The 131,198-nt window shown below is 43.6% G+C and overlaps 6 protein-coding genes across 11 annotated transcripts in view; 4 read left to right on the forward strand and 2 right to left on the reverse strand.

Annotated features, from left to right (window-relative positions):
- LOC139409541 (alpha-2-HS-glycoprotein 1) overlaps positions 1 to 8,129 on the forward strand; it is a 12,533-nt gene extending 4,404 nt beyond the window's left edge. Inside the window, exons 2-7 of the mRNA XM_071154844.1 lie at positions 2,653 to 2,763; positions 3,046 to 3,130; positions 3,286 to 3,452; positions 3,926 to 4,042; positions 7,246 to 7,320; positions 7,438 to 8,129. Of these exons, the coding sequence (XP_071010945.1) occupies positions 2,653 to 2,763; positions 3,046 to 3,130; positions 3,286 to 3,452; positions 3,926 to 4,042; positions 7,246 to 7,320; positions 7,438 to 7,875 (993 nt within the window). The 3' untranslated portion in view covers positions 7,876 to 8,129. The remainder of the gene's footprint in view (positions 1 to 2,652; positions 2,764 to 3,045; positions 3,131 to 3,285; positions 3,453 to 3,925; positions 4,043 to 7,245; positions 7,321 to 7,437) is intronic.
- An 18,617-nt stretch (positions 8,130 to 26,746) lies between these two features.
- Positions 26,747 to 31,376, forward strand: LOC139409542 (fetuin B). Of its 2 annotated transcripts, none has more exons than XM_071154845.1 (7): positions 26,747 to 27,063; positions 27,579 to 27,692; positions 28,019 to 28,106; positions 28,537 to 28,703; positions 28,887 to 29,000; positions 29,210 to 29,296; positions 30,117 to 31,376. In XM_071154845.1, the coding sequence occupies exons 1-7, from the start codon at positions 26,860 to 26,862 to the stop codon at positions 30,852 to 30,854; spliced, it is 1,512 nt and encodes a 503-aa protein (XP_071010946.1). In that variant the 5' UTR covers positions 26,747 to 26,859; the 3' UTR covers positions 30,855 to 31,376. The 2 variants fall into 2 exon arrangements, with proteins under 2 accessions (XP_071010946.1, XP_071010947.1); XM_071154846.1 differs by lacking the exon at positions 30,117 to 31,376 and adding an exon at positions 29,566 to 30,110 and having other exon boundaries at positions 26,778 to 27,063; positions 29,210 to 29,417.
- Positions 31,377 to 38,757: 7,381 nt separating this feature from the next.
- Positions 38,758 to 45,110, forward strand: LOC139409543 (fetuin-B). Its single transcript, XM_071154847.1, is given in 10 exon segments — positions 38,758 to 38,787; positions 38,790 to 38,856; positions 38,859 to 38,950; positions 39,366 to 39,479; positions 40,021 to 40,099; positions 40,294 to 40,460; positions 43,599 to 43,712; positions 43,927 to 44,025; positions 44,453 to 44,521; positions 44,523 to 45,110. Coding segments are annotated over 10 exon segments (1,035 nt in total). The 3' UTR covers positions 44,727 to 45,110.
- Positions 45,111 to 51,413: 6,303 nt separating this feature from the next.
- On the forward strand, positions 51,414 to 88,950 carry LOC139409544 (HPS3 biogenesis of lysosomal organelles complex 2 subunit 1). 5 transcript variants are annotated; one of them, XM_071154848.1, is made up of 19 exons: positions 51,574 to 51,964; positions 60,123 to 60,490; positions 64,173 to 64,347; positions 64,471 to 64,648; positions 64,866 to 64,948; positions 67,867 to 68,056; positions 68,670 to 68,751; positions 69,603 to 69,757; positions 71,616 to 71,717; positions 73,079 to 73,187; positions 74,153 to 74,406; positions 82,476 to 82,653; positions 82,767 to 83,000; positions 83,083 to 83,268; positions 83,390 to 83,584; positions 83,937 to 84,035; positions 85,144 to 85,350; positions 85,655 to 85,745; positions 88,006 to 88,950. In XM_071154848.1, exons 1-19 carry the CDS (start codon positions 51,748 to 51,750, stop codon positions 88,131 to 88,133), a joined length of 3,231 nt encoding a protein of 1,076 aa, XP_071010949.1. In that variant the 5' UTR covers positions 51,574 to 51,747; the 3' UTR covers positions 88,134 to 88,950. The 5 variants fall into 5 exon arrangements, with proteins under 5 accessions (XP_071010953.1, XP_071010952.1, XP_071010949.1 ...); XM_071154850.1 differs by having other exon boundaries at positions 60,123 to 60,478; XM_071154852.1 differs by lacking the exon at positions 71,616 to 71,717 and having other exon boundaries at positions 51,414 to 51,964; positions 60,123 to 60,478.
- A 747-nt stretch (positions 88,951 to 89,697) lies between these two features.
- LOC139409545 (ceruloplasmin) lies at positions 89,698 to 121,280 on the reverse strand. Its single transcript, XM_071154854.1, has 20 exons — positions 120,884 to 121,280; positions 120,109 to 120,353; positions 115,945 to 116,157; positions 115,166 to 115,462; positions 114,783 to 115,037; positions 114,046 to 114,211; positions 113,702 to 113,841; positions 108,616 to 108,756; positions 108,326 to 108,370; positions 104,731 to 104,945; positions 104,422 to 104,572; positions 103,807 to 104,019; positions 103,295 to 103,502; positions 102,585 to 102,724; positions 101,444 to 101,572; positions 100,654 to 100,760; positions 91,472 to 91,691; positions 90,845 to 90,984; positions 90,124 to 90,286; positions 89,698 to 89,975 (listed from the first exon to the last, which is right to left on the reverse strand). The coding sequence occupies exons 1-20, from the start codon at positions 121,039 to 121,041 to the stop codon at positions 89,953 to 89,955; spliced, it is 3,369 nt and encodes a 1,122-aa protein (XP_071010955.1). The 5' UTR covers positions 121,042 to 121,280; the 3' UTR covers positions 89,698 to 89,952.
- Positions 121,281 to 124,027: 2,747 nt separating this feature from the next.
- LOC139409546 (transmembrane 4 L six family member 18) overlaps positions 124,028 to 131,198 on the reverse strand; it is an 18,540-nt gene continuing 11,369 nt past the window's right edge. Inside the window, exon 4 of the mRNA XM_071154855.1 lies at positions 124,028 to 125,654. Coding sequence (XP_071010956.1) covers positions 125,456 to 125,654 — 199 coding nt within the window. The 3' untranslated portion in view covers positions 124,028 to 125,455. The remainder of the gene's footprint in view (positions 125,655 to 131,198) is intronic.

Genomic DNA, 131,198 nt, shown 5'->3' on the forward strand with positions numbered 1-131,198 from the left:
CTCCCCACCTCTCCTCTACCCTCGCTCCATCTCTCCTCTCCATCTCTCCTCTATCCTCTCTCCATCTCACCTATCTCCATCTCTCCTCTACCCTCGCTCCATCTCTCCTCTACCCTCGCTCCATCTCTCCTCTCCATTTCTCCTCTATCCTCTCTCCATCTCACCTATCTCCATCTCTCCTCTACCCTCGCTCCATCTCTCCTCTACCCTCGCTCCATCTCTCCTCTCCATCTCTCCTCTATCCTCTCTCCATCTCACCTATCGCCATCTCTCCTCTACCCTCGCTCCATCTCTCCTCTCCATCTCTCCTCTACCCTCGCTCCATCTCTCCTCTCCATCTCTCCTCTATCCTCTCTCCATCTCACCTATCTCCATCTCTCCTCTACCCTCGCTCCATCTCTCCTCTACCTTCGCTCCATCTCTCCTCTCCATCTCTCCTCTATCCTCTCTCCATCTCACCTATCTCCATCTCTCCTCTACCCTTGCTCCATCTCTCCTCTCCACCTCTCCTCTATCCTCTCTCCATCTCACCTATCTCCATCTCTCCTCTATCCTCTCTCCATCTCACCTATCGCCATCTCTCCTCTACCCTCGCTCCATCTCTCCTCTCCATCTCTCCTCTACCCTCGCTCCATCTCTCCTCTCCATCTCTCCTCTATCCTCTCTCCATCTCACCTTTCTCCATCTCTCCTCTACCCTCGCTCCATCTCTCCTCTACCCTCGCTCCATCTCTCCTCTCCATCTTTCCTCTATCCTCTCCCCATCTCTCCTCTACCCTCGCTCCATCTCTCCTCTCCATCTCTCCTCTATCCTCTCTCCATCTCACCTATCTCCATCTCTCCTCTACCCTCGCTCCATCTCTCCTCTACCCTCGCTCCATCTCTCCTCTCCATTTCTCCTCTATCCTCTCTCCATCTCACCTATCTCCATCTCTCCTCTACCCTCGCTCCATCTCTCCTCTACCCTCGCTCCATCTCTCCTCTCCATCTCTCCTCTATCCTCTCTCCATCTCACCTATCGCCATCTCTCCTCTACCCTCGCTCCATCTCTCCTCTCCATCTCTCCTCTACCCTCGCTCCATCTCTCCTCTCCATCTCTCCTCTCTCCTCTCTCCATCTCACCTATCTCCATCTCTCCTCTACCCTCGCTCCATCTCTCCTCTACCTTCGCTCCATCTCTCCTCTCCATCTCTCCTCTATCCTCTCTCCATCTCACCTATCTCCATCTCTCCTCTACCCTCGCTCCATCTCTCCTCTACCCTCGCTCCATCTCTCCTCTCCATCTTTCCTCTATCCTCTCTCCATCTCTCCTCTACCCTCTCTCCATCTCTCCTCTCCATCTCTCCTCTACCCTTGCTCCTCTTCATCTCTCCTCTACCCTCTCTCCTCTACCCTCTCTCCTCTCCATCTCTCCTCTCCATCTCTCCTCTCCATCTCTCCTCTACCCTCTCTCCTCTCCATCTCTCCTCTCCATCTCTCCTCTACCCTCGCTTCTCTCCATCTCTCCTCTCCATCTCTCCTCTACCCTCTCTCCTCTCCATCTCCCCTCTCTATCTCTCCATTACCCTCACTTCTCTCCATCTCACCTATCTCCATCTCTCCTCTCCATCTCTCCTCTACCCTCTCTCCTCTCTATCTCTCCATTACCCTCACTTCTCTCCATCTCACCTATCTCCATCTCTCCTCTCCATCTCTCCTCTACTCTCTCTCCTCTCCATCTCTCCTCTACCATTTCTCCTCTCCATCTCTCCTCTACCCTCTCTCCTCTCCGTCTCTCCTCTACCCTCTCTCCTCTCCATCTCTCCTCTACCCTCTCTCCTCTCCATCTCTCCTCTCCATCTCTCCTCTACCCTCTCTCCTCTCCATCTCTCCTCTCCATCTCTCCTCTCCATCTCTCCTCTACCCTCTCTCCTCTCCATCTCTCCTCTACCCTCTCTCCTCTACCCTCTCTCCTCTCCATCTCTCCTCTACCCTCTCTCCTCTCCATCTCTCCTCTACCCTCTCTCCTCTCCATCTCTCATCTACCCTCGCTCCTCTCCATCTCTCCTCTACCCTCTCTCCTCTCCATCTCCCCTCTCTATCTCTCCATTACCCTCACTTCTCTCCATCTCACCTATCTCCATCTCTCCTCTCCATCTCTCCTCTACCCTCTCTCCTCTCTATCTCTCCATTACCCTCACTTTTCTCCATCTCACCTATCTCCATCTCTCCTCTCCATCTCTCCTCTACTCTCTCTCCTCTCCATCTCTCCTCTACCATTTCTCCTCTCCATCTCTCCTCTACCCTCTCTCCTCTCCGTCTCTCCTCTACCCTCTCTCCTCTCCATCTCTCCTCTACCCTCTCTCCTCTCCATCTCTCCTCTCCATCTCTCCTCTACCCTCTCTCCTCTCCATCTCTCCTCTCCATCTCTCCTCTCCATCTCTCCTCTACCCTCTCTCCTCTCCATCTCTCCTCTACCCTCTCTCCTCTACCCTCTCTCCTCTCCATCTCTCCTCTACCCTCTCTCCTCTCCATCTCTCCTCTACCCTCTCTCCTCTCCATCTCTCATCTACCCTCGCTCCTCTCCATCTCTCCTCTCCATCTCTCCTCTACCCTCTCTATCTCTCCTCTCCATCTCTCCATCTCTCCTCTCCATCTCTCCTCTCCATCTCAGGGGCAATCTGACTGTAAATTGCACCTGGAACTAGACCTCCAGGAAACAACCTGTCACATCATCAACCCAAAATCTTTTGAAGAGTGTGACATCCGTCAAGATTATGAAACGGTAAGCCACTACACAACAATGGCCAACCAGACATTTAATAATATTAGTGATACATGCCAGTCCTGTAGAGAGAGACACCTGTAGTGATACACGCCAGTCCTGTAGAGAAAGACACCTGTAGTGATACATGCCAGTCCTGTAGAGAGAGACACCTGTAGTGATTCATGCCAGTCCTGTAGAGAGAGAGACACCTGTAGTGATACATGCCAGTCCTGTAGAGAGAGAGACACCTGTACAAATTGATGAATAAGCAGAAATATATGTTGTGTTTCCCTCATGCAGCAAGTGAATGCCCACTGCAATGTGACCCTGAGCATCACAGAAGGCATGGCAGAGGTCTCTAAACACTCCTGCAACACTGAACCAGGTATCTAACGTTACCCTCGTCTACTGCAGCACACGCCACCAAAACACACAGTACATGTGTCCTTTTTTTAAAAACGCAGTACAGTGAGTAAGTCTACCTCCCCAAAAAAATGGTTGTGTGCATTTTTTAAATTTGATTGATTTGATTTGATAAAGTTTCTGCTGAGAAGATGGTCAGAATGTGTCCGGACTGCCCCATCCTGCTGCCCCTTCATAGCCCCGAGGGCCTAGAGAGTGTGAAGGCAGGCCTCAGGCAGTTCAACATGGACCACAACTACACCTCCTACTTCAAACTGATGGAAGTGGGGAGGATAACATCTGGGGTGTGGTGATGTATTAGGATTCTCTCTCTGTACTTCTCTGGGTACACAATCTAAAAACACGTTTGTTGTCCTATATCTAGTCAAAACTGGTCACTGTTTCAGGGATAAGGCTGAAAGGGTGTAACACACTGCTTAGAGTGTTCGAGGAATTCTACCACTGCCAACAGTGTCATGTGCTGTTTGGAGTGTTTGTTTGGGAAATTAAGTAGGTCTCCCCTGTCTGTCTAAACCTGTACAGGTGTAGGATCCTAATTTGAGCCAGTTTGCTACAGCAGGAAAGTAATCCGGCTGCAACAGAAAATGTTAATTATTATGTAGATTATAATGAATGGACATTGTTGTAGGAAAATTAAGTCTGAAATTTCAAAGTGGAAATGACACATTTCAAATTCTCCTGCAATACAGTTCTCCCGCAATAAAGTGATCAAATGAAGATCCTACATCTGTGAGTCATGTCTCTCTCCCTTTCCTAGTACATGATGATGACTGGAATGAACTACTACGCTGAGTTGGCCATCGTGGAGACTGAGTGTAATGCCAAGAGCAGGATAGATACACAGGCCTGCAAGCCCCTGTGCCCCGATGAAGCTGTAAGGCAACTAGCTACCTCCTCCTCATCATACTCACTCCTCATGTATTACCATCATCATACTCACTCCTCACTATTACCATCATCATACTCACTCCTCACGTATTACCATCATCATACTCACTCCTCACTATTACCATCATCATACTCACTCCTCACTATTACCATCATCATACTCACTCCTCACTATTACCATCATCATACTCACTCCTCACTATTACCATCATCATACTCACTCCTCACTATTACCATCATCATACTCACTCCTCACTATTACCATCATCATACTCACTCCTCATGTATTACCATCACCATACTCACTCCTCACTATTACCATCATCATACTCACTCCTCACTATTACCATCATCATACTCACTCCTCACTATTACCATCATCATACTCACTCCTCACTATTACCATCATCATACTCACTCCTCATGTATTACCATCATCATACTCACTCCTCACTATTACCATCATCATACTCACTCCTCACTATTACCATCATCATACTCACTCCTCACGTATTACCATCATCATACTCACTCCTCACTATTACCATCATCATACTCACTCCTCACTATTACCATCATCATACTCACTCCTCACTATTACCATCATCATACTCACTCCTCACTATTACCATCATCATACTCACTCCTCACTATTACCATCACCATACTCACTCCTCATGTATTACCATCACCATACTCACTCCTCACTATTACCATCACCATACTCACTCCTCACTATTACCATCATCATACTCACTCCTCATGTATTACCATCACCATACTCACTCCTCACTATTACCATCATCATACTCACTCCTCATGTATTACCATCACCATACTCACTCCTCACTATTACCATCATCATACTCACTCCTCACGTATTACCATCACCATACTCCACTCCTCACTATTACCATCATCATACTCACTCCTCACTATTACCATCATCATACTCACTCCTCATGTATTACCATCATCATACTCACTCCTCACTATTACCATCATCATACTCACTCCTCATGTATTACCATCATCATACTCACTCCTCATGTATTACCATCATCATACTCACTCCTCACTATTACCATCATCATACTCACTCCTCACTATTACCATCATCATACTCACTCCTCATGTATTACCATCATCATACTCACTCCTCACTATTACCATCATCATACTCACTCCTCACTATTACCATCATCATACTCACTCCTCACTATTACCATCACCATACTCACTCCTCATGTATTACCATCATCATACTCACTCCTCACTATTACCATCATCATACTCACTCCTCACTATTACCATCATCATACTCACTCCTCACTATTACCATCACCATACTCACTCCTCATGTATTACCATCACCATACTCACTCCTCACTATTACCATCACCATACTCACTCCTCACTATTACCATCATCATACTCACTCCTCACTATTACCATCACCATACTCACTCCTCACTATTACCATCATCATACTCACTCCTCATGTATTACCATCACCATACTCACTCCTCACTATTACCATCATCATACTCACTCCTCATGTATTACCATCACCATACTCACTCCTCACTATTACCATCATCATACTCACTCCTCACGTATTACCATCACCATACTCACTCCTCACTATTACCATCATCATACTCACTCCTCACTATTACCATCATCATACTCACTCCTCATGTATTACCATCATCATACTCACTCCTCACTATTACCATCATCATACTCACTCCTCATGTATTACCATCACCATACTCACTCCTCACTATTACCATCATCATACTCACTCCTCATGTATTACCATCATCATACTCACTCCTCACTATTACCATCATCATACTCACTCCTCACTATTACCATCATCATACTCACTCCTCACTATTACCATCATCATACTCACTCCTCACTATTACCATCATCATACTCACTCCTCACTATTACCATCATCATACTCACTCCTCACTATTACCATCATCATACTCACTCCTCATGTATTACCATCATCATTCTCACTCCTCACTATTACCATCATCATACTCACTCCTCACTATTACCATCACCATACTCACTCCTCATGTATTACCATCACCATACTCACTCCTCATGTATTACCATCATCATACTCACTCCTCATGTATTACCATCATCATTCTCACTCCTCACTATTACCATCACCATACTCACTCCTCACTATTACCATCATCATACTCACTCCTCACGTATTACCATCACCATACTCACTCCTCATGTATTACCATCATCATACTCACTCCTCACTATTACCATCACCATACTCACTCCTCACTATTACCATCATCATACTCACTCCTCATGTATTACCATCATCATACTCACTCCTCACTATTACCATCATCATACTCACTCCTCACTATTACCATCATCATACTCACTCCTCACTATTACCATCATCATACTCACTCCTCACTATTACCATCATCATACTCACTCCTCACTAATACCATCATCATACTCACTCCTCATGTATTACCATCATCATACTCACTCCTCACTATTACCATCATCATACTCACTCCTCACTATTACCATCATCATACTCACTCCTCATGTATTACCATCATCATACTCACTCCTCACTATTACCATCATCATACTCTGGTCTCCTGTCTCCTGTCTCCGGTCTCTGTCTCTGTCTGTCTCGGTCTCCGGTCTCTGACTCTGACTTTGGTCTCTGTCTCCGGTCTCTGTCTCCAGTCTCTGTCTCCGGTCTCTGTCTCTGACTTTGGTCTCTGTCTCTGTCTCCGGTCTCTGTCTCTGTCTCCGGTCTCTGTCTCTGACTTTGGTCTCTGTCTCCGGTCTCTGTCTCGGTCTCCGGTCTCTGTCTCTGACTTTGGTCTCTGTCTCCGGTCTCTGTCTCGGTCTCCGGACTCTGTCTCTGACTTTGGTCTCTGTCTCTGACTTTGGTCTCTGTCTCCGGACTCTGTCTCTGACTTTGGTCTCTGTCTCCGGACTCTGTCTCTGACTTTGGTCTCTGTCTCCGGACTCTGTCTCTGACTTTGGTCTCTGTCTCTGACTTTGGTCTCTGTCTCCTGTCTCCGGTCTCCGGTCTCGGTCTCTGTCTCCGGACTCTGTCTCTGACCTTGGCCTCTGTCTCTGACCTTGGTCTGTGTCTGCTGTCTCTCTCTCTAGCGCCATGGGCTCTGTAAATCCACACTGCTGGGGAATGGCCAGGTGGATGTCAACTGTGAGATCTATGAAGCTCTTGTAAGCCACTTTTAACACACATAAATACATCCCGAAAATACATTACAAAATATGGTGCCAGCCCTCCTCGAAAGTCTGTCAATTCAAACATGGTTCCTTTTGTTGTTTCCATGGCAGAACGCCAGTTCTCCCCGTACCCCTGGAAGGGAGTGTGGACACCCACCACACCGCTCCGGACACCACATTCATCCTGGCATCAAACATCACCTCCCTCCCTGGGTACACAAGCCAGGCAAACCAGGCCCACTACCAGGCTTGCCAGGACGCCCTGGTGGCCCACCTCCAGGCGACCAAGGTCCACCCCCTGGTCCCCATAACCCACCCCCTGGTCCCCATAACCCACCCCCTGGTCCCCATGGAGAGTTCCCCTTCCCCCACTGTCACGGCTTTGTAAAAATCCCCCCCTCTATCCACCCTCTTTGCCCCTTCCCACCCCCTCGTCACCCCCACCCACACCCTCGTCCCCATGGCCACGGGCCACCCCCAGGGCACTCTCTACCAGCCCACCCGACACACGTTCTGGGCAAGGCTCCTCCCCCACATGCCAAGGCATAATCTCAGCATTCCGATTACACTTCTAAATGGTGGATGGCTGAAATCATGTTGCCGTACACATATTCAGAAGTAGTTTTGCCATCATGGTTGAAATAATGGCAATAATAAGAACAGTAACTGTGAACTGTACTGCAAATTAAATGACCTGTTGTCTTTTCTGGCTTCTACTTCATCTACGGATTCTCTCTGTTAAAATCAGCTGTGACATTCTTGGATTACATTATTATTTTTTAAATGAATAAACTACTTAATGATACTAATGTACTGTACTTAATGATACTAATGTACTGTACTTAATGATACTAATGTACTGTACTTAATGATACTAATGTACTGAGATACTCATGACAAACTAGAGGACAGGCAAACACACACACACACACACAAGCACACACAGGCACACACACACACACACACACACACACACACACAGGCACACACACACACACACACAGGCACACACACACACACACACACACACACACAGGCACACACACACACAGGCACACACACACACACACACACACACACACACACACACACACAGGCACACACACACACACACACACACACACTAAGAAGCTGTTATACTAAGTCCATTAAGGTCATAGTTAGCTTAACCACTGTGGGTCAATGTAACGGCTCAGTACAATGACACACGGCACACGGCCTTGTTCGTGGGGGTAAGCACTATGCTAACATGACATGGAGAAGTTAAGCCACTCCCGTGTCTCTATAATCAATCGAGTTGATGCCTGCAAAGCATGTTAATCCTCTTGTTTTCGATGGATGGATCCACTTTCATCATAGCAAGATAAAGAACCTCTGAAAAAAACGTCTTTATTTAACAACTGAAAGACATATCAGTGTTGGGGAGTAGTGAACTACATGTTGTACATGTAGTTGTACATGGCTTTGCAGTAGCTTGGTGGTAGTTGAACTAAATTTAAACCTTGGTCATTTTTTGTCAGTAGTTATTTACTTTTTGTTGCCATGCAGCTGTGGAACTACACACTACCTTTTTTGCAAAAATAAAATATGGGTGAATTAGGCAATCATTTATTTTATTTTTGGTTTTCAGACCTGCCAAATTCTCACCTGAAACATAGTTTTGGTGTTTAAACCAATGACGCTTACAGTGCCTGATAATATGCTTGCATTCCTTATTTTATTAATTTCTCACCATTTTGTCAGACAACAACAAACTAGGCAGTTCTAGAACAGAGGCTTCTCTGTTAAACGTGTCTCTGGCTCCACCAAGTGGTCGGTTGCATCATTACAATCCATTTTGTCACTTATTTTCCTGCTGGTAGGGGAAACACTCTTCACGGCGATACCAAAGTGGATATTTCCTAGCAGGTTAGGAGAATTAACGTAGCAGTTTATTACTGAGGTTAAGGTTATGAAAAGGGTTAGGGTTAGCTTTTCTAATCTACTACGAAAATCACTTTGTATCAAAGTGCCGTGAATAAAAACTGGCCATGTTGGCGAGCATCAAAACGACTGAGTGATCTACGAATCACCTTGCATCATAAGTAACAACTCATTATTTGTAGATCAGTCAATCAGTCACAATTTACCCATGATACATTGCGGTTTTGACCCTCTCGTATATGCAAATGGTGGGAAAAGTACCCGATTGTCATACTGTAGTAAAAGTAAAGAAACCTTAAATGAAAATGACTCGAGTAAAAGTGAAATTCACCCAGTAAAATACTACTTGAGTAAAAGTCTAAAAGTTTTTTTTTTTAAATATATGTAAGTATCGAGAGTAAATGTAATTGCTAAAATATACTTAAGTATCAAAAGTAAAAGTATAAATCATTTCAAATTCCTTTATATTAAACAAACCAGATGGCAACATTTATTTTTTTTTACGGATAGCCAGGGACACACTCCAACACTCAGACATAATTGACAAACTAAACATGTGTGTTTAGTGAGTCCACCAGATCATAGGCAGTAGGGATAACCAGGGATGTTCTCTGTTTAGTGAGTCCACCAGATCAGAGGCAGTAGGGATGACCAGGGATGTTCTCTGTTTAGTCAGTCCACCAGATCAGAGACAGTAGAGATGACCAGGGATGTTCTCTGTTTAGTGAGTCCACCAGATCAGAGGCAGTAGGGATGACCAGGGATGTTCTCTGTTTAGTGAGTCCACCAGATCAGAGGCAGTAGGGATGACCAGGGATGTTCTCTGTTTAGTCAGACCACCAGATCAGAAGCAGTGGGGATAACCAGGGATGTTCTCTGTTTAGTGAGCCCACCAGATCAGAGGCAGTAGGGATGACCAAGGATGTTCTCTGTTTAGTGAGTCCATCAGATCAGAGGCAGTAGGGATGACCAGGGATGTTCTCTGTTTAGTGAGTCCTCCAGATCAGAGGCAGTAGAGATGACCAGGGTGGTTCTCTGTTTAGTGAGTCCTTCAGATCAGAGGCAGTAGAGATGACCAGGGATGTTCTCTGTTTAGTGAGTCCTCCAGATCAGAGGCAGTAGGGATGACCAGGGATGTTCTCTGTTTAGTGAGTCCATCAGATCAGAGGCAGTAGGGATGACCAGGGATGTTCTCTGTTTAGTGAGTCCTCCAGATCAGAGGCAGTAGAGATGACCAGGGTGGTTCTCTGTTTAGTCAGTCCACCAGATCAGAGACAGTAGAGATGACCAGGGATGTTCTCTGTTTAGTGAGTCCACCAGATCAGAGGCAGTAGGGATGACCAGGGATGTTCTCTGTTTAGTGAGTCCACCAGATCAGAGGCAGTAGGGATGACCAGGGTGGTTCTCTGTTTAGTGAGTCCTTCAGATCAGAGGCAGTAGGGATGACCAGGGATGTTCTCTGTTTAGTGAGTCCGCCAGATCAGAGGCAGTAGGGATGACCAGGGATGTTCTCTGTTTAGTGAGTCCTCCAGATCAGTGTCAATAGAGATGACCAGGGATGTTCTCTGTTTAGTGAGTCCTCCAGATCAGAGGCAGTAGGGATGACCTGTTGAGAGTTAGAACAGTAGAACAGTTAGAACAGACTACACACTCTCACTCAGATATCATTAACATGGCATAAGTCATGGCAAAATGTGTAGAATTACAGAAAATTAGCTTTAAAACTGAAAATTGCATGACATTTTTCATAACATAAAAAAAAAAATGTCTCTCCGCCCTATGGCAAAACGTGTGGAATTGTAGGAAATTCACTTTAAAATGTAAATGTTTCTCTCCGTTGTCATGAGGGGGGGGCACTAAAATGTTCTTCCCATGAGGTGGTGGGGTGCCCCCAACCAAATCTTGTTTAGGGCCCCCAAAAGGCCCTGTACAGGTTCCTCATGACTGCACGGCCAGGCACGACTCAACACCATCATTAAGTTCGCTGATGACATAACAGTGGTAGGCCTGATCACCGACAACGATGAGACAGCCTATAGGGAAGAGGTCAGAGACCTCACAGTGTGGTGCAAGAGCAACAACCTCTCCCTCAACATGATCAAGAGAAAGAAGATGATTGTAGACTACAGGAAAAGGAGGACCGAGGACGCCCCAAATTCTCATCGACGGGGCTGTAGTGGAGCAGATTGAGAGCTTCAAGTTCCTTGGTGTCCACATCACCAACAAACTAACATGGTCCAAGCACACCAAGACAGTCGTGAAGAGGGCACAACAACACCTATTCCCCCTCAGGAAACTGAAAAGATTTATCATGGGTCCTCAGATACTTTTTTACAGCTGCAACGTCGAGAGCATCCTGACGGGTTGCATCACTGCCTGGAAGGGGCGTTGCCAGAATTTTGGGGCCTTATGAAAAAAAAACTACCGGTCCCCTAACATAGAAATTAGAATGTTTCAGATTAAAATAACGTACTGATCAATATGTGTTATTAAATGTGCTAACTATTAGCTTCTGCTGCTCTATACTACAATTGTGCAGATTCTAGTTTCCACCTTCATCCTTTGCCTACACTAACAGGTATTGCAAAAACTTGTGGTTCCTAATGTTAACAGAAGCTGTCTGTGTCATAAGATTTTTATGATGCTTTATTGTAAATAACTACACAACTACATATTGTGTAGTTAGTTTTAATGAATAAATTACTAATGATCCATGTTTCAGATTAAATAATTATTACCAATTCTTATAAACAAGGCTAACCCTGTTCTGCCCTATGCATAATTCCTAAATATATGCCTAAATCACATACCCAAAATAAATAAAAAAATCCTGAACTATGCAGGCATAAATGTGGTACCTACACAGAACACGCATCTGTGAAACTGCAACTGTAGTGTCAAGACATTAGGTGGGCATTCCTGAGTAAGTTCAACAGGAGATAAACCATAGCAGAAGATACTCTGACAGTATTTTGCCCATCCCCAGGCAGGCTTGGGCAGAACAGGTTAAGGCATTTGTCCTTTGTTTGTTTGTTCCCTATAAACAAATCTCAGAGGTTACACTGCACCAAGAACCCAGCGTCGAACCTTCTTGTGAACAAACTCATTTATAATGTCTTTATCAGTTTCATTTTCTAGCTAACTGGTTTTCCATTGAAAGGATGGCAAGGCTGTTCAACCTGTCTTGGCACATCGTAGATCTTAGATAGTTCTTTATAAGTTTCAGCTTACTGAAGGCACGTTCACCTCCATCAACTGTTACAGGCATTGTACAGAAGAGTCGCAGTGCAACGCACACTTCTCCCAAAAAAGCTCTGTAGCTGCATCTTGTGGATGGCATTTAGGATCTCTGCAGGAGAAAGACCATCTGAATAAGTGGCTCCATATATCGTCTTTATATGTCACATTTCATTTTCAAATCCATCTGTGAGATCTTTGCAGTACTTGTCTCTCAATTTCTGGCAAGATAAACTAATTTGGTTTTGTCATTTTCCTAAATGTAAGTATTGGTGAAAACTCCTTGCATATATCTGCAATCGTGTGGAACCGCATGTCCGACTGACTGACTATACTTTCTAGAGCCACATAAAACACTGTGTTGTGAAATCCAGTGTCTGACTTCTTGTTCATCTGCTATGTCATCTTCAGTCTCGTCAGGGAAACGTTTTCTTTTCTGTCTGGCGGTTCCTCTGTTCACTGAGACACTGAGTAGTTACACCCATTTCATTTGCCACCGTGGAGGCTTCTGCCAGAACAGCGTCCCATTGATTACGCAGAGCCTGTATTTCTTCCTGTTGTGTCTTAATGTGAGCTGCTTCCATGTCCAGAGAAATGTTTCCTGACTGAAGAGTTAGGCTTCTATTCTCAATACGCTGCCAAACTTTTACCCAGAAAGTGAGCGGGAAGACTGTCCTGAAAGACATGAAGTAGCTTTTCAGACCTTTTGTCTCTGATGTGGCTGCGTTTGTCAGGCTACAGGGTAGCAAGAAGCATGTCTAGGGCCTCGATGATAGACGGTAAAGGAGTTGCCACCGGTCTGACCTCAGCAATACGACACACTCCATCGCGTGTCTGAAAGGCGGTTAAGACAGCAGCCAGTCTTCTCCTTGAGAATGGCCCATCACTCTGGGCTGGCACTGAACAGATTGTAAAGACGATTCACACAGCCATAAAAGGTTGACACTTCTGGGGACGACTGAGCTGCATGTACACCCACAAGATTAAGAGTTATGGAGGCACAAGGTGAGTATGTGAGGCACAAGGTGAGTATGGGAGGCACAAGGTGAGTATGGGAGGCACAAGGTGAGTATGGGAGGCACAAGGTGAGTATGAGAGGCACAAGGTGAGTATGGGAGGCACAGGGTGAGTATGTGAGGCACAAGGTGAGTATGGGAGAAACAAGGTGAGTATGGGAGGCACAAGGTGCGTATGGGAGGCACAATGTGAGTATGGGAGGCACAAGGTGAGTATGGGAGGCACAGGGTGAGTATGTGAGGCACAAGGTGAGTATGGGAGAAACAAGGTGAGTATGGGAGGCACAAGGTGAGTATGGGAGGCACAAGGTGAGTATGGGAGGCACAAGGTGAATATGGGAGGCACAAGGTGAGTATGAGAGGCACAAGGTGAGTATGGGAGGCACAAGGTGAGTATGGGAGGCACAAGGTGAGTATGGGAGGCACAAGGTGAGTATGAGAGGCACAAGGTGAGTATGGGAGGCACAAGGTGAGTATGGGAGGCACAAGGTGAGTATGGGAGGCACAAGGTGAGTATGGGAGGCACAATGTGAGTATGGGAGGCACAAGGTGAGTATGGGAGGCACAAGGTGAGTATGGGAGGCACAAGGTGAGTATGGGAGGCACAAGGTGAGTATGGGAGGCACAAGGTGAGTATGGGAGGCACAATGTGAGTATGGGAGGCACAAGGTGAGTATGGGAGGCACAAGGTGAGTATGGGAGGCACAAGGTGAGTATGTGGCCAGTGGATTCTTTTACAGTATGTGTGTTTGAACTCCCTTCGCTTTCCCTGACATATTTGCACCATTAACTTAGCCTTGACCAGGGCAACCTGCTATGTCAATACCCTTCCAATGCACTCAAAATCAGTGCAGAAATTTCACTGCCTGTCTTTTTAAATTCAAGAAAACGTTCAATTATTTCCCATTCACCTGTTCCCTGAACTTTATCTTTGTGTACACATCTCACCAATAATACATTTGGCTCAGTACGGGAAATGTCTGGAGTTGAATCACATATAACCACATATGAATCACATATGTCTGGAGTTGAATCACATATAACCACATATGAATCACATATGTCTGGAGTTGAATCACATATAATCTCATATGAATCACATATGTCTGGAGTTGAATCACATATAACCACATATGAATCACATATGTCTGGAGTTGAATCACATATAATCTCATATGAATCACATATGTCTGGAGTTGAATCACATATAATCACATATGAATCACATATGTCTGGAGTTGAATCACATATAACCACATATGAATCACATATGTCTGGAGTTGAATCACATATAATCACATATGAATCACATATGTCTGGAGTTGAATCACATATAACCACATATGAATCACATATGTCTGGAGTTGAATCACATATAATCACATATGAATCACATATGTCTGGAGTTGAATCACATTCTTTCATTAAGTATTGTTTTCCCTTTGACCACATATTCCTATGAAGTCGTTTTGGCTCTCAGGGCTGAGGTAATGAGTCAGTCGTGCTCCTTTCTTTTTGTCCCTGACTTGTCTGTAAGTGCTCACGTAACAGCAGATCATAATTTGACAACAGTTCCAGTAAGCCTAGGTAATGTCCATTATGTACATCATCAAGATTGAGTGATCCCCCCCCTCCCCCCAGTACAGTATCACATCCAAAATCCTTTCTAGAAGTGCTCTGTTTTTATACATTTCTGACTGGATTTGTTTCTGCAGCTGACTGTCTATACCTGATGGATATCTTATATCCATCATTAATATTCAGAGAACTGGGTGATGCTTTAATTTAATCATGAGACAAAAGAAGACATGGAATGTAATATAATGCCTTTACACTCTTACTATAAAGAAGCCAGTCTCTCTGCACCTTTTCTCTTCCAGTTTGCTGACTTACTGTACTGTAAGTAGTTGGGGAATGGCTTGCCTCCTGAGTCTGGGTGTCACACAGCCAGGAGTGGTGGGGGCGGAGTCAAGCGCAGAGAGCAGAGGATAATGGGGGGAAACCGAACTTTATTGCGGTATCCACAATTAACGCCAAAAACAACAGGCGAAAAACAAGTGTCCAACCCAAAACTGGGCACAAACAGACAAGGAACACAACACGCAACCAACCTAGACTGACAGAAAACAAGCCCGCACAAAAGCAGGCAGGCCTAACAGGCTTAAATAGTCCTGAACCAAAACCAAAACTCAAACAAGAAACAGATGCAACCAATAAGACATAACAAACAGAAAAGGAAAAGGGGATCGGTGGCAGCTAGTAGACCGGCGACGACGACCGCCGAGCGCCGCCCGAACAGGCAGGTCTCCTTCGAGCGCTGCACCCACTCCTCCACCGCAGGAGCTTCGGTCTGGCTCTGATGCCATGGGGCCAGGACCAGCTGGTAACCCAACACGCAATGGAAAGGTGACATGTTAGTGGAGGAGTGGCGGTGTGAATTCTGAGCCATCTCCGCCCATGGGACGTACCTCGCCCATTCTCCTGGCCGGTCCTGGCAATACCACCACAGACACCTACCCACATCCTGGTTAACTCTCTCCACCTGCCCATTACTCTCGGGGTGAAACCCGAGGTCAGGCTGATCGAGACCCCCAGATGCTCCATAAACACCCTCCAAACTCTGGAAGTGAACTGGGGACCCCGATCAGAAACGATGTCCTCAGGCACCCCGTAGTGCCGGAAGACGTGGGTTAACAGGGCCGCAGCAGTCTGTAGGGCTGTAGGGAGACCGGGCAACGGGATGAGACAGTCTTAGCAAACCGATCCACAACCACCAGGATCGTGGTGTTCCCCTGAGACGGGGGAAGGTCGGTGAGAAAATCCACCGACAAATGAGACCACGGCCGTTGTGGAACGGGGAGGGGCTGTAACTTCCCTCTAGGCAGAGCCTTGCTCTGAGCACACACCGAGCAGGAGGAGACATAAAACCTCACGTCCTTGGCCAAAGTGGGCCACCATTACCTCCCCCTAAGACCCTGCACTGTCCTCTCAATACCAGGATGACCCGAAGAGGGTAGCGTATGGGCCCATCGAATCAAAGGATCACGAACACCAAGCGGCACGTACTGAACACCCGCTGGACACTGAGGAGGTGCAGGTTCCAACCGTAACGCCGGCTCGATTTCCGCGTCCACCTACCATACCACCGGTGCTACCATACATGAAGTTGGAAGGATGGGAGTAGGATCGAAGGACGCTCCTTGGTGTCATAGAGACGGGAAAACGAGTCGGCCTTAGTATTAAGGGAGCCTGGCCTATAGGAGATCGTGAACCGAAATCTGGTAAAAAAAACATGGCCCACCTTGTCTGACGCGGATTCAATCTCCTCGCTGCCCGGATATACTCCAGATTACGATGGTCAGTCCAGATGAGGAAAGGGTGCTTGGCCCCCTCAAGCCAATGTCTCCACACCTTCAGAGCTTTTACCACAGCTAACAACTCCCGGTCCCCCAGGTCATAGTTCCGCTCCGCCGGACTGAGCTTCCTCGAAAAGAAAGCGCAGGGGCGGAGCTTCGGGGGAGTCCCCGAGTGCTGTGACAGCACGGCTCCAACCCCCAGCCTCGGACGCATCCACCTCCATTATGAACGAGGGATCCGGATGAGCCAGCACGGGAGCGTCGGTGAACAGCTCCTTCAGATGACTGAAGGATCTGTCCGTCTCCGCTGACCACTGCAAACGCGCCAGCCTCCCCCCCCCCCCTCCCCCCTTCAGCAGTGAGGTAACGGGAGCAGCCACCTGACCAAAACCCCCGGAGCAATTTAGGGCAAACCCTAAAAACCGCTGCACCTCCTTAACCGTGGTCGGAGGCGGCCAATTACGCACGACCGTAACGCGGTCACACTCCATCGCCACCCCAGAGGTGGAAATGCGATAACCCAGGAAGGAAAGGGCTTGTTTGGAGAACACACATTTCTCAGCCTTGACATACAGGTCATGCTCCAGCAGTCACCCAGGTACTTTACTCACCAGAGACACATGTGTGTGGCAGAATAGATCAGTATATCATCGATATACACCACCACACCCTGCCCGTGCACCACACCCTGCCCGTGCACCATACCCTGCCCGTGCAGGTCTCTGAGAATCTCGTCTAAGAAAGATTTAAAGACGGCTGGAGCATTTTTCAACCCATACGGCATGAGGAGGTACTCATAATGGCCAGATGTGGTACTAAACGCCGTCTTCCACACATCTCCCTCCCGGATACACACCAGATTATACGCACTCCTAAGGTCCAGTTTTGTGAAAAAACACACTCTGTGAAATGATTCTACCTCCGTGACGATGAGAGCAAGCGGGTAACTAAACGCTACTGTGATGGAATTGAGACCTCGATAATCAATGCACGGACGCAGACCTCCCTCATTTTTCTTCACAAAAATGAAACTTGAGGAGACGGCTGACGTGGAGATCGGTGGCAGCTAGTAGACCGGCGATGACGACCGTCGAGCGCCGCCCGAACAGGCAGGGGAGCCACCTTCGGTGGCAGTCGTGACACTGGGGGCATGATTTTTATACAGTTCTGACTCCTCACCACACCTGTTGGCTAGTCTGCGAACAATAGCTTATCTTTCATGGTCTTGTACTTTCTCTGGCCACAGTGCTGGATCATCTAAAACCTCATCTTCCTCATTTCGAATCTGTCCATACTCTTCCTTTCCCTTATTACTTGCTTGTTCAATCTCTTCTGTCAGTCCTTCACTGGTCCTGTTGCTACTCTTTAACCCCTCTTCCTCCTCCCTGCTCTCCTCTGCATCAGAGTCTGTCTGATAGCTTTCTGAGGAGATTCTGCCTACCTGGGGCTCTCTAGGCACTAGGAAGTGAGTAAACAAAGGGAATTTTAGGTTTAATGGTCACTCCTACAAAAAGGTTACCATACTAAAAATCTACTACTGAAAGATAAAAACCTTTTAATAGTACACCGGGAGTTGTTAGCTGTGGTAACAGCTCTGAAGGTGTGGAGACATTGGCTTGAGGGGGCCCTTTCCTCATCTGGACTGACCATCGTAATCTGGAGTATATCCGGGCAGCGAGGAGATTGAATCCGTGTCAGACAAGGTGGGCCATGTTTTTTTTAACCAGATTTCGGTTCACGATCTCCTATAGCTTCTACCCCCAAGCCATAAGACTCCTGAACAAATGGCTACCCGGCCTATTTACATTACCTTTTTTAAAAAAAATGTATTTTCTTAAAACTGCATTTCACCTGTTGTATTCGGCGCATGTAACTAATACAATTTGATTTGATACAGTCAGCTCTCGAACACACCCACACTCTTTTCATGCCATTTCGCCCAGTGGGCGGTGCTAAAAACCACAGAGTGTGTAGATTTCAGCGCGCATTCGGTTGCACACTGTGTCGAGAACGAGCAGAGCACTCGCTTCAATCCAGATGGTGAATTCTATTCAATACACTTTATAGGTTGGCTAATGCCACATGTGCACTACACATAGAGAATGATAGAGCCCTCTAGTGGCCAATGAGGCAGTCTTAGCATGGGCTGCACCATTGAAGGCTTCCACAACTTGAATGTACTCAACTGGGTGGGACTTCCAACTTCATTTTCTGATCCCTCCCGGTGACCCTGTTGGAGTCATGTCCAAACAGGTCATCAGTAGGGATCAGCCAATTGTGAAGAAGAGAATGGACTACTTCAAAATGGAGATAGCCTCAATGGCGCTGCCCATGCTGTCACAGACAATATAATAGCACAGATACAAAGATGAGTCCTCTATCTATCTCTATGGTCTGTTGTTCACAGTATCTACAGTATTTCTATGACACACATCTCGGAGCTTCTCACATTAAATGACCGTCTTTCTTGTAGTTTTTTGTTGTTGTCTTGTAATGGATTACTGTTTCATCAGGGAGCAACAAAGATGAGGCCATCAGACTGTTAAACAGCCATCACTAACATTGAGTGGCTGCTGCCAACATTCGGACTCATCTCTAGCCACTTTAATAATTAAAAATTGGATGTAATAAATGTATTACTAGCCACTATAAACAATGCCACTTTATATAATGTTTACATACATTACTCATCTCATATGTATATACTGTACTCTATACCATCTACTGCATCTTTATGTAATACATACCCCACATTACTCATCTCATATGTATATACTGTACTCTATACCATCTACTGCATCTTTATGTAATACATACGCCACATTACTCATCTCATATGTATATACTGTACTCTATACCATCTACTGCATCTTGCTTTGCCTATGCCGTTCGGCCATCGCTCATATATTTTTATGTACATATTCTTATTCATTCCATTACACTTGTGTGTACAAGGTAGTTGTTGTGAAATTGTTAGATTACTCTTTACATATTACTGAACGGTCGGAACTAGAAGCACAAGCATTTCGCTACACTCGCATTAACATCTGCTAACCATGTGTATGTGACAAATAAAATGTGATTTGATTTGAAGTAAACAAATGTCATCACTGAATTCACGTTGTTTACTATTTCATGCAGACACAGAATAGAAAGAAGCTAAACAAATTTGAATTTCGCATTGTTTAAAGTTGAGCAACATGGTCTCTGAGCATTCCATATGTTCCTGTACGAGAATCTCAATTTAGTTATAAGTTATATTTGGTATGGGTTACGTAAGAATGAGGGTTACTTAAGGCAAAAACGAAAGGAGGACGGATGGGTGGGCTGATAACGCGAACGTCTAGCAAGGTCGAATATCATCAACGACAACGTTAACATTTTTAGCTACTTAACAACTTTTCAACTACTTATCATGTTAGCTAACCCTTCCCCTAACATTAACCCTTTAGCTAACCCTTCCCCTAACCTTAACCATTTAACCTAACTGTTAAACTTAACCCTAACTATAACCCTAACCCCTAGCCTAGCCAACATTAGAGATCTAGCTATTGTTAGCCACCTAGCTAGAATTCGTACATATCAAACATTTTGCAAATTAGTAACATATTGTACGTTTTGGACATTTGTAACATATAATACGAATTGTAATTCGTGACATATCATATGAAATGGGTGATGGAGAGCCACAAAATAATACATACCATTCTAAATGGAGTGTCTCTGATTTACATACAGAGTGATACAACACGCTCTGAGACCAGGTTGAGTTAAGAGATATCATTCTGCAAAGTAAGGGACTGTACAATGAGACTGGGTGTGTAAATGGACCTCCAGGATAACATGGTAAAGTTGGCCTCATGGATAGGCCCAAGGTCCAACAAATAAATAAGACCAAGGACCTACAAAATCCACCAGATTAACAGTTTTTTTTTTTTATGAAGCCAGCAGCGCTGATACCAAATAAATGTTCTAGAAGAGTTTCATCAACTTTTAGATGGTTTAGAACAACAGTAAAAATGAAATATCCTAGCCGACTGTGAAACATTTATAATACAATCAGCAGTTCACATGATCAGTCACTGAAAAAGGAGGGGGAAAGGCTCAGTTAATCTGATTTTGTTAATCTAAAAAGCAAATAACAGATTTCAGTGATTGACAGTATACAGCTATTGTTGCACGTAGACTAAACCAATCTCAGTGAAATTAGATTAAATCTAGTCGTGATCTATTTAATATACTTCATTCTGTAGCCTAAATGTAGTAGATTGGCTTGATGGCAGCATTCATTAACGTTGTTGGTTGGCTCGCAAGCAAATCTTGACGTTACGTATCGTTGATTTTTGGGAAAACTGGTCCAGCCACCTGATAGCCAGTTATCGTTAAAAAAATCAAGCAAAATGATGTACTAATATTAAAGTATAAACCCACCATAGTGATGACGGTTAAAGAGATATGATTGAGGTCCCAGGCAGAGAGTTATCAGATAAAAGTGGACGCGCATCGGACAGTCCACTTGCACGTTGAAACCCACACCCCGGTGACGTAAAACACAGCCTTCTCTTGACACAGAAATTACAATGGGCCCGTTTGAGTGCTAAACCGAAAGTAGCCGACTGTAGGCAGAAATCGATGAGTAAAGTTGAGGAAGGTACATGTGCACCTGCGGCGAAAGTCGGACAACTTCTGCTGTTTCTAAGAAACACGACAATGGTATTAGACATGTCATTCACCTTTGTTTTTGCCGATTAAATTAATGCTATCAAAATTCCACTTCTCCAACACGAAGCTGAACACGGCCCGACGAAATTCGAAACCAGCCCAAGCTCTTTCTAACATTCACAAGACTTGTATGGTATTTTCTCAAAATATAACCAGGTAGTGAGTGCATAGGCTACTCGAATGAGAATACGGTGTTTTTTTTTGCAGCATATAGGATATGCTCTGTTGTTTGTCATTACCTCATGCCCTTGTACCTTACTCATTATTTGTGATTGTACAACATGGAATTGTACCAGATGTGATTAAATGGAGTCCACAAATATTCTTACTGTATGGTCATTGATTGCATGTTAACATCACAAGAGTCTGCAGTATATTGCTTAAATTCTCAACTTTTATGTTGCTATTGACATTAAGCATGTAAATGCATGTGAATCAATCACATGAAGGACACAACACTCACTGTACAGAAAAGGATTAGACTACATCAGTTCACGTCCTGGGTAAACAATATGAACAGGATTAGACTACATCAGTTACTGGGTAAACAACATGATCAGGATTAGATTACATCAATTACTGGGTAAACAATATGAACAGGATTAGACTACATCAGTTACTGGGTAAACAATATGAACAGGATTAGACTACATCAGTTACAGGGTAAACAATATGAACAGGATTAGACTACATCAGTTCACATAAATTACTGGGTAAACAATATGATCAGGATTAGACTACATCAGTTACTGGGTAAACAATATGAACAGGATTAGACTACATCAGTTACTGGGTAAACAATATGAACAGGATTAGACTACATCAGTTCACAGAAATTACTGGGTAAACAATATGAACAGGATTAGACTATATCAGTTACTGGGTAAACAATATGAACAGGATTAGACTACATCAGTTACTGGGTAAACTATATGAACAGGATTAGACTACATCAGTTACTGGGTAAACAATATGAACAGGATTAGACTACATCAGTTCACATAAATTACTGGGTAAACAATATGAACAGGATTAGACTACATCAGTTACTGGGTAAACAATATGAACAGGATTAGACTACATCAGTTACTGGGTAAACAATATGAACAGGATTAGACTACATCAGTTACTGGGTAAACAATATGAACAGGATTAGACTACATCAGTTCACATACATTACTGGGTAAACAATATGAACAGGATTAGACTACATCAGTTACTGGGTAAACAATATGAACAGGATTAGACTACATCAGTTACTGGGTAAACAATATGAACAGGATTAGACTACATCAGTTACTGGGTAAACAATATGAACAGGATTAGACTACATCAGTTCACATAAATTACTGGGTAAACAATATGAACAGGATTAGATTACATCAGTTACTGGGTAAACAATATGAACAGGATTAGACTACATCAGTTACTGGGTAAATAATATGAACAGGATTAGACTACATCAGTTCACATAAATTACTGGGTAAACAATAGGAACAGGATTAGACTACATCAGTTACTGGGTAAACAATATGAACAGGATTAGACTACATCAGTTACTGGGTAAACAATATGAACAGGATTAGACTACATCAGTTACTGGGTAAACAATATGAACAGGAATTGACTACATCAGTTACTGGGTAAACAATATGAACAGGATTAGACTACATCAATTTCTGGGTAAACAATATGAACAGGATTAGACTAAATCAGTTACTGGGTAAACAATATGAACAGGATTAGACTACATCAGTTACTGGGTAAACAATATGAACAGGATTAGACTACATCAGTTCACATAAATTACTGGGTAAACAATACGAACAGGATTAGACTACATCAGTTCACATAAATTACTGGGTAAACAATATGATTAGGATTAGACTACATCAGTTACTGGGTAAACAATATGAACAGGATTAGACTACATCAGTTCACATAAATTACTGGGTAAACAATATGATCAGGATTAGACTACATCAGTTACTGGGTAAACAATATGATTAGGATTAGACTACATCAGTTACTGGGTAAACAATATGAACAGGATTAGACTACATCAGTTACTGGGTAAACAATATGATCAGGATTAGACTACATCAGTTACTGGGTAAACAATATGAACAGGATTAGATTACATCAGTTACTGGGTAAACAATATGAACAGGATTAGACTACATCAGTTACTGGGTAAATAATATGAACAGGATTAGACTACATCAGTTCACATAAATTACTGGGTAAACAATATGAACAGGATTAGACTACATCAGTTACTGGGTAAACAATATGAACAGGATTAGACTACATCAGTTACTGGGTAAACAATATGAACAGGATTAGACTACATCAGTTACTGGGTAAACTGGTATGCCAAGCAGTAATATGCTATTGACCCCCACAACTGGTGTATTTTATTTTTATAAGTAACTAGGCAAGTTAACTGACTTATTTACAATGACGGCCTACAGGGTAACAGTGGGTTAACTGCCTTGTTCAGGGGTAGAGCGACAGATTTTTACCTTGTCAGCTCGGGAGTTTGATCCAGCAACCTTACGGTTACTAGTCCCAACACTCTAACCACTAGGCTACCTGCAGCCCCACTGTCTGGGGTACTTGCTCATTAAGGGCCAGTTTACCAGACACAGATAAAGCCTATAAAGTTGCCAGTGTATAAATCCCTACAGTAACTAGCATACAATGTTGCATTTGATTCACACTTAATAAACAAATCGACACATTAGAATGTGTTTGGTGATAACAATATTACAGACTAGATACATTACAGGCTATAACAGTAACATCTAGATAAATACATTAGCTATATTGTCGCAAGTAGGATATTTTATTTATTTATGTTATACATTTGGATCACATGTAGGGCTATGTAAATATATTGTAAGAATACAGATGTATTTTCAGCTCTGAATAATCATCCACCCAAAACAGTAAACATGCATTGTTAATAAGTTAATAACCAATTATAGGTGGTGACATCAACCATTTATGAGCATGTGTAGTGCCTTTTGCTTCCAAAACAAACTGAAGAAGGTTGTCTCCACCACAATGCTTTGGTTCCGACTTTTCAGTTGGCGAGGAGCAACAGCAGAAATGTCCGGTCCGACTGCAGTCGAAATTTCATGACCATTAATCACGTGATTTTTTTGTAAAGGTCATGCAGTCAACATGTTGTCATTGCAACACACTTTGAAAGGCGGTGACCAACGTTGATCAACTTCTTGACAAGAGTGATCCGGTCAATTTCTTTGGTGAATATGCGCCAGAATTTTGCCAGCCACATGAAATCTGCACAGGGTTTGAGTTGTGTTCGTATCTCTGCATCGAGTATGGCATTGGGTATGTGGCCCAGCCACATGAAATCTGCACAGGGTTTGAGTTGTGTTTGTATCTCTGCATCGAGTATGGCATTGGGTATGTGGCCCAGCCGTGAAAGTGAACTGGGAGGACCACAACACAGACTCTATAGTTTATCTTCTCTGATGTTTAAGTACAGCATTTAATAGTAGAGTGAATGTAATTTGGGGACTAAAGCTGGTTTAATACTGGTTTAGCTGGTTTAATGCTGGTTTAGCTGGTTTAATGCTGGTTTAGCTGGTTTAATGCTGGTTTAGCTGGTTTAATGCTGGTTTAATGCTGGTTTAGCTGGTTTAATGCTGGTTTACTGCTGGTTTAATGCTGGTTTAATGCTGGTTTAATGCTGGTTTAGCTGGTTTAATGCTGGTTTAATGCTGGTTTAATGCTGGTTTAATGCTGGTTTAGCTGGTTTAATGCTGGTTTAATGCTGGTTTAATGCTGGTTTAGCTGGTTTAATGCTGGTTTAATGCTGGTTTAATGCTGGTTTAATGCTGGTTTAATGCTGGTTTAATGCTGGTTTAATGCTGGTTTAGCTGGTTTACTGCTGGTTTAATGCTGGTTTAATGCTGGTTTAATGCTGGTTTAATGCTGGTTTAATGCTGGTTTAATGCTGGTTTAGCTGGTTTACTGCTGGTTTAATGCTGGTTTAATGCTGGTTTAATGCTGGTTTAATGCTGGTTTAATGCTGGTTTAATGCTGGTTTAATGCTGGTTTAATGCTGGTTTAATGCTGGTTTAATGCTGGTTTAATGCTGGTTTAGCTGGTTTACTGCTGGTTTAATGCTGGTTTAATGCTGGTTTAGCTGGTTTAATGCTGGTTTAGCTGGTTTAATGCTGGTTTAGCTGGTTTAATGCTGGTTTAGCTGGTTTAATGCAGCCCTACATAAGGTCCGTGTGGGAAGATGCTCCTAAAGCTGAATATAACTATATATAGACATGTTATAACGTATGGACAGGCTTATTCATTCACATGTCATGAATTCACTGTGACAACGTCATATTTGTATATTGTTTATTATACTATATTATGTAATAGATCATATGGGTTGGAAAGTGTTTTTTACTCCTACATAAATAAACTATTCCCAGTGAAAGACAAAGGTCGTAGCTTTAAAAAATATATATTTATTCATTTAACCTTTATTTAACCTTCATTTAACTAAGTCAGTTAATTAAGAACAAATTCTTATTTACAATGGCGGCCTACCAAAAGGCCTCCTGCGGGGATGGGGGCTGGGATTAAAAATAAAAATAAATTTAATGAAAATATAGGACAAAACACACATCATGACAAGATTTCTACGAGGATCATTTTTCACTAAGTAGTTTGGGAAAAGGAAGGATGTAGTGAACTACTTTTTCAAAGTAACTTTAGTTAAGTAAATAATATTTTTTAGCTATAGGGTAGCTATAGTGTAGCTTATCTTCTTCCAAGTATGAAGTACTGTAATTGGTAGCTTGGTCAGAGTAGCTTCCCCAAAACTGAGTAACACCCTGAAAAGGGACAATTCCAAGGACATTCCTGCTGGTGAAACCAAAAATCTGTTCATGTTTTTTGATACTTAACACTTAAAAGAGCATGATAAGACATTCCTGGTCACTGTTACCTATAGCTTCTGACAGGGCTGCGAGTTTCTGGGTAGATTACAATGGGACTGATAGGGGCCACATTCCTTGATAGGATCACAGAGGGGCATCGTGGGGGGGGGGGTTAGGGGTCATGTTTACCTGGATCGGGGGTGGGACCCAGAACAGTGTTGTGAAGAGGGAGGGTGTGTGTGGGGGTGGAGGGGGTACATGGAGCTGTATATATAGCAGCCCTACTGAACCATCTCTCCTCACCTCACCTCACCAGCCCGTTCAGCGTGTGTGAGACAGCCAGCGGCCCATCGGTCCTCCATCATGATGAAGCAGTGTGCCTTGTTGTTGCTGGCGTGTGTGTATGTTCATGCCGCCCCCCTGGAAGCCGGCATGAAGCCCGGGTCGTGCCAGGACGCCGTGGCCCTGGGAGCAGCAGGACAGGCCCTCGACAAGATCAACAAGGACCGCACAGAGGGCTACGTGTTCGGTCTCCACCGCCTCAGTAACGTCAACCAGATGGAGCATGTGAGTTCTGTTGCTTCTATTTTTTCCACTGTAACTCTACAATGCGTGGTACTACGCTAAGTTAAAAAGAGGGGGACATGATTTAGCTACCGTCCTAAAGAAGAGTCCTGTAACATACTCTGTTTGTAAATTCAATGTGTTTCAATACATTGTCCGGTTATCAGATTTTCACGCAGTGTTTAAATGGAGATAACAGAAATTGAGGTCTAAAAAGTATCATAAAATACAATGTCGTCTGAGATATTCTCTGTTTTATAGGTAGTGAAAACCGTTAAGACAGATGAGACAGATTCATACATTGTCAGCAAGGCCTTTTCTAAGAGCAGGGGGATTTGACTAGAATTTGAAGTTATAGATAGATGGTGACTTCAAAGACGATTGTAGATGTAAAAAAAAAAAAGGAAATACAGAAGTATTCTTTCAATCCCCTTGTCTTTGTTTTTCAGTACCAGCCACATGGGAATGAATGTTGACTCCAGTGTGCTGATTGGTCTGTATTTCTATCTCTGTTTCAGGGGGAAACAGGGGTTGTGTTCTACCTGACCATGGATGTGCTGGAGACTGACTGCCATGTGGTCAGCAAGAAAAACGCAAAGGACTGTGAGGTCCCCAAGGCTGAAAACACACCGGTAAGAACCCGACACACATATACAAAACACACACCCACACACACCAAACACACACACATATACAAAACACACACACACACACCAAACACACACACACACACACCAAACACACACACACACACACACACACACACACACACACACACACACACACACACACACACACACACACACACCAAACACACACACACACACACACACAGACAAACATAATGTCTGTAGGATTACTGTATGTCTGAATATTGACTTTAGCCAGGGCCTTGGATCAAAATCGTCCCTCGTTGTTTAATCAGTTTTTTTGTTGTCTTGTACGTATTTACTCACAGGTCTACGGTCAATGCAAGGCTGTTATCTACATGAACAGAGTCCATAGAGTGGTTCGTCTGTACAACTACAACTGTGTGGTCAGACCAGGTAACAGTCCACGGCTTGGTCCTCTCCAAAACATTCATTACAGCGCTTCCCACTAAACAACATCCATCCACCGTGTAGTAGTTGGGTGATGTCACGGCGTTTGTCATGTGGTTCTGATGACTCTGTGGGAGCGTGGTGCCCGATACATCAGTGTTTTACATGTACTGAATACATGTTAAATATAAATGCCTGCGTTTCAAAGCATCTGCTAATTTATTTTGTATTTTTTACCTTTATTTAACTAGGCAAGTCAGTTAAGAACAAATTCTTATTTACAATGACGGCCTAGGAACAGTGGGTTAACTGCCTGTTCAGGGGCAGAACGACAGATTTGTACCTTGTCAGCTCGGGGGTTTGAACCATGCTCCATGTTTGACCAATGAAAGTGCCTTTTTATAAACAGTGTACCTATTTGTATGTCCTGTCCCAGCGGCTGCGGCGAAAGTGGCTAAGCAGTGCCCGGACTGTCCCTCTGCCATGCCCAAGGACCACCCGGAGATCCTGAAGACGGCCACCCTGTCCATGGAGAAGTTCAACAAGGACAGCGGCTTGGCCAATCACTTCGCCATCCTCAACATCACCCGTGCACGGACATCGGTCAGAACACAACACTACACAACACATTCCACTATAGCATAATACAAAACCAACACCACAACATAACATAACAATTCAACAAAACAATGAATCTACCTCACAGCAGCAAATGAACTGGTTTCATATTGCGGTGTAATTATCTTGTTGTCGTTACTCACTGACCTCTGTTGCTTGGTATTCCAGATGGGCATGGCAACCTTCTACTTTGCAGAGTTCACCATCCAGGAGACGACTTGTGCCAACACCACCGACCCTTCCACAGCCTCCATGTGTCCTCTGATGGCCTGCGAGTTTGCAGTAAGTGAATGACAGGACCATTGATATTTTTGTCAAACAGCATAAACTATGTAGTAGCAGCATTATTACATCTGAATTATAGCCTAGATAGTGTTTAACGTTGTAAAAACTGTAATAACGGTGTAATAACTATGTAATAACTATGTAATAACTATGTAATAACTATGTAAGAACCAGCATTTTAATTTATCCCTGTCTCTTCTCTACAGCACAAAGGACACTGCAAGGGCTCCCACTCTCACGACATGGGAGGCCAGGAGTTTGTCACGGTCAACTGTGAGGTCTTTGAGAATGAGGTCAGGCACTCTCCACTCTCCACTCTCCTCTCTCCACTCTCCACTCTCCTCTCTCCACTCTCCTCTCTCCTCTCTCCTCTCTCCTCTCTCCTCTCTCCACTCTCCTCTCTCCACTCTCCTCTCTCCACTCTCCTCTCTCCTCTCTCCACTCTCCACTCTCCACTCTCCTCTCTCCACTCTCCACTCTCCATTTGAAACAAGGGTTGAAACGTAATTTCAGGTGCATAGAGGAAAACTCTAGTAGCTGACATTCTTGTATGCACCACAGTGTTCTTGTATGCTCCACAGTGTTCTTGTATGCTCCACAGTGTCCTTGTATGCACCACAGTGTTCTTGTATGCTCCACAGTGTTCTTGTATGCACCACAGTGTTCTTGTATGCTCCACAGTGTTCTTGTATGCTCCACAGTGTTCTTGTATGCTCCACAGTGTTCTTGTATGCTCCACAGTGTTCTTGTATGCTCCACAGTGTTCTTGTATGCTCCACAGTGTTCTTGTATGCTCCACAGTGTTCTTGTATGCTCCACAGTGTTCTTGTATGCTCCACAGTGTTCTTGTATGCTCCACAGTGTTCTTGTATGCTCCACAGTGTTCTTGTATGCTCCACAGTGTTCTTGTATGCTCCACAGTGTTCTTGTATGCTCCACAGTGTTCTTGTATGCTCCACAGTGTGTTTAATGGTTCAAACCACCATTTCAGTCATTAGGTCTTCATCTGGGTTTATGTCTTTCGGTGTTAAATTACTAATGAGGTTACTGATCATGTGTATTGATTGATTGATGATGCTGTGAATGATCCCCTGGTTGGTTGTTGTCCTGCAGAACTCAAAGAAGGAGAAGGCAGCTCACCTGTTGGGAGGAGAGACAGACCACAGCCACACCCTTCAGTCTGGAAAACACGGCAAAGACCACACCCATAATGCCTCCGGCGCTCACGACCACGCTCACGACCACGCTCACGACCACACCAAAGACCACAAACACGACGGCGCCCACGCCCATGATCATAAAGATGGTGCCCATGGTCACTCTCATGGTGATGGAGCTGCTGGCGGTCACGACCACTCTCATGACCACGGTCACGGTCACGACCACGCTCACGCCCACCACGCCAAGGCCCATAACCACAGCACTGACACCGGACCGCACCAGCATCACAACTACAAGCACGACGGCGAGGGCCACACTCACGAGCATGACCATGAGCTATCCTTGGATCACGACCACAAGCACGCTCACCTGCACGAGCACGAGCACCACCACCATCACCACGAGCACCCACACGGGACCGAGTCCCGCCACCCTCCCCAGGGAACCGTGACCGTCCTCCCCGCCCTGGGCCTGCCCATGACCCTGCCCTCCTTCCCTGAACAGCCTGTGGGTGAGAAGGGCGCCACTCTGCCCATGGTCCAAGACCCAAAGATCCCTGGGATGAGCCAGCCCACCATCCTGCCCTTCCCCACCACTGTGTCTGCTCAGTGCCCTGCTGAGGTCAAGGATGAGGACAACTTTGTGAAGGAGCTCTTTGCTGAGGACCCCCTCTTCAAAGCAGCTGCGTAACCAGTCCCTTGTCTCCATGGAGCTGAAACACAGAACTGATTATTCTCAATACCTACTAATGACCCACTGACACTGGCAAGAAGAACAAACAAGAGCACAAAGCTAGTTATGATGTTGTTCTTTGGAATTCACAGGGACAGGTTTCTGCATGTCAGATATTTAGCTACCTCTAAACCATTTTCACATTCACCTGTCTGCCTCTCTGTCTTTCTGCCTCTTTCTCTCTCTCTCTCTCTGTCTGTCTGTCTGTCTGTCTGCCTCTCTCTCTTTCTCTGTCTGTCTGCCTCTCTCTCTTTCTCGGTCTGTCTGCCTCTCTTTGCCTCTCTCTCTCTCTCTCTGTCTGTCTGTAAGCATTATGTTTGAGACCTGACTGTGTTCCTCAGAAAGAAAGGGATTGACAGCATTGTTTTGTATGTTTCTAATACTCTATCTTTGCCCTGACGGAAGATAGTTTTTGAGGTGGGTGTTGTTCTTAGCCTCAAACAAATAAAACAAACAAATAAAATAAACATCACTAATGCATCAATAGACTCCTATTTTTCTTCAAAGAATACAAGATTAAAAGAAAACAAGCTTTATACCTAACAATACGAATCCACATCCAGACGCAACAGTATTGAGGATAAATTTTTCTATAAACCTGACCTCTACATGAAACCCCGCATTCATAAAAACATAGTGACAGTAACATAGTGACAGTAACATAGTGACAGTAACATAGTGACAGTAACATAGTGACAGTAGCATAGTGACAGTAACATAGTGACAGTAACATAGTGAGAGTAACCAGTAACATAGTGACAGTAACATAGTGACAGTAGCATAGTGACAGTAACATAGTGACAGTAGCATAGTGACAGTAGCATAGTAACAGTAACATAGTGACAGTAACATAGTGACAGTAACATAGTGACAGTAACATAGTGACAGTAACCAGTAACATAGTGACAGTAACATAGTGACAGTAACATAGTGACAGTAACATAGTGAGAGTAACATAGTGACAGTAACATAGTGACAGTAGCATAGTGACAGTAACATAGTGACAGTAACATAGTGACAGTAGCATAGTAACAGTAACATAGTGACAGTAACATAGTGACAGTAACATAGTGACAGTAACATAGTGACAATAACCAGTAACATAGTGACAGTAACATAGTGACAGTAACATAGTGACAGTAACATAGTGAGAGTAACATAGTGACAGTAACATAGTGACAGTAGCACAGTGACAGTAACATAGTGACAGTAACATAGTGACAGTAGCATAGTGACAGTAACATAGTGACAGTAACATAGTGACAGTAACATAGTGACAGTAGCATAGTGACAGTAACATAGTGACAGTAACATAGTGACAGTAACATAGTGTCAGTAACCAGTAACATAGTGACAGTAACATAGTGACAGTAACATAGTGACAGTAGCATAGTGACAGTAACATAGTGACAGTAACATAGTGACAGTAACATAGTGACAGTAGCATAGTGACAGTAACATAGTGACAGTAACATAGTGACAGTAACATAGTGACAGTAGCATAGTGACAGTAACATAGTGACAGTAACATAGTGACAGTAACATAGTGTCAGTAACCAGTAACATAGTGACAGTAACATAGTGACAGTAACATAGTGTCAGTAACCAGTAACATAGGGACAGTAACATAGTGACAGTAACATGGTGTCAGTAACCAGTAACATAGTGACAGTAACATAGTGACAGTAACATAGTGACAGTAACATAGTGTCAGTAACCAGTAACATAGTGACAGTAACATAGTGACAGTAACATAGTGACAGTAACATAGTGACAGTAACATAGTGTCAGTAACCAGTAACATAGTGACAGTAACATAGTGACAGTAACATAGTGACAGTAGCATAGTGACAGTAACATAGTGACAGTAACATAGCAGTTACATAGTGTCAGTAACCAGTAACATAGTGACAGTAACATAGTGACAGTAACATAGTGACAGTAACATAGTGACAGTAACATAGTGACAGTAACCAGTAACATAGTGACAGTAACATAGTGACAGTAACATAGTGACAGTAACATAGTGAGAGTAACATAGTGACAGTAACATAGTGACAGTAGCATAGTGACAGTAACATAGTGACAGTAACATAGTGACAGTAGCATAGTAACAGTAACATAGTGACAGTAACATAGTGACAGTAACATAGTGACAGTAACATAGTGACAGTAACCAGTAACATAGTGACAGTAACATAGTGACAGTAACATAGTGAGAGTAACATAGTGACAGTAACATAGTGACAGTAGCACAGTGACAGTAACATAGTGACAGTAACATAGTGACAGTAGCATAGTGACAGTAACATAGTGACAGTAACATAGTGACAGTAACATAGTGACAGTAGCATAGTGACAGTAACATAGTGACAGTAACATAGTGACAGTAACATAGTGTCAGTAACCAGTAACATAGTGACAGTAACATAGTGACAGTAACATAGTGACAGTAGCATAGTGACAGTAACATAGTGACAGTAACATAGTGACAGTAACATAGTGACAGTAGCATAGTGACAGTAACATAGTGACAGTAACATAGTGACAGTAACATAGTGACAGTAGCATAGTGACAGTAACATAGTGACAGTAACATAGTGACAGTAACATAGTGTCAGTAACCAGTAACATAGGGACAGTAACATAGTGACAGTAACATGGTGTCAGTAACCAGTAACATAGTGACAGTAACATAGTGACAGTAACATAGTGACAGTAACATAGTGTCAGTAACCAGTAACATAGTGACAGTAACATAGTGACAGTAACATAGTGACAGTAACATAGTGACAGTAACATAGTGACAGTAACATAGTGTCAGTAACCAGTAACATAGTGACAGTAACATAGTGACAGTAACATAGTGACAGTAGCATAGTGACAGTAACATAGTGACAGTAACATAGCAGTAACATAGTGTCAGTAACCAGTAACATAGTGACAGTAACATAGTGACAGTAACATAGTGACAGTGCCCGGGGGGAAAAGGATACTGAAGTAACATATAATGGTGCTACAGTAATCAGAGCCCATGTACGTAAATAGTTCTGACTATGTTGGCAGCAGAGCATCGCCTATCTCATTCAACAAGATGTACAGTAGGCTATGCAATACCTACATAAGGATAGTAATGCTTGTATTGCCTAGAACAAGGCAAAACGCATACCCCTGGCTAAAGTACCTAGAAGTGGGTTGGGGTGGTATAAGTGGGTGCAGGTTAAACTTGTCTTTTTAAAGGTTGTGAAACTCTGACCTGAAGATACACATTACTGTTCTCCCAATGGCAGGAAAACATTGCGTCAGATGTGACTGTGAAAAGAAAACAGTAATCTGGTCCAAGCCACTGCATGTGTATCTGTATAGATAAGACCTGTTATCTTCACCATGGCACGTCAGAGAAGAGCAACAGGAGGATCGGAGACACATCTAGAGCCATCACCATAACAACCACCCTGATTACATCACAGCTGTACCAATACACCCAAAAGGGGTGATATGTCTGTGAGTGACAGCCGACGATGGTGGAGGTACAAAGGCCCATTCAGGGTTTGAGACAGTGATGTTGAGGTGGGTTTGAGACAGTGTTGTTGAGGTGGGTTTGAGACAGTGTTGTTGAGGTAGGTTTGAGACAGTGTTGTTGAGGTGGGTTTGAGACAGTGTTGTTGAGGTGGGTTTGAGACAGTGTTGTTGAGGTGGGTTTGAGACAGTGTTGTTGAGGTGGGTTTGAGACAGTGTTGTTGAGGTGGGTTTGAGACAGTGTTGTTGAGGTAGGTTTGAGACAGTGTTGTTGAGGTGGGTTTGAGACAGTGTTGTTGAGGTGGGTTTGAGACAGTGTTGTTGAGGTAGGTTTGAGACAGTGTTGTTCAGGTGGGTTTGAGACAGTGTTGTTCAGGTGGGTTTGAGACAGTGATGTTGAGGTAGGTTTGAGACAGTGTTGTTGAGGTGGGTTTGAGACAGCGTTGTTGAGGTGGGTTTGAGACAGTGTTGTTGAGGTGGGTTTGAGACAGTGTTGTTGAGGTGGGTTTGAGACAGTGTTGTTGAGGTGGGTTTGAGACAGTGTTGTTCAGGTGGGTTTGAGACAGTGTTGTTCAGGTGGGTTTGAGACAGTGATGTTGAGGTAGGTTTGAGACAGTGTTGTTGAGGTGGGTTTGAGACAGCGTTGTTGAGGTGGGTTTGAGACAGTGTTGTTGAGGTGGGTTTGAGACAGTGTTGTTGAGGTGGGTTTGAGACAGCGTTGTTGAGGTGGGTTTGAGACAGCGTTGTTGAGGTAGGTTTGAGACAGTGTTGTTGAGGTGGGGTTGAGACAGTGTTGTTGAGGTGGGTTTGAGACAGTGTTGTTGAGGTGGGTTTGAGACAGTGTTGTTGAGGTGGGTTTGAGACAGTGTTGTTGAGGTGGGTTTGAGACAGTGTTGTTGAGGTGGGTTTGAGACAGTGTTGTTGAGGTAGGTTTGAGACAGTGTTGTTGAGGTGGGTTTGAGACAGTGTTGTTGAGGTGGGTTTGAGACAGTGTTGTTGAGGTAGGTTTGAGACAGTGTTGTTCAGGTGGGTTTGAGACAGTGTTGTTCAGGTGGGTTTGAGACAGTGATGTTGAGGTAGGTTTGAGACAGTGTTGTTGAGGTGGGTTTGAGACAGTATTGTTGAGGTGGGTTTGAGACAGTGTTGTTGAGGTGGGTTTGAGACAGTGTTGTTGAGGTGGGTTTGAGACAGTGTTGTTGAGGTGGGTTTGAGACAGTGATGTTGAGGTGGGTTTGAGACAGTGTTGTTGAGGTGGGTTTGAGACAGCGTTGTTGAGGTGGGGTTGAGACAGTGTTGTTGAGGTGGGTTTGAGACAGTGTTGTTGAGGTGGGTTTGAGACAGTGTTGTTGAGGTGGGTTTGAGACAGTGTTGTTGAGGTGGGTTTGAGACAATGTTGTTGAGGTGGGTTTGAGGCAGTGTTGTTGAGGTGGGTTTGAGACAGCGTTGTTGAGGTGGGTTTGAGACAGCGTTGTTGAGGTGGGTTTGAGACAGTGATGTTGAGGTGGGTTTGAGACAGTGTTGTTGAGGTGGGTTTGAGACAGCGTTGTTGAGGTGGGTTTGAGACAGTGTTGTTGAGGTGGGTTTGAGACAGTGATGTTGAGGTGGGTTTGAGACAGTGTTGTTGAGGTGGGTTTGAGACAGTGTTGTTGAGGTGGGTTTGAGACAGTGATGTTGTGGTGGGTTTGAGACAGTGATGTTGAGGTGGGTTTGAGACAGTGTTGTTGAGGTTGGTTTGAGACAGTGATGTTGTGGTGGGTTTGAGACAGTGTTGTTGAGGTGGGTTTGAGACAGCGTTGTTGAGGTGGGGTTGAGACAGTGTTGTTGAGGTGGGTTTGAGACAGTGTTGTTGAGGTGGGTTTGAGACAGTGTTGTTGAGGTGGGTTTGAGACAGTGTTGTTGAGGTGGGTTTGAGACAATGTTGTTGAGGTGGGTTTGAGGCAGTGTTGTTGAGGTGGGTTTGAGACAGCGTTGTTGAGGTGGGTTTGAGACAGCGTTGTTGAGGTGGGTTTGAGACAGTGATGTTGAGGTGGGTTTGAGACAGTGTTGTTGAGGTGGGTTTGAGACAGCGTTGTTGAGGTGGGTTTGAGACAGTGTTGTTGAGGTGGGTTTGAGACAGTGATGTTGAGGTGGGTTTGAGACAGTGTTGTTGAGGTGGGTTTGAGACAGTGTTGTTGAGGTGGGTTTGAGACAGTGATGTTGTGGTGGGTTTGAGACAGTGATGTTGAGGTGGGTTTGAGACAGTGTTGTTGAGGTTGGTTTGAGACAGTGATGTTGTGGTGGGTTTGAGACAGTGCTGTTGAGGTGGGTTTGAGACAGTGATGTTGAGGTGGGTTTGAGACAGTGTTGTTGAGGTTGGTTTGAGACAGTGATGTTGTGGTGGGTTTGAGACAGTGCTGTTGAGGTGGGTTTGAGACAGTGTTGTTGAGGTAGGTTTGAGACAGTGATGTTGAGGTGGGTTTGAGACAGCGTTGTTTGGGTGGGTTTGAGACAGTGTTGTTGAGGTGGGTTTGAGACAGCGTTGTTGAGGTGGGTTTGAGACAGCGTTGTTGAGGTGGGTTTGAGACAGCGTTGTTGAGGTGGGTTTTAGACAGTGTTGTTGAGGTGGGTTTGAGACAGTGTTGTCGAGGTGGGTTTGAGACAGTGTTGTTGAGGTGGGTTTGAGACAGCGTTGTTGAGGTGGGTTTGAGACAGTGACGTAGAGGTGGGTTTGAGACAGTGACGTAGAGGTGGGCTATATCATCGACTGTATCCTTATGTAATACATGTATCACTAGCCACTTTAAACTATGCCACTTTGTTTACATACTCATCTCATTTGTACATACTGTACTCGATACCATCTACTGTATCTTGCCTATGCTGCTCTGTACCATCACTCATTCATATATCCTTATGTACATATTCTTTATCCCCTTACACTGTGTACAAGACAGTAGTTTTGGAATTGTTAGTTAGATTACTTGTTATTACTGCATTGTCGGAACTAGAAGCACAAGCATTTCGCTACACTCGCATTAACATCTGCTAACCATGTGTATGTGACAAATAACATTTGATTTGATTTGATTTGATTTGATTTGAGTGGTTTTGTATGAAGATGAGCATAGGAGTGATGAAGATAGTACATGTGATGGACATGCCTAATCCACTTCATAAACCTTTGATATGGACAGGATGCAGCTTCGAAATTTAGACAGCCTTGCTGAAACTGCACCAGAGCAGAGCAATTACACTGTGCTGTTCAGGGAACATCCCTCTGCCATTAAGCCTTTTCTGCATTTAACAGCCAGTAAACAAAAGATAAATCACTGCATGGCATTGTTTGTCAATGACAAGTTCACTACTTAAACAGAAAAAGACTGGCACCCGGGCTACATGTTTCATTAAAAGACTGGCACCCAGGCTATATGTTTCATTAAAAGACTGGCACCCAGGCTATATGTTTCATTAAAAGACTGGCACCCAGGCTATATGTTTCATTAAAAGACTGGCACCCAGGCTACATGTTTCATTAAAAGGACTGGCACCCAGGCTATATGTTTCATTAAAAGACTGGCACCCAGGCTACATGTTTCATTAAAAGGACTGGCACCCAGGCTATATGTTTCATTAAAAGACTGGCAGAGCATGGGACTGTGGCAGAGCATGGGACTGTGGCAGAGCAGGGGACTGTGGCAGAGCATGGGACTGTGGCAGAGCATGGGACTGTGGCAGAGCATGGGACTGTGGCAGAGCATGGGACTGTGGCAGAGCATGGGACTGTAGCAGAGCATGGGACTGTAGCAGAGCATGGGACTGTGGCAGAGCATGGGGCTGTGGCAGAGCATGGGACTGTGGCAGAGCATGGGGACTGTGGCAGAGCAGGGGGACTGTGGCAGAGCAGGGGGACTGTGGCAGAGCATGGGCTGTGGCAGAGCATGGGCTGTGGCAGAGCATGGGGCTGTTGAGTACATAGGTTTCTTTGCTTAAGGTCACAATGGCGGTAGGTAGTATTCCTGCAGATTTCCCAACAGGCAGCTCGAGGCTACTGCCCCCCCCCCCCCCCCCATTGAGTGAGGGCAAATATTTGTCTATTTCCACACCGAGCCCAAACCCCTCACTCAATGTTTAAATGTACGAAAAGTAATTGGTCAACTGCAGATAAAGCTGTATTTGCATGTGCTCTGGGGAAGAGGGCAAAGTTGACTAGCTGAGTCCCAGTAGGGGCCTTGGACTACCTCTCCTCCTACCCCTCTCAGTCTGCGTATAGTACGCCCCCCGGGACGCAGCCCAAGCTTCTTTAGCCTCGTTTCCTCATTAGCATTAGCGACCAGGCTAACACGGGGTGCTGTGTACAGTAAGGATGTGAGTCTGTGTGTGGCTGGTGGCCCTGTGTGTGTGTGTTGGCATGGGGGTAGCCCCTCCTCGGTGACCCCCGTGGTGGGGTGCCAGGGCCCAGAGGTCCAGAGGAAGGCCTGGACCAGATAAATTCTGACCTCACCGAAGGATTCATCCTCAGCCTCAACAGAGTCTATGATGTCAGCCAGTAGACAGGGGTGAGGCTAGTCAACTAGCTACTGTATTGAACTGTACTACTCTTCCCTGTCTAATAAAAGTGTTTTTATAGTTAATGAAACAATGCAAGAGGTTTTATTTTCCTGTCTTTTGAGCACACATTTTACAGAAAAGATAAAAGGTGAGTAAAGGTGCTGTGTACAGTTGTATAATTTCTGTTTTTACAAATCACAACAGCTTGTATGGTTCTCTATTAGTAATTGATACTGCCCTCTAGTGTCCAAGAGAGGTAAGTTCTAAAGTGTTTGCGAAATCCTCTATACCCCCTAAAGTAAATACATGTAAATTGGTCAGTAATGAGAGTATTTGAGCTGTTAAATTGCTATTGCACGCATTGTTGAGCTTTCCACTCCTTTAGTGGAGCAACTGCCTCCCTACCTCCACCTCTCTCCCCAGGAAGGAGCAGGCGTGCTGTTCAACCTGACCATAGACGTGCTGGAGACAAAGTGTCATGTGATCAGCAAAAAGCCGTGGAAGAAATGTGAAGTAAAGGATGTAGCTAACGTACCAGTAAGCAGTCTACCATATATGGATGTATGGGTTTATAGGGAGTGGGGAGTTAGGCTTATAGGGAGTGGGGAGTTAGGCTTATAGGGAGTGGGGAGTTAGGCTTATAGGGAGTGGGGAGTTAGGCTTATAGGGAGTGGGGAGTTAGGCTTATAGGGAGTGGGGAGTTAGGCTTATAGGGAGTGGGGAGTTAGGCTTATAGGGAGTGGGGAGTTAGGCTTATAGGGAGTGGGGAGTTAGGCTTATAGGGAGTGGGAAGTTAGGCTTATAGGGAGTGGGGAGTTAGGCTTATAGGGAGTGGGGAGTTAGGCTTATAGGGAGTGGGGAGTTAGGCTTATAGGGAGTGGGGAGTTAGGCTTATAGGGAGTGGGGAGTTAGGCTTATAGGGAGTGGGGAGTTAGGCTTATAGGGAGTGGGGAGTTAGGCTTATAGGGAGTGGGGAGTTAGGCTTATAGGGAGTGGGGAGTTAGGCTTATAGGGAGTGGGAAGTTAGGCTTATAGGGAGTGGGGATCTGTGAATTAAACAACTCTTACCACTCCACAGGTGTATGGGCATTGTATGGCATCTATCTCTGTTGGGAAGAGTGTGGAACTGCGCAGCTATAAATGTGCCATCCAACAAGGTAGAGTCTGTTTATATAGACTCAGTAGGGCTCACTGGTCAGGTCATGAGGTCAGGAACAATATACAGTAGCTACTGTAACCACAAAAACCTTTCAGTTCAATGACTTACTGGTGCATTGAACCTTTGGTTTCACCAACGTGTAGCGATGACCTGTAGTGAACTGTAACCCCTAACCTTTGACCTTGTGTTCAGTGCCTGTCACGGTCATCGTCAACACGTGCCCAGACTGTCCAACAGTAGTGCAGCTGGATGACCCCATCCTAGCGGAGACGACCAATCTGATCCTCCAGAAATACAATAGAATGAATCGTCTGCCAAACTACTTCACCCTCCTCAACGTAACAGGAGCTAGAATGCAGGTCTGTGAGACCGTCCTGTTGTAGACCTACAGCTGAAGTTTGAAGTGTACATACACCTTAGCCAAATACATTTAAACTCAGTTTTTCACAATTCCTGATAGTCCTGGTAAAAATGCTCTGTCTTAGGTCAGTTAGGATCACCACTTTATTTTAAGAATGTGAAATGTCAGAATAATGGTAGAGAGAAATATTAATTTCAGCTTGTATTTCTTTCATCACATTCCCAATGGTTCAGAAATGTACATACACTCAATTTGAATTTGGTAGCATTGCCTTTAAATGGTTTAACTTGGGTCAAACATTTCGGGTAGCCTTCCACAAGCTTCCCACAATAAGTTGGGTGAATTTTGTCCCATTCCTCCTGACAGAGCTGGTGTAACTGAGTCAGGTTTGTAGGCCTCCTTGCACGCACACACTTTTTCAGTTCTGCCCACATATTTTCTATAGGATTGAGGTCAGGGCTTTGTGATGGCCACTCCAATACCTCGACTTTATTATCCTTAGGCCATTTTGCCACAACTTTGGGAGTATGCTTGGGGTCATTGTCCATTTGTAAGACCCATTTGCGACCAAGCTTTAACTTCCTGACTGATGTCTTGAGATATAACCACATCATTTTCCGTCCTCATGATTCCACCTATTTTGTGAAGTCCCTCCTGCATCAAAGCACACCCGACAACATGATGCTGCCACCCCCGAGCTTCACGGTTGGGATGGTGTTCTTCAGCTTGCAAGCCTCCCCCTTTTTCCTCCAAACATAACAATGGTCATTATGGTCATTTCTCAAAAAAGCACGATCTTTGTCCCCATGTGCAGTTGCAAACCGTAGTCTGGCTTTTTTATGGCGGTTTTGGAGCAGTGGCTTCTCCTTGCTGAGCGGCCTTTCAGGTTATGTCGATATAGGACTCGTTTTACTGTGGATATTGATACTTTTGTACCTGTTTCCTCCAGCATCTTCACAAGGTCCTTTGCTGTTGTTCTGGGATTGATTTGCACTTTTCGCACCAAAGTACATTCATCTCTAGGAGACAGAACACATCTCCTTCCTGAGCAGTGTGACGGCTGCATGGTCCCATGGTGTTTGTACTTGCGTACTATTGTTTGTACAGATGAATGTGGTGCCCTCAGGCGTTTGTAAATTGCTCCCAAGGATGAACCAGACTTGTGGAGGTCTACAAAAGGTCTTGGCTGATTTCTTTCCCATGATGTCAAGCAAAGAGGCACTGAGTTTGAAGGTAGGCCTTGAAATACATCCACAGGTACACATCCATTTGACTCAAATGATTGATGTCAATTAGCCTATCAGAAGCTTCTAAAGCCATGACATCATTTTCTGGAATTTTCCAAGCTGTTTAAAGGCACAGTCAAATTTCTGACCCACTGGAATTGTGATACAGTGAGTTGAAAAATTACTTATGTCATGCACAAAGTAGATGTCCTAACCCACTTGTCAAAACTATAGTTTGTTAACAAGAAATTTGTGGAGTGGTTGAAAAACGAGTTTTAATGACTCCAACTTAAGTGTATGTAAACTTCCGACTTCAACTGTATGTCAGATATGAAATGTTTTGCTATTGGAGAGGAGTAGAATGTAATCCACCATCATGAGACGGAGAAACAAAAATCAGAAGAGTCATTTGAAGGGAATAGATGTGTCGTTCACAATTAAAAACTTGATGTTGTATAAAACTACACTGAACAAAAATATAAAACGCAACATGAAACAATTTCAAAGATTTTACTGAGTTACAGTTCATGTAAAGGAAATCAGTCAATTGAAATCAATGCATTAGGCCCTAATTTATGGATTTCACATGACTGGGAATCTGTTGGTCACAGAAACCTTAGAAAAAAGGTAGGGGCTTGGATCAAAACAAGCCAGTATCTGGTGTGACCATCATTTACCTCATGCAGCGTGACACATCTCCTTCGCATGGAGTTGATCAGGCTGTTGATTGTGACCTGTGGAATGTTGTTCCACTCCTCTTCAATGGCTGTGCGAAGTTGCTGGATATTGGCGGGAATTGGAACACACGTCGATCCAGAGCATCCCAAACATGCTCAATGGGTGACATGTATGGTGACTTTGCAGGCCAGGGAAGAACTGGGACATTTAACTTCCAGGATTTGTGTACAGATCCTTGTGACATGGGGCCGTGCATTATCATGCTGAAACATGAGGTGATGGTGACGGATGAATGGCACGACAATGGACCTCGATGGCAATCAAACTGCCATCGATAAAATGCAACTGCGCTCGTTGTCCATAGCTTATGCCTGCCCATACCATAACCCCACCACCACCATAGGGATCTCTTTTCACAATGTTGACATTAGTTAACCGCTCACCCACACGACGCCATACACGTTGTCTGCCATCTGCCCGGTACAGTTGAAACCGGGATTCATCCGGGAAGAGCACACTTCTCCAGCATGCCTGAAGTCGGTTACGACGCCAAACTGCAGTCAGGTCAAGACCCTAGTGAGGACGATGAGCATGCAGATGAGCTTCCCTGAGACGGTTTCTGGCAGTTTGTGCAAAAATTATTTGGTTGTGCAAACCAACAGTTCAGTCAGCTGCCTGGGTGGCTGGTCTCAGACAATCCTACAGGTGAAGAAGCCGGATGTGGAGGTCCTTGGCTGGCGTGGTTACACGTGGTCTGCGGTTGTGAGGCCGGTTGAACATACTGCCAAATTCTCTAAAACGACATTGGAGACGGCTTATGGTAGAGAAATGAGCATTACATTCTCTGGCAACAGTCCTGGTGGACATTCCTGCAGCCAGTATGCCAATTTGAGACATCTGTGGCATTGTGTTGTGTGATAAAATTGCACAGAATAGAGTGGCGTTTTATTGTCCCCAGCACAAGGTGCACCTGTGTAATGATCATGCAGCTTAATCAGCTTCTTGATATGCCACACCTGTCAGGTAGATGGATTATCTTGGCAAAGGATAAATCTGAAAACAAAAACAAATTTGTGTACAAAATTTTAGCTAAATAAGCGTTTTGAGCATATGGAATATTTCTGGGATGTTTTATTTCAGCTCATGAAATATGGGACCAACACTTTATCTGTTGCGTTTATATTTTTCTTCAGTAGATTTCAAGTTCAAAGTATACTGCTTCGTCTTCACAGTGGGTGGTGGGTCCGGCCTATTTTGTAGAGTTCACCATCAGAGAGACGGTCTGTGCTAAGGACACTCCTGACGTCGATTTGACCCAGTGTAAAATGATGGACTGTGAATTTGCAGTGAGTACAGTACCACGCTACATCTACACACTGTCTATCACATGTTTTGAAATAGGGAAAAGGGAACAAAAATCATGATTTGTATGTGGCAAGCTGACAGCTATTCAGCAGAGGAAAGCAGACTACTGTAGAACCACATCAGTCTCAGTGAGATCACTAGCATCATATCGTGTTTCTCTATTTGAGCAATCCAATTCCGTTTTCTGTCGCCTAGCACAAGGCCTTCTGCACAGGCTCTCACACCACTCTGGATGATGGCACGTTTCAGACCAAACTCCCCATCGAGGTGAAGTGTGAAATCTTTGAACCAGAGGTAGGAATCTTCCACAACAGTGCCATCACTGCCATGCCACATAGTAACCTCAGTAACTGAGAGACCAACATAGTAGTCATATAAACCTCAGTAACTGAGAGACCAGCATTGTAGTCATAGTAACCTCAGTAACTGAGAGACCAACATAGTAGTCATAGTAACCTCAGTAACTGAGAGACCAACATAGTAGTCATAGTAACCTCAGTAACTGAGAGACCAGCATAGTAGTCATAGTAACCTCAATAACTGAGCAGAGGAGACCTATGCAATGTAGGCTTTTGTTCCATCCAGATCTGACTAAATTGTGGTCTAAACTCAAGCCCAAGACTATGTCTAGGTCTGGGGGAAAGGGGTTGATCTGGGAGTGGGCATACCATTTCAATTGGATTTTACAAATAAAGTTATCATTATTATGTCCATCTCTCAGGCTGCCAAGGCAGCGGAGGAGGCCCATGTCAGAGGAGACAGTGGGCATCAGAGTGAAGATGAGGACCATAAAACACGCGCACACACACTTGCATCCCTATGAGCACCACCACCACCCCCCCCCCAACTCCAATCAGGCTTCCCCTAGACTGAAGGGCTCATTGGGTATAGTGGTGGTTCTACCTCCCCCTCATGTGCCACCGCCTCCAAGAGCCTCAGCAGCAGCAAGCAACTGTCCAGCCAAGAGGATTGATTTGAGCCAAGAGGAAAACTAACCTGGGACTGGATAGGTTTCCAATTTGATTGATTAACATCTTCCGCTACTGCAATAACAGCTTATTGACACTTTCCTGAGATACAAAGCTACTTTGGTAACAAAGGAAAACTGAAAGAACGATGACTCAAAACACTTCCCCTATTTTACCCTAGCTGGACAATGTTCACCTTTTTGTTGTTGTCGTTGCTGCTATCTCAAGATCACATACGTAAAGAATTCCACAACATTGTACTGTATGATAATAACTATGATAGTTAGTACATTTATCAGAGCAATAAATGTATAGTTTAGCCTACAATGTATACAGAATATTTTCAGTGGTTATAATAATGTATTGTGTGATTGTAGCCAATTGAATTTACCATTAAAAATGTTTTCATCTGATGTGAAGAGCAACTGTGTGTGTTTCAAAAGCATGATGTTAACCAAATTACTCTCAAAAATATATCAGAACCTGCCAGTGTAGTACAGCAGATGGGATGTTGTGGTGAAGGGAGCTATGCGTCAACATTGACCAATATGCTATGAACGTCCTGCCTACTTCCTGGTTCAAGTCCCGTACTGTTTTTAAATGAGCTTCAAGCTTATATTCAACCTCATGATGCCATCTATTTTGTGAAGTGCACCAGCCCCTCCTGCAGGAGAGCACCCCCACAACATGATGCTGCTACCACCGTGCTTCACGGTTGGGATGGTGTTCTTCGGCTTGCAAGCCTCTCCGTTTTTCCTCCAAACATAACGATGGTCATTATGGCCAAACAGTTATATTTTTGTGTCATCAGACCAGAGGACATTTCTCCAAAAATAATGATCTTTGTCCCAATGTGCAGTTGCAAACCGTAGTCTGGCTTTTTTATGGCGGTTTGGAGCAGTGGCTTCTTCCTTGCTGAGCGGCCTTTCAGGTTATGTCGATATAGGACTCGTTTTACTGTTTTACTGTGGATATAGATACTTTTGTACCGGTGTCCTCCAGCATCTTCACAAGGTCCTTTGCTGTTGTTCTGGGATTGATTTGCACTTTTCGCACCAAAGTACTTTCATCTCTAGGAGACAGAACACGTCTCCTTCCTGAGTGGTATGATGGCTGCGTGGTCCTATGGTGTTTATACTTGTGTACTATTGTTTGTACAGATGAACGTGGTACCTTCAGGCATTTGGAAATTGCTCCCAAGGATGAACCAGACTTGTGGAGGTTTTGGCTGATTTCTTTTGATTTTCCCATGATGTCAAGCAAAGAGGCACTGAGTTTGAAAGTAGGCCTTGAAATACATCCACAGGTACACCTCCAATTGACTCAAATGATGTCAATTAGTCTATCAGAAGCTTCTGAAGCCATGACATCATTTTCTGGAATTTTCCAAGCTGTTTAAAGGCACAGTCAACTTAGTGTATGTAAACTTCTGACCCACTGTAATTGTGAAACAGTTGAATTATAAGTGAAATAATCTGTCTGTAAACAATTGTTGGAAAAATTACTTTTGTCATGCTTAAAGTAGATGTCCTAACCGACTTGCCAAAACTATAGTTTGTTAACAAGAAATTTGTGGAGTGGTTGAAAAACGAGTTTTAACGACTCCAACCTAAGTGTATGTAAACTTCTGACATCAACTGTATATTAATATATATATATATTATTATATTTATGTATCAACTTGCTCATACCCGATGCCATTTATCAAAATAATTGACGCTCAAGAAGCAAAACACATCGGCGGAAGTTACAAAAGTCGGCTTTAAAAAAAAAATGTATTTCACCTTTATTTAACCAGGTAGGCTAGTTGATGACACTTTTATTTAACCAGGTAGGCTAGTTGAGAACAAGTTCTCACTTACAACTGCGACCTGGCCAAGATTAAGCATAGCAATTCAACACATACAGTGCCTTGCGAAAGTATTCGGCCCCCTTGAACTTTGCGACCTTTTGCCACATTTCAGGCTTCAAACATAAAGATATAAAACTGTATTTTTTTGTGAAGAATCAACAACAAGTGGGACACAATCATGAGGTGGAATGACATTTATTGGATATTTCAAACTTTTTTAACAAATCAAAAACTGAAAAATTGGGCGTGCAAAATTATTCAGCCCCCTTAAGTTAATACTTTGTAGCGCCACCTTTTGCTGCGATTATAGCTGTAAGTCGCTTGGGGTATGTCTCTATCAGTTTTGCACATAGAGAGACTGAATTTTTTTCCCATTCCTCCTTGCAAAACAGCTCGAGCTCAGTGAGGTTGGATGGAGAGCATTTGTGAACAGCAGTTTTCAGTTCTTTCCACAGATTCTCGATTGGATTCAGGTCTGGACTTTGACTTGGCCATTCTAACACCTGGATATGTTTATTTTTGAACCATTCCATTGTAGATTTTGCTTTATGTTTTGGATCATTGTCTTGTTGGAAGACAAATCTCCGTCCCAGTCTCAGGTCTTTTGCAGACTCCATCAGGTTTTCTTCCAGAATGGTCCTGTATTTGGCTCCATCCATCTTCCCATCAATTTTAACCATCTTCCCTGTCCCTGCTGAAGAAAAGCACGCCCAAACCATGATGCTGCCACCACCATGTTTGAGAGTGGGGATGGTGTGTTCAGCTGTGTTGCTTTCACGCCAAACATAACGTTTTGCATTGTTGCCAAAAAGTTCAATTTTGGTTTCATCTGACCAGAGCACCTTCTTCCACATGTTTGGTGGGTCTCCCAGGTGGCTTGTGGCAAACTTTAAACGACACTTTTTATGGATATCTTTAAGAAATGGCTTTCTTCTTGCCACTCTTCCATAAAGGCCAGATTTGTGCAATATACGACTGATTGTTGTCCTATGGACAGAGTCTCCCACCTCAGCTGTAGATCTCTGCAGTTCATCCAGAGTGATCATGGGCCTCTTGGCTGCATCTCTGATCAGTCTTCTCCTTGTATGAGCTGAAAGTTTAGAGGGACGGCCAGGTCTTGGTAGATTTGCAGTGGTCTGATACTCCTTCCATTTCAATATTATCGCTTGCACAGTGCTCCTTGGGATGTTTAAAGCTTGGGAAATCTTTTGTATCCAAATCCGGCTTTAAACTTCTTCACAACAGTATCTCGGACCTGCCTGGTGTGTTCCTTGTTCTTCATGATGCTCTCTGCGCTTTTAACGGACCTCTGAGACTATCACAGTGCAGGTGCATTTATACGGAGACTTGATTACACACAGGTGGATTGTATTTATCATCATTAGTCATTTAGGTCAACATTGGATCATTCAGAGATCCTCACTGAACTTCTGGAGAGAGTTTGCTGCACTGAAAGTAAAGGGGCTGAATAATTTTGCACGCCCAATTTTTCAGTTTTTGATTTGTTAAAAAAGTTTGAAATATCCAATAAATGTCTTTCCACTTCATGATTGTGTCCCACTTGTTGTTGATTCTTCACAAAAAAATACAGTTTTATATCTTTATGTTTGAAGCCTGAAATGTGGCAAAAGGTCGCAAAGTTCAAGGGGGGCGAATACTTTCGCAAGGCACTGTACAACAACACAGAGTTACACATGGAATAAACAAAACATACAGTCAATAATACAGTAGAACAAAAGAAAACAAATAAAAAGTCTATATACACTGAGTGCAAATGAGGTAAGTTAAGGAAATAAATAGGCCATGGTGGCGAAGTAATTACAATATAGCAATTAAACACTGGAATGGTAGATCGGCAGAAGATGAATGTGCAGGTAGAGATACTGGGGTGCAAAGGAGCAAAATAAATAAATACCAGTATGGGGATGAGGTAGATAGGTAGATGGGCTGTTTACAGATGGGCTATGTATAGGTGCAGTGATCTGTGAACTGCTCTGACAGCTGGTGCTTAAAGCTAGCGAGGGAGATGTGAGTCTCCAGCTTCAGAGATTTTTGCAATTCGTTCCAGTCATGGGCAGCAGAGAACTGGAAGGAAAGATGACCAAAGGAGGAATTGGCTTTGGGGGTGACCAGTGAGATATACCTGCTGGAGCGAGTGCTACGAGTGGGTATGGTGACCAGTGTGCTGAGATAAGGCGGGGCTTTACCTAGCAGAGACTTGTAGATAACCTGTAGCCAGTGGGTTTGGCGACGAGTATGAATCGAGGGCCAACCAATGAGAGCGTACAGGTCGCAATGGTGGGTAGTGTATGAGGCTTTGGTGACAAAACGGATGGCACTGTGATAGACTGCATCCAGTTTGTTGAGAAGAGTGTTTGAGGTTATTTTATAGATGACATCACCGAAGTCGAGGATCGGTAGAATGGTCAGTTTTACGAGGGTATGTTTGGCAGCATGAGTGAAGGATGCTTTGTTGCGATATAGGAAGCCGATTCTAGATTTAATTTTGGATTGGAGATGCTTAATGCGAGTCTGGAAGGAGAGTTTACAGTCTAACCAGACACCCAGGTATTTGTAGTTGTCCATGTATTCTAAGTCAGAGCCGTCCAGAGTAGAGATGCTGGACCAGTGAGCAGGTGCGGGCAGTGATCGATTGAATAGCATGCATTTAGTTGTACTTGCGTTTAAGAGCAGTTGGAGGCCACGGAAGGAGAGTTGTATGGCATTGAAGCTCGTCTGGAGGTTAGTTAACACAGTGTCCAAGGAGGGGCCAGAGGTATACAGAATAGTGTCGTCTGCATAGAGGTGGATTAGAGAATCACCAGCAGCAAGAGCAACATCATTGATGTATACAGAAAAGAGAGTCGGCCCGAGAATTGAACCCTGTGGCACACCCATAGAGACTATCAGAGGTCCGGACAACAGGCCCTCCGATTTGACACTGAACTCTATCAAAGAAGTAGTTGGTAAACCAGGCGAGGCAATCATTTTAGGAACCAAGGCTGTCGAGTCTGCCAATAAGAATGTTGTGATTGACAATAAGAATGCATTTGAACTACAACTCCTGGAGCCTTGTTAGCCTGCTCGAGTTGAGGACTCACAGGATGGTAAAAACCTGTTAGTTACAGTTCGTTTGATGTTTCTAGTTTTATTAGTCACATGTACGGGATGCGCATTGTATTCACCATCCAAAGAAATGCTTACTTGCAGGTTCCTTCTCGATAATGAAACAACAATAAGAAATAATACAAGATAAGAATACGAACTTAAAGTAAATGGCAGTAGAATAGAAGGAATATTTTAGCGTCAGTATAATACAGGAAGGCACAATTTATAGTACAATATTTACATGTGTAATGGGGAAGAGGGGGATGGGGGGCAAGTGTTTAAATTGAGCCGTATAATAAGAATCTGGTAGTCGCAGTTGTGACGTGTGCTATGGTGCGGAGAATTAGAGCAGTCCAGTTCAAGTGTTCAGCAGTCTAATGGCTTGATGTGTTTTATATTAGATTACGGTGGGGCTTTTTTTATTCAATGTTGCCAGCCAGTACATTTTTTTTAAACGCAGACCGCCAAGCTGTCGAACGTAGGACATATACAGCTGGTTGGAGATGTAGTTCGTGTTTGTCGTTCTAACGAAATGGTTATAACTTTTTTTCAGGCTTCGTGCCTCTTCTTGGCCTGTCAAATAAATTGAACACCAGCATTTGGTAAGTAAATTCACCCGTGAGTAGTAGATCTGTACCAGCACAGAGGGTTAGGTGAGTGAGGGATATATGCTTTTTTAGTAAGGTTGGATTCTTAGCGTTCATAGCTAGGGTGTACAGCAGAGATGGAACGTAAACTCACAGAAAAAGAGAAGTATTTGGGGGTACGAGATTTGACTTTAGAAGAGTTTACAGGTCGTGTTGAGTGGTGGTGTCCTATTTCATTTGACATTTTAGGACCCCTTTTGGGTGAATATTAAAAAAGTATTACAAAATGATTTGATAAAATATTGAATTGGGTCTTTACTAGTACAGCCCATAGAAACATATTAAATGACAAATTCATAAATGGCAAAAAAAGACAGTCAAAAAGTAAATCATAAGGAATGAGGTTTTGAAGAGTCTGTCCTATATCTAGGAGATGTAAGAAAGCGCAGGATTTAACCCATTATATTTTTTGGGGCACAAAAAAAATCTCCATAGTTCTATTCATTTGTATGGGTTACTTTCAGACAAGTCCTGTGACACTTGTGGGAGTCTCCTCTTTCCTAGAGTGGTCACATTAATTTGAAGGCCAAACCGTTCGGACGCTACTGCGAAGACCGATTTTCGGGATGTCTCATGGTGTGACAAACACCACTGCAGTTTAGCCACACTCCACCACAGATACCAAGGCCGACATAGGCGGATGCTTTCTGTTTGAGACGCAGCCAATGCCCCCCAAAATCTTAAACTGACAGATTTTGATGTGGATTTTTTTATTATGTTACTTAGATTGACGCACTCATAGACTCTTAAGGATGAATGAATGTAGGGTTTTATTTGTATTAATTCTTTTTTTTTTTATTATCAATTTTGTGGATCAAAGTATAATGGATTTATATCCCAGTCTAGTCGGTGGCATTATTTCAACATAAATTGGATAAAAACTGCTGTTAAAACTCACCAAAGAAGAAGAAACATAAGAGGAAGAAGAAGAAGGTGCCTGCCTTCTTCTTCTTCTTCTTCTTCTTCTTCTTCTTTGGAGTTTTAACAGCAGTTTTTATCCAATTTATGTTGAAATAATGCCACCGACTAAGCAGAGGCAGGCAGACAGGCGGGACTTTCAAACGCTATTGACAGGGAACTCAGCCAATCAACGCTGGAGGTGGGGTTGTTATTTCTAGTTGTCACTTTCACAGCGTAACTCTTCAGACTTTCTGTTTCACATTACTTTATGATTTCTGTGCAGAAAGGGGACTTCGAATGGCAGAGGAAGTTAAGTAAATGTACCAAAAAAAATACTTTTCGAGTTCAACGGATTCAGCCTGCTCATCACAAGACGGTGGGGCATGTGATATAGATTAAGTAAACTAGCCTCGGGCTGGAGCTCACTAACCGCGATAGAGACCACATTATATTTGGTAACACAAGCCCCGCACAGGGACAATGTAGTTAGCTTGGTGTATACTTTGTTTTGCCTCGACGTAATTTACGAAAACAAGCAAAGATGGTTCACGTATACAACTGCCACCCCTTCGCGTCCCAGCAAATCGTGCCAACCGAGCAGGAACCGGGGTTAGTGTGCTGTGGCGGGGGTGCCCTATTCGTGGTGTCCGCTGGAGGATGCAAGATCGAGGCTTTTCAACTGGGAGAAGAGGGGTGTCCTCTCATCTGCCGCTTCGCCACTATGGGGACAGTGCAGAGCATCCTACACAGTGAGATAGGTGTGTCATTTTCTTTCTCTCACTTCTTCTCTCCCTATTTGCTGAGTTGTTTACTGCTGAGTGATTGAGGTGCATCTAATTACTAGAAGGGATTTGTCATGAACTCTCAAAGTTCCAGAATGGTGTTAAAATGGCAACCATATTGGTCAGGGAGAAATCCAAGCAAGTCGAATTAAAATTAATGGCAGTAGAGGCATTATCCTAACCTTCCTTTGAGTTGCATTATTTTCCAGAGAACGGATAGAGCCAGGAGTTGATTATCCCATTTATACCATGGCTAAAAATGTTTTCAACATCCACTGAAGTACACTACATGGCCAAAAGTAGGTGGACACCCCTTCAAATGAGTGGATTCTGCTATTTCAATTGAAAGTCAATATACAATTTTTCTTTTAAACAGGGTGTGTTTTTTGTGGGTTTTTTTTACCCTCGCTGGTGTCGTCTCCTGAGTGCCTGGATACAGCCACAGAAAATCGAGCAATCTCTATAGACCGGCAGTAGAATGACCTTACTGAAGAGCTTAGTGACTTTCAACGTGGCACAGTCATAGGATGCCACTTTCCAACAAGTCAGTTTGTAAAATTTCTGCCCTGCTAGAGCTGCCCGTTCAACTGTATGTGCTGTTATTGTGAAGTGAAGATGTCTATGAGCAACAACGGTTCAGCCGCAGTGGTGGACCACACAACCTCACAGAATGGGACCGCTGAGCCATGTAGAACGTAAAAATCGTCTAGCCTTGGTTGCGACACTCACTACCGACTTCCAATGCCTATGGAAGCAACATCAGCATGACCCCATGCACAAAGCGACACCCATACAGAAATTATTTGTCGAGATCGGTGTGGAAGAACTTCACTGGCCTGTTCAGAGCCCTGACCTCAACCCCATCAAACACCTTTGGGATGAATTGGAACGCCGACTGCGAGCCAGGCCTAATCGCCCAACATCAGTGCCCGACCTCCGTAATGCTCGTGGCTGAATGGAAACAAGTCCCCGCAGCAGTGTTCCAACATCTAGTGGAAAGCCTTCCCAGAAGAGTGGAGACTGTTACAGCAGCAAAAGGGGGGGGGGGGGACCAGCTCCATATTAACGCCCATGATTTTGGAATGAGATGTTCGACAAGCAGGTGTCCACATACTTTTGGTCATGTAGTGTAGCTAGCAAGTTTATTAGATAGCTACAGTAGTTGCCTTGGTAACAAAACAAACAGATTTACTGGGTTAGCTAACTAAACCATGCTTCCCAGCCTAAATTATTCTAAACTTTGCATATTTTCTGACGTTTTGGGGTAGATTTTTTTTTGGGGGGGGGCTGTTCTGGCACACAAGTTCGGCGCTGAGGTCTATGCCTCTTCATCGGTAATTGGTCAACAGTAAGGATTTTTGAGTAAAGTCTTTGTCTTTCAATGCGAGACTAATAGTTTTCATGCGCCTTTTCTAAATGAGTGACAGATTTCGGTTAGATTAATTCGGACTATTGAGTGGCTACGGCATCACAAAATGGACAAACAGTACTATTGCCACTTTTTTCCCCTTGTTTTTCAAGCTAAGGTCTTTTGAGGAAGTATACGAGCACACTCGTTTGGTTCGCCTAGCCGACTGTGGCTAGCTGCCAGCCGAACTGAAGCATGCCGACGCCTTTAGTCTTAGCTTGCTATTATGAAAATTTTATTCAACAATACCAGTAATGTTTTCAATTCAACTTTTGATTTCAAAAGCAGCTCGAACATATAAGAACGAATCATAGACATTGAATTATACCGTGCAAATATACTGCGCGTTATAGGGAAATAATGCACTCTAGAACGCCCTTCAAGCCTATCAGAAATGAGTATTCAACAATGCCATGGTATATTTAAAGGCTCTGCATGGTCAATCTAACTTCTGAAGTGGCTGTACAGTATTTACTGCGAAGCAGCCTCTGCAGACATCAGGGCTTTCATACTTCATGTGCTTAGCGGAGCAGAGGAGAGCTATTGTGAAGGAAGTTGTTAACTTCTTATGGCTGGGGGCAGTATTGAGTAGCTTGGATGAATAAGATGCCCAGAGGTGCCCAGAGTAAACTGCCTACTACTCAGTTCCAGTTGCTAATATATGCATATTATTAGTATATTTGGATAGAAATCACAGAAGTTTCTAAAACTGTTTGAATGATGTCTGTGAGTATAACAGAACTCATATGGCAGGCAAAAACCTGAGAAAAAATCCAACCAGGAAGTGGGAAATCTGAGGTTGGTTGTTTTTCAACTCATTCCCTATTGAAGACACAGTGGGATATTGGTCATGTTGCACTTCCTACGGCTTCCACTAGATGTCAACCGTCTTTAGAACCTTGTTTGATGCTTCTACTGTGAAGTGGGGCCGAATGAGAGGGGAATGAGTCAGCGGTCTGCCAGAATGCCTTGAGCTCGTGACGCTCGTTCATGTGAGAGCGAGCTCTGTTCCATCGCAATTCTCCGGTTGGAACATTATTGAAGATTTATGTTAAAAACATCCTAAAGATTGATTCTATACATCGTTTAACATGTTTCGACGGACTGTAACAGAACTTTTTGACATTTTGTCTGCTCCTAGTGAACGCGCTTCGTGAGTTTGGATTTGTTTACAAAACGTGTTAACAAAAGTAGCTATTTGGACATAAATTATGGACATTATTGAACAAAACAAACATTTATTGTGGAACTGGGATTCCTGGGAGTGCATGTTGGCATATTGGCAGTGAATTTTGAAAAATGTATGAGATCTTTCCTATAAAACTGGCTGGCTGGCTAGCTAGCTAGCTAGCAGTGACGATAAATTCTTCAAATTAATTATTTTGCCAGAAGTTTCCGATGCCACCGTTACGCTTGTTTAAACTAAGCTGCACTGGCGTGGGAACACAATCATGATTATATTATGGCAGTGGCGCGGGCGCAAGTTATGGGTCGGTAAACGTACCTCAATGCAGGGATGGGATATGCATTCTCCTGCCTTTTTACTGGCTTTTGTGGAGCGATGAGTAACGATGCTTCGTGGGTGACTGTTGTTGATGTGTGCAGAGGGTCCCTGGTTCGCGCCCGGGTATGGGCGAGGGAACGGTCTAAAGTTATACTGTTACACATACTTGTGAACATAAGTACATAAGTACATGTACATTTAATAAACAGGTTCTCCGGTACAAAATGAGCATCAGCCAATTAAAATAGTCAATTTACTTGCTCGTGACCGAACACTAAATTGTAGCTGGTCCCATCAGATTACATGGCACACGTTAGCCCTGTGCTAGCCTCAACAGGTGGCACTGACTATATCCTGTCACAAGTACTTCATCAGCCTATCAAAGATCTTAGACTATATATCCACCAACCAATGGCAGTTCTTTAAAATAGGTCTAGGTCAACCCTGGCCACTAGAGGGATATTTGAAACTTACAAATTCAAAGTTTACGTTTGTTGTGTGCCAATATTGCAAAAATATGCATCCTCCCGTCTAAGGCAATGCATCTCAGTGCAAAAGGCGTCACTACAGTCCCTGGTTCGAATCCAAGCTGTATCTCATCCGGCCGTGCTTAGGCGTCCCATTAGGCGGCGCACAATTGGCTCAGCGTCGTCCGGGTTTGGCCAGGGTAGGCCGTCCATTGTAAATAAGAATTTGTTCTTAACTGACTTGGCTAGTTAAATAAATCCTTGACTAGTTTACTACTAACGTTGGACAACATTTTTTTTTACATATGACAAAACCCCATGTTTCTGTTTCTCACACATCCATGTGCTTTTATGGAAAAAGATAAATCTGGTCATTACATATGGTTTATTGAAGAGCCTTATGGATTTGTCAAATAGCAGTCGTGTAAGCTATTGTTATTATCATTGCTTTTAAGAAGCACATGGTTGACTCGTAATGGATAGTGCACTTTTAACTTTGAGGCCCTTTGCATAACAAGCTTTGGGGGGCGTTTAAATGACGGTCCTTGTTGCTCGATTCAAAATGCACGTGACAAAGTAAATGATTATAATAATGCATAGCCTATAAAAACAGGTTACACTTACATGGAGGCCTACATACGAATATACTAGTGACAGCCAAGTGTCTTCCTGCACTGACTGTCCATTTTGAGTTCTCCGGACTCACGATAAACTTATTTTAAAAGAACTGCAATACTGCCTTCTGTAGTATGTATGATAACTACAATCCTACTGTTTAGTTTGTCATTCTCATCCTCCTCAAGTCAAATAATAATAATAACATACAGGATATAATCATTTTCTGTGTGTAACATTTTCTACTAGCAAGCAGGTAACGAGTCCAAACTTGGTAGCCGGTTGGCTAGCAGAGGAAAACGACGCTCAAATTATATTTCGACATGCAGGTTATGCCGCTTTCCAGACAAGTAGGCTAGCTAGTACACTTTCTGATAACCTCGTAGCCGCAGCTCAGTAACTCACGTATGGCAGGCTATGAAACCATCGTCTGCATCGGTTAAGGAAATATGTGTGCTGATGTAGCTACCAAGCCAATTTATTCATTGAAAACGAGGGTCTCTCCTTGCTAACGATACATGACTGACTCATCTGCATTCATTCATGTGTACTGGCAAGATATGCAATGGCTGAGGCCGGGATATCTAGGTATCTACCGCAGGCAGCATGTGGTCATTCGGTGTTTAAACAAGATGGCTGAAAAATAACGAGACAATAGCTGGAACTTAGCTAGGTAGTTGGGGGGCTATAGAGGAGCTAACATTAGCTATCTAGCTAATGTTTTTGCATGCTGCACAGTGCCGGTGTGTGAAGATTGGATAAATTGAAATACTTTCTATAAATGGAACAGATTAGCTATCTATCCAACATTGCAATTAGTTAGCAGACTAGTTGGCTAGCATACAGGTCTGCTGCAACCAATACACTGTAGCTTTGTAGCTAACTAGCATTTCCTACATGAACAACGCAACCTAGCTACTAGGCTTGGGCAATATACCGTATACTGGGGTTTTTGAAATATAAAACGGTATGATTTTCAATACAGTGAAAATAAAAATGGGGGGAGGGGGGGATTGGAAACATCTGGAAACATTTTGATTTGGTCTACATACAGTGGGGAGAACAAGTATTTGATACACTGCCGATTTTGCAGGTTTTCCCACTTACAAAGCATGTAGAGGTCTGTAATTTTTATCATAGGTACACTTCAACTGTGAGAGACGGAATCTAAAACAAAAATCCAGAAAATCACATTGTATGATTTTTAAGTAATTAATTAGCTTTTTATTGCATGACATAAGTATTTGATCACCTACCAACCAGTAAGAATTCCGGATCTCACAGACCTGTTAGTTTTTCTTTAAGAAGTCCTCCTGTTCTCCACTCATTACCTGTTTTAACTGCACCTGTTTGAACTCGTTACCTGTATAAAAGACACCTGTCCACACACTCAATCAAACAGACTCCAACCTCCCCACAATGGCCAAGACCAGGGAGCTGTGTAAGGACATCAGGGATCAAATTGGAGACTTGCACAAGGCTGGGATGGGCTACAGGACAATAGGCAAGCAGCTTGGTGAGAAGGCAACAACTGTTGGCGCAATTATTATAAAATGGAAGAAGTTCAAGATGACAGTCAATCACCCTCAATCTGGGGCTCCATGCAAGACCTCACCTCGTGGGGCATCAATGATCATGAGGAAGGTGAGGGATCGGCCCAGAACTACACGGCAGGACCTGGTCGATGACCTGAAGAGAGCTGGGACCACAGTCTCAACGAAAAGCATTAGTAACACACTACGCCGTCATGGATTAAAATCCTGCAGTGCACGCAAGGTCCCCCTGCTCAAGCCAGCGCATGTCCAGGCCCGTCTGAAGTTTGCCAATGACCATCTGGATGATCCAGAGGAGGAATGGGAGAAGGTCATGTGTTCTGATGAGACAAAAATAGAGCTTTTTGGTCTAAACTCCACTCTCCGTGTTTGGAGGAAGAAGGATGAGTACAACCCCATGAACACCATCCCAACCGTGAAGCACGGAGGTGGAAACATCATTCTTTGGGGATGCTTTTCTGCAAACGGGACAGGAAGACTGCATCGTATTGAGGGGAGGATGGATGGGGCCATGTATCGTGAGATCTTGGCCAACAACCTCCTTCCCTCAGTAAGAGCATTGAAGATGGGTTGTGGCTGGGTCTTCCAGCATGACAACGACCCAAAACACACAGCCAGGGCAACTAAGGAGTGGCTCCGTAAGAAGCATCTCAAGGTCCTGGAGTGGCCTAGCCAGTCTTCAGACCTGAACCAAATAGAACATCTTTGGAGGGAGCTGAAAGTCTGTATTGCCCAGCGACAGCCCCGAAACCTGAAGGATCTGGAGAAGGTCTGTATGGAGAAGTGGGCCAAAATCCCTGCTGCAGTGTGTGCAAACCTGGTCAAGAACTACAGGAAACATATGATCTCTGTAATTGCAAACAAAGGTTTCTGTACCAAATATTAAGTTCTGCTTTTCTGATGTATCAAATACTTATGTCATGGAATAAAATGCAAATCAATTACTTAAAAATCATACAATGTGATCTTCTGGATTTTTGTTTTAGATTCCGTCTCTCACAGTTGAAGTGTACCTATGATAAAAATTACAGACCTCTACATGCTTTGTAAGTAGGAAAACCTGCAAAATCGGCAGTGTATAAAATACTTGTTCTCCCCACTGTAGCTGCAGTTGAAGTTGGAAGTTTACATACACTTAGGTTGGAGTCATTAAAACTCGTTTTTCAACCACTCCAGAAATGTCTTGTTAACAAACTATAGTGTTGGCAAGTCGGTTAGGACATCTACTTTGTGCATGACACAAGTAATTTTTCCAACAATTGTTTAGAGTGAATTATAAGTGAAATAATCTGTCTGTATCACAATTCCAGTGGGTCAGAAGTTTACATACACTAATTTGACTGTGCCTTTAAACAGCTTGGAAAATTCCAGAAAATTACGTGATGGCTCCAGAAGCTTCTGTTAGGGTAATTTACATAATTTGAGTCAATTGGAGGTGTACATGTGGATGTATTTCAAGGCCTACCTTCAAACTCGGTGCCTCTTTGCTTGACATCATGGGAAAATCAAAAGAAATCAGCCAAGACCTCAGAAATGAAATTGTAGACATCCACAAGTCTGGTTCATCCTTGGGAGCAATTTCCAAACGCCTGAAGGTACCACGTTCATCTGTACAAACAATAGTATGCAAGTATAAACACCATGGGACCACACAGCCGTCATACCGCTCAGGAAGGAGATGCGTTCTGTCTTCTAGAGATGAATGTACTTTGGTGCGAAAAGTGCAAATCAATCCCAGAACAACAGCAAAGGTTCTTGTGAAGATGCTGGAGGAAACGGGTACAAAGGTATCTATATCCACAGTAAAACAAGTCCTATATCAACATAACCTGAAAGGCTGCTCAGCAAGGAAGAAGCCACTGCTCCAAACCGCCATAAAAAAGCCATTCCGCCAAAATTCACCCAACTTAGTCTCTTGGGAAGCTTGTGGAAGGCTACCTGAAACGTTTGACCCAAGTTAAACAATTTAAAGGCAGTGCTACCAAATACTAATTGAGTGTATGTAAACGTCTGACCCACTGGGAAGGTGATGAAAGAGATAAAAGCTTAAATAAATCATTCTCTCTACTATTATTCTGACATGTCACATTCTTAAAATAAAGTGGTGATCCTAAATGACCTAAAACAGGGAATTTCTACTCTTGGATTAAATGTCAGGAATTGTGAAAAACTGTGTTTAAATGTGTTTGGCTAAGGTGTATGTAAACTTCCTACTTCAACTGAGTTATTTGAAATGCAATCAACAAAACAATACGAGGCTAATTTGGACCTCTAGTGTCAAAGGGATATGTCGTGATTTTAGCAACAAGGCTCTTTATCTACATCCCCAATAGTCAAATGAACAACGAGGCTCTTTGTCTACATCCCCCAGAGTCAGATGATCTAGTGGATACCATTTTTATGTCTCTGTGTCCAGTATGAAGGAAGTTAGTATTGGCTTGGTAAACTACCTATAACTCATGACATTCTCCTCATTGTCCTCATAAGTAAGCATTTCACTGTTAGTCTACACCTGTTTGTTTAGGAAGCATGTGACAAATAAAATAGTTTCTGACCCTCCTCCCCTTGTCCGCCCCTCCCTCCACAGGGGACTACCTGGTGACCATCGAGGAGAAGAACAACGCCCCCTACCTACGCGCCTACACCAACTGGCGCTACCAGGCGGCTGAGAAGACCCGCGTTGGCGTGCGTCTGCTCGGTCATTTCCTGCGCGGCTCGTCCATGCGCGGGGCTCCCAAGGAGCAGATGGAGATCATTGAGATTCCACTGTTTGAGCGTCCGCTGTGTGTGGCGTGCTGTGGGGTGACCGGAGACCTGCTGGTGGGGTGTCCTAAGAGCCTGGTGCTGTTCAGTCTAAAGAGACAGGCCCTCAACGACAAGCTCTCCATCCTGGACTTTGAGCGCTGTCTCATCATCCACCTCCCGGGACTGTCGCCCCAACAGGTAGGGATGGATGTAAGTTAGGGGTTGGGATTTCCGTAGTCTCTTTTTACCACCCAGATATTGAAAGTAAAACTTTATTTTTTATTCCCTGCGTGGACGCTGAAATACATACAGTGCATTCAGAAAGTATTCAGACCCCTTGACTTTTTCAACATTTTGTTAACAGCCATATTCTGAAATTGATTAAATACATGTTTTGCCTCATCAATATACACACAATACCTGATAATAACAAAGCGAGAACTTAAAAAAAAATAAAAAAAAATGTATTAAATATTAAAAAACAGGTACCTTATTTACATAGGTATTCAGACCCTTTGCTATGCGAAATTGAAGCTCGGGTGCATCCTGTTTCCATTGATCATCCTTGACATATTGATTGGTGTCCACCTGTGGTCAATTCAATTGATTGGACATGATTTGGAAAGGCTCAAACCTGTCTATATAAGGTCCCACAGTTGACAGTGCATGTCAGAGCAGAAACCAAACCATATGAGGTTCAAGGAATTGTCCGTAGAGCTCTGAGACAGGATTGTGTCGAAGCACAGATCTGGGGAAGGGTACCAAAAAATGTCTGCAGCATTGAAGGACCCCAAGAACACACTTCGGGACAATTCTCTGAATGTCCTTGAGTGGCCCAGCCAGAGCCCGGACTAGAACCCGATCGAACGACTCTGGAGAAACCTGAAAATAGCTGTGCATCGACGCTCCCTATCCAACCTGATAGGGCTTGAGAGGATCTGCAGAGCGGAATGGGAGAAACTCCCCAAATACAGGTGTGCCACACTTGTATCGTCATACCCAAGAAGACTCGAGGCTGTAATCGCTGCCAAAGGTGCTTCAACAAAGTACTGAGGAAAGGGTCTGAATACTTATATGAAATTTCAGTTTTTTATTTTTAATACATTTGCAAAAATCTCTAAACAGTTTTTGATTTGTCATTATGGGTTATGGGGTGTGTAGATTGATGAGGGGGGGGGGGGGGGGAACTGTTTAATCCATTTTTGAGTAAGGCTGTAACGTAACAAATGTGGAATAAGTCAAGGGGTCTAAATACTTTACGGGTGCACCGTACTTGTCAGCAACCTCATGAAGTCACTGAAACCCTTAACAAGGAGTTGCAGTCAGTTTTGGAATGGGTGGCCAGTAATAAACTGGTCCTGAACATCTCTAAAACTAAGAGCATTGTATTTGGTACAAATCATTCCCTATGTTCTAGACCTCAGCTGAATCTGGTAATGAATGGTGTGCCTGTTGAACAAGTTGAGGAGACTAAATTACTTGGTGTTCCCTTAGATTGTAAACTGTCATAGTCAAACCATATAAACTCAGCACAAAAGAAACGTCCTCTCACTGTCAACTGCATTTATTTTCAGCAAACTTATTAACATGTGTAAATATTTCAATGAACAAAACAAGATTCAACAACTGAGACATAAACTGAACAAGTTCCACAGACATGTAACTAACAGAAATGGAATAATGTGTCCCTAAACAAAGGGGGGGTCAAAATCAAAAGTAACAGTCAGTATCTGGTGTGGTCACCAGCTGCATTAAGTACTGCAGTGCATCTCCTCCTCATGGACTGCACCATATTTGCTCAGTTCTTGCTGTGAGAGATGTTACCCCACTCTTCCGCCAAGGCACCTGCAAGTTCCTGGACATTCCTGGGGGGAATGGCCCTAGCCCTCACTCTCTGATCCAACAGGTCCCAGATGCGCTCATCAGCAGTATGGCTGGTGGCATTGTCATGCTGGAGGGTCATGTAAGGATGAGCCTGCAGGAAGAGTACCACATGAGGGAGGAGGATGTCTTCTCTGTAACGCACAGCGTTGAGATTGCCTGCAATGACAACAAGCTCAGTTTGATGATGCAGGCTCACTGCCCCAGACTATGACGGACCCTCCACCTACAAATCGATCCCGCTCCAGAGTACAGGCCTCGGTGTAACGCTCATTCCATTCGACGATAAACATGGATCCGTCCATCGCCCCTGGTGAGACAACTGCGATTCGTTAGTGAAGATAACTTTTTGCCAGTCCTGTCTGATCCGGCGATCAGACAGGCAGTTGTTGCCATCCTGTACCTGTCCCGCAGGTGTGATGTTCAGATGTACCGATCCTGTGCAGGTGTTGTTACATTTGTTCTGCCACTGCGAGGATGATCAGCTGTCCGTCATGTCTCCCAGTAGCGCTGTCTTAGGCATCTCACAGTATGGACATTGCAATGTATTGCCCTGGCCACATGTGCAGTCCTCATGCCTCCTTGCAGCATGCCTAAGGCACGTTCACGCAGATGAGCAGGGACCCTGGCCACATCTGCAGTCCTCATGCCTCCTTGCAGCATGCCTAAGGCGCGTTCACGCAGATGAGCAAGGGACCCTGGCCACATCTGCAGTCATCATGCCTTCTTGCAGCATGCCTAAGGCACGTTCACGCAGATGAGCAGGGACCCTGGGCACATCTGCAGTCCTCATGCCTCCTTGCAGCATGCCTAAGGCGCGTTCACGCAGATGAGCAAGGGACCCTGGCCACATCTGCAGTCATCATGCCTCCTTGCAGCATGCCTAAGGCACGTTCACGCAGATGAGCAGGGACCCTGGGCATCTTTCTTTTGGTGTTTTTCAGAGTAAGTAGAAAGGCCTCTTTAGTGTCCTGAGTTTTCATAACTGTGACCTTAATTGCCTACCGTCTGTAAGCTGTTAGTGTTTATGGTTTATTGAACAAGCATGGGAAACAGTGTTTAAACCCTTTACATTGAAGATCTGTGAAGTTATTTGGATTTTTACGAATTCTCTTTGAAAGACGGTCCTGAAAAAGGGACGTTTTCTTTTTTTTGCTGAGTTAAGATTTAATGGTTGTAAAGATGGGGAGAGCTCTGTCCGTAATAGATGTTCTTATTTTTTGACACCACACACCACAAAGTAAGTCCTGCAGTCTCTAATTTGATCTTATGTTGACCACATGTCTGGACAATATTCAAGTGCTGCAAAAAAAAAAAGACCTAGCTAAGCTGCAGCTGGTCCAGAACAGAGCGGCACGTCTTACTCTTCATTGTCATCAGAGGGCTGATATAAATACTATGAATGCCATTCTCTCTTGGTTGATAGATGAGGAGAGACTGACTGCATCACTTCTTCTTTTTATAACAAACATGAATGTGTTGACTATGCAAACCATTTGGAATTTAACTTACTCTGACACACACACACTGACCCCACCAGACATGCCACCAGGGGTCTTTTCACAGTCCCCAAATCCAGATCAAATTCAAGAAAGCTTAAAGTTTTATATAGAGCCTAGATCGTTTGTGTATGTTGGCTATGTGTGCCCTCTTTAAATGTATGTAGTTCTTGTCTATTAATGTTCTGTATTATGTCATGTTTCATGTTCTGTGTTGGACCCCAGGAAGAGTAGCTACGGTTTTCACAACCGCTAATGGGGATCCTAATAAAATACCAAATACAGGTGGGGGGGGGTTCGTGCACAAAGGTAATGGCATCTAGGATTTGATACCCTCCTGTTGCCAGCTCACTTCTTGAGTTTTTCCCTGTCGGACCTGGGATTCGAACTTGCAGCCCTCCGGTTGCTGGCTCACCTCTCTAACCGCTAGGCTACCTGCCACTCCTAACTTAGAGAAGGTTATTCTGTCATGCAACCTTTTCATAGAATATGTATGCCCTCCCTGCCTGCAGGTGGCGATCTGTGCAGGGTACATTGCCCTGCAGACAGAGCTGGAGGTGCTGGTGGTCAAACTGGAGAGACTTCCTGGTGCTGCTTTTACCCAGAAGTCAGCTGACAAGAAGCCCCAGGACCACAGTCTGGTCCCCCAAGATATGATCACTGGAGCAGAACAGGACAACGAGACGGGTAACACTCTACACATGAAAACCGATGCTTCAGATACCACATACTATTACTTCACAGGACATGGTGTGATTTGCATGTTCTGTGTCTGACTAGGTTGTGTTTACACTGTGTTGTATTCGCCAGAGGGGAGGAGAGAGGGTCTGGCTGGTCACCGTGACCATGATGACTTCTTCATTTTCCCCAAGCACCAAGAGCTCCTGGGGGACAGGGCTAAGGACTGTGGGGTCAAGATCTCCCTGGAGTGGACAGGCATGGAGAGTGAGGCCAGGGGCAACCTCATCATCACCTATATCTTATACAGGTGTGTCTCTGTGTGTGTGTGTGTGTGTGTGTGTGTGTCTGTGTGTGTGTGTGTGTGTGTGTGTGTGTGTGTGTGTGTGTCTCTGTGTGTGTGTGTGTGTGTGTGTCTCTGTGTGTGTGTGTCTCTGTGTGTGTGTGTCTGTGTGTGTGTGTGTGTCTCTGTCTCTCTGTGTGTGTCTCTGTGTGTGGTCTCATCATATTGAGTCTCCCCTGTCCAGGCGTTTTGCTCCAGACTTCTTCCAGGACTGTAGTGTTGAGGAGACCCACCTGCACTCCCTGCAGTTTCACCCAGTGTTCACCAGTGAGTCAGAACCTCATTACACTGTGCCTTCCCAAGAACCGTATAGAGTTGGGCCAACTTTTAGAATTGAATTGTTCTCATTCTAGACATGCAGTTTAAATAGCGCTGTTGAAGTATTCCCCGTGTAATGTTAATGGGGAGCTAACACATTGTCTTACTTCAGATAGCACACCGGTTCCACCTGCACCGATCAGTCTCCTATCGCGTAATGGGAGAGCTCAAAAGTATTTTGTGCTGTCTAATATTTTTTAGCAGTATTACCTAGGTGACATTGACATTGCTGAACCCCATTTTTGCGTCAAAACTGTCTGAATGAATCTAAAACGACTCTTTTTTTCATTTTTTTTCCCACTTTTTTGTTTACATTACAGCCTTATTCTAAAATTCATTACTTTCTTTCCCCCCTTCAATCTACACACAATAATGACAAAGCAAAAACATGTTTATTTTTAAAAAATTTCACCAAAGGTATCAAATAAAACTAAAATGTACATATTTTTAAGTATTCAGACTCTTTACTCAGTACTTTGTTGAAGCGCCTTTGTCAGCGATTACAGCCTCGAGTCTTCTTGGGTATGACGCTGCAAGCTTGGCACACCTGTATTTGGGGAGTTTCTCCCCATTCTTCTCTGCAGATTCTCTGAAACTCTGTCAGGTTGGATGGGGACCGTCGCTACACAGGTGTTTTCAGATCTCTCCAGAGATGTTTTTATCGGGTTCTGGCTGGGCCACTTGGACATTCAGACTTGTCCCGAAGCCACTCTTGTGTTGTCTTGGCTGTGTGCTTAGGGTCGTTTTCCAGTCTGAGGCCCCGAGTGCTCTGGGGCAGGTTTTCATCAAGGATCTCTCTGTACTTTGTTCCGTTCATCTTACCCTCGATCCTGACTAGTCTCCCAGTCCCTGCCACTGAAAAACATAGCATGATTCTGCCACCACCATGCTTCACCGTAGAGATGGTGCCAAGTTTTCCTCCAGGCGTGACGCTTGGCATTCAGGCCACCGGTTCAATATTGGTTTCATCAGACCAGAGAATCTTGTTTCTCATGGTCTGGGAATCTTTAGGTGCCTTTTGGAAACCTCCAAGCAGGCTGTCGTGCATTTTACTGAGTAGTGGCTTCCGTCTGGCCACTCTACCATAAAGGCCTGATTGGTGGAATGCTGCAGAGATGGTTGTCCTTCTGGAAGGTTCTCTCATCTCCACAGAGGAACTCTGGAACTCTGTCAGTGACCATTGGGTTCTTGGTCACCTCCCCGACCAAGGCCCTCTCCCCCTATTGCTCAGTTTAGTTGGGCGGCCAGCTCTAGGATAGTCTTGGTGGTTCCAAACTTCTTCCATTTAAGAATGATGGAGGCCAATGTGTTATTGAGGACCTTCAATGCTGCAGACACCTTTTGCTACCCTTCCTCAGATCTGTGCCTTGACACAATCTTGTCTCGGAGCTCTACGGACAATTCCTTCGACCTCATGGCTTGGTTTTTGACATGCACTGTCAACTGTGGGACCTTATATAGACAGGTGTGTGCCTTTCCAAATCATATCCAATCAATTGAATTTACCACAGGTGGACTCCAAGTTGTAAGAACTTCTCAAGGACGATCAATGGAAACAGGATGCACCTGAGATCAATTTTGAGTCTCATAGCAAAGGGCCTGAATACTTATGTAAATAAGCTATTTCTGTTTTTTTTGTTTTTTTTAATACATTTGCTAAAATTTCTAAAAACCTGTTTTCGCTTTGCCATTATGGGATATTGTACTTATATTGAGGAATAAAAAATGATTTAATCGATTTTAGAATAAGGTTCTAACGTAACAAAGTGGAAAAAGTGAAGGGTACTGGATATTTTCCAAATGCGCTGCATGTAAATCACGTTATGTTGGTGAGGATTATTTTGCTTCAATGAACAGTATCTCTAAAGTTTGACAATGGGCACGAAAGCTAGCATAAATTTGTCCAACATTAACATTAGCTTGCTAACGTTAGCTGAAATCATCTACCTACCTAGTGCTGCACACACAATGTTAAAACTTACAACAAAAGCTGGCTAGCAAGCTACTGTAGTTAGCTAGTAGTGCTAATTATGCTCACATTGTTATGAGTTTTCATGAAGCACTTGTTCGAGTCATTCCACCAGCCTCCTGAGTTAGCTGCTATGCTCAGCTGACCTCAACGATACAATTGCGGAGAAACATGCTGATCTATGGACCGATTTTCTGTTAAGTTACTACTTAATTGTGGGGCTGCATGTCTACAACTTCAGGGTAATTTAAACAGGCTAAGCAAGCTTTTTATGTTAGCTAGTTAGTGAAGGAAGAGCTAGCTAACTGTGTCAGTAAGCTAGCTACAACAGTTACACAGCTGATCAAGTCACTACACTGGCGACCAACATCCTGGCACAGAATTTGGACAGGAGAACACCGTTTTTTCCCCACATTTTTTTCACAATGGCAAACTATGAAATCACTGTCATAATGTGTGTAGTAATTTAGCTAGCTAGTTATTCTGCCTATTTCATGGAGTCCTATGAGAGCACAGTGATATACAAAATTAGGGACTATGCTTTAATTTTTTGAATAGCGGATGCTCATTATTCAAATTTGAAGTTTCACGTCCTACAAGAACGATCGGTTTTGGGATGAGTGTCGCGGAGGAGTGACGCCATCTGACGCGAGACAATGTAGCCAACATGGCTGCCATAGAATGTTGTAGTGTCCTGTTAAATGCATCATAATGTAGAAACCTCAATGTTCCAACTCTCTAAATACTTGGCTCTTTCCCTACCTATGGAATTAACATGTAGTGTAAATGCATATGTATGAGGGACACTTAAAGTAGGAGCACCTATATTTTCTACATTCCCATCTGCTTCACATCTCATCCCTTTCTCTTCCATTGCTCTCCTCTCCCTGACAACCAGGCAACCAGGAAGTATGTGTGGAGGGGGGTAGAGGGGTGGAGCCGACGTGTTTGTTCTGTTTCTTCTCGCTGCCCAAGACGGGCTATTTGTACAGCGTGAGGGGCGGGGTTCAGATGGTCTCAGCCTATCAGTATCCAGAGAAGGCCCAGCAGGCCGTCCTCACTGACCTCTTCCTCCACATCATCACAAAGTAAGTACTGGGCTGGGCCTCTCGACGGTAAAGGAAGTCCATGAGACTAGTCTCTGACTTCGGTGATACCCCGGTATATGGAATAAACAGTATTATTTTTTTTAACTGACGGTGTGATTTTCAATACAGTAAAAAATATATACTTTTTGGAGGGTTGGTAATACTGTATACCCTGATATGGTACAGAAACATCTGGATACTGCACGACCCTACAGTGTTGGCGCAATCATGTGACATAGCGGCAGGGAAGCTTAGTGGTTAGAGCGTTGGACTAGTAACCGAAAGGTTGCAAGTTCAAATCCCCGAGCTGACAAGGTACAATTATTCCATATACCGGGGTATCATCTGTCGTTCTGCCCCTGAACAGGCAGTTAACGCACTGTTCCTAGGCCATCATTGAAAATAAGAATTTGTTCTTAACTGACTTGCCTAGTAAAATAAAAAAAGAAATGGCAAGATTTTATCCTGTATACCAAAAATGAAAGCAATTGTCTGGGGGATGGTTGCTGGACCATGTGACATAAGAACATTTTAATTAAAAAAAGGTTCAAATCTAGGCATGTCACATAATCTCACAAAACCCAGGGCCCTAATTTATACCTGTGTTTCTCAGGAATGCTCTCCAGTGCTTCTCAGTGAGGTGTGCAGCAGTGGCAGCCAGAGCTGAGGACCCTTACATCGATACCACCATGAAGGTGAGGATCACCCTATTTTCCTTAGCTAATGGAAGACAGATCGACCCACGGCCGGACCCCTAGGGAGCTCTTTATAGATCTGAGGACCGGAAAAGCTTTTAGTTATCCGTCAGGCTTGGTGGAATATTCACCATATCTACCCCCATGCCTTGGACATCTTCATTATTGGTCTTAAGGATGCTTTGACCAGAGGCTTCCCCTCGTGTGTGTGATTGGTTTTGCCTCGGTTGGTTGTGCTCTGATTGGCCCTGCTACACAATAAGACAGGAAGTTATTATTAGATTAGATCACAGCTTCTCCAGAAATACAGGTAGCTGTCTGCTTGGCTCAGATCACTGCGTTACGTTCACAAAGATGGTGGAGCTGGAAAGGGCTCATAATGGCAACCACCACTTACACAGTTGCATCTGGTGACAAGCGTGTCGTTGTTTTGTGCAGTGTGTGTCTGCATGCGTGCATTGTCCAACAGTGACACAGTGCAATCTGACTAGCACCGTGTAATGCAGGGCTGCAGTGTCTCTCAGGAATGGTAATTTAGAGCCTAAATGTGATTGGTCTGCACATGCTGGGAAGCCCAATTTTTATTTAAAGTGGAATCTTCATTGTGAGTGGCTACTTACCGCCCCTAGGGCCCATATTCCTCCCGTCAGGTTCCCAGAGTAAGGCCATAATATCGGCAAGAAACAGTTTTCAATGAATATCTACTTGACATGTAGCAGCAATATGATTATTTTAATAAATCCCAAAGATACAAAAGTGTAATTGTGAGTTAATAACAATGTAATTACAATTTCACCAACTTAATAACCACCAGATAATAAAACATTGTGTGTGTGTGTGCGCGCGCGCAGGCCTGTCCTCCCGTCACCATGGAGTTGTGTGCTCTGCGTATTCAGCTGTTCATTGGTCTGAAGGCTCTGTGTCACTACCGACACCACATCGTCCTGCTGACCACTGCAGATGTGGAGACCAGGGAGGACACAGAGAGGACCGCACGCAGAGTCATGTAGGTCACACACTTAGACACTGTAGTCATAGCTAGAGCCACACATGATTTAGAAATTTTGCAATTGTCTCACGGCAAAGTAAATACTACTTCAAAATAGGACCAATTCAAATGTAGGCAATGCTATAGATTTATGGTAAGACATCCGATCTAGGGCTGAGTAATGCTATAGATTTATGGTAAGACATCCGATCTAGGGCTGGGTGATGCTATAGATTTATGGTAAGACATCCGATCTAGGGCTGGGTGATGCTATAGATTTATGGTAAGACATCCAATCTAGGGCTGGGTGATGCTATAGATTTATGGTAAGACATCCGATCTAGGGCTGGGTGATGCTATAGATTTATGGTAAGACATCCGATCTAGGGCTGGGTGATGCTATAGATTTATGGTAAGACATCCGATCTAGGGCTGAGTAATGCTATAGATTTATGGTAAGACATCCGATTTAGGGCTGAGTAATGTTATAGATTTATGGTAAGACATCCGATCTAGGGCTGAGTGATGCTATAGATTTATGGTAAGACATCCGATCTAGGGCTGGGTGATGATATTGTATTTTAAGGTATGCCAGTGTCGAACCACGTATGGCAAAGGATTTTTCTCTATAATTATATTTTGATACCATCTATATTCTATAATAAAAAAAATTGATACAGTGATAAACAAATACAGTTCTACAAATTGGACTACTTTACTGTCAGTTTTGGTTTAGTATAAAACAATCAGAATGGGGGAAAGCCCATTTTTAAAACCACATAGAATTCATTTGTTGCCATCCTAGGGTCGTGGGTTACACAGAAAAACATATAAAGAACTTGTGTTATTCCCGAAGCATCAAATGTAGAAAATGACCCAGCCCTTATCTAATCCTATACCCATGGTCAGAACATCTTACTGTGGAGCACAAGTAAAGCAGCATTCAGACAATAGACACACTCATTTATTAAGCACTGAAAATACTCATTTATTAAGCACTGAAAATACACGTTTATTAAGCACTGAAAATACACGTTTATTAAGCACTGAAAATACACTTTTATTAAGCACTGAAAATACACTTTTATTAAGCACTGAAAATACACTTTTATTAAGCACTGAAAATACACTTTTATTAAGCACTGAAAATACTCATTTATTAAGCACTGAAAATACTCATTTATTAAGCACTGAAAATACACTTTTATTAAGCACTGAAAATACACTTTTATTAAGCACTGAAAATACACTTTTATTAAGCACTGAAAATACACTCATTTATTAAGCACTGAAAATACACTCATTTATTAAGCACTGAAAATACACTTTTATTAAGCACTGAAAATACACTTTTATTAAGCACTGAAAATACACGTTTATTAAGCACTGAAAATACACTTTTATTAAGCACTGAAAATACACTTTTATTAAGCACTGAAAATACACTTTTATTAAGCACTGAAAATACACTTTTATTAAGCACTGAAAATACTCATTTATTAAGCACTGAAAATACTCATTTATTAAGCACTGAAAATACACTTTTATTAAGCACTGAAAATACACTTTTATTAAGCACTGAAAATACACTTTTATTAAGCACTGAAAATACACTCATTTATTAAGCACTGAAAATACACTTTTATTAAGCACTGAAAATACACTTTTATTAAGCACTGAAAATACACGTTTATTAAGCACTGAAAATACACGTTTATTAAGCACTGAAAATACACTTTTATTAAGCACTGAAAATACACTTTTATTACTTCACATTTGTGTTTAAAAGATTTCATTTGTTAATTTATAGGATTTTAAATATCTGAAATCTCCCTTCTCTCTGTCCTTCAATTGTACCTGTAAACTCTTATTGTAGAGAATACAAAGATCACAAAACCCTTAGGGGGATTTTCCTAGCAGTAGGTATAGAGCCTTCCACCACGCCGGCTCTGAAGCGTTTTCTGGCCCACTCCTTCCTGTAAGTCTCTTGACCTCCTTGATGGTGTGTCCCTCTGTAGTCCACCTGGAATAAACCCCCACCCCCACCCCACCAACCCTACTAAAACAACATCCCCCTGTGTGTCTCGTCACTAACTGATGGACTAAACAGGACATCGTATCAGTGTGATGATATCACCTACTGGACATAATATCATGTCATTCGTGTAGTGGTCTGTATGTAGCTCAGTTGTTAGAGCGTGGCGGTTCGATTCCCGGGACCACCAGTATGTAAAATGTATGAAAGGATGACTCTTAAGTCGCGTTTGGATAAAAGCGTTGGCTAAATGGCATATATGATGTACTGTGAGCATTAATGTCTGAAAACCCAGTACGCCTGATTAGACTAAAGCATGATGGATACAGAGGTTGGAAGGCCGCGTGGCCAGTGGAGACCGCCGCGTGGCCAGTGGAGACCGCCGCGTGGCCAGTGGAGACCGCCGCGTGGCCAGTGGAGACCGCCGCGTGGCCAGTGGAGACCGCCGCGTGGCCAGTGGAGACCGCCGCGTGGCCAGTGGAGACCGCTGCATGTAGAATCAGGAAGTGAGACCATGCATTCACAGACGAGAAGTAGGGAAACGTGCAGAAAATACCATTCCTCCACCAAGCTGACCTTTTTTAAAAATCCAAATCTCTCACACAGGGGCTTTGTTATCACATGAGACTGCTTGACACTGCCGCGTGTTTCACTGGCTAAGAGCATCAGGTCTGTTAGCTGTCGCTGCTACAGGCTGTACTGGACAGGGAAGCCGATAGAACACACACACAGTGTTCAGCACATGGGTCAGTAGGCCTTGTGTGTTAACATGAGTCGTGAAGAAAAGCATGCAACGTGTCTGATTCACATTAACGCCCAAAACCCCTTGCCCTCAATAACATCCTCTGTTGATTGGTTTGCATTGGTAGGTAGTCAAACTAATCTCTAGGGAGAAGTGCTACTACTCACTTTGCTAATAGCTGCTTTGTTTAGGAATTGTTTTTCCTGACAATGTTATGTGGTTGTCTCACCTCGCTCTCTTCACTTAACTGTAAGTCCCTCTGGATAAGAGCGTCTACTAAATGACTAACGTGTAAACTGGATCTAAAACTAAATGTTTGGTGGTTTTTTTAGCTCATAGGTTTATGTCATTCATGCGAACTCCCAATTGAGCTACACGCTTTCGCATTCTGGTCCAGCCCAGGGGCTATTGTTTCCTTCATGTGCTTGATGTTATTAATGGCAGCTGAGCTGTAGTTTCTGACCACCTAGATAGAAGCTGTAATGTCAGCCATCTGTGGCCATTTTTTTTATTTTTTATTATAGAGATGAGCTGACTTGTACTTCCTGCTTCTCTGACCCAGGAACAGGAAGTCACCCTTCACCAAGCCCCAGAATCCCAGTGAGATGGGTCACGGCTGGAACCTGTACGTGGTCAACACCGTCCCCCCCCTCCAGCTCTACAACGAGATGGTAACGCACCATGAGAACATGTCAACAATAGCCTTAATGTTATGACACCTTACCTCCATTTTATCATTCATTTTTTTCTTTGACCTTTGTTGGTTGTGCTGAACCATGGCGTTCAACAATCATTTATACTGTTTAACCATGGCGTTCAACAATCATTTATACTGTTTAACCATGGCGTTCAACAATCATTTATACTGTTTAACCATGGCGTTCAACAATCATTTATACTGTTTAACCATGGCGTTCAACAATCATTTATACTGTTTAACCATGGCGTTCAACAATCATTTATACTGTTTAACCATGGCGTTCAACAATCATTTATACTGTTTAACCTTGGCGTTCAACAATCATTTATACTGTTTAACCATGGCGTTCAACAATCATTTATACTGTTTAACCATGGCGTTCAACAATCATTTATACTGTTTAACCTTGGCGTTCAACAATCATTTATACTGTTTAACCATGGCGTTCAACAATTATTTATACTGTTTAACCTTGGCGTTCAACAATCATTTACACTGTTTAACCATGGCGTTCAACAATCGTTTATACTGTTTAACCATGGCGTTCAACAATCATTTATACTGTTTAACCATGGCGTTCAACAATCATTTATACTGTTTAACCATGGCGTTCAACAATCATTTATACTGTTTAACCATGGCGTTCAACAATCATTTATACTGTTTAACCTTGGCGTTCAACAATCATGTATACTGTTTAACCATGGCGTTCAACAATCATTTATACTGTTTAACCTTGGCGTTCAACAATCATTTATACTGTTTAACCATGGCGTTCAACAGTCATTTATACTGTTTAACCATGGCGTTCAACAATCATTTATACTGTTTAACCATGGCGTTCAACAATAATTTATACTGTTTAACCATGGCGTTCAACAATCATTTATACTGTTTAACCTTGGCGTTCAACAATCAACCGTTTCTCTGGGCTAGGTGGAGTACAGTAAGACGTATGAGGAGACCAACCCTCTGTCTCACAGCCGTCTGCACCTGCTCAGTGAAGCCCACCTCCTCCTGAGAGCCACGCTCCTGGACCCCCGGGTTGGAAACCCTGTAGAACGACCTCAGACCACTGGTCAGAACCTAGCCCAGGCCCTGGGATATAATACAACCCACACCGCAGACAGACAGGAGCTGCAGCAGGCCTTCCAGGAGAGCTGCGCCCAGTTAGGAGACTGCTTCAGCAGGTCAGTGGGGTCAGATCACATTAACATCAAGGTTGATATGTTGGTTGGTTGATATGTTGGTTGATGTGTTGGTGGACTGGTTGGTTGATGTGTTGGTGGACTGGTTGGTTGATGTGTTGGTGGACTGGTTGGTTGATGTGTTGGTGGACTGGTTGGTTGATGTGTTGGTGGACTGGTTGGTTGATGTGTTGGTGGACTGGTTGGTTGATGTGTTGGTGGACTGGTTGATGTGCTGGTTGATGTGCTGGTTGATGTGTTGGTGGACTGGTTGATGTGTTGGTGGACTGATTGATGTGTTGGTGGACTGGTTGGTTGATGTGTTGGTGGACTGGTTGGTTGATGTGTTGGTGGACTGGTTGGTTGATGTGTTGGTGGACTGGTTGGTTGATGTGTTGGTGGACTGGTTGGTTGATGTGTTGGTGGACTGGTTGATGTGCTGGTTGATGTGCTGGTTGATGTGCTGGTGGACTGGTTGATGTGTTGGTGGACTGGTTGATGTGTTGGTGGACTGGTTGATGGACTGGTTGATGTGTTGGTGGACTGGTTGATGTGTTGGTGGACTGGTTGATGTGTTGGTGGACTGGTTGATGTGTTGGTGGACTGGTTGATGTGTTGGTGGACTGGTTGATGTGTTGATGACTCTGGTTGATGTGTTGGTGGACTGGTTGATGTGTTGGTGGACTGGTTGATGTGTTGGTGGACTGGTTGGTTGATGTGTTGGTGGACTGGTTGGTTGATGTGTTGGTGGACTGGTTGATGTGCTGGTTGATGTGCTGGTGGACTGGTTGATATGCTGGTGGACTGGTTGATGTGTTGGTGGACTGGTTGATGGACTGGTTGATGTGTTGGTGGACTGGTTGATGTGTTGGTGGACTGGTTGATGTGTTGGTGGACTGGTTGATGTGTTGGTGGACTGGTTGATGTGTTGGTGGACTGGTTGATGTGTTGATGACTCTGGTTGATGTGTTGGTGGACTGGTTGATGTGTTGGTGGACTGGTTGGTTGATGTGTTGGTGGACTGGTTGATGTGCTGGTTGATGTGCTGGTGGACTGGTTGATGTGTTGGTGGACTGGTTGATGTGTTGGTGGACTGGTTGATGTGTTGGTTGATGTGTTGGTGGACTGGTTGATGTGTTGGTGGACTGGTTGATGTGTTGGTGGACTGGTTGATGTGTTGGTGGACTGGTTGATGTGTTGGTGGACTGGTTGATGTGTTGGTTGATGTGTTGGTGACTGGTTGATGTGTTGGTGGACTGGTTGATGTGTTGGTGGACTGGTTGATGTGTTGGTTGATGTGTTGGTGGACTGGTTGATGTGTTGGTGGACTGGTTGATGTGTTGGTGGACTGGTTGGTGGACTGGTTGATGTGTTGGTGGACTGGTTGATGTGTTGGTGGACTGGTTGATGTGTTGGTGGACTGGTTAATGTGTTGGTTGATGTGTTGGTGACTCTGGTTGATGTGTTGGTGGACTGGTTGATGTGTTGGTGGACTGGTTGATGTGTTGGTGGACTGGTTGATGTGTTGGTGGATTGATTGATGTGTTGGTGGACTGGTTGATGTGTTGGTGGACTGATTGATGTGTTGGTGGACTGATTGATGTGTTGGTGGACTGATTGATGTGTTGGTGGACTGATTGATGTGTTGGTGGACTGGTTGATGTGTTGGTGGACTGGTTGATGTGTTGGTGGACTGATTGATGTGTTGGTGGACTGATTGATGTGTTGGTGGATTGGTTGATGTGTTGGTTGGTGGACTGGTTGATGTGTTGGTTGGTGGACTGGTTGATGTGTTGGTTGGTGGACTGGTTGATGTGTTGGTTGGTGGACTGGTTGATGTGTTGGTTGGTGGACTGGTTGATGTGTTGGTTGGTGGACTGGTTGATGTGTTGGTTGGTGGACTGGTTGATGTGTTGGTTGGTGGACTGGTTGATGTGTTGGTTGGTGGACTGGTTGATGTGTTGGTTGGTGGACTGGTTGATGTGTTGGTTGGTGGACTGGTTGATGTGTTGGTTGGTGGACTGGTTGATGTGTTGGTTGGTGGACTGGTTGATGTGTTGGTTGGTGGACTGGTTGATGTGTTGGTTGGTGGACTGGTTGATGTGTTGGTTGGTGGACTGGTTGATGTGTTGGTTGGTGGACTGGTTGATGTGTTGGTTGGTGGACTGGTTGATGTGTTGGTTGGTGGACTGGTTGATGTGTTGGTTGGTGGACTGGTTGATGTGTTGGTTGGTGGACTGGTTGATGTGTTGGTTGGTGGACTGGTTGATGTGTTGGTTGGTGGACTGGTTGATGTGTTGGTTGGTGGACTGGTTGATGTGTTGGTTGGTGGACTGGTTGATGTGTTGGTGGACTGGTTGATGTGTTGGTTGATGTGTTGGTGGACTGGTTGATGTGTTGGTGGACTGGTTGATGTGTTGGTGGATGTGTTGGTGGATGTGTCTGTGGACTGGTTGATGTGTTGGTGGACTGGTTGATGTGTTGGTGGACTGGTTGATGTGTTGGTGGACTGATTGATGTGTTGGTGGATTGATTGATGTGTTGGTGGACTGATTGATGTGTTGGTGGACTGATTGATGTGTTGGTGGACTGATTAATGTGTTGGTGGACTGATTGATGTGTTGGTGGACTGGTTGATGTGTTGGTGGACTGGTTGATGTGTTGGTGGACTGATTGATGTGTTGGTGGACTGATTGATGTGTTGGTGGACTGATTGATGTGTTGGTTGGTGGACTGGTTGATGTGTTGGTTGGTGGACTGGTTGATGTGTTGGTTGGTGGACTGGTTGATGTGTTGGTTGGTGGACTGGTTGATGTGTTGGTTGGTGGACTGGTTGATGTGTTGGTTGGTGGACTGGTTGATGTGTTGGTTGGTGGACTGGTTGATGTGTTGGTTGGTGGACTGGTTGATGTGTTGGTTGGTGGACTGGTTGATGTGTTGGTTGGTGGACTGGTTGATGTGTTGGTTGGTGGACTGGTTGATGTGTTGGTTGGTGGACTGGTTGATGTGTTGGTTGGTGGACTGGTTGATGTGTTGGTTGGTGGACTGGTTGATGTGTTGGTTGGTGGACTGGTTGATGTGTTGGTTGGTGGACTGGTTGATGGGTTGGTGGACTGGTTGATGTGTTGGTGGACTGGTTGATGTGTTGGTGGACTGGTTGATGTGTTGGTGGACTGGTTGATGTGTTGGTGGACTGGTTGATGTGTTGGTTGATGTGTTGGTGGACTGGTTGATGTGTTGGTGGACTGGTTGATGTGTTGGTTGATGTGTTGGTGGACTGGTTGATGTGTTGGTGGATGTGTTGGTGGATGTGTTGGTGGACTGGTTGATGTGTTGGTGGACTGGTTGATGTGTTGGTGGACTGGTTGATGTGTTGGTGGACTGATTGATGTGTTGGTGGACTGATTGATGTGTTGGTGGATTGATTGATGTGTTGGTGGATTGATTGATGTGTTGGTGGATTGATTGATGTGTTGGTAGACTGGTTGATGTGTTGGTGGACTGATTGATGTGTTGGTGGACTGGTTGATGTGTTGGTGGACTGGTTGATGTGTTGGTGGACTGGTTGATGTGTTGGTTGATGTGTTGGTGGACTGGTTGATGTGTTGGTGGACTGGTTGATGTGTTGGTGGACTGGTTGATGTGTTGGTGGACTGGTTGATGTGTTGGTGGACTGGTTGATGTGTTGGTGGACTGGTTGATGTGTTGGTGGACTGGTTGATGTGTTGGTGGACTGGTTGATGTGTTGGTGGACTGGTTGATGTGTTGGTGGACTGGTTGATGTGTTGGTGGACTGGTTGATGTGTTGGTGGACTGGTTGATGTGTTGGTGGACTGGTTGATGTGTTGGTGGATTGATTGATGTGTTGGTGGATTGATTGATGTGTTGGTGGATTGGTTGATGTGTTGGTGACTCTGGTTGATGTGTTGGTGGACTGGTTGATGTGTTGGTGGACTGGTTGATGTGTTGGTGGACTGGTTGATGTGTTGGTGGACTGGTTGATGTGTTGGTGGACTGGTTGACGTGTTGGTGGACTGGTTGATGTGTTGGTGGACTGGTTGATGTGTTGGTGGATTGATTGATGTGTTGGTGGATTGATTGATGTGTTGGTGGACTGGTTGATGTGTTGGTGACTGGTTGATGTGTTGGTGGACTGGTTGATGTGTTGGTGGACTGGTTGATGTGTTGGTTGATGTGTTGGTGGACTGGTTGATGTGTTGGTGGACTGGTTGATGTGTTGGTGGACTGGTTGGTGGACTGGTTGATGTGTTGGTGGACTGGTTGATGTGTTGGTGGACTGGTTGATGTGTTGGTGGACTGGTTAATGTGTTGGTTGATGTGTTGGTGACTCTGGTTGATGTGTTGGTGGACTGGTTGATGTGTTGGTGGACTGGTTGATGTGTTGGTGGACTGGTTGATGTGTTGGTGGACTGGTTGATGTGTTGGTGGATTGATTGATGTGTTGGTGGACTGGTTGATGTGTTGGTGGACTGATTGATGTGTTGGTGGACTGATTGATGTGTTGGTGGACTGGTTGATGTGTTGGTGGACTGGTTGATGTGTTGGTGGATTGATTGATGTGTTGGTGGACTGATTGATGTGTTGGTGGACTGATTGATGTGTTGGTGGACTGATTGATGTGTTGGTGGACTGATTGATGTGTTGGTGGACTGATTGATGTGTTGGTGGACTGGTTGATGTGTTGGTGGACTGGTTGATGTGTTGGTGGACTGATTGATGTGTTGGTGGACTGATTGATGTGTTGGTGGATTGGTTGATGTGTTGGTTGGTGGACTGGTTGATGTGTTGGTTGGTGGACTGGTTGATGTGTTGGTTGGTGGACTGGTTGATGTGTTGGTTGGTGGACTGGTTGATGTGTTGGTTGGTGGACTGGTTGATGTGTTGGTTGGTGGACTGGTTGATGTGTTGGTTGGTGGACTGGTTGATGTGTTGGTTGGTGGACTGGTTGATGTGTTGGTTGGTGGACTGGTTGATGTGTTGGTTGGTGGACTGGTTGATGTGTTGGTTGGTGGACTGGTTGATGTGTTGGTTGGTGGACTGGTTGATGTGTTGGTTGGTGGACTGGTTGATGTGTTGGTTGGTGGACTGGTTGATGTGTTGGTTGGTGGACTGGTTGATGTGTTGGTTGGTGGACTGGTTGATGTGTTGGTTGGTGGACTGGTTGATGTGTTGGTTGGTGGACTGGTTGATGTGTTGGTTGGTGGACTGGTTGATGTGTTGGTTGGTGGACTGGTTGATGTGTTGGTGGACTGGTTGATGTGTTGGTTGATGTGTTGGTGGACTGGTTGATGTGTTGGTGGACTGGTTGATGTGTTGGTGGATGTGTTGGTGGATGTGTTGGTGGACTGGTTGATGTGTTGGTGGACTGGTTGATGTGTTGGTGGACTGGTTGATGTGTTGGTGGACTGATTGATGTGTTGGTGGATTGATTGATGTGTTGGTGGACTGATTGATGTGTTGGTGGACTGGTTGATGTGTTGGTGGACTGGTTGATGTGTTGGTGGACTGGTTGATGTGTTGGTTGATGTGTTGGTGGACTGGTTGATGTGTTGGTGGACTGGTTGATGTGTTGGTGGATGTGTTGGTGGATGTGTTGGTGGACTGGTTGATGTGTTGGTGGACTGGTTGATGTGTTGGTGGACTGATTGATGTGTTGGTGGACTGATTGATGTGTTGGTGGATTGATTGATGTGTTGGTGGATTGATTGATGTGTTGGTGGATTGATTGATGTGTTGGTAGACTGGTTGATGTGTTGGTGGACTGATTGATGTGTTGGTGGACTGGTTGATGTGTTGGTGGACTGGTTGATGTGTTGGTGGACTGGTTGATGTGTTGGTTGATGTGTTGGTGGACTGGTTGATGTGTTGGTGGACTGGTTGATGTGTTGGTGGACTGGTTGATGTGTTGGTGGACTGGTTGATGTGTTGGTGGACTGGTTGATGTGTTGGTGGACTGGTTGATGTGTTGGTGGACTGGTTGATGTGTTGGTGGACTGGTTAATGTGTTGGTTGATGTGTTGGTGACTCTGGTTGATGTGTTGGTGGACTGGTTGATGTGTTGGTGGACTGGTTGATGTGTTGGTGGACTGGTTGATGTGTTGGTGGACTGGTTGATGTGTTGGTGGACTGGTTGATGTGTTGGTGGATTGATTGATGTGTTGGTGGATTGATTGATGTGTTGGTGGATTGATTGATGTGTTGGTGACTCTGGTTGATGTGTTGGTGGACTGGTTGATGTGTTGGTGGACTGGTTGATGTGTTGGTGGACTGGTTGATGTGTTGGTGGACTGGTTGATGTGTTGGTGGACTGGTTGATGTGTTGGTGGACTGGTTGACGTGTTGGTGGACTGGTTGATGTGTTGGTGGACTGGTTGATGTGTTGGTGGATTGATTGATGTGTTGGTGGATTGATTGATGTGTTGGTGGACTGGTTGATGTGTTGGTGGACTGGTTGATGTGTTGGTGGACTGGTTGATGTGTTGGTGGACTGGTTGATGTGTTGGTGGACTGGTTGATGTGTTGGTGGACTGGTTGATGTGTTGGTGGACTGGTTGATGTGTTGGTGGACTGGTTGATGTGTTGGTGGACTGGTTGATGTGTTGGTGGACTGGTTGACGTGTTGGTGGACTGGTTGACGTGTTGGTGGACTGGTTGACGTGTTGGTGGACTGGTTGACGTGTTGGTGGACTGGTTGACGTGTTGGTGGACTGGTTGACGTGTTGGTGGACTGGTTGATGTGTTGGTGGATTGATTGATGTGTTGGTGGATTGATTGATGTGTTGGTGGACTGGTTGATGTGTTGGTGGACTGATTGATGTGTTGGTGGACTGGTTGATGTGTTGGTGGACTGGTTGATGTGTTGGTGGACTGGTTGATGTGTTGGTGGACTGATTGATGTGTTGGTGGACTGGTTGATGTGTTGGTGGACTGGTTGATGTGTTGGTGGACTGGTTGATGTGTTGGTGGACTGGTTGATGTGTTGGTGGACTGGTTGATGTGTTGGTGGACTGGTTGATGTGTTGGTGGACTGGTTGATGTGTTGGTGGACTGGTTGACGTGTTGGTGGACTGGTTGATGTGTTGGTGGACTGGTTGATGTGTTGGTGGACTGGTTGATGTGTTGGTGGATTGATTGATGTGTTGGTGGACTGGTTGATGTGTTGGTGGACTGGTTGATGTGTTGGTGGACTGGTTGATGTGTTGGTGGACTGGTTGATGTGTTGGTGGACTGGTTGATGTGTTGGTGGACTGGTTGATGTGTTGGTGGACTGGTTGATGTGTTGGTGGACTGGTTGATGTGTTGGTGGACTGGTTGATGTGTTGGTGGACTGGTTGATGTGTTGGTGGACTGGTTGATGTGTTGGTGGACTGGTTGACGTGTTGGTGGACTGGTTGACGTGTTGGTGGACTGGTTGACGTGTTGGTGGACTGGTTGACGTGTTGGTGGACTGGTTGACGTGTTGGTGGACTGGTTGACGTGTTGGTGGACTGGTTGACGTGTTGGTGGATTGATTGACGTGTTGGTGGATTGATTGATGTGTTGGTGGACTGGTTGATGTGTTGGTGGACTGATTGATGTGTTGGTGGACTGGTTGATGTGTTGGTGGACTGGTTGATGTGTTGGTGGACTGGTTGATGTGTTGGTGGACTGGTTGATGTGTTGGTGGACTGGTTGATGTGTTGGTGGACTGGTTGATGTGTTGGTGGACTGGTTGATGTGTTGGTGGACTGGTTGATGTGTTGGTGGACTGGTTGATGTGTTGGTGGACTGGTTGATGTGTTGGTGGACTGGTTGATGTGTTGGTGGACTGGTTGATGTGTTGGTGGACTGGTTGATGTGTTGGTGGACTGGTTGATGTGTTGGTGGACTGATTGCTTTGTTGGTGGACTGATTGATGTGTTGGTGGACTGGTTGATGTGTTGGTGGACTGGTTGATGTGTTGGTGGATTGATTGATGTGTTGGTGGACTGATTGATGTGTTGGTGGACTGGTTGATGTGTTGGTTGGTTTACTGAATGTAAAGTGCGACCATCCCTTCCACCGATGTGTAGGTTTGATAAGCGGGACTGCCACCTGGCCCTGCCCTACTATAAGATGTCAGGCCTGTCTCTGACAGAGGTGATCTCCAGGAACAGGGGTCTGTCTAACAGCCTCTGTGGCTACGGGAAGGGCTTTCTCTTCTTCCTCAAACACTCCCTCTATGAGGAGACCCTGGAGCTGCTCACTGAGGTAACTTTCACCAGTCCCTGGAGACCTCTCCAGCCATTCCAATAGAAGCTTTTCTGATTAAATAGCCATACTGTTGAGATTCAGTGGTTGGTGTCTGTGTGTGTGTGTTGTAGGAGACGGCCAACGAGGTGCTGGATATCTTCGGTGTGGCCGAGCCGTCCCAGCTTCCACATGTTATAGCCAGTCCTTCCATGGCCAGAGCCAGCCCTGACTGTGGCCTGGCCCACCTAGAGCGGCTGGAGTCCATCGGAGCCCCCTCCGTACCCCTCACCCTGTCCAAGGCTGCCCTGGCCCTGCGCATGGCAGACCTGCAGCTCTACAGGCAACACATGGACCGACACACAGAGGTCAGATCATGTTAGTGTATGGTGGTGGGGGAAGAGGAGTGTGTGTGTGTGAACAGTGTATCTGCTCTATGCCCCGTCCCAGATGCTGCAGGTGTATGGGTTCATCGAGGAAGCCAAGCTGCTGCTGCACGGCAGAGGGGATACGGTGGTACCTACTCTCTTGGCTCGTCACCTCAGGGACAACCAGGACGGCCTGCTGGTGGCAGCCATGGTGGCGCTGCACGAGAACGACAAGGTCAAACTGGACGAGGCTGACCTCTTCTTCCAGGTCAGGGTTACTGTGTGTGTGTGTGTGTGTGTGTGTGTGTGTGTGTGTGTGTGTCATTCCTCAAGGATTCGATTCCAAAATGTGACCATATGTAATGCGGTTCATTGTGTGTTTCCTGTAGGAGCTGTGTGGGGATGTGTCAGGGCCCCAGGGAGGCCCTCAGCTGCTGGTTGACTTCTGGGAAGCCTTGCTGATGGCCTCGTCACAGGAAGCCGTCATCCAGGAGCTGCTGTTCCGCCTCACCACTGTCTACATCGATCGCGTCACACGCCGAGACGGCCGCGGATTCAAACCGCTCAAGAGCGCAGACGACCTGGTGTGTTTTTCTGTGTGCCTGTAGCGTGTTCTTCGCACTAAGGTGTGATGTCCCCCAAGGCTGGAGTCTAGGAGGTAGTGGAGATCCCTGGGCGACTGTTTCTGTGTTACAGATGAACTGGTGTTCCCACTACGGTGTGTTGTAACCCTGGGCGACTGTTTCTGTGTTACAGATGAACTGGTGTTCCCACTACGGTGTGTTGTAACCCTGGGCGACTGTTTCTGTGTTACAGATTAACTGGTGTTCCCACTACGGTGTGTTGTAACCCTGGGTGACGGTTTCTGTGTTACAGATTAACTGGTGTTCCCACTACGGTGTGTTGTAACCCTGGGTGACGGTTTCTGTGTTACAGATTAACTGGTGTTCCCACTATGGTGTGTTGTATCCCTGGGTCAGCATCTTGACTCCAGCTCACTTCAACATCATTCCAGAGGACCTCCACAAACTACAGGTCAGTCTCTCTGCATCATGTCTGTGCTATTTATCAATTTATCAATTTATCAGTCAGACATGGAATCAGTCAATCAACCAACATCAACTTGTAAAATGAAGTTGTTGTTTTTTTAACCCTTACATGTACAGTGGGGCAAAAAAGTATTTAGTCAGCCACCAATTGTGCAAGTTTTCCCACTTAAAAAAATGAGAGAGGCCTGTAATTTTCATCATAGGTACACTTCAACTATGACAGACAAAATGAGAGAAAATCCAGAAAATCACATTGTAGGATTTTTTTATGAATTTATTTGCAAATTATGGTGGAAAATAAGTATTTGGTCACCTACAAACAAGCAAGATTTCTGGCTCTCATAGACCTGTAACTTCTTCTTTAAGAGGCTCTTCTGTCCTCCACTTATTACCTGTATTAATGGCACCTGTTTGAACTTGTTATCAGTATAAAAGACACCTGTCCACAACCTCAAACAGTCACACTCCAAACTCCACTATGGCCAAGACCAAAGAGCTGTCAAAGGACACCAGAAACAAAATTGTAGACCTGCACCAGGCTGGGAAGACTGAATCTGCAATAGGTAAGCAGCTTGGTTTGAAGAAATCAACTGTGGGAGCAATTATTAAGAAATGGAAGACATACAAGACCACTGATAATCTCCCTTGATCTGGGGCTCCACGCAAGATCTCACCCTGTGGGGTCAAAATAGCAATAGCCCCAAAACATCACTGCTCTAGAGGAGATCTGCATGGAGGAATGGGCCAAAATACCAGCAACAGTGTGTGAAAACCTTGTGAAGACTTACAGAAAACGTTTGACCTCTGTCATTGCCAACAAAGGGTATATAACAAAGTATTGAGAAACTTTTGTTATTGACCAAATACTTATTTTCCACCATAATTTGCAAATAAATTCATTAAAAATCCTACATGTGATTTTCTGGATTTTTCTTCTCATTTTGTCTGTCATAGTTGAAGTGTATCTATGATGAAAATTACAGGCCTCTCTCATCTTTTTAAGTGGGAGAACTTGCACAATTGGTGGCTGACTAAATACTTTTTTGCCCCACTGTAAATGTACCACTATGGTGTACAAACAATGAATCATCCAGTCCCTGCTGTGCGGTCCCACCCTGGACGTGTCATCCATCCTGCCCCTGTTGGAGCAGCTGCCTGACGAGGACAACGCCGGGCTCAGTGTGCACGTGCTCTGTGCCACCAAGCTGGGTCACTACGAGAGCTCCATCGAGAGGTTGCTAGACCGCTGTCCTCAGGCCATCATCCCTTATGCTAATCATGAGCTGCAGAACAACAACATGGTGGGTACTATGGAACTGTTGCCCCAACTCCCCAACTCCAACCCTACTGTGGATCTTACCCTATGCGTACTTACACAACCTTAAATCCTCATAAGCTCTAACCTCAGTCCTATGCTCTGAGAGGGCTAGATTCAATCAGTACCGCAGAAGGCCCACATAATAGCGCAAATTAAGGTAATTTCCGCTTTTTATAGTGAATTCGGTCTCTGTGAACACGGGAACATTGCCCTTTTTTTTCATATATATTTCAATGGTTCTATAGTGCATATCTTTCTAATGGATTTGTGTGTTTTTTTTTGCTCAGGCTCTGTGGTGGCAGAAGCTGTTCCCCGAGCTGTGTGAGAGAACCAGAGCAACACAGGGAGAGAACACCATCCTGCTGGCTGCACTCAAAGGTACACTCACAGCCTTAACTACACCGTCATCGCCACGTCTCTGTAAAACGTATCGCACGGGGAAAGCAGTACGTCGTCTGCGACGCGAGTCTCTCTTGAAGCAGTGTCGTTTTTACGCTTCCAGTTTATTTTCCTCGGCAGCGTTGCAAAGATGCAGCTGCACAGAAATAAACACATAATATCAGATATATAAATTCACAAATAATCGCAATAATCCTAAAAACCTAAGTAGGAAAATAACAAAAATAACCCTGCATACATTGAAAGGTTTGGTATTGCATTTTAGGTGTTGAAAAATCTAAATGTGTATATACATAACTACTTCAAATCATTTTAATTACAACAAACATGCACATTTTGTTGCTGAAGTAGCAAGAATATCCTCCCGTTGTGAAGGGTGGTCGACGTGCAGGCGGTGCTCTAATATCCTCCCGTTGTGAAGGGTGGTCGACGTGCAGGCGGTGCTCTAATATCCTCCCGTTGTGAAGGGTGGTCGACGTGCAGGCGGTGCTCTAATATCCTCCCGTTGTGAAGGGTGGTCGACATGCAGGCGGTGCTCTAATATCCTCCCGTTGTGAAGGGTGGTCGACGTGCAGGCGGTGCTCTAATATCCTCCCGTTGTGAAGGGTGGTCGACATGCAGGCGGTGCTCTAATATCCTCCCGTTGTGAAGGGTGGTCGACATGCAGGCGGTGCTCTAATATCCTCCCGTTGTGAAGGGTGGTCGACGTGCAGGCGGTGCTCTAATATCCTCCCGTTGTGAAGCGTGGTCGACGTGCAGGCGGGCGGTGCACTAATATCCTCCCGTTGTGAAGGGTGGTCGACGTGCAGGCGGTGCGCTTCCATTCTATCTGCATATCACAAGAAGCTAATTTTGTAGCCACGCATCTCGTCACGCTCCCAGAGCAGCACCATGAAAACCATGTTGAGGGAGAAATGACGGTACACTCTCATCACGGTGTCAGTCTAGTTTCACCAGTTAGACTCTAGCCTGTGTTTTCAAGCATAGGGTTTAACACCAGAATGTCACCTTTTCTGTGGTTAAAGGGGCAATTTGCAGTTTAAACAATAACAAAGGTCACCCCACAACTGTTTTGGGTAACAGCTTAGGGATGGGGCTGGATAAGTATAACCAGTCTCAAGTGATTATAGAGTTATGGATGCAAGGACTGACCACCCATGCTATCAAAATGTATAGTTTTAAACATGTTTTGAGGGTATACTGTGTGTGTGTGTGTGTGTGTGTGTGTGTGTGTGTGTGTGTGTGTGTGTGTGTGTGTGTGTGTGTGTGAACAATTACATTGTTTACAAACAGTGGAGTGCTTCTATTTTGGTTTCTGATGGGTTACGACAGTTGACCTAAGATCATGTGGCGTATAGATGTTTTACACCGAACAAAAAAATTGTATGCAACATGTATTTCATGAGCTGAAATGAAAGATCCCAGAAATGTGACATACACACAAAAAAAAGCTTATTTCTCTCAAATGTTGTACACAAATTTGTTTACATCCCTGTTAGTGTGCATTTCTCAAGATAATCCACCTACCTGACAGGTGTGGCATATCAAGAAGCTGATTGAACAGCATGATCATTACACAGGTGCATCTTGTGCTGGGGACAATAAAAGGCCACTCTAAAATGTGAAGTTTTGTCACACAACACAATGCCACAGATGTCTCAAGTTTTGAGGGAGCGTGCAATTGGCATGACGACTGCAGGAATGTCCACCAGAGCTGTTGCCAGATAATTTAATGTTAATTTGTCAGTACGTCCAACTGGCCTAACATCCGCAGACCACATGTAACCACGCCAGCTCAGGACCTTCACATCTAGCTTCTTCACCGGTAGGATCGTTTGAGACCAGTCACACCGGACAGCTGATGAAACTGAGGAGTATTTCTGTCCTTTTGTGGGGAGAAACTCATTCTGATTGGCTGTGCCTGGCTTCCCGGTGGGTGGGCCTGCCTCCCAAGTGGGTGGGCATATACCCACCCAGGGCTGCGTCCCTGCCCAGTCATGTGAAACCCATAGATTAGGGCCTAAGGAATTTATTTCAATTGACTGATTTCCTCATATGAACTGTAACTCACTAAAATCGTTGAAATTGTTACATGTTGCGTTTTTTGATCAGTATAGATTCTTCAAGAATCATTGGATTGAATATAATTAATTTAAAAGTCAAAAAATGTATGAATTGCAGATTGCCCCTTTTCATATTCAGAGTTGGGCCATAACATCTGCATTTTCCCTGACAACAGAAACGCTGGTGGTGGTTGCCATGGAGCTGAACCCCCTGGAGTTCCTGGACCTGTTGCCTGACGACGGGACGGTCCACTTCTTCCTGCCTCACCTGCTGGAGTGCAGCCAGAGAAACCTCATGATGTGAGGAGGAGGAGCCGTAGAATTACAACTAGTAGAACAGACATACAGTAGCTCTAAAAGCCATTGTTTTATTTCATGGTCCATCCAATATGGCAGATTAGTTGAATTTGACATTTCTGCCTAAGTAGAACAGGTTAGTGTCCATTTTAAGCATAAATTCCAAGTGGTACGCCCAGTACAGAAACTGATGCAACGGACCGCTGGTTTGAATGGAAATATCCCTTCTACTGATTCTATTTCTATGGAGGATCCTAAACCTGGAAGGCGCTGGACAATCAACCACTTAGTGTGGAGTGAGCCTCTCAAAACGCTACTACTGTAGAGCCTTATGGAAATGGTACCCATACAAAAACCACCGTTTGTAGTCCTATTAGTCAAATTAATATGAACAGAGAATTTTGCTGTGCAGAGATATGACTATTTTCTGATTTTGAATAAGGAAATCCTGAATCATTTTTAAACTTTTTCTTCTTTTTCTGACCTCAATTTTTCTATGACTGTTTAGTATTGTCACGTCGCTAGTCATGCCCTGCAGTGGTACAGTACCTCTTCTGTGTGGACTTGTGGATACCCCTGAGACCTTTTATTACTGAGTATTAGGAACTGGATGTTGAGTTATACACTGGACTACTCTTTCTGGTGTTCATTGGAAGAAGAGATAAGAAAAGGTGGTTGATTAATGTGGAAGGAAGCTTCTCTGAGAGGTATAACCTCACTATGAAACCCCGTATATAATCTATTCCCAGTGTTTGCTTTTATCAGTTTTTTCTTATTCTTGTTTTTTTTTTGGTTCACTGTGTTTAATAAACGCTCTCTAAAAACATTTTATGTTGGTTCTGCTCCTTTCACAAACACATTAGCAATATATTGAAGTGTACACCCACCGGGCCAGTTTATTATTTAAACCCATCTAGTACCGGGTCGGATTCCCCTTTGCTTCCAGAACAGCCTGAATTATTTGGGGAATTGATTCTACAAGTCGGAAATGTTCCACAGGGATGTTGGTCCATGCTGACACCATGGAATCAGGCATGTTGCTGCAGATTGGACGGAGGTACACCACCGCCTCCAGCCTGTACCGTTGACACCAGGCAGGACGGGTCCGTGGACTCATGCTGCTTATGTTAAATCCTGACTCTGCCATCAGAGATTTGTCGGACAAGGCAATGTTTTTCTACTCGTCTATTGTCCAGTTCTGGTGATCGCATGCCCACTGGAGCCGCTTCTTCTTGTTCTTAGCTGATAGGAGTGGAATCCAGTGTGGTCGTCTGCTGCAATAGCCCATCCGTGAGAAAGACCGAGATGCTGCTCTCCATACTACTGTCGTACTGCGCCGTTATTTTGTCTGTTTGGTTCGCCTTCGCGATTCTTTCCATTCTCCTTCGACCTCTCGTCCACAGGACTGCCGCTGACGGGATGTTTTTTAGTTTGTCGCGCCGTTCTCTGTAAACCTTTTAAGACACTGTCGTTCATGCCAATGGTGGACAACATCAGAAACGACATCAGGAACGACATCAGGAACGACATCAGAAACAACACCAGAAACGACACCAGAAACGACATCAGGAAGGATTTTATATTTTCTTTATTCAAAATGTATTTTAGAGCATTGACATTAGACATTGCTCATTGCTTTTTTTTATTTTATTTTATTATTTCACCTTTATTTAACCAGGTAGGCTTAAACCCTGTATTAAAGCCGTTTAGTTAGTTCATGCATTGTCAGTGGTCACTGTGCTCCTCATGTGGAATACGAGGTCAATGTGTAATTACTGAAGAGATGTACGTAGCTTTTATTCGCTGTTTGTGTTAATGCTCCGCGTTCATCCAAAAAAGCCCTTCTTTTCTGAAGACACAAAAACACAAGAGAGGTTAGTTGTATAAACATTCACAAGTGGGGAGTAACAGCTAAATTATAGAGTGTAAACACACACACACACACACACGGTAACCCACACTTCACACACAGTGAACCAAACCTACACACTCCTTACCCTTCTCAGTGACTTTGTAGACCGTTACCATGCCGGCCTTGATGTGGTCTGCCACGTGGCAGTGCAGCAGCCAGGAGCCAGGGTACTTTGGTTTCATCTTCACCGTCTGGAAGGTGCCTGGGAACAGGCCAAACACATCTGCACGGTGGGACCCTCCACTCAGCTGGGGAACACAGGACCAGAGAATGTATGTAACCATTTAGTTGATTCAGATGTATTAGTTCTAGGCTAGAAGATCAAGGGCTCAATTCAAGAGTTTTTATTTTATTTTATTTTATTTTTTTTAAATAGTGTGATTTGGAATTTAAAGGTAATTTCTGATTTGAGCCATCCTATGCAGCATTTACTGTGAATGCAGTCTCCGGCTAATACGAGAACATTTGCCTTTAAATTTCTATAAGGCTGTAGCGCAGATTGAATGCAGCCACATCCTGTGTGTTCCCAAGACAACCTTGAAGAACATTTTAGATAAAAGTGTATGCATACTTGACTGACCGCCTACATCTGGGCTTATGGTCCAAAATTCAATGTGGTCTTCAATGTGACCTCTCTGTTCTGTTTTTGTTTTTTAATAAAAGTTCTGATGATTTAGAGCTTCATACACTTAAATTGGAGGAAAGTTATGCTGCTTTGAAAGTTTCCAGGAAAGGTTTTGAGGAAATGTACACTTAATGTTTTTTTTGTGACTTTTTTTTTTTAATATGGTCAAATGGGATCTTACCTTATAGTCAAAGCTGTGCCCGTGGAAGTGGGCAGTGTGGATGTCTATCTCGTTGCCCATCCCCATCAGGTACCAGTACACCTTGTCCCCCACTTCCATGTTCAGTCCCAGCAGGTTTCCATACAGCTGCCCGTTGATGCCTACAGCAGAGACATGTCAGTGACAAAAACATCAATTTTTACCCGGGGCAGTATTTATCAAGTGTCTCAGAGTAGGAGTGCTGATCTAGGATCTGATCTATAAAAGGCAAAAACTGATCCTAGATCACTCACTTTTAAAAAAAAATGCTTTGTGAATAGGCCCTGGTCCCACTTTAAACAAACAATAGCTTTTTAATAAGGCCTAGTAATGAAGTCTTTATAAATCCCTTTTTAATAAGGCCTAGTAATGAAGTCTTTATAAATCCCTTTTTATAAGGCCTAGTAATGAAGTCTTTATAAATCCCTTTTTATAAGGCCTAGTAATGAAGTCTTTATAAATCCCTTTTTAATAAGGCCTAGTAATGAAGTCTTTATAAATCCCTTTTTATAAGGCCTTTCTTTTATAACTGGTTCAGAAATCATTAAGCAAAGGCTTTCCTATTAACGCTGGATGAAGAACACACACCCTTTCTTTCCCCAGACTCACCATGCATTTTATTGCTCTCGATGAAGTCCTCGTCCTCTTTGATGTTCCTGGTGGGGGTCTTGATGTTTGTTTTGATGTTGTCGTCCAGGTACCAGGACTCGTTCTCATCAAACACCATGAAAAGGAGAGCAAACTCTTCCACTTCCTTCTTCAGTCCAAATGATCTCGCATAGCTCCGCCTACATATCACTAAGGGACCAATTAGACCGCTGTACAGGTCCTGGGGGGTAGAGACCAAATAGTATGTAAATATGTGTTTTAACGTGTAGGTATTTATATGTACACTATATATACAAAAGTATGTGGACACCCCTTCAAATTAGTGGATTCAGCTATTTCAGCCACACCCGTTGCTGACAGGTGTATAAAATCGAGCATACAGCCATGCAATCTCCATAGACAAATATTGGCAGTTGAATGGCCTTATTGATGAGCTCAGTGACTTTCAACGTGGCACTGTCATAGGATGCCACCTTTCCAACAAGTCAGTTTGTCACATTTCTGCACTGGTATAGCTGCCCTGGCCAACTGTAAATGTTGTTATTGTGAAGTGGAAACATCTAGAACAGAACTGCCCAACCCTCTTCCTGGAGATCTACTGTCCTGTAGGTTTTCAGTCCTACCCTAATTTAGCATATCTGATTCAGCTAGTTAAGGTCTTGTTGAGCAGCTAATAAGTAGAACCAGGTGTGTTAAATTAGGGTTGGACTGAACCCACAGGACGGTAGATCTCCAGGAAGAAAGTTGGACCGAAAACCCACAGGACGGTAGATCTCCAAGAAGGGGGTTGGGCAGCCCCGGTCTAGGAGCAACAACGGCTCAGCCGCGACGTGGTAGGTCACACAAGCTCACCGAACGGGACTGCCGAGTGCTGATGCTCCTCTGTCCTCGGTTGCAATACTTATTACCAAGTTTCAAACAGCCTCTGGAAGCAACATCAGCACAAGAAATGTTCGTCGGGAGCTTCATGAAATGTCCATGGCTGAGCAGCTGCACACAAGCCTAAGATCAGCATACGCAACGCCGAGCATTGGAGGGAGTGGTGTAAATCTTGCCGTCTCTGGAGTAGTGGAAACGTTTCACCATCTGGCAGTACAAGAGATGAATCTGAGTTTGGCGGATGCCAGGAGAACGCTACCTGCCCCAATGCATAGTGTGAACTGTAAAGTTTGGTGGAGGAGGAATAGTGGTCTGGGGCTGTTTGTCATGGTTTGGGCTAGGCCCCTTAGTTCCAGTGATGGGAAATCTTAATGCTACACCATACAATGACATTCTTGACGATTCTGTGCTTTTCTATTTCAGTGTAACAATGCCCCTGTGCACAAATCGAGGTCCATACTGAAATGGTTTGTTGAGATCGGTGTGGATGAACTTGACTGGCCTGCAGAAAGCCCTGACCTCAACCCCATGAAACACCTTTTGGATGAATTGGAACGCCAGGCCTAATCGCCCAACATCAATACCCAACCTCAATAATGCTCTTGTGGCTGAATGGATCAAGTCCCCACAGCAGTGTTCCAACATCTAGTGGAAAGCCTTCCCAGAAGAGTGGAGGCTGTTATTGCAGCAAAGGAGGGAACAACTCTATATTAATGCCCATAATTTTGGAATGAGATGTTGGACGAGCAGGTGTCCACATACTTCTGGTCATGTAGTGTACAGGTGAAGTCGGAAGTTTACATAAACCTCAGTCAAATACATTTAAACTCAGTTTTTCACAATTCCTGACATTTAATCCTAGTAAAAATTCCCTGTCTTAAGTCAGTTAGGATCACCACTTTATTTTACGAATGTGAAATGTCAGAATAATAGTTGAGAAAATGGTTTATTTCAGGTTTTATTCCTTTCATCACATTCCCAGTGGGTCAGAAGTTTGCATACACTCAATTAGTATTTGGTAGCATTGCCTTTAAATAGTTTAACTTGGGTCAAACGTTTCGGGTAGCCTTCCACAAGCTTCCCACAATGAGTTGGGTGAATTTTGGCCCATTCCTCCTGACAGAGCTGGTGTAACTGAGTCAGGTTTGTAGGCCTCCTTGCTCGCACACGCTTTTTCAGTTCTGCCCACAAATTTTCTATAGGATTGAGGTCAGGGCTTGGTGATGGCCACTCCAATACCTTGACTTTGTTGTCCGTAAGCCATTTTTCCACAACTTTGGAAGTATGCTTGGGGTCATTGTCCATTTGGAAGACTCATTTGCGACCAAGCTTTAACTGATGTCTTGAGATATTGCTTTGATATATATCCACGTAATTTTCCGTCCTCATGATGCCATCTATTTTGTGAAGTGCACCAGTCCCTCCTGCAGCAAAGCACCCCCACAACATGATGCTGCCACCCCCGTGCTTCACGATTGGGATGGTGTTCCTCGGCGTCCAAGCCTCTTTTTCCTCCAAACATAACGATGGTCATTATGGCCAAACAGTTCTATTTTTGTTTCATCAGACCAGAGGACATTTCTCCAAAAAGTACGATCTTTGTCCCCATGTGCAGTTGCAAACCGTAGTCTGTCTTTTTTATGGCAGTTTTGGAGCAGTGGCTTCTTCCTTGCTGAGCGGCCTTTCAGGTTATGTCGATATAGGACTTGTTTTACTGTGGATATAGATACTTTTGTACCTGTTTCCTCCAGCATCTTCACAAGGTCCTTTGCTGTTGATCTGCGATTGATTTGCACTTTTTGCACCAAAGTACGTTCATCTCTAGGAGACAGAACGCGTCTCCTTTCTGAGCAGTATGACGGCTGCGTGGTCTCATGGTGTTTATACTTGCGTACTATTGTTTGTACTGATGAACGTGGTGCCTTCCGGTGTTTGGAAATTGCTCCCAAGGATGAACCAGACTTGTGGAGGTCTACAATTTTTTTCTGAGGTTTTGGCTGATTTCTTTTGATTTTCCCATGATGTCAAGCAAAGAGGCACTGAGTTTGAAGGTAGGCCTTGAAATACATCCACAGGTACACCTCCAATTGACTCAAATGATGTTAATTAGTCTATCAGAAGCTTCTAAAGCCATGACATAATTTTCTGGAATATGCCAAGCTGTTTAAAGGCACAGTCAAGTTAGTGTATGTAAACTTCTGACCCACTGGAATTGTGATACAGTGAATTATAACTGAAATAATCTGTCTGTAAACAATTGTTGGAAAAATGACTTGTCATGCATAAAGTAGATGTCCTAACCCACTTGCCAAAATTATAGTTTGTCAACAAGAAATTTGTGGAGTGGTTGAAACACTTAGTTTGCAGTCATTAAAACTTCAATTGTATATGTAATGTGGGGGAATGTAGACAAACGCAGAACTGGGCCTCTTTTTCTAGTTGCGATGTCAAATCAAATGTATTTGTCACATGCTTCGCAAACAACAGGTGTAGACTAACATGTCACCCAAACCGGCTGTGCGCATGCGCCATCGTGCATAGATGGATTTTGTCCCCACATACCAAACTCGATCACGACACGCAGGTTAAAATATCAAAACAAACTCTGAACCAATTATATTAATTTGGGGACAGGTCGAAAAGCATTAAAGATTTATGGCAATTTAGCTAGTTAGCTTGCACTTGCTAGCTAATTTGTCCTATTTAGCTAGCTTGCTGTTGCTAGCTAATTTGTCCTGGGATATAAACATTGAGTTGTTATTTTACCTGAAATGCACAAGGTCCTCTACTCCGCCAATTAATCCACATATAAAATGATCAACCGAATCGTTTCTAGTCATCTCTCCTCCTTCCAGGCTTTTTATTTTCTCTTGCGATTGGCAACTTTCATAAATTAGGTGCATTACTGACACTGACCTCGTTCACGTGGGTACCTGCTTCTATAAACCAATGCGGAGATGGGGGAGGCAGGACTTGCAGCGCGATCTGCATCAGAAATAGAACTGACTTCTATTTTAGCCCTTGGCAACGCAGACGCTCGTTGGCGCGCACGAGTAAAATAGATTTCTACATTTATTTTGCAACGCGAGTGGTGTAGTCAGCCTGGAACAGTGACATATTTACCTACGGATGTACGATGTCATTTAAGCATTAACGATTATCAGATGCACCGTTATTTACGAGTCAACTTTTTAAGTGTTTCCCGAACAAGCACGTAGAGATAACGTTAGTTAAATTCATCGTTAGACCGTGTCTTGATACCGAAAGAAAAACATCGCTGCTCTCGGATCAGCTTCCTCCATTCAAATTTTACCTTAACATTAGTATTATTCCACAATATTGATGACGGATTAGCACCTAGAGAGACATTATCACCTATGACTGTAAGTAGGCTATTGAGGGTTAGGTACTGTACATCATTGCACACATCATGAAACACATTGAGGCAAACAAAATAGACAGTAGCCTAGTAGCAAAATAAAACTCAATTTATTGAACTTTACCTTTATTTAAATATGATTGAAATAGCCTATATAGGCCCATGAAGCCTATCCTATGAATATTTTTATGCTGTCATCTCGGTTTTCATTTGAAGCATACTTTTTATCATTCACTTGTTTGTAACAATTGCAAATACTTTGACAACTTTCAATTTGTAGTCAACTTAGTTTTGAAGTTAATGGCGGTCACCGTCAGACCATAGACTTTAAAATCAGTAGAGGGTGATAGCGCTGACATCATCCAAAAAATTGACCAGAGCCTGTCGTTTCCAATTGGAGCAAATTAACCATAGCGCGCAGAACAAGCAAGGAGGTATGACAGAGCCAAGCACGAGCTAGTGAAACCCTATTGGTGCGTTATAGCAAGTATTTGCATATTTCTGAAGTGCGTTTGTGAAATAACTCAATTCGCCTTTGAACTCTTCTAAAAAAGAAATTTTTAATTGTTTTACTTTGGCAAAGGGTAAAGTCTACAAAACTTTGTCCACTCTGTTCATAACAGATTGTAGTTTTGGGAACAGAAAGCTGTATTGAGATCAAATGTTTAATCGATGAGAACATTTTGCTGAATGTCGGCCAAAATCCATCTCGTTCCTTCTTCTCCCTCTGCCAGCTACTGGCCTGGAAACGCCAACTGGATGCTTCGGGTTCATACATCCGGTGAAACACCTGGCTCATTGTTCTAACTCTGGTATTCCTACGGACAACTTCTGATGTTGCGTGAAGCCTGAAGTATTTGAATTTGAAGCTCGCCATATTGCTGAATAGGCTGAAGTATAATAAGCAGTAGTCTGTATTAGCGGATGCCAAGGGAACTAATTAAATACATTTTTGTGTTTCATAAGTTTTCTTCAATTTGCAAGAAGCTGAATCTTTCTCATCACGTGAAGCCCATCTATTTTATGCTGGCTTGTCAAAAAGAGTATGACATTGTTGCCGCCCGTAGCATTGAATGTAAGGCAAGCCAGAGAGCATTTGGCCTTTTCTTTCAAAAAGGTATTAAATAATGGCCAATCTGCGTTGAGCTAAACTGAGTGAGCGCCACTGTGAATGGTCCTGGCGCACCAAAAAAATAAATGTCAAGAGAAATCAGTTTGGGTTTGGCTTCACATCAAAAGCAAAACAATATTGACAGAAAATAACTGAATTGCATTTAGTTGTCGTTGTCTTCCGGTGGCTAGCTAGCTAAAAGTGGCCCATTCCTAAGTTAGTCATGGATGGAGATAGGGATTTGAACTTGGGGTTTTACTTAATTGTCTGTACTGGTCAATGATTATAACGGTGATTCTGATCCAACCATAAATTAATACATTGTTTCCCTGGCCTGAGAGGATGGAAGTTCAATATGTAGCTAGATATAGTAGGCTAATGTTAACTAGCTGGCTCATCGTTGCCCATGAAAGGCAGTTAGGCTAGCGAGCAAGCTTTTTAGCCAGGTTGCCCAGGACAACAAACACTAAAAGCGTGTATTGTATGACAGTCATAGACCATTTCATCAACATGAAAGAGAGGAGGATGGCATTGGCATTTCTCTACAAGTAGGGTGATTTAAATGTATTTTCTATGCACACACACACACACACACACACACACCAGTGGAGGCTGCTCAGGGGAGAAAGGCTCATAATAATGGCTGGAACAGAGCCAATGGAATGGCATCAAACACATAGAAACCATGTGACACATAGAAACCATGTGACACATAGAAACCATGTGTTTGATACCATTCCACTGATTCCGTTCCAGCCTCTTCCATGAGTCTGTCCTCACCAACTAAGGTGCCACCAACCTCCTGTGACACACACAGACACACACACAGAGAGAGAGAGAAATCAGAACTACTGAAAACTACATCATATTTAGCTTACGTTGATTGGACTAAATTGTTTTTGGTATCTTTTAGTTGTCACTGTATGAGACTACTCCTAGGTGATTTGATAATGTGGTTCTGGAATAGTGGAGGCAGCTCCTGTTTTCTTTGAGACCTGATGTAACTCTCCATGGTTCTAAATCAATAGTTTTAGGAAAGGTCAGAAACATTACCTTGCCTGACCATGCTGTAGATCACGTAGCTGTTTGTTACATGCATTATGCTTTGTGGACTTCACAGAACAAAGGTTAAGGTCCAGATTTGTGATGAAACAAAGGTGTGGTTGAATTTATTGCATTTAGTGCATTGGGAAAGTATTCAGACCCCTTGCATTTTTACACATTTTGTTACGTTACAGCCTTATTCTGAAATTGATTAATTCGTTTTTCCCTTAATCAATCTACACACAATAATCCATAATGACATCACAATACTCCATAATGTCATCACAATACCCCATAATGACATCACAATACCCATTAATTACAAAGCAAAAACTGTTTTTATTAGCACTTTTACAAATGTATTAAATGAAAAAATCTGAAATGTCACATTTACATAAGTGTTCAGACCCTTTACTCAGTGCTTTGTTGAAGATCCTTTAGCAGCGATTACAGACTCAAGTCTTCTTGGGTATGACGCTGCAAGCTTGGAACACCTGTATTTGGGGAGTTTCTCTCATTCTTCTCTGCATATCCTGTCAAGCTCTGTCAGGTTGGATGGGGAGCATCGCTGCACAGCTATTTTCAGGTCTCTCCAGAGATGTTAGATCGGTGTCCGAGCTCTGGCTGGGCTATTCAAGGGCATTCGGAGACATGTCCCGAAGCCACTCCTGCATTCTCTGGGCTGTGTGCTAAGGGTCGTTGTCCTGTTGGAAGGTGAACCTTCACCCCAGTCTGAGGTCCTGAATACTCTGGAGCAGGTTTTCATCAAGGATCTCTCTGTACTTTGCTCCGTTAATCTTTCCCTCGATCGTGACTAATCTCCCAGTCCCTGCCGCTGAAAAACATCCCCACAGCATGATGCTGCCACCACCATGCTTCACTGTAGGGATGGTGCCAGGTTTCCTCCAGACGTGACGCTTGGTATTCAAGCCAAAGAGTTCAATCTTGGTTTCATCAGAACAGAGAATCTTGTTTCTCATGGTCTGAGAGTCTTTAGATGCCTTTTGGATAACGCCAAGCAGGCTGTCATGTGCCTTTTACTGAGGAGTGGCTTCTCTCATTTAAGAATGATGGAGGCCACTGTGTTCTTGGGGACCTTCAATGCTACCCTTCCCCAGATCTATGCCTTGACACAAACCTGTCTCGGAGCTCTAGGGACAATTCCTTTGACCTCATGGCTTGGTTTTTGACATTCACTGTCAACTGTGGGACCTTATATAGACAGGTGTGTGCCTTTCCAAATCATGTCCAATCAATTGAATTTACCACAGGTGGACTCCAATCAAGTTGTAGAAACATTTCAAGGATGATCAATGGAAACAGGATGCACCAGAGCTCAATTTCGAGTCTCATAGAAAAGGGTCTGAATACTTATTTAAATATGTAGTTTTTTTTGCTTTTATTTTTAATACATTTACAAACATATCTAAAAACCTGTTTTCGCTTTGTCATTATGGGGTATTGTATGTAGATTGATGAGGATAAACATGAATTTAATCCATTTTATAATAAGGCTCCTGAGTAGCACAGCAGTGTAAGGCACTTCATCTCAGTTCAAGAGGCAGGCCCTGGTTCAAATCCAGGCTGTATCACCTCCGGCCGGGATTGGGAGTCCCATAGTGCAGCGCACAATTGGCCCAGCGTCGTCCGGGTTTGGCCGGGGTAGTCCGCCATTGTAAATAAGAATTTGTTCTTAACTGACTTGCCTAGTTAAATTAAGGTTACATTTTAAAAAATACGGCTGTAACGTAATGAAATGTGGAAAAAGGGAAGGGGTCTGAATATTTTCCAAAGGCACCGTATGTTGTAATATGGCTTTTTGTTTTGACATGTTTTGGCTTCCCCAGTGACTTTACCCATGAACCACTACTGATGATAATAACTGGATCCAAGATGTACGACCGTTGTTTTCAAAGTAATCTATTCACTTTCACATACACGATTCTCTATCCAGGTTGTATGCGATTTATGCGACCAACATCACATGCGCGCTAGCAGTATGTGCAGCGCGAGCAGCGACAACGTCGTCATGTCATCCAAAAACATGACATTTTGATGAATATAAAATGTTAATATCTTCCGCTGTAAGTGATTTGAAAAAAGATCGGCCTCAGCGACAGTAATTTGGATGTTTTGTGCATAAAGGTGATGACTAAATTGTCTTATTAGGAAATTTCAAGTCTTGACTTCTCTATGTGGCCTTCTATTGAAATTGTCTTTCTGGGCTGGGCATCAGTTAAACTGCAATACCAGGTCAAAACTGTAGGAGCAGTCAAAACCGTGTTTTTAGACTGGAACCCTGGCCCCTTGGGCTTAATGGCACCAAGAAATAGTTAAAGATCATAGTGACCGTGACTAGAAAGTTTTTTTGTTTGGCAGTTCTGCTAATCGTAATTACATAGGCTTTCCAGGGCAGAACAGGGCTTTTGGCAACGCTATGTTGCTATGCCGTAGCCGACCAACGGCGCTCGTGACTTCACGCTCCAGACCGGACACTGGGGGCCGAGTCAGACATCTTGATTCTATGTTTAGCGGATATCTTCTGTGACTAAAGTGACTCGGAATGGGTAAAAAAAACTTTAGCTGCTGTACGTGTGGTCTGGATCACTCGTAGATGTTTTTATGTGTAAGTCTGGGGAAACACCTTGGCTACTAAAGACAGAACCTTCTTGCAATCTAACAATGATCTCAACGCTACTAAAGGCTTTGGGAAACAAGACCCTGATCTAGAGTTTGAGTTTGTGGCTCAGTTTGTGTTATCTCATTTACCTTGTTGACGTCGACTGTGGAGTAATAAGCTCCCACACTGCATGTCTCCTGTTTGTCTGTAGGCCCAGCTGTCTTGGGGACATACCATGTGTATGTCTGGGTCTCACCTGTATGGGACAACTCTGCTTTAGGAAACTAACTCTCACTCACTACAAAGTTGTTATTATGTAGAACAGGGTCATGAAATATATATGAGTAACCATAGTAATAAAAGATCAATGACACATATAGGTTTTTGTTGCGATCCAAAGTACTTTCTGCTATTGAAACTACTACATATCACTATCACAAATCCAATGTCAATAAAACTAGCTGGTCAAATCCAATGTCTATAAAAACTAGCTGGTCAAATCCAATGTCTACATCACTAGCTGGTCAAATCCAATGTCTATAAAACTAGCTGGTCAAATCCAATGTCTATATCACTAGCTGGTCAAATCCAATGTCTATAAAAACTAGCTGGTCAAATCCAATGTCTATAAAACTATCTGGTCAAATCCAATGTCTATATCACTAGCTGGTCAAATCCAATGTCTATATCACTAGCTGGTCAAATCCAATGTCTACATCACTAGCTGGTCAAATCCAATGTCTACATCACTAGCTGGTCAAATCCAATATCTATAAAAACTAGCTGGTCAAATCCAATGTCTATATCACTAGCTGGTCAAATCCAATGTCTATAAAACTAGCTGGTCAAATCCAATGTTTATATCACTAGCTGGTCAAATCCAATGTCTAAAACACCAGCTGGTCAAATGCAATGGATTATGGGTGCTGTTTATTTTACCTGGCTTAGTTTCTTTGACTTGTGGAACGTCTGTCTTCACCCCGTGTGCGTGAATAGAGTAAGTTCTTGTGGCCATGTTCTTGAAGACTATATTGACTTTGTCACCAATGTCTGCATGGATCATAGGGCCTGGGGAACGAAACAAGAGGGGTCATCAATCAGGATTCATAACAGGTCAGTTTGATAATTAAAATAATGTCAAGTCATTGTTTGGACCGTGGAAAGTAAAGAATGGCAATTAAATTCCATATGTTATGTACATATAAGCCTACTGTACCGCCAAACCCTTTATACTACAACTTACCCAGAACCAGACCCTTCATACTACAACTTACCCAGAACCAAACCCTTTATACTACAACTTACCCAGAACCAAACCCTTTATAGTACAACTTACCCAGAACCAGACCCTTTATACTACAACTTACCCAGAACCAAACCCTTTATACTACAACTTACCCAGAACCAAACCCTTCATACTACAACTTACCCAGAACCAGACCCTTTATTCTACAACTTACCCAGAACCAAATCCTTCATACTACAACTTACCCAGAACCAAACCCTTTATTCTACAACTTACCCAGAACCAAACCCTTCATACTACAACTTACCCAGAACCACACCCTTTATACTACAACTTACCCAGAACCAAACCCTTTATTCTACAACTTACCCAGAACCAGACCCTTTCTACTACAACTTACCCAGAACCATACCCTTTATACTACAACTTACCCAGAACCAGACCCTTTATACTACAACTTACCCAGAACCAAACCCTTTATTCTACAACTTACCCAGAACCAAACCCTTTATACTACAACTTACCCAGAACCAAACCCTTTATACTACAACTTACCCAGAACCAGACCCTTTATTCTACAACTTACCCAGAACCAGACCCTTTCTACTACAACTTACCCAGAACCAGACCCTTAATACTACAACTTACCCAGAACCAAACCCTTTATTCTACAACTTACCCAGAACCAAACCCTTTATACTACAACTTACCCAGAACCAAACCCTTTATACTACAACTTACCCAGAACCAGACCCTTTATACTACCACTTACCCAGAGCCAAACCCTTTATACTACAACTTACCCAGAACCAGACCCTTTATACTACAACTTACCCAGGATCCCCAGGTGTTGCATGTCTGCTGATCTCTCCTTCTGTTTGGTGAATTTATTGTTGGTGAACTCCCTGTACACAACCTTCTTGTACATGGAGCCGATGAACTTACCCTGTTTATCAATGAAATCATTTCCTGGACTGGAGACAAAGAAAACATACTGATACTGATGTATTGTAGATCCATGTCTCAAACATGGAACACAAATGTTTCTAGGGTTATGGCTGGGGTTAGGGTTATGGCTGGGGTTAGGGTTATGGCTGGGGTTAGGGTTATGGCTGGGGTTAGGGTTATGGCTGGGGTTAGGGTTATGGCTGGGGTTAGGGTTATGGCTGGGGTTAGGGTTATGGCTGCGGTTAGGGTTATGGCTGGGGTTAGGGTTGAGCCGGGGTTAGGGTTGAGCCGGGGTTAGGGTTGAGCCGGGGTTAGGGTTGAGCCGGGGTTAAGGTTGGGCCGGGGTTAGGGTTGAGCCGGGGTTAGGGTTGGGCCGGGGTTAGGGTTGGGCCGGGGTTAGGGTTGGGCCGGGGTTAGGGTTGAGCCGGGGTTAGGGTTGAGCCGGGGTTAAGGTTGGGCCGGGGTTAGGGTTGGGCCGGGGTTAGGGTTGGGCCGGGGTTAGGGTTGGGCCGGGGTTAGGGTTGAGCCGGGGTTAGGGTTGAGCTGGGGTTAGGGTTATGGCTGGGGTTGTGGACATGAAGCTACGGTTAGATTACCTCTGTGTGAGGCCATGGTACATCTCCTGTTCCCAGGTCCGGTTGGGGGAGTAGTCCCAGTCTATCTCCATGGCAGCAATGTAGTAGGTCTTCGAGTGGAGCATGATCTCTGACTGCCTGTTGAACATACTACACTTCTGCACAGTGTAGTTGGCCCTCATACCTCCCTGGTAATGGTCCGTCGTCTTGCACACCACCTCAAACTGACCTGGAGGGGGGGTAAACAAATGCATTGTCTGTCATTATAATTCATTTTAATTGATTTGCAATTAGAACAGAAGTGAACATTTACAATTCTGTCTTTCTGTCTGCCCCTCCTTCCATCCATCTCTCCATTAGTCCATCCACCCATCTGTCCATCCCTCTATTCATCCACCCACTCATCCATCCCTCCTTCCTTCCATTCATTCCTTCATGCATCCCTCCATCCATCCATCTCTCCATTAGTCCATCCATCCCTCCTTTCTTCCATTCATTCCTTCATGCATCCTTCCATCCATAATGTGTCTTACCCATGCTGTCTGGCTCCATCATGACAGTGTGGGAGATGTGAGGGAACACGTTCATGACGTCTTTGCGTGTCTCTCTGTAGATGAACCTGTTCCCTTCAAAGTATAGGCCGTGGATATCAGCCTCCGAGCCCAGGCCAGACAGGTGCCAAGACACCTTGTCCCCCTTACACATGGTCAGCCCTGGAAGGTTCCCATACATGTAGCCATTGATCGCTGTGGGAACAGGAAATGGAAAAGTTAGTGCCCTACAGAAGACCAGTGAGAGGTTGAAACGTGTTAGGTTGTTGGTAACTGCTCTGTGTTTTGCTGTTTACTTTTTTTATCCATAGGGAAATCCAATTACAATATAGGCTTTTTGAAAGTAACTGAGAAGGAATGAGTTTAATTACAACTTTGCCAAAGATGTATATGTTTTGTAGCTGAATTAGCATCACAGTTTAACAAGTTTCCATGATAGATCAGTGTTCTAAGGCTGGGTTTACACAAGCAGCCCAATTCTGATCTATTTCCACTAATTTGGAATTTTGACCAATCAGATCAGCTATTTTACAAATAGTTGATTGAGTAAAAGACCAGAACTGGGCTGCGTGTGTAAACAAAGCCTAAAAGACTCACAGTGCATTTTGTTAGATTCCTGGAAGTCCTCGTCCTCCTTGTTGACAGTTTTGGGAGCCTTGGTAAACTGGTTAATGTTGTCATCCAGGAACCAGCTCAGGTTCTCATCAAACACTGTAGCCAGCATGTGGAACTCCTTGTTGACGTTTTTCTGAAATGGGAAATAAACGTGAAAATATTTGATGCGAGTGCTCTGTCTGTATTTGACGTTTTTCTAATGCCAAGTCAGCTGATGAACACATTACAGATGCAATATTTCAACACACTGACAATAAAGGTATTCAATCCAATTCAATTCCATTTCTTTACCTGTTTCCCTTTTTTGAGGGTCTTTTTTTTGCAGACCAGGAGGGGTCCAACAAGGCCGGAGCTGGTGTCTTTCACAGGGTCCACGGCTGAGTAGTAGAAGTATGTAATGCAGTCTGCATCGTCCGCTACTGGCCCGCCACCCTTAGGGACCACCCACTCATAGGTGTGGGTGGTGCCTGGTTTGACCAGCGCTGCCGGGGGAGGGGTTACAGTTCCTGGAGGGTAGGGGTTAGAGGTTAATAAGATAAAGATTACATGGCTTGGTGATTAGTTGAATAAACGGTCTGTTACGGCAAAAACAGAAGGACCAGGATTTGAGCTGTCCCAGAAAACATGCCCACATTGCCACCACATGGGCCCAATGCGGGCTAAAATATTGGCCCCATCTAGGCTGTCTACATTGGGCCGATGCGCCTTTGCTATTTTAATAGGAATTTATTTATAATATATTTATTACAATTGAATTCAATGCATACATTTCATAATTTTACAAGCCTTCAAGGTGTTTAAGGAACGTGTTATATTGTATCAGAAAGACAACCAAATCTATCATGCATATACACATATACACTGCATATACGCATATACACTGCATATACACTGCATATACGCATATACACTGCATATACGCATATACACTGCATATACGCATATACACTGCATATACACACATACACTGCATATACACATACATTCCTAATATTGAGTTGCACCCTCTTTTTGCCCTCAGAACAGCCTCAATTCGTCAGGTCATGGACTCTACAAGGTGTTGAAAGCGTTCCACAGGGATGCTGGCCCATGTTGTCTGGATGTACTTTGAGTGGCGGTCCATTCTTGATACACTTGGGAAACTGTTGAGCTTTTTAAACCCCACAGCGTTGCAGTTCTTGACAGACTCAAACCGTGTGTGCCTGGCACCTACTGTACTACCAGACCCGTTCAAAGGCACTTCAATATTTTGTCTTGCCCATTCACCCTCTGAATGGCACACATACACAATCCATGCCTCAATTGTCTCAAGGCTTAAAAATCTTTCTTTAACCTGTCTTCTCCACTTCATCTCCACTGATTTGAAGTGGATTTAACAAGTGACATCAATAAGGGATCATAGCTTTCACCTGGATTCACTTGGTCAGTCTGTGTCATGGAAACAGCAGATGTTCCTAATGTTTTGTACACTGTTTTTTTTTTTTTAACAAGATGTGACATACACTTATTTAAAGGGGCAATCAACAGTTGAAACAATAACAAAGTGAAACAATAGTAAATCCAAGGGATGGGGCTGGAGAAATGTGAACATTCTGAAATTCATGGACAGAGCTATGATTCAAGGACTGACCATCCATGACATCAACATTATAGTTTTAACCATGTTGTGAGGCTATACAGTGTTTGTTTATATTTACTTTGTTTACAAACAAAGGAGTAAAACAATCTTATATTTTGGGTTCTGATGGGGTGTGACAGTTGAACTAAGCTCATGAGGCATTTATAAGTTATGTTCTTGAAGAATCAATGAGAACCTACAGTAGTGTTCATTTATAAGTCCAAACATTGAGGTAGTAACTACAGATTGCCCCTTTAGGAACTTTTTAAAGACTGCATCATTGACGGTGTACAAGATCGAAAAACATTGGCCATCACACATCAGAACACAGACACACAGTAAAAAAAACGAGATTGTGAGAACTGTGTGCTAACCACACCCCAAAATATTTGAATGAGCCCCCGCCTTTAGCTGGACTTGGTGTGGGCTAGCCTCTATTGGGCTGGTGTGGGCTAACACGTGCTGCGCTTGGTCTGGGCTGGGCCTGGTGTGGGCTAGCCTGGCCTGGGCCTGTTGTGGGCTAGCCTGGCCTGGGCTTGGTGTGGGCTGGGCCTGGTGTGGGCTAGCCTGGGCTGGGCTTGGTGTGGGCTAGCCTGGGCTGGGCCTGGTGTGGGCTAGCCTGAGCTGGACTTGGTGTGGGCTAGCATGTGCTGGGCTTGGTGTGGGCTAGCATGTGCTGGGCTTGGTGTGGGCTAGCATGTGCTGGGCTTGGTGTGGGCTAGCATGTGCTGGGCTTGGTGTGGGCTAGCCCGTGCTGGGCTTGGTGTGGGCTAGCCTGTGCTGGGAAGTTGTAGGCTAGCCGTGTTGGGCTTGGATTAGGCTGGCCCATGTTGAGGTGGTGTTGGCTAGTCTGTGTGAAAGGTTGGTGTAGGCGATCCCGTGTTGGGCTGATGTGGGATTGGTGTAAGCTAGCCTGTGTTGAGCTTGTTGTGGGCTAGCCCAATATTGGGCTGCTGTGGGCTTGGTGTGGGCTAGCCCGTGCCCATCTTGCCCACCAAATAGCCACACAGGGCCAATGGGGTCATGTTTTCTGGGTATCTTTCTCTGATACTGCCCTTCTCTGTGTCAAGACTGCTCTTCTCTGTGTTACGGAGGCTCTCTGCCAGAGGGACTCTCTCTCGTCTGTTCTCATCCTCCTAGATCTGCTGCCTTTGACACCGTGAACCATCAGTGAACGTCTCAGGCTCTGCACACTCCTGGATTGCATCCTACTTGGCAGACCTCTCCTAGCAGATGATGTGGAGAGGATCTGTGTCTGCACCACGTACCTCTCATGTGTGGTATTCCCCAAGGCTCGGGTTCTAGGCCCTTTCCTATTGCCTCTATACACCAAGTAACTCGGCCCTATCATATCTTCACATGGTGAGGAATACCTTTCGTGAACTAACGCTTTACTTTTTTAGTTTTTCGTCTTACTAGCTCTGACTTTGCTGATATCTACTTTTTTGAGGAAAAATGTCCTTACTATGACTGTGATATGTGGCTGTCCAACCCAGCTACAGTATCTTAACTTCACTTACTGTAAGTCACTCTGGATAAGAGTGTCTGCTAAATGACTAACATGTAAATGTAAAATTGGGCCTACGGTCATAATAGGTTCTGTGCTTATTCTGGGCAGGTGTAAATGTGTGCACACTGCCAGCAGGACTCAGTAACTAACCAGCCACTACTGTAGCTAATGTCCTAGGTTCCACTGTCAGACCACTGAATATAGACTTTTAGACTTTACACTGTGGATGTCTAGCATCACTACCTAGCAAGAGCAAATGAAGTGACATTGTTTAGTTTTATTTGGACCGAGTTTGGTGAGAGAAAGATCCTGGTGACCAAACATAAAACATCCCTGGCCAGCTGGCCGCGTCCCCACCTCTTCCTCAGTGTGGCTGAACACCTGCAGGAACTGGATACCAGGGTTTGGGGTCAATTCTATTTCAATTCCAGTCAATTCAGAAAGTAAGGGCTCGATTCAATCCGTAGTGCTGAAGATCTGTGCTGTAGCATAATTTCCATTTAAAGGTCATTTTCGATTGAGCTGACATATGCAGCGTTTACAATGAATGCAGTCTCCGCGAACGATGGCACACTGCCTTTACATTTATATCACGCTGTAGCGCCGATCATTAGTGCTACGGATTGAATCGGGCCCGTTGAAAAGCATTAAATAAAGTTGGAACTCCAATTGACTGGCATTGAAATGAAATTGACCCTTGCTGGATACTGTAGTTCTATAACAAATAATAAAAAATAGGCATAAATGAGCGTACTTACTCGTCTCCTTCTTGAGTTCTCTGAGTTTTTTGGCAGTGTAGGATTCTGTGAAAGCATTACGAGCGTTAATTGATGGTAATGAGACATTTGTCACTGAACGGAAACTTAAAAAAAAATAATGTTAAACGGTGTTGTCTTGAAAAAAAGGGGAGTCGCACACTCTGGGAGCTCAGGTGTAAATAATTGTATAACCAACAATTAGACACAAGCTGTCTTCACAAGCTGTCTTCATCAGGGTGTTGACTTAACGTGTAAAACAGGAGTGATGATTATTAATTACAGCCTCTAACCTTCCAGTTCGTTATAGTAGAGAGTCCCTGACTGCTCGACACTGTACTGCACGCCATGTGGCTGCATGGAGAAAGGACGGCTGGCCTTGTTCTTAAACACCACCTTGATGGTGTCTTCCTCCTCGGCCCTGATCACAGGACCTGCAACACACACGGCAGCCATTCAGTCATTAATACATTTGTAGAAATATGCAATTTAGCAGTCGCTTTTATCCAAAGTAACAAAAAGTATGCATGCATAAAAAATAAATAAATAACATTTGGGTGGTCCCGGGTATCGATCACACTATCCAGGTGTTGCCATGATCTACCATGTATTATAAACTGGGTGGTTCAAGCCCTGAATGCTGATTGGCTGACAGCCGTGGTATATCAGACTGTATACCACGGATATGACAAAACATGTATTTTTACTGCTCTAATTACGTTGGTAACCAGTTTTATAATAGCAGTAAGGCACCTCGGAGGTTTGTGGTATATGGCCAATATACCACGGCTAAGGGCTGTATCCAGGCACTCCGCGTTGCGTTGTGCTGAGAACAGCCCACAGCTCTGGTATATTTGCCATATACCACAAACCTCCGGGGTGCCATTGCTTAAATCTACAGAGGACCCACTACAAGACTAAGGGGATAGTTCTCCTACTCCCGGAGCAACATAATCAACCTGTAGTATGAATGAACTACAGTGACTAGTGAAAGTCTACACATCCATTGCTACCTCTAAAAAGGGATTCAATTGGATTTACAGAGTTAGAGGCATAAATATCACCAAAAATGCTAACCACCCATGTTATTGGTGAGAGGTTAGCATGTTTTCGGGGCATGATCTTTGTGCCTCTGTAACTTTCTCTCTCATCATTATTCATGATTAATTCATGATTATCTGTAGTCAGGGAGGCATCCACATTAATGTGAAAGCGTTCAGAGACATATTCTGTTCTTATTTACAATAAAAAGTGACTCCAAAATGACACAATTCATTATTACCCAATAATTTATATATATACAATTTTTTTTTTTTGTTGTTTTTTTTTGCTTGAACCTCTAACTAAGCAAGTCAGTTAAGAACAAATTCTTATTTGCAATGATGGCCTACCAAAAGGCCTCCTGCGGGGACAGGGGCCTGGGATTAAAGAAATATTTAAAAAGCACAATATAAGCACAAAATATAGGACAAAACACACATCACAACAAGAGAGACAACATTACCTAAAGACAACAAAATAGCAAGGCAGCAACACATGACAACACAACATGGTAGCAGTACAGAACAGAGTATAAACACTCTTAGGCACAGACAACAGCACAAAGAGCAAGAAGGTAGAGACAACAATACATCATGCAAAGTAGCCACAACTGTCACTAAGAGGGTCCATGATTGAGGCTTTGAATAAAGAGATGGAGATAAAACTGTCCAGTTTGAGTGTTTGTTGCAGCTCGTTCCAGTCGCTAGCTGCAGCAAACTGAAAAGACGAGCGACTCAGGGATGTGTGTGCTTTGGGGATTTAAACAGAATGTGACTGGCAGAACGGGTGTTGTATGTGAATGATGAGGGCTGCAGTAGATATCTCAGATAGGGGGGAGTGAGGCCTAAGAGGGTTTTATAAATAAGCATCAACCAGTGGGTCTTGTGACGGGTATACAGAGATGACCAGTTTACAGAGGAGTATAGAGTGCAGTGATGTGTCCTATAAGGAGCATTGGTGGCAAATCTGATGGCCGAATGGTAAAAAACATCTAGCCGCTCAAGAGCACCGTTACCTGCCGATCTATAAACTACTTCGCCATAATCTAGCATGGGTAGGATGGTCATCTGAATCAGGGTTAGTTTGGCAGCTGCGGTGAAAGAGGAGCGATTACAATAGAGGAAACCAAGTCTAGATTTAACTTTAGCCTGCAGCTTTGATATGTGCTGAGAGAAGGACAGTGTACCATCTAGCCATACTCCCAAGTACTTGTATGAGTTGACTACCTCAAGCTCTAAACCCTCAGAGGAAGCAATAACATCTGTGGGAGGAGGGGCATTCTTCTTACCAAACCACATGACCTTTGTTTTGGAGGTGTTCAGAACAAGGTTAAGGGCAGAGAAAGCTTGTTGGACACTAAGAAAGCTTTGTTGTAGAGCATTTAACACAAACTACTGGGAGGGCACAGCATTAGGCACAACATAATCCAAAGCACAACCAAAACAAACTGCAAATGCATCCAACAAGTTTGTAGAATCACATGCTTGATGTGTATTTAGTCATTGCGTGCTAGTAATGACTAAGTAATGACACCTGCAAATGGGGGAGACATAACGTGCTTTAATTTCTATAGAGCAAAAAAATATATTGAAGAAAATACTCTGAAGTTAAAGGAGTGTCCATTGTTTTCGTCAAAATTGTTCAAGCTCAGGGCCTCCCGGGTGGCGCAGTGGTCTAAGGCACTGCATTGCTAGCTGTGCCACCAGAGACCCCAGCCCTGCCGCAGCCGGCCGTGACCGGGAGGTCCGTGGGGCGACGCACAGGACACACAGGACTGACTTAAATCTGCTTGAAAATTACAGACAAAATATTAATATTTCTGTCCATCAATAATATACCAATAATTGATTGGACTAAATTGTTTTTGGTATCTTTAAGTTTGTTTTCAGTGTACTAAACTAAACTTTGTTGATTTGATGATGTTTAAGTTGAAATGGTGCTGAAATAGTGGAGTCAGGGCTCCTGTTGTCTTTGTGCTGACTTGTAACTCTGAGGTTGTAAATCAGTAGTTGTTCAGTAAACTGTTGAAAATATTAACTTGCGTGACCACGCTGCAGGTCATATAACTGTTTGTTACATGCAATATTTGCTTTGTGGACTTCACCACAGATGTTGCTCTCCGGGTTTTGTGATGAAACAAAAGTATGTGTAGTTGAATTGATTCTGCCACTGTGTGACTGTTGTCTTTTTGTTGTCACGGCCTTATTGTATATCATGGTGGCGTGTGAATGAATGGGTTGTAGAGCAAACACCGCAAATATCACAACAGATTTAATATGGAATTTTTACTGGCTTGGCTTGGCTTCCTCAGTGATTTTACCCACGCACCGCTATGGCTGATTTACACCTTTTGGAAAGCCCTTCTGGTGTGTCCCTGGGCTTTGCTCCTTTCATATTTCTTCTGATCCTGACAAACTCCCAAGTCCTTGCAAATGACAAGCATACCCATAACATGATGCTGCCACCCTAATACTTGAAAATACAAAGAGTTTCACACTGTGTTGTATTGGATTTGACCCAAACCTGTCGTTAATGTCTTTGCCATGTTATCTTGCAGTACTTCTTAACGGCCTTGTTGCACACAGAATGGATGATTTGGAGTGGAATTTTTAACACAGGCTTGCGGCATTTATCATGTTATGGGTATGCTTGTCACCAGCAGGGGAGTTTGTTAGGATAAAAATAAATATGAAAGGAGCAAAGCCCAGGTAAGTAGTTAAAATCCGCCTCAGTCTTTTGATTTTGAAAAAAATCAATGAATATATATGTTTCCCTAAGAGTTTTTCTAACATTATTCAAAATGATTCACAGCCGTAATGGCTGTCAACAGTGCATCCACCAAGTATTAACTCAGGGGTGTGGAGACATCAAATAAAATATTATTTGTCACATGCTTGGTAAACAACGGGTGTGGACTAACAGTGAAATGCTTCCTTACATGCCCTTTCCCAACAATACAGAGAGAAAGAAAATAGAAAAAGAAAAGTAATAATTCGTAATAATAAATACACAATGGCTCTATTACATGGGGTGTCAGTACAGAGTCGAAGTGCAGGGGTACGAGGTGATACATATAACTAGGAGTAATACTGGATGTACATATAACTAGGAGTAATACTGTATGTACATATATAACTAGGAGTAATACTGTATGTACATATAACTAGGAGTAATACTGTATGTACATATAACTAGGAGTAATACTGTATGTACATATAACTAGGAGTAATACTGTATGCACATATAACTAGGAGTAATACTGTATGCACATATAACTAGGAGTAATACTGTATGCACATATAACTAGGAGTAATACTGTATGCACATATAACTAGGAGTAATACTGTATGCACATATAACTAGGAGTAATACTGTATGCACATATAACTAGGAGTAATACTGTATGCACATATAACTAGGAGTAATACTGTATGCACATATAACTAGGAGTAATACTGTATGCACATATAACTAGGAGTAATACTGTATGCACATATAACTAGGAGTAATACTGTATGCACATATAACTAGGAGTAATACTGTATGCACATATAACTAGGAGTATAATGACAGATGATAAACAGTAGCAGCAGCAGATGTGATGAGTTTTAAAAAAGTTAGTGCAAAAACGGTCAATGCAGATCGTCTGGTTAGCTATTTAACTAACTATTTAGCAGGCTTATGGCTTGGGGTTTGAAGCTGTTCAGGGTCCTGTTGGTCCTGCATTGGTACCACTTGCCGTGCGGTTGCAGAGAGAACAGACTACGACTTGGGTGGCAGGAGTATTTGACCATTTTTAGGGCCTTCCTCTGACACCGCCTGGTATATAGATCCTGGATGGCAGGGAGCTCTGCCCCAGTGATGTACTGGGCCGTACGCACTACCCTCTGTAGCGCCTTGCCAAGTAGCCACCATACCAGGCGGTGATGCAGCCAGTCAAGATGCTCTCAATGGTGCAGCTGTATAACTTTTTGAGGATCTGAGGACCCATTCTCAATCTTTTCAGCGTCCTGAGGGGAAAGAGGCATTGCCGTGCCTTCTTCACGACTGTGTTGGTGTGTGTCAACCATGATAGATCCTTAGTGATTTCAACACTGAGGAACTTGAAGCTCTCGACCCGCTCCACTAGAACCCGTCGATTTGAATGATCAATCAATCAATACATCCTATTTTGTTTTTTTATTCATTTGGACAGTTTTATATCATTTTTCTTTCACTTTGTAAATGTGGAGTAGGTTGTGTAGATCGATAGGAATTTTTAAAAATGTAATCCCTTTTTAGATTTAATTTCAAGGCAGCATAATGTGAAGACAGTGCAAGGGGTGTGTAGTACATTACCCAGAATCCCTAGGTGCAACTCCTCAGGTGTTCTCTCCTTTTGCACGGTGAAGGTGTTGTCTGTGTACTCCTTGTACTGGACCTTCTTATATTTCCCGCCAATACGATCGTTACCCCTCTGGAAAAACGTCTCTGAATCACTGAGGACATTCAGGAGGGACAAAGAACATGGTACCAGTCAGATCAGCACCAATACAAGACCAGAAAACAAAACCTTCTGTCCGTTTCTATATTTTTTGGGGACCAGGTTTAAATTGGTAATGGGCAATAGTTACGCACTCAAAAATCCCTTTTCAACTCAAACCAAATGCGCCCGAACCACAGACGACAGTGGTGTTACTGACCCGTCTGTGTTCAGAGGTTTCCCTGTGCCGTGGTTGACCTGTGAGGGGGCATAGTCCCACAGCACCTCCTCGGCAGCGATGAAGTACTCCCTCACCTCCCCGTTGGGCCGCGGCTTGTGGACGGCGGGGAAACACTTCTTGACCTCGAAGAGGGCCTGCATGCCCGCTGAGGTGGAGGAAAATCAGAGGAAGACAATCACTTTATCCTATTGGACACAGACGTCAGTTTAACATCTAGTTTTTGATTTACATTTGACTGAATTGTCAACGAACGTGAAATCAACCAAAAATGTCACCATGTCATTGGATTTCGGTTCAGAGTTGGGCGAAGAAAGGATATTCCTTTACACTGAGGAACGTTTTGCAAATCCAATCCGTTTTCCTCGTTGATTCAACGTCATTGCATTGCATTGAATTGTTTGTTTGAAGTCATGTGGAAACGGCGTTGATTCAACCGGTTTGTGTCCAGCGGGATGTTACATTAACTCGGACTCTGGCAAATAAAATGTTCACTCTGTGGCATGTCTTGTAACTTGTTGGGGAGTTGTTGTACTACCCTCTGATTGGCTGTCTATCTGGGCCCTAAGAATCTCGGAGTAGGTGATTCATTTTAACCTTCTAGATCTTTATTATTAATAGCATATGGCAAGGGAACACCTGGTCCTACAATGGATCAGAAGCCTATTCTCTGAGATGCTTATTGGATACAGTCCCTGGCTTGTGAAATACATACATACCCATTAGGTGGTCGTTGACCTGGCAGCTCAGCAGCCAGTGACCAGGGTTGTCAGCGGTCATCTCCACATTGGTGAATGTGGCTGGGAACAAGCTGACCGCGTCAGTGTGGTGACCAAGGTTGGTCAGGATCTGGCCATGAAAGAACACTGAATGGATGTCCACCTCATTGCCCATGCCAATCAGGTGCCAGTGGATCTTGTTTCCGACACACATGCTCAGGTCAGGCAGGTTGCCGTAGACAAAGCCATTGATCGCTGCAAAACAGTGGACACACTGTGTTAGTGGCCTATGATCTCATAGGCTTTGTGCGTTGTTTAGCGTTTGTGTGTGTGTGTGTGTGTGTGTGTGTGTGTGTAAGTGTTATTTACGTTAATAATCTCACAGTGCATCAGGTTGCTCTCCTGGAAGGCTTCATCATCTTTGTCTACTTTAGTTGTGGGTTGTTGTGGGCTGTTGGCTGCTGTTGATGGCTGTTGTGGGCTGTTGGCTGCTGTTGATGGCTGTTGTGGGCTGTTGGCTGCTGTTGATGGCTGTTGTGGGCTGTTGGCTGCTGTTGATGGCTGAGTGCAGTAGGTCTTGATGTTGTCGTCCAGGTACCAGCTCATGTTCTCGTCCGACACAGTGAACATCAGGACGTACGAGTAGTCTGCTGCCTTGTCACCATAGACATCCAGGGTACCTGCGCATCTCAGAAATTAACATCCATGTACATGATTACATACTATGGCCTTTATGACACAGGGAGATGGTGTGTGTTCTCTCTTCTGTAATCTCAGGATCACTGTCGACACAATGGGCTAATAACACTATACATAAAACTCAAATAGTTTTTAAATTTTTTTTTTTACATTTTTGTATTTTTATTTAACCTTTATTTAACTAGGCAAGTCAGTTAAGAACAAATTCTTATTCACAATGACGGCCTACGCCGGCCAAACCTGGACGACGCTGGGCCTATGGGACTTCCAATCACGGCCGGTTGTGATACAGCTTGGAATCTAACCAGGGTGTCTGTAGTGACGCCTCAAGCACTGAGATACAGTCCCATAGATCGCTGTGCCACTCGGGGGCTCCAGTGGTGCAACATGTTGTTGTTCAAAACCAGATCAGACCTCCTACTGTACACAACCAGCGTTTAGGTGCCTAATAAGAAGCCTGTACCTTTTTTACAGATGATGAGGGGTCCAACAAGTCCTGAGGCGATGTCTTGAGGTGCGTGGAGGTGGGAGTGATAGGCGCGTGCCAGGCAGTTGGTGTCATCCTTGGTGGGGGCGTGGGTGTCGCTCAGGACCCACACGTAAGTGTAGCTCTTCCCAGGATCCACCCGGTCGTCATGTTTCTCCGCATCCGTCGTCTCGTCCGGGTACAGAGCACCTGGCAATATGGGAGTTATCTGGATCAGTGACTGATTTCAATATGGGAGTTATCTGGATCAGTGACTGACTTCAATACGGGAGTTATCTGGATCAGTGACTGACTTCAATACGGGAGTTATCTGGATCAGTGACTGACTTCAATGTCTTGGGGGGGTGGTGGTGTATTTTGACACTTTATTGAGATAGTATGTAAATATGATGGGGATACAGGCAGGTGGGAAAAGTGAGTATTACCCACCCCACCCCACTCACTACAGGATTCACATTAGAGGGTGTCACTCTCACTCACTACAGGATTCACATTAGAGGGTGTCACTCCTACTCACTACAGGATTCACATTAGAGGGTGTCACTCCTACTCACTACAGGATTCACATTAGAGGGTGTCACTCCTACTCACTACAGGATTCACATTAGAGGGTGTCACCCCCACTCACTACAGGATTCACATTAGAGGGTGTCACTCCTACTCACTACAGGATTCACATTAGAGGGTGTCACCCCCACTCACTACAGGATTCACATTAGAGGGTGTCACTCCTACTCACTACAGGATTCACATTAGAGGGTGTCACTCCTACTCACTACAGGATTCACATTAGAGGGTGTCACTCCTACTCACTACAGGATTCACATTAGAGGGTGTCACTCCCACTCACTACAGGATTAACATTAGAGGGTGTCACTCCCACTCACTACAGGATTAACATTAGATGGTGTCACCCCCACTCTACAGGATTCACATTAGAGGGTGTCACCCCCACTCACTACAGGATTCACATTAGAGGGTGTCACCCCCACTCACTACAGGATTCACATTAGAGGGTGTCACTCCTACTCACTACAGGATTCACATTAGAGGGTGTCACCCCCACTCACTACAGGATTCACATTAGAGGGTGTCACTCCCACTCTACAGGATTCACATTAGAGGGTGTCACCCCCACTCACTACAGGATTCACATTAGAGGGTGTCACTCCTACTCACTACAGGATTCACATTAGAGGGTGTCACTCCCACTCACTACAGGATTCACATTAGATGGTGTCACCCCCACTCACTACAGGATTCACATTAGAGGGTGTCACTCCCACTCACTACAGGATTCACATTAGAGGGTGTCACCCCCACTCACTACAGGATTCACATTAGAGGGTGTCAACCCCACTCACTACAGGATTCACATTAGAGGGTGTCACTCCCACTCACTACAGGATTCACATTAAAGGGTGTCACCCCCACTCACTACAGGATTCACATTAGAGGGTGTCACTCCCACTCACTACAGGATTCACATTAGAGGGTGTCACTCCCACTCACTACAGGATTCACATTAGAGGGTGTCACTCCTACTCACTACAGGATTCACATTAGAGGGTGTCACTCCTACTCACTACAGGAATCACATTAGAGGGTGTCACCCCCACTCACTACAGGATTCACATTAGAGGGTGTCACTCCCACTCACTACAGGATTCACATTAGAGGGTGTCACCCCTACTCACTACAGGATTCACATTAGAGGGTGTCACTCTCACTCACTACAGGATTCACATTAGAGGGTGTCACTCCTACTCACTACAGGATTCACATTAGAGGGTGTCACCCCCACTCTACAGGATTCACATTAGAGGGTGTCACTTCACTCACTACAGGATTCACATTAGAGGGTGTCACCCCCACTCACTACAGGATTCACATTAGAGGGTGTCACCCCCACTCACTACAGGATTCACATTAGAGGGTGTCAACCCCACTCACTACAGGATTCACATTAGAGGGTGTCACTCCCACTCACTACAGGATTCACATTAAAGGGTGTCACCCCCACTCACTACAGGATTCACATTAGAGGGTGTCACGCCCACTCACTACAGGATTCACATTAGAGGGTGTCACTCCCACTCACTACAGGATTCACATTAGAGGGTGTCACCCTCACTCACTACAGGATTCACATTAGAGGGTGTCACTCCTACTCACTACAGGAATCACATTAGAGGGTGTCACCCCCACTCACTACAGGATTCACATTAGAGGGTGTCACTCCCACTCACTACAGGATTCACATTAGAGGGTGTCACCCCTACTCACTACAGGATTCACATTAGAGGGTGTCACTCTCACTCACTACAGGATTCACATTAGAGGGTGTCACTCCTACTCACTACAGGATTCACATTAGAGGGTGTCACCCCCACTCTACAGGATTCACATTAGAGGGTGTCACTCCTACTCACTACAGGATTCACATTAGAGGGTGTCACCCCCACTCACTACAGGATTCACATTAGAGGGTGTCACTCCTACTCACTACAGGATTCACATTAGAGGGTGTCACTCCCACTCACTACAGTATTCACATTAGAGGGTGTCACTCCCACTCACTACAGGATTCACATTAGAGGGTGTCACTCCTACTCACTACAGGATTCACATTAGAGGGTGTCACTCCTACTCACTACAGGATTCACATTAGAGGGTGTCACCCCCACTCACTACAGGATTCACATTAGAGGGTGTCACTCCTACTCACTACAGGATTCACATTAGAGGGTGTCACTCCTACTCACTACAGGATTCACATTAGAGGGTGTCACCCCCACTCACTACAGGATTCACACTAGAGGGTGTCACTCCCACTCACTACAGGATTCACATTAGAGGGTGTCACCCCCACTCACTACAGGATTCACATTAGAGGGTGTCACCCTCACTCACTACAGGATTCACATTAGAGGGTGTCACTCCTACTCACTACAGGATTCACATTAGAGGGTGTCACCCCCACTCTACAGGATTCACATTAGAGGGTGTCACTTCACTCACTACAGGATTCACATTAGAGGGTGTCACCCCCACTCACTACAGGATTCACATTAGAGGGTGTCACCCCCACTCACTACAGGATTCACATTAGAGGGTGTCACCCCCACTCACTACAGGATTCACATTAGAGGGTGTCACCCCCACTCTACAGGATTCACATTAGAGGGTGTCACTCCCACTCACTACAGGATTCACATTAGAGGGTGTCACTCCTACTCACTACAGGATTCACATTAGAGGGTGTCACTCCTACTCACTACAGGATTCACATTAGAGGGTGTCACCCCCACTCACTACAGGATTCACATTAGAGGGTGTCACTCATACTCACTACAGGATTCACATTAGAGGGTGTCACTCCTACTCACTACAGGATTCACATTAGAGGGTGTCACTCCCACTCACTACAGGATTCACATTAGAGGGTGTCACTCCCACTCACTACAGGATTCACATTAGAGGGTGTCACTCACACTCACTACAGGATTCACATTAGAGGGTGTCACTCCTACTCACTACAGGATTCACATTAGAGGGTGTCACCCCCACTCACTACAGGATTCACATTAGAGGGTGTCACCCTCACTCACTACAGGATTCACATTAGAGGGTGTCACTCTCACTCACTACAGGATTCACATTAGAGGGTGTCACTCCTACTCACTACAGGATTCACATTAGAGGGTGTCACTCCTACTCACTACAGGATTCACATTAGAGGGTGTCACCCCCACTCACTACAGGATTCACATTAGAGGGTGTCACCCCCGCTCACTACAGGATTCACATTAGAGGGTGTCACTTCACTCACTACACGATTCACATTAGAGGGTGTCACTTCACTCACTACACGATTCACATTAGAGGGTGTCACTTCACTCACTACACGATTCACATTAGAGGGTGTCACTCAACTCACTGCATTCATAGTATTCACCCTACATAATCTACAGACGGCTCTCCACTCCATAATTAATAGGGCAACACAATCCATCATCTCTGTTGCCTGCAGTTATGGCAAATGTCAATTTTGTCTTGGAGGTTTTGCGTTGATAATTAAATAGGATATTCTTTCCTCTATTCTACTACTATTCTAGACACCTATCCACATCCACTCACCCTCACTGGTCTTGTTGTACATGATTCCATGGGAGTGGATGGAGTAGGCCCTAGTGGCCATGTTCTTCAGGTGGACCTTGATCACGTCCCCTTCCTCAGCCGACATCACAGGGCCCAGGAAGCCCAGCCACTTGGGCTTGGTTATCTCCTTCGTGTAGGTGGCGTCCGTGTACTGCAGGTAAACTGCTTTCTTGTACACACTGCCGATTCTCTGGGGCCCGCGCTCCAGGAACGTAGCAGCGTGTCTGTCGTGGAGAGAGTGGAGAGAGAGTGGAGAGAGAGGGGGGTTAGATGAGACATAATTAACATTTATACACACGCAAGGGACTATTGAATGGATTCATCGCAAAAAAAAGTCTACATAGTTTACAATCTATATTACTTTTTTTTAAATATATATATATATATATATATAAATAATAATCTAAATATTCTTCCACTTTTGACAGGATTTTGTGTAGATCGACGACAATTTTTTTTTACAATTAAATCAGTTTTAATCTCACTTTGTCACACAACAAATGTTGAACTAGTCAAGAGGTGTGAATACTTACTGAATAATGTATAATGTAGATTTCACTGTAGTATATTATATAGGAAATACTGTGTTCAACGAATTCCTAAAACACTCCTATCATAACTTCCAAAAACTTCTACATATACAGTCTGTGTGTGTGTGTGTGTGTATATATAGTAGGCCCTAAATATATTCTATTATATTTTATTAGTTATATTTTATTACTTCTTCATGACAGAATTGTACTGAATTACTCACTCATCTTCCTTCAGCAGTTTGTTGAGGATGATGTTTTTCCCAGCGGGAGCGTAATCCCACTGAATCTCCTGAATCCCGATAAAATATTCCCGTGTGATACAGAACACAGTGGTGAAGCAGCCCAGCAGAAGGAACAGGCTTGCTGTAGAACTCCCCATTTTGGCTCCAGACCGTCAGATGACTTTTTTTTGTTACAGAACTCAAAGCCTTTTATAGATACTGGGGTGATGGGTCCACACAGCCAATCACAAACAGGCAATGTGACCTCACACAAACACACACAGATGCAGAATTTCCAGACCTTTGACCTGGAGAAGACCATCACTTATTTTCCTCAAATGGTATGTAGTACCTCATGTCTATCTGACTGCTACAAACACCTACACACACTAACATTGGTTTTACTCTCCAAGTGGAGACCAAATAAACGCATTCTCATTCAAAATCCTATTTTCCCTAACTGAACCTTAACCCCAAACTCCTAACCCTAAACTGAACCCATAATACTAACCCTAAACCTAACCCCTAACCCTAAACTGAACCCCTAATACTAACCCTAAACCTAACCCCTAACCCTAAACTGAACCCCTAATACTAACCCTAAACCTAACTCCTGAGCCTAAAATATTATTTTTTCCTTTTGGGGACAGGCAAAATGTCCTAATTTCTGTGTTTTTTCTTGTTTTACTATCCTCGTGAGGACTTTTGGAACTTTAAAGGATAGTAAAATTAGACAACAAACACTGGCCACTGTGTACATGATTCTACCCATTGTTACTTTGTCTACCAAATCCACAAAGAGAGCTTTATTTCTGACAACAATGGCCAATCACATCGTAGGACAATGAGTTGCTTCAGTCAATCACTGGTAAACAGACACTATTTACATAAGGCCCCAAAAGAACACAGAGCATGACGATGTGGTTTCCTAACTCTGAGCGAAAATCAACATGGTTTGACGGGAATAGTCAAGGGAAATGTAGTATTCTTTCTAACAAAGATATCTACATATATTTTAGGATGTTGGGTAACTCTGGAAATATATATTTTTTTAACATAGCTTGTCTCTTAGCACAACTTACCCCAGGTATGGGCTGAGTTACGCCAGAGGACAGGGTGAGTTAAGCCGCCTACAAATTTCTGTACCAAATTTAATTTGTCCACTTCCTTTTTAAAACATGTCTATCTTTATTTCTCAAACACAGTTCAACACAATCACTGTTTTTGTCTTTTAATAATTTGAAGCATCTTTTAACACGGGCTTAACACCTAACAAACACTATGTACTTTTTAAACACTTTTAACATAGGCCCTGATTTCACAGCAATAATGATTTGCGTTATGCCTGGGAAGAAAACACTTCAATTTGCTTAACTTGCCATTGGCTCAGCCATTGGCTCAGCTTACCCCAAGGCCATTGGCTCAGTTTACCCCAAGGCCATTGGCTCAGTTTACCCCAAGGCCATTGGCTCAGTTTACCCCAAGGCCATTGGCTCAGTTTACCCCAAGGCCATTGGCTCAGCTTACCCCAAGGCCATTGGCTCAGCTTACCCCAAGGCCATTGGCTCAGTTTACCCCAAGGCCATTGGCTCAGTTTACCCCAAGGCCATTGGCTCAGTTTACCCCAAGGCCATTGGCTCAGTTTACCCCAAGGCCATTGGCTCAGCTTACCCCAAGGCCATTGGCTCAGCTTACCCCAAGGCCATTGGCTCAGTTTACCCCAAGGCCATTGGCTCAGTTTACCCCAAGGCCATTGGCTCAGTTTACCCCAAGGCCATTGGCTCAGTTTACCCCAAGGCCATTGGCTCAGCTTACCCCAAGGCCATTGGCTCAGCTTACCCCAAGGCCATTGGCTCAGTTTACCCCAAGGCCATTGGCTCAGCTTACCCCAAGGCCATTGGCTCAGTTTACCCCAAGGCCATTGGCTCAGCTTACCCCAAGGCCATTGGCTCAGCTTACCCCAAGGCCATTGGCTCAGTTTACCCCAAGGCCATTGGCTCAGTTTACCCCAAGGCCATTGTCTCAGCTTACCCCAAGGCCATTGGCTCAGCTTACCCCTAGGCCATTGGCTCAGCTTACCCCAAGGCCATTGGCTCAGCTTACCCCAAGGCCATTGGCTCAGCTTACCCCAAGGCCATTGGCTCAGTTTACCCCAAGGCCGTTGGCTCAGCTTACCCCAAGGCCATTGGCTCAGTTTACCCCAAGGCAAACAATTTGACTATATTGGAAGCACTTTCATGCTAGGTTTAGGAGCTCATATTGAAGGTTATAGAGACCCCAACTGATGTATAGAACAATCTTAAATTGATCTACTTTGGTTTGGATACAAGCATCATGAAACCTCGAACACAATCAATTAATTTGACTTGGTGAAAATGTGTTTTCTGGACCTAACTTGCTTGCTACTTTTTCCAATGTGGCTTCTTCCTTCACAGACGCCATGAAATGATGACCTCTTCCTAAATATTTGGTCACGTGATTAATTTTGTGTTTCCTAGAACAATGGTGGCTCAACTTACCCTTTTGGCTCAACTTACCCCACATCTCCCCTACGGGAAATCCAACATGTCCTCATCATGGGCTACTGAGGGTCAACCAGTGACGTGAGGGGACAACAATGCAGTAATCTAAGGTCATGCAAAAAAAAAATCATCCATATTAGTCAATGACTAACCACTTCCCCAGTCTAAAATGGGTCCGGCCCAATCTAACTAGTCAATGACAATAACCAAATCTACTTTTTGCTCTTGACCAATGGTTGTAGCCCAGCGTATTCCAAGGTGGTGTTAAAATATTGTAGTTCTACATTTGAGCCAGATAGTGGGAGTATAACATCAGAACTATGGAAGTCTATGGAATGATGTGACAGTATGGTCCTATACCAAATCGACCCCTAAACCCTATGCCCTATGCACTTGTGGAGATATGAGAGGATAGCATATTGTAACAGCTCCACCTTTCCTTCTGATAGGCTAGGTGGAAGTTTCAACATATTGATTAGAAGTTGAGTGAAGGATTTAGGGGTTGATTTGGGATTACGCCTATGACTTTAATAGCTGTCCATTGGTAAATAGGTATCAAAGTATACAACTTTGACAAATATAGCATGTTTACTATAAAACAAAATAGGAATAATCAGAACAATTGAAATGGAAAATAATTTTATTTAAGGCAGCACAAACATTATACAAATATTACAAATGCACTAAATATATCAAATTGATTTATCTTAACATCTAGAATCTGTGAGACAATCATTTACAATACACTTAAAATGAAAACATTAATACAAAAGACAAAACTCTCCTGCATTGACATCATTTCAACAACAAAAAATCACCGTGACGACGCTCAATCAACGTGACCACGTTCAATCAACGTGACCACGTTCAATCAACGTGACGACGTTCAATCAACGTGACGACGTTCAATCAACGTGACGACGTTCAATCAACGTGACCACGTTCAATCAACGTGACGACGTTCAATCACCGTGACCACGTTCAATCAACGTGATGACGTTCAATCAACGTGAAAAACTGATTTGGATTCGCAAAAATATTTTTATCCACCAAACTTAAAACATTTTACTGCAGTGGGCTAAATCAAGGTCACAAGGTTGGTGTTTCTTGGTAGTCTTAAACAAATCTACTTTGAAACAAAAGTATACACCTCAAAACACATGGTTATGGGTTTAAGACGACACCTGTACCATGTCAGATATAGAGTTTAAATGTATTACATTTTGAGTTTGCATCCCAATACTACACTTTAGATATATCACAGAAGACTAAAATATAACAAAACTGTTTGACAGAGAAACACCCAATTTTTTAAATTTTTTGCAGTTTAAAAAAAATAGTGTTTATTAATTATGACCCATTAAGACTTTTTGTTGATTTCATGTAAAATTCACCATTAGTTGACAACTCAACCAAACGTAAATCAAAACTAGACGTTGAACTGACATCTGTGCCCAGTGTGTTAAACATGATATAAAAAAATACAGACATAAAAAAAGGCTATTGTTGCGGTCTACAAACTTTCATCCGGTGTTTTTATTATACAGTGTTTTGTAATGAATACCATAAATTAACTGAACATTCAAACAGGTATCTCTCCCTCATACAGAGATGAGGCAGCATTCGCTTGAAAAAAATCACACTTCCTGAATCACACTTCCTGATTTAGAAACCAATAAGGAGATAATAACGAGTGTCTAGGAAAGCAATGTTCCCCCGGCTGGTAATGTACACTCTCCTGTTTTATGTGTCATTTCATGGGTATGCCACTGGATCTTATGTTGTTATATGCATGCGTGTGTATGTATCATGTACACGTGTGTGTGTGTGTGTGTGTGTGTGTGTGTCACATTTGTGTGTGTGTGTGTGTGTGTGTGTGTGTGTCACATTTGTGTGTGTGTGTGTGTGTGTGTCACATTTGTGTGTGTGTGTGTGTGTGTGTGTGTGTCACATTTGTGTGTGTGTGTGTGTGTGTCGTATTTTTGTGTGTGTGTGTGTGTGTGTGTGTGTGTGTGTGTGTGTGTGGTGTGTGTGGTGTGTGTGTGTGTGTTCAGGCGTTGAGGGTATAGTCCTGTTTGTAGCAGCAGGGTCTGCAGACGGCTGTCACCAGCCCGTTGATGACCTGTAGGAAACAGATGATAAACTCCAACCCACTGAGACCCAGCAGGATGGACAGCAGAGTCACGTTCCACTCCACAATGCTGACGGGATATGAACAGTTAGACCACGTCTCCTGCTCAAACAGGTACCTGTAGACAAACACAGGGGGAAAGTTGTAATGTTGTGTATATATTCTGTAGTGTTGTGTATATATTCTATACATATTGGGTAGTATTGGGTAGTATTGTAGTGTTGTGTATATATTCTATACTATTGGGTAGTATTGGGTAGTATTGTAGTATTGTGTATATATTCTATACATATTGGGTAGTATTGGGTAGTATTGTAGTGTTGTGTATATATTCTATACTATTGGGTAGTATTGTAGTGTTGTGTATATATTCTGTAGTGTTGTGTATATATTCTATACATATTGGGTAGTATTGTAGTGTTGTGTATATATTCTGTAGTGTTGTGTATATATTCTATACATATTGGGTAGTATTGTAGTGTTGTGTATATATTCTGTAGTGTTGTGTATATATTCTATACATATTGGGTAGTATTGTAGTGTTGTGTATATATTCTGTAGTGTTGTGTATATATTCTATACATATTGGGTAGTATTGGGTAGTATTGTAGTGTTGTGTATATATTCTATACATATTGGGTAGTATTGTAGTGTTGTGTATATATTCTATACATATTGGGTAGTATTGTAGTGTTGTGTATATATTCTGTAGTGTTGTGTATATATTCTATACATATTGGGTAGTATTGGGTAGTATTGTAGTGTTGTGTATATATTCTATACATATTGGGTAGTATTGTAGTGTTGTGTATATATTCTATACATATTGGGTAGTATTGGGTAGTATTGTAATGTTGTGTATATATTCTATACTATTGGGTAGTATTGTTGATATTAAGTTTAGAAGTTGCGAGGTGTTAAGAACAGGCTGTTATTTCATACTACTTCAACCAGTGTTGGAGTAGTAAACTACGCGTAGTTAAACATTTAACACCATTTTGCAGTAGCTTTGCTGGTAGTTAAACTACATTTAAACCTACGTAGTGTTTTCAGCAGTGAAATACTTTCCTGCCATTGTAGCATTGTAGCTAACTATTGGCACTACACACAATTTTTTTTTTTTGCAAAACGAAAAGACAATACCCACATGAAAAATACTATAGTATAATATGGTAGAAATACTATACTATTTCCTGTGGTGTTTTTGCAGAATTTACTGTAGTATTTCCTGTTGTGTTTTTGTGGACTAAATTCTGTAGAGACACTACAGTGGATACTGTAGTAGTTACTGTAGTATATTGTAGTATTTAAAGTTAACTATAATATAAATACTGTAGTAAAAGAGAACTGTAGTATAAACTATAGTAATTAATGTTTGTTTTTTTGTGGATTGTAGTATAATGTTGTATTTGCTGTAGTGTTTTTACAGACATTACTGTAGTATTTACTAAAGTGTTTGTGTTTTATTATATTTGAAATAGAAGTCTTTGTCCTTCAGGAAACCTACTGGAGAAATACTAAAATAACACATTTTCTACCACCTGCAGGGAGTTAGGACTGGGATCTGAACAGGTAGTTCAGAGATCCTGTTCTTTTCTACATCCTGCAGGGAACACAATATATGGTCTATACTTGGCATGTAGGTTTTTCACTTATGGTTGCCACAAATTACGATATGTGGGAGGTGAATGGACAGGGTACATGTAAATTAAATACCGTTTTTTTGTGGATAATACTGTAGTATTTACTAGAGTGCTTTTTTTGTGTGGATAGTATTTACTAAAGTGATGTTTTTATTCCATTTTTTTTTGGAATGGCAAGCCAGACAAAATGAAACATGCCTATTTATATAATGAATATAAATTTGGAGGGAAGAAATGATTTAATATTAATATCATTAGACTGCTCACTAAAGGCTTCAGTCATACAAAATATACGCTTAAATCCGAACTGGTTCTCTAACAGATTAGTAAGAATGGCCTTTTCCCCTTTATTCAGATTACAACCTCTCACTTTCAGTTATTTGAAAATGAAATAATCTCCAAAATGTCACTATTTTTAAAACAAGCCATAGAAAGTTGGTTGCAATTGCATTTTAATCCACCAGAAAAGACCAAACAAATATTACAACAAATATTATGGTTAAACTCGAATATACTAATTGATTGATTAATATACTAATTGATTGAATAATATACTAATTGATTAATATACTAATTGATTGATTAATATACTAATTGATTGAATAATATACTAATTGATTGATTAATATACTAATTGATTGAATAATATACTAATTGATTGATTAATATACTAATTGATTGAATAATATACTAATTGATTGAATAATATACTAATTGATTAATATACTAATTGATTGAATAATATACTAATTGATTGAATAATATACTAATTGATTGAATAATATCCGAATTGATTGATTAATATACGAATTGATTGATTAATATACTAATTGATTGATTAATATACTAATTGATTGAATAATATACTAATTGATTGAATAATATACTAATTGATTGATTAATATACGAATTGATTGAATAATATACTAATTGATTGATTAATATACTAATTGATTGATTCATATATGAATTGATTGAATAATATACGAATTGATTGATTAATATACTAATTGATTGAATAATATACTAATTGATTGAATAATATACTAATTGATTGAATAATATACTAATTGATTGAATAATATACTAATTGATTGTGGGGTGGAAGGTAGCCTAGTGGTTAGAGCGTTGGACTGGTAACTGAAAGGTTGCTGGATTGAATCCCCGAGCTGGCAGGTTAAAAATCTGCAGTTCTGCCCCTTAACAAGGCAATTAACCCACTGTTCTCTGGTAGGGGATTGTAAATAAGAACTTGTTGTTAACTGACTTGCCTAGAGACGCAGATGTCTCAAGTAGACACCTGGAAATGCAAATGCGCTACGCTAAATGCTAAATGTACTCGTTAAAACTCAAACCTTAATCAAAATTCACATGCAGGGTATTGAATTAAAGCTACACTCGTTGTGAACCTAGCCAACAAGTCAGATTTTTAAAATGCTTTTCGGCGAAAGCATGAGAAGCTATTATCTGATAGCATTCAACACCTCAAAATGCCTGAATGCGACGTAAACAAAGACTTTGCTTATCCGGCGCTACACAAAACGCAGAAATAAAATATAAAACATTCATTACCTTTGACGAGCTTCTTTCTTGGCACTCCTATATGCCCCATAAACATCACTATTGGGTCTTTTTTTCGTTTAAATCGGTCCATATATACCCAAAATAGCTTTCTATGGAAGCTGTGTCATTCAGAAAAAAACATCGTTTTTAAACGCTGCATCATTTTTTTAAATTAAAAAAGTCGACGATAAACTTTCACAAAACACTTCGAAATACTTTTGTAATCCAACTTTAGGTATTAGTAAACGTTTATAATCTACCAAAATGATTACAGGGCGATGTATATTCAATAGCTCCTCGTCTGCAAATCAATGGCTGCCAATGTGCACATTCAAAACATCCTGGTGGAGACCGGAAGAAACGGAATCCAGTTAGTTGGATTTACCAAGAAAAAACTCAATTGAAAATGACGACAATAGCGACATCGTGTGGAATCTGTAGGAATTGCATGCAGGTCGATAATAAATTTTGTGCCCTTTTAACAACCCATGAAAGTGACGCATGGAAATAATTTTTAGCTTTCAGAGAGCAGTTTTTCTTGCGCTTTTCAATGAAACACACAATCTGTTATAGTCACAGCCGTGATTTAACCAGTTTTAGAAACTTCAGAGTGTTTTCTATCCACACATACTAATCATATGCATATACTATATTCCTGGCATGAGTAGCAGGACGCTGAAAAGTTGCGCGATTTTTTACAGAATGTTCGAAAAAGGAGGGGGAAGACTTAACAGGTTAAATCAAATATATTTTTAAACATATTTGGGGGGGGGGGGGGGGGGAATGGATCTAATAAATAGGACTGGTGGAGTTATGTCACACATGCAGATATATACAGTGGGGCAAAAAAGTATTTAGTCAGCCACCAATTGTGCAAGTTCTCCCACTTAAAAAGATGAGAGGCCTGTAACTTTCATCATAGGTACACTTCAACTATGACAGACAAATGAGAAAAAAAAATCCAGAAAATCACATTGTAGGATTTTTTATGAAATAATTGCCAAATTATGGTGGAAAATAAGTATTTGGTCAATAACAAAAGTTTATCTCAATACGTTGTTATATACCCTTTGTTGGCAATGACAGAGGTCAAACGTTTTCTGTCTTCACAAGGTTTTCACACACTGTTGCTGGTATTTTGGCCCATTCCTCCATGCAGATCTCCTCTAGAGCAGTGATGTTTTGGATCATCCAAATGCTCTCTAGCAAACTTCAGACGGGCCTGGACATGTACTGGCTTAGGCAGGGGGACATGTCTGGCACTGCAGGACTTGAGTCTCTGGCAGCGTAGTGTGTTACTGATGGTAGGCTTTGTTACTTTAGTCCCAGCTCTCTGCAGGTCATTCACTAGGTACCCCCGTGTTCTGGGATTTTTGCTCACCGTTCTTGTGATCATTTTGACCCCACGGGGTGAGATCTTGCGTGGAGTCCCAGATCGAGGGAGTATCAGTGGTCTTGTATGTCTTCCATTTCCTAATAATTGCTCCCACAGTTGATTTCTTCAAACCAAGCTGCTTACCTATTGCAGATTCAGTCTTCCCTGGTGCAGGTCTACAATTTTGTTTCTGGTGTCCTTTGAGAGCTCTTTGGTCTTGGCCATAGTGGAGTTTGGAGTGGAACTGTTTGAGGTTGTGGACAGGTGTCTTTTATACTGATAACAAGTTCAAACAGGTGCCATTAATACAGGTAACGAGTGGAGGACAGAGGAGCCTCTTAAAAAAGAAGTTACAGGTCTGTGAGAGCCAGAAATCTTGCTTGTTTGTAGGTGACCAAATAAGTATTTTCCACCATAATTTCCTACAATGTGATTTTCTGGATTTTTTTCCCTCATATTGTCTGTCATAGTTGAAGTGTACCTATGATGAAAGTTACAGGCCTCTCTCATCTTTTTAAGTGGGAGAACTTGCACAATTGGTGGCTGACTAAATACATTTTTGCCCCACTGTAGTGGGGAGAACAAGTATTTGATACACTGCTGATTTTGCAGGTTTTCCTACTTACAAAGCATGTAGAGGTCTGTAATCTTTATCATATGTACACTTCAACTGTGAGAGACAGAATCTAAAACAAAAATCCAGAAAATCACATTGTATGATTTTTAAGTAATTAATTTGCATTGTATTGCATGACATAATTATTTGATACATCAGAAAAGCAGAACTTAATATTTGGTACAGAAACCTTTGTTTGCAATTACAGAGATCATATGTTTCCTGTAGTTCTTGACCAGGTTTGCACACACTGCAGCAGGGATTTTGGCCCACTCCTCCATACAGACCTTCTCCAGATCCTTCAGGTTTTGGGGCTGTCGCTGGGCAATATGGACTTTCAGCTCCCTCCAAAGATTTTCTATTGGGTTCAGGTCTGGAGACTGGCTAGGCCACTCCAGGACCTTGAGATGCTTCTTACGGAGCCACTCCTTAGTTGCCCTGGCTGTGTGTTTCGAGTCGTTGTCA

This window comes from Oncorhynchus clarkii, chromosome 5 (genome assembly GCF_045791955.1).
Source record: "Oncorhynchus clarkii lewisi isolate Uvic-CL-2024 chromosome 5, UVic_Ocla_1.0, whole genome shotgun sequence".
NCBI classification, from domain to species: Eukaryota; Metazoa; Chordata; class Actinopteri; order Salmoniformes; family Salmonidae; genus Oncorhynchus; species Oncorhynchus clarkii.

What these genes read in the sequence shown, in the direction of transcription:
- LOC139409542 (XM_071154845.1), top strand. Translation starts at nt 26,860, where the DNA reads ATGATGAAGCAGTGTGCCTTGTTGTTGCTGGCGTGTGTGTATGTTCAT. An exon ending in TCACCCGTGCACGGACATCG is followed by an intron (nt 28,704 to 28,886) that starts GTCAGAACACAA and finishes TTGGTATTCCAG; the next exon opens with ATGGGCATGGCAACCTTCTA. An exon ending in TGATGGCCTGCGAGTTTGCA is followed by an intron (nt 29,001 to 29,209) that starts GTAAGTGAATGA and finishes TCTTCTCTACAG; the next exon opens with CACAAAGGACACTGCAAGGG.
- LOC139409544 (XM_071154848.1), top strand. Translation starts at nt 51,748, where the DNA reads ATGGTTCACGTATACAACTGCCACCCCTTCGCGTCCCAGCAAATCGTG. An exon ending in CATCCTACACAGTGAGATAG is followed by an intron (nt 51,965 to 60,122) that starts GTGTGTCATTTT and finishes CTCCCTCCACAG; the next exon opens with GGGACTACCTGGTGACCATC. An exon ending in GTTTCACCCAGTGTTCACCA is followed by an intron (nt 64,949 to 67,866) that starts GTGAGTCAGAAC and finishes CCTGACAACCAG; the next exon opens with GCAACCAGGAAGTATGTGTG.
- LOC139409545 (XM_071154854.1), bottom strand. Translation starts at nt 121,041, where the DNA reads ATGGGGAGTTCTACAGCAAGCCTGTTCCTTCTGCTGGGCTGCTTCACC. An exon ending in CCCTCAAAAAAGGGAAACAG is followed by an intron (nt 104,573 to 104,730) that starts GTAAAGAAATGG and finishes TTCCCATTTCAG; the next exon opens with AAAAACGTCAACAAGGAGTT. An exon ending in CGAGAGCAATAAAATGCATG is followed by an intron (nt 90,985 to 91,471) that starts GTGAGTCTGGGG and finishes TCTCTGCTGTAG; the next exon opens with GCATCAACGGGCAGCTGTAT.